At 46.6% G+C, this 141880-nt stretch overlaps 4 protein-coding genes across 7 annotated transcripts; 1 reads left to right on the top strand and 3 right to left on the bottom strand.

The window, feature by feature from the left end:
* The first annotated feature begins 60197 nt into the window (after nt 1–60197).
* Nucleotides 60198–132477, top strand: LOC308057528 (ribosome-binding protein 1-like). 3 transcript variants are annotated; one of them, XM_080411610.1, is made up of 8 exons: nt 60198–60302; nt 124513–125327; nt 128334–128741; nt 129287–129435; nt 129660–129782; nt 130796–130948; nt 131285–131403; nt 132199–132477. In XM_080411610.1, the coding sequence occupies exons 3-8, from the start codon at nt 128354–128356 to the stop codon at nt 132410–132412; spliced, it is 1146 nt and encodes a 381-aa protein (XP_080267736.1). In that variant the 5' UTR covers nt 60198–60302; nt 124513–125327; nt 128334–128353; the 3' UTR covers nt 132413–132477. The 3 variants fall into 3 exon arrangements, with proteins under 3 accessions (XP_080267736.1, XP_080267738.1, XP_080267737.1); XM_080411612.1 differs by lacking the exon at nt 60198–60302 and adding an exon at nt 122826–123117 and having other exon boundaries at nt 125246–125327; XM_080411611.1 differs by lacking the exon at nt 60198–60302 and adding an exon at nt 122826–123117 and having other exon boundaries at nt 125215–125327.
* On the bottom strand, nt 108959–114834 carry LOC308057526 (hydrocephalus-inducing protein homolog). 2 transcript variants are annotated; one of them, XM_080411607.1, is made up of 7 exons: nt 114701–114834; nt 113548–113740; nt 112898–113006; nt 112049–112312; nt 111322–111467; nt 110759–110980; nt 108959–109574 (listed from the first exon to the last, which is right to left on the bottom strand). In XM_080411607.1, exons 1-7 carry the CDS (start codon nt 114805–114807, stop codon nt 109410–109412), a joined length of 1206 nt encoding a protein of 401 aa, XP_080267733.1. In that variant the 5' UTR covers nt 114808–114834; the 3' UTR covers nt 108959–109409. The 2 variants fall into 2 exon arrangements, with proteins under 2 accessions (XP_080267733.1, XP_080267734.1); XM_080411608.1 differs by having other exon boundaries at nt 111322–111464.
* On the bottom strand, nt 114820–118833 carry LOC308057525 (hydrocephalus-inducing protein-like). The gene is made up of 6 exons (XM_080411606.1): nt 118526–118833; nt 117861–118029; nt 117343–117581; nt 116906–117020; nt 116058–116262; nt 114820–115700 (listed from the first exon to the last, which is right to left on the bottom strand). The coding sequence occupies exons 3-6, from the start codon at nt 117576–117578 to the stop codon at nt 114877–114879; spliced, it is 1380 nt and encodes a 459-aa protein (XP_080267732.1). The 5' UTR covers nt 117579–117581; nt 117861–118029; nt 118526–118833; the 3' UTR covers nt 114820–114876.
* LOC308057529 (hydrocephalus-inducing protein homolog) lies at nt 119122–121788 on the bottom strand. Its single transcript, XM_080411613.1, has 4 exons — nt 121453–121788; nt 121176–121348; nt 120464–120662; nt 119122–119602 (listed from the first exon to the last, which is right to left on the bottom strand). The coding sequence occupies exons 1-4, from the start codon at nt 121657–121659 to the stop codon at nt 119285–119287; spliced, it is 897 nt and encodes a 298-aa protein (XP_080267739.1). The 5' UTR covers nt 121660–121788; the 3' UTR covers nt 119122–119284.
* Nucleotides 132478–141880: the final 9403 nt, after the last annotated feature.

Raw genomic sequence — 141880 nt, 5'->3', positions numbered from 1 at the left:
GTCTAAAGTCAGAATCCATTTCTAGTTCCAAACCATATGCTCTAATATGCTAAACCAAATTGCTCATCAAACCAGTATACAACTAGGTGGTAGAAATGAAGACTTCTGGTCATTAGGGTTATAAAATTTCCAGAAGCGCTCAAAGACCAAAAAATACTGAGTTCTAAATGATGAACTGCATAACAGGTTTTTTTTGCAAGTTCTCTTTTGCAAGAGAAACTGTGATGAAGAATACTGTGGCATAGGAAGCTGCCAAAGAAGCTCTTCAGTAAAATTTAGTGCCGATGCCCCATCCCTGGCAGTGCTCAAGGCCAGGCTGGGTGGGGCTTGGAGCAACCCGGTCTAGTGGAAGGTGTCCCTGCCCATGGCAGGGGGGGTGGAACTGGATGATCTTTAAGGTCCCTTCCAACCCAAGCCATTCTGTGGATGACCTTTTTTAAAACAGCTAACTTTATGATGAGTGCAAAATCCCATCAGACATCTTTGTTTGAGACACCTTTTCCTCCTTCACTGATGTTCATGCTAGCAGTTTCTTCACTAGAACTTGTTTTAGTACAATACCAACAAAGGGATGCTTCAAAACTAGGATGGTATGAACAGGACACGTAACTTCTCACTTGAGTGTGGGACGTATGCTGTGCATAGGAGGCATTTGATTTTTGTGGGTCCTGCTATGTGGTGTTATATGTAACTGCTCCTCAGGAAGTCTACAGAGCTTTCTGATTTTGTACAAAAGCTGCAACCTCTGCAATACCTCTGGTCAAAATGTGCCCTGTAATTAGCAGTCAGCATGATAGCACATCCCTCACAGAATGGTAAACGTGATATCATGAGACTTGGAAACAGATGTCAGTCGTTGTAATCCGTTTCCCACCTAGCATAGGACTGAGGCATGGGCAAGCTTGCCTGTTCAGTCAGTGTCTGTCCCTCGCGTATTCTGTTGTTGAATGGATGTGAGAAGCATTCGCTCACTTTTAAGCCTTACCCTGGTTCACTGGTCCCACCTACACTGGGAAGAATCCATTTAAAATAACGTGTCTACATACTGCACCTGGTTTAAGAAAAAGAAAAAACCAAACCAAACAACAAAACAAAAATAGACAAAGCGGTGTGTAGGTAATGCGTAGCAGCGGCAGTTAAGAGATGAACTTTTCTGTATCATTGTGAATGTGTTTTTTGTGTCAGAGGGGCGGACAAAACACTACCTAAAGAACGTGGGAGGCAATTAGTACTGTACCACCTGCAGGGATTATTCTGCACGCAAGCAGCAGAAAGGAGGCGAAATTCAGGGATCCACTGCAAAACTGAAGGAGAAAGCCAGGACAAGGGAACAAGAGGGACAGGGAGCAGGGAGCACGTGAGGGCAGGGGAAAATGAGAGAGAGATGGGAGCGAGATGTTACAAGAAGAAAAAGGCAAAGGAGGAAACCATCCCACTTCTAGGAAAAAAGCTGTCCTAGTTTAAAAGAAAAGGATTTAACAGTTATGGTTTCTTTTTTTGAAGAAGAAACAGGAAAAAAAGAATAACCTCCCTGTTACTAAATCCAGCTGCACATCTCTTTATGATATTTCTTCCTGTAATCACCAGTTAGGGAACAACTGAGACTAATTGTAGTGGCACTGCCTGTAGCCTCAAGTCACCTGACGTTCAGTGTATTCAGGGAAGTCTTAAAACCTGATCTTCTCTGGAGTCCTTCAGAAGAAAGGAACTGAGTTCTCAGAGGTGCAGTAGTTGCTAGAGGACTAGGTGAGTATTTCACTTAGAACTGCGGGCTGAATTGTTCTCAGTCGGGTGCAGTATGTCATGTGCATAACATGCATCTGAGAAAAGAGGATTGAATTGGAACGTAAGACTTTGAAGTCAGGAAGTAACAAAAGGGAAAAACTGCATGTATCCCTCTGCATACAATAATGGGTGGCAAATCTCAATCAGTTTCCAAATGCAAAATCACCAGATGCACAGTCTGTGATGTCATTTCCGCAGGAGTCCCGTGCCATTCAGGAGGCAAGTTGGAGCATGAGGGAAGAAATCAGAGATTATAGTTTTAGTCTGTTTTGAAATGCTTTGCTGGTTGTGCTGCCTGGTATTCTGTCTGTTCACCAGACTGTTTCAAAACAGAAGAATTTCTCTGACTCTAAGCCTTTTCTTCACTTCACTGTTTACTTCAGTTATGCCTCAGCTTTGTTTTCCCACTAACCTGGTTCCCTTCTACAGAATTTGCCTTGCCTTTAAATTCAGGATGCTGCCTTGGCTGGAGATGACAAATGCTTCTGCCACTGAAGCTCTAAATGACAGGGAGTTAAGAAGCTGAAATTGCAGCGTGCCTCAGGCAGTCCTTTGAGGCTTCTTTTTTTAGTCAAAGCTCTCTGCAGATTTGGTGTTCCTTGTAGTAGCTTCCTCAAGGTGAGAAAGGCTATTGGAAGTAGGGAACATGCCAGCCATTCTGAAGAGGAAGATGTTTGTGTAAATTTCGTTTGTGCAGAAGCTTTGAAATAGCTTCAGGGGCAAAGAGGTGAAAATAGTTCACACTGCTATTATTCAAAATGATGGTAATCGTTGGTCCTGCAGCTGTTGGAAAAAACCCTGGTAAATGATGCTGACAAGAGGAAGGAGTGCTCCACTAGCAAGTGGACACAGTTTCTTCTTTAGACTTAACTAAGGAATTTGGTGTTTAAAGGCTTGAAAGATTGCACTGTTTTCCTAAACATTAAGCATGACTATCAGTGATTACACATAGAGCCGTACATGTTGAAGATGGTCATATCACAAGTTCAGCAAAAAAATGAGCGTGTTATTCTTAAAAAAGCATAAAGAAATGTGTTCCATCACAGTATAGCCCCTTCCCCTTTATCAAATATATACGCTACAGAAATGAATAACCTTGAAGTGCAAAAGGATCTTTAAAAATACAAAAAAAGTTCATATTGGCACAAGCTTATTAACCAGTAGAATCCCAATCACATGCAATGTCTTCGGGTTTTTTTGGTGGTTTTTATTTGTATTAGAGCTTCAGTAATGTGGAATAAATTACAAGTACTTGACAAATTCTGTGCATGTAATTAGACAGTGACTGTAGCAACTAGCAATTCAGTATTTCAGACCTGCTCCCTTAGTCCATAGACTAAGGCAAGGAATGTCTCCTGCAAGTGCTGCAAGGAGGTTTTGGGACTGGAGTCCTGTTGTTAGGTTTAACAAATGTCAAGCTTAAATCCTCAGAGCTGTGCAAAGGCTGGTGAAAATGAACATGGGTGTCTTGACAGACAAGAACAGTGAACTCTGCAACCAGGGTGAATCAGTGGATAAATGAAACCAGTTTAATGTGGGAAGGGAAATGTCTGCTTCCTACTTCATCTTCCAATTTCTGTTCCATTTCTGATTTGGCTTTCTGCACTCTTGTAGCAGTCTTTGTTGTTAGCTTTTTTACTTGCTTCATTTACATGTAGGCCACGTTCTTGTTTCTCACTGAAGACCTGTGAACTTCAGGCTGTTTTTCTTTCTTCTTCAGCTCCTTCATCAAAAATCTGTCCGTCTCTCTTCTCTGCAGCCAGATACATGGCAAGGTTTGCAGCCAGCATTGTTTAATGTTGGGATGGTATTTTATACTGGAAATGTTGTTTATGCTGTTAGGTTTTGATTAAAACTTACTGATGTATTCACATTTTCCTAACACTGCACATATTTTGAACTTTAGTTTGTCCAAGTGAAAGAATGACTGCTGCAGGGGACTTCTCTGCTTTATGTATTTGTAATGCAATGGCTTCTGTGGTAGTTAACCATCTGTGAGATGTAATGCAATGGCTTCTGTGGTAGTTAACCATCTGTGAGATGATAGTCTATGGATTTAATCTGTTATAATGGAACTTTGAGCTCTAGGAGTAGGCTGGTTTACCCTCCTTGCCACTTCTGATATACAAAAAGTTCTTGGTGGTCGCAGCAGTTGTGTCTAGGAACTCAACTTCAGAACAGTACTGGTACTCCAGACTCGGAGCATCATCTCACGGAGTCTTACAGGATCCAGCTTACTCTGTGCTAAAGCAGCCTGTGTGGATAAGTAGTAAGTCAACACCACTTTCTGAAAAAGAACTGTTGAGAAGGTGCCTGCTGCAAATGAACACCTGGTGTGTTACCGCCTGAAGAGATGTGCAGTGAGGTGAGAAGTACCTGCTCAGGAGGTTTGGGACACTCAGCTGTGATGCCTTTCCCAGGGGTTTGGGGGGAAGGAGAAAAGTGGAGGCAAGTTAAGGTCCTCGGAGGTGTATTTTGCCTGGCTCTTCATTCATTCCCTTTTCAGAAATCAGTGTGTTGGCTTTATTTCCACCTATTTCTCTTCCCTCAGACATGGATGAGAATCACAAAGACATTGATGGAATGGATAAGAGGAAAACAAGACCTTTTTCTTCTCTTGATTGATTTGTACATGTTGCAGAGGGTCCTGTGGACCTTCTAGTCATTGTGAAGACTCAGGAAACCAGGGAAAGTGGTTTCTTCTAACACCTCAACTGCTACTTATTTGCTTGGGATTGGTCCTGGGTTTGGGCCGTATTTTGGTCTAGGCATTAGTTTTCCTGCTTTTTTCTGTTACCTGTGTCTCGTCTCAGGAGTTAGGGGGTCCTTTCTCCCTGGAATTTTGCTTCTGCTTGTACCTGCTGGAAAACAATTAGAGATTTGGGGGGTCCTTTTCCATTGTTCATGCAGCTCTGTTGGCACAGAGTATTTCAATGAAGTATCACAGAGTGGTGCTTCTCCTGCAGGATCTGGTGAATTTGGTCCCAGCTATCCCTGTGTTCCTGGAGAGAGAGCCCTTCCCTCCGCTTTGCTGGTTTACAGCCCCGCTCCTTTGACCCTTGCAGTTACTGCCTGTTACTGCTCCTCTTGTGAGGGTAAGCGGAGTGGTTTCCTTCCTGAGGCTCTTGCTCTCTGTGTCCTGTTGAGTACCCTGTGCAGTGTTTCCGTTCTTGTTGTTGTTGTTATGCTGCTAGGTGGGTCTGCTCATTTCATAAAATAAATGCTCCTTCCCCCAGGAATTCAGTACTAAAATCAAGAGAGTTGCAGAATGAGTGAGGGGAAGGGGCCTCTAGAGATGGTCTAGTCCAGCATCACCCCTGCTCAAAGCAGGGTCAGCCGTAGCAGGTTTTGTCACTGTTCTGTCAGCCAGGTGTTATACATCTCCAAGGATGGACACTCCACAACCTTTTCTGGCAACTTGTTCCAGTGTCTGTCCATGCTTACAATTTTTTTAAAAATAATAATTGTAAAAATCCTTGTGTTAAAATTTCCTCTATCTGGATTTGTGCCTATTCCTCTTGTTCTTTTGCGTGGCACTGCTGAGAAGAGTCTGGCTCCATCTTCTGTACTCCCCCCACCAGGTATTTATACACATAGATAAGGTCCCTCTGAGTTTTCCTGTTCTCCAGTAAAGAAACAGTTGCAGCTCTCAGCCTCTCCATATAGCTCACGAGGTCCAAGCCCTGCAGCATCTTCATGGCCATCGTAGCCCTGGAAGCTGTATGATATCTGTTTGGAAATTCACTTCTGCGTGTCACAAATTTAATGGAAAAAATGTAGGAGTAGCAGGTATCATCAAATGTAAACAGCAGCATATAGCGCTTGGACTGTGACTCTTAAATTAAGAGATGTGATTCCTTCTTGTGAAGGCTTCTGAAGGCAGAATCATAAGTGAGAATAACTTAATTGGTAACAATACCCACTTTCTAGGGGAGAAGAGGCGTAAGTGCTCCTTTGTAGTGATCCAGGCTGATTCCAGCTACATAATAAACCCCACAGCACTCGCTGCGTAGAAGCTGTAGCTGTGGTTATCTTTTCTTAGTACACAGTTTGCAAGAAAAAATTGTGTGTGCTTTTATGTTTTTATAAATGCGTGTCGTGGTATTTGCAATAACAATAAAGAAGTTTTGGCATCATCTGTAGGAGCTCTTTCAATTTCCCATCTTAAGGTGGAGAAAAGAAGAATATTGGCACACGCTTTTTTCTATACAAATGGTGTATGTCAATCCTGCAGCAGCTGCTGGTGCAGCTCTTCTCTCTGTGAAGTTGCAGAAGCCAGCCTCAACTGGCTGATTTGTCCCTGTGGGTGGCATTTGTACCTATCTCGGCATGTAGCTGACATTCTGTTTGTGTGTTTGATGATAAACTTCAGCCATACCTTCACTGCAATAACTGCGCTAGGCTTTCTTGCTTTCTTCCTGTGTATTTTGTTAAATGCCCAGTAATAATCCAGCTGGTGACTTACAAATTGTTTTGTTAACGTTGCTGAGCAATGAGGCAGCTGCAGCCCGACGGACCAAAAGTTTCTCTTCAGTAGAAATCAAACCCCAAACCAAGATGTGTCTACTTGGAATTATATTTTTAGGTTTTCTCTCATTATGTGTGGATTTTAAGAATGTTTTAGAAGTTTAATATTAGAAAAACGTAACTGTTAAAATATTAACTGTATTTTCTGTATAATTCTAGGTATGGCAGGAACTAGATGAAAAAATCGCTAAAGAACTTAAACAAGGTAATGTGTCACTATGTTAGGGGCATTTTTAAGGAAAAAGAGGAGTGTTCCTACTCTTGAACATAATGGCTTGAAAGCTGTGAAGTTCCTGTGCTAAGCACAGGGAGGTTTTTCTGCTAGCTTTCCAGTTTAGACTTGAATGTGAAAACTTCCAGCTTACCAAAAGATTGTGTAGAATGTTATGCAGTTGCCTGAAAAAGACAAGTGCAGAGAAAACTAACCCACTTCCTCTACACGGGTGCACTTGGCTTAAGCTGAAGTCACGTTTTTCTAGAGTGAATCCTTGAGCACAAACGTCAAACGTAAAAGAAGCCCCGAGAGAAGATGTTTATAGACTTCAGCCATCACTGCTTCTTCCATGTGCATCAGTTGCATTCCGCACTAAATCATACCGTGCACATTCTCTGCTGTTGGACCTTGGTTTTTTGCTATTTCTTATTCATTGCTTGTATTTGTAGCTTATGTTGCAGTCTTTTTTGAATAAGCAAGAAAAATATAATCAGTGATGAAAGATACCCTTTCTTTAGGAAAAAATGATTTAGTAGCACTTAGGCAAACATAAGATGAGTTGAATGCTTTTAACACATAGCATGAAACATGCTCTATAATATGAGGCCAGGTGTCCAAAGAGGAATTCCACCTGTTTCAGGGTAGTCGTTCCTCCAGAGTCACTGCTTTGCTTTGCAGTGACTGGTGCTATTTCAAAGCAGGTGGCCCCTGCGAGAATTTCCTTCTGTTCCTGCATGCTTTTGGTAATACAGAGAGTGTTCAGCTGTAGCTTCACAGCTCGTTCCGTGTGTCCGAATGGACACAAAGCCGTTGCATTTCATCCGTGTGCATTTTGAACCTGACTGTGCATCTGCTAGGTGTCATAGAGTGCGTTTGGTTTCAGGACCTTGTCTGAAAAATGTGGCTGGAGAAGAACAGTAAAGGTGGGCTTGCTGTCATTGAGTATGTGTTTTTGTGGAGGAAAGAGGGTTTTGCCAGGGTGAGTTACAAAGACGCCCCTCAAAGAAAGTGCCAGGCTAGGAGACTTGTCCTGGCCTGACTGCACTGCAAAGGTGTTTGCGTTTTCACCGGCGGATTCTTTTTAAGTTTGTCACAGAGAAGGCAGAAGCTGGTTTTTAGGAGTAGAGTTCCAATAAATCACTGCTTTGAACATTCAAGGAAAACAGATACTGGAGGTTCGAGAGATCTGCAGGGGGGCTCAGTTTAGCACTGGTGTAAGCAGGAGTCATTTGTGGATTCCCTGAAGACGTTCGCTGTGTAGCCTATAGAATTTCTTTCACTGGCTTTAGAAATACTGTTGACTGGTAAGCAAATGTGGAAAAAGATTGTTTTTTCCTTTGTGCCTAGCCCTTTGATTGTTACGATCCCTTGGAAGTTTTTAAATCTCTTTCTGGATTATAGTCTCTCCAGTTATCCATGATGTTTTCATAGTGACTGATTTGGCCCTGTCTAGTGTAAAAGCAACACCAGAATCTTGTTTCTCTTCTCCCTAGCCACTGCTGAACTTGAAGCTGGATCTGCTGGAGCTTGTCCCATGGTATTTTCTGATGGATCTTCAAAAAGTATCCACGTTGACCAGGATCCCCTTTGCAGGGCAGTACAGGAGTACCGCGATGTTTTAACCAAAAATTACCTGATTTGAACAAAATGCTAGGAAAAAAGCTCCGGAAAGGATTTTGTTTACATAGCGCGTCTATAGTTTCTCATCCCACAGTTCAGATGTGCATATGTGTTTATTGCAGTCCAAATGTGAATTCTATTAAATGGATGTCAAGCACATTGCACTTGCCTGTTGGTTTATTGATGCATAGGTGTTTTATTTTGCACTCACCATAAGAAGCACACCTGTTTTTTTCTGACTAGCAGAATGACTCACCTTGATTCTTGAGCGTGACAGAATTGTCAGAATGTTTCTTATTAAGGTAGAAGCATTATTTTTTCTCCACTGATGTTCTGTGTTTTAACGAAAGCATTCCCTTTGTTCTGCTTAATCCTTTCACCCTATGTGTTTTTAATGTTTCCAGTGTTACTTTAATGCTTAGGACATTGTTTGATGTGATTTGAGCCTGCTGCTTCAGTCCAGATGCCGTGATTGTTTCTGCCGATAAAGTGAAATCTTTACCAGTGGTCATGCTGGAGGACAGGGCACTTTACGTTGCTGTCACCTTATGCGCCTTAGGTTTACCATTACTGTGAGTGTGTAGCAGTGCCAAGAGAGTTATGTGGTGGGTTTGGTATGTTTGTTTTGGATCACAGAACCACAGAGCGGGTGAGGTTGGAAGGGACCTCTGGAGGTCATCCGTTCTAGCTCCCCTGCTCAGGGAAGACCACCCAGAGCTGGTTGCCCAGGACCATGCTGGCTTTTGAGCATCTCCCAGGATGGAGCCTCCATGGGCAGCCTGTGCCAGTGCCCAGTCACCCTGATCGGAAAGAAGCATTTCCTGATGTTCAGCCCCGACCCTCTGTGTTTCAGTTTGTGCCCATGGCCCCTCACGGTATTCATCTTGGGGTTCGTATTAAAGGTCGCTGCAGCTGTAGACATTCCCAGTTACTACATCAGCAGCTGCGCTGTACCTGAAACACTTCATGTGCGGGAAAAATGAATGTTAAAATATTAACTTCCAGTCTCCTCAGTACTTTCCAAACCTTGTATGATAGGACAGCCAATCTTTTTGTTGCTGCTAGCAGCTGATGATGTGGTGGCTGTAGCCCAGATGGTAGCCAGTGTTCTGGGACATTTGTGTCAATAAAAGAAGCAGGTTTACTTATTTCAGGGAGTTACCTGTTACTGAAGATCTACATTGTCATTTCCTGTCCACAGAAGTCAGTAGTGATCAGAAGATGATAGAACAAAGTCCCAGTTCTGGGAAAGGAAGAATGGTTGTTCCAAGATCAATTAAGACTGGAAAAATTTGGGGGTTTTACCCACTAATTCAAGGACTTGAGTTAACAGGCAGTGAGGAAAAAAGCAATGAATGTTGCTGTGACGCTGTTCCTTTTTATATGAATACATATTTTTGAAGGTAATATACTGTATTTAATTCCAGATATTCTGTTTGAAATTTAATAAACTTTGTCATCTAATATATGTCTTTGTTTTATCGTTTCCCTTCTTGACATCGCTTTCTACCCCTTTCCCTAACCGTACAGCTCTCCAGAGCGCTCTGCTCCTTTCAGCTCTGTTCACTGCTGCGCCTTCAGCCTGTCCTGGAGGCCAGGCAAAAGGCCAGCATGTGTGTATGTCCTTCTCCACAATTGTGTTAAGATCAGTTCCCAGACTTTCCCTGTATTTTAGAGCAATCCTCCTTGTGGTTTGGGCAGAAGGTAGCAGGTGAGCTTCTGGTGGCCGTGAAACGCTGGGAAATCCCACAGGTTTTGATCCCCTGCAAAGGAAAAAGGTGTAACGAAATTTCTCCAGCCTGCACCAGAGTGGTCAAAGAGAAGTTCAGCTTTTGCTACTTTCTAGTGTCTCTCCACAGAGGAAGCAGGGACAGAACATCTTGACATTCACGTTGTGTTGTCAGTCACTGTGATAAACTCAGACGTGACCTGTGCTCACGTTTCCTCACCGCTCTCTGCTGCCAGCTCTTAGTGAGAGGGGAGAGCTCTTGGCTGGTGGAGCAGCAGAACAGAAATTCGGTGTTGGCATCTGCCATAACCGGCATTGATAGCAGTTATGATGAGGTGTGAGGGGGGTACAGAGAAGTCCAGGCAATTCCTGCGCTCGAAAGTCCATCCCCAGTGTCACTGTGGGGACACTCCTGATGAAGCAGGAGAGGGCATGGCACTTGGGGGAGGCTCTGAGGCCTGGAAGACAGGGAATGTCTGTCCCATCTTCAAGAAGGGCAAGACCGAGGAGCTGGGAACTGCAGCCTCACCGTGCTGCCTGGGAAGGTGGCGGAGCACGTACTCTGGGAGCCGTTTCCAAAGATGCTGGGGACAAGAAGTTGGTAGGGAGGAGTCAGCATGGGTTTGCAAAGGGTGAAATCATGCCGCACTGACCTGGTACCTTTCTAGCGATGTGTGAGTAACTGAGTGGACAGAGGAAGAGCAGTGCGTGTTGCTTACCTTGACTTTAGCAAGGCTTTCTCTGGCTTGTGCCCGAACAGTCAAGTTCAGGTTCAGGAACTTCCTGATCTCTTTCCAAAGAAGAAAGCAAGCGTGTTTCTTGATTTCTTTGCTCAGGTACATTAGAAACCCTTTGGGGTCAGTAGCTACAAGCAGGTTGCAGATCTTTGCAATCAGTTGTATGGAATAAACAACTCTGTTTCAGAAAATCTTATTATGCCAGTTGCTTTTTCCTCATGAGCAAATGTGTCAGGAGTTTCCCAGGTTTTGCTGTCTTCAAAATACCATGTTGAATTGTTGCTACAAAACATTAGTTTTTCAGTTACTCATTGGCAGAGTAGTGGTTGAGTAGTGCTGCTGCAGCACTAGTATGTCTTCCCAGTGAGTCCTGACCTCTGAAACATCCAGGCTTTTGCTTATAATTCATTGCTGATCGCTGCCACTCCGCTCCACTGATGCTCTGCAGAGGGAACATAACTCTGGTACCCCATAAGCACGCTGACCGCCTGTGTCCTGTTTTCATCCTGCCTTTACCTCAGAGGTACCCCTCGCCACACTTCCCTGGGTATAGAGATAAAGCACTTGTGACTGAAAACAAAGCAGCTGCACGTTCTGTGTGCCTAGAAAAGCCAGTGGTAAATGCTGCTTTACCGCTGGCTCCCAGCGAGAAGCGGAGGTTACTGGCTGCTGGGCAAACCAGCGTTAACATCGAGCACAGCAGCGAGGGAAAGCCCAGTCCAGTCATTCACTGCAGTGATGACGTGTCTGTTTTCTGGTTGCCAGTGAGAAACCTGCTCTCAAATGTGGGTGGCTGCTCCTTGCTGCTTGTTGGAAACAGCCCCCGCTACCCTGCAAGTGGTGCGGTGTCGTGGTTTAACCCCGGCTGGTAACCCAGTGCCACGCAGCCGCTCGCTCGCTCCCCCCTCAGCCAGAGGGATGGGGAGAGCTGGAAAGGAACGCAAAACTCAAAGGCTGAGGTAAGAACGATTTAATAATTGAAACAGAATAAAAATGGAAGAATAGCCACAACAGTGACAATAATAGTTATAATGAAAAGGGAGAGGGAAAGGAAGAAAGGAGCACGTGGTGCACAACGCAACTGCTGGCCGCCCACTGGCTGATGCCCAGCCAGTCCCCAGGCAACAAGCCCCCTGCCCAGCCAGCCCCCAGGTACACAGAGAGCAGGCGTGCCGTCCCATGGCATGGAACACCTCTGCGGTTGGTTCGGGTCAGCGGACCTGGCAGTCTCCCCTCCCCAGCCCTTGCGCCCCTCCAGCCTTTTTGCTAGCGAGGCCTGAGGAACTGCAGTGCCTCACACCAAAGCCAAAAGACAGCACTGCGCTAGCCCCTAAGAAGGTAATTAACGCCATCCCAGCTGAAACCAGGACGTGCTGCTAACACATCTGGCAATACCCGAGCTCACTATGCTGAAGCAGAGCTGTATCCTGTTCCATAAAACAGGGAACTGATCTTCTGTGCAGGTGTCTATCTTCCATAATTTCTGTCTAAGCGTCTGGACCAGTTACCTAGCGTCGTAGTACCTGACCACGCGCTATTCGCACACAGCGAGGGCATGCTGAGGGTTGGTTGGGGTTTTTTTTCATTTTGTCTGTACAATGCAAACAGTGCAGGCAAATCGCATGTGACCAAGGGAATTTCAGCTTCTCCCTGCACCCCACTGCCAGTGTTCCTTGCACTCCAGAGCAAGGGGTTCAGACAAAGGATGCCTTTCTTAAGCAAGGCAGAAATGTATGAGACTTTGAACAACCAGCATGCCAAGAGATGTTTCCCACTACCAAACCACATCTCTTCAACTATGCCTATTAGTGGAGCTTTTTCTCTAACGTGAGCTTTGGTTTCTTTCCTATCCATCACACTGGTTACATATTGCCAGTAGCAGATGGTGTTGGCTCTTTGCACCTGCAAATGAAGTTGATTTTATAATTATCTTTCTTGACACAGTCAACCTTGAATTTGCAAATTGCTTTTCATTGGTAGTACCGCCTCTCCCTAAGCATAAGCGCTACTTTAACTGAGGTTACTGTGATAGCTGATCATTGTACTACCTATTAACTATGATGAATTAATAATGATTAGTTATTACTATTAATCACTGCTATAAGCACAGCAAGGACAGTGACTGTTAGGAAGACAAGCAGCACAGTCCATGTTTTATTCAGGATAATCTGGACCACACACTAGTTGGGCCTTTTGAGCACAGCTGTGTATCACAAACAACAAGGACAATATTCACTTTTATCTTCCTTGCAAATTCTGTTCTATTTGTAGAAACTGAGTACAAGTTCTGCTCCCACCTCACAGGCCCACCCCCAGATGTCTACAGCAATACCTTCATGTAGAATGGAGCTCCAGGCACCTTTACAAACAAACAAACAAGCAAGCTTCCTTCACATCTATAAACACGCGTGGCATCTACACGAATACTACTGCCAGTCACCTTCTTGCTGGTGAAGTGCCAATTGGCCATAGCCTTAGAGAGAGTTCACTTTTAACCTCCGGCTGTATTATCAAAATCCTGTGCATAAACCTGCGTTCCCTGTTGCAGGAATGAATAGACAGTTATTACCCAGCTCAAATGCTCCTCTTTAATGGCTCTTCATGAAACAGCATCATGCTTACCTATTTCTGGAGCATCCAGGCAAAAATAACCCTGTACAAAGCTAACAGTCCTCTCACAGCAACTAGGTAGCCACAGTAGAAATTATTTACCAAGGAATCCTAAATCGCACAGGCCCATTCCAGCTCCCTTTTCCACATAATTCTTCAGAGCAATCTCATCAACAATGTGTCTTTGTATTTACTGTTCATAAACTCTTTTGTGCTGCCCTCTAATTTTCAGGAGTTGCAGGGCTACTTCCCAGAAATACATCAATATCTCAGAGAAGCTGGGATTTAAAACCTGGTTTGGTTCTTGGCATCCACAATGGCGCTGAGCTTTCTCCCATCAAGAAAAGGACATACGTGGGGGATTTTTTGGCTCATCTATTTGGGGGCAAGGAAAAAATTGCTTTGAACATGGGCTGAATTTAATCTTCGCCTTATAAATGACTGGCTGTATTACATTCCAGCTTCATCCCTGCAACAAAATCCTGCACCTGTATTTTGCCATCTGTCCTATGAGGGGCCCGAGCCACTGTGAGAAAGACCAGCTTTCATTTTGCACATGGAAGACAAGATGTGTCGATGTTACAGGCATACAGACAGGAGCAAACAAGACAAAAGTATGCACCAGAAGTGCAGGGGGAAAACGATGGATCACTGGCCTTTGCAATTTACCTAAACGTCCTTATGTCTAGATTATCTTCACTGATTAAGCCTTTCTTGGTGCTGTAGTAGAACCTTTGTCATTCTAGAAGTTTTTCACTTTAATAAGTTACTATGGCTCAGATGGTACATGGAAGAGTGCAGGGAAACTTCAGTGCTTTCATAAATAACGCTCAGCTGCTCAAAGGCCCAGGGTGATGAAGGGCATTGCCCTGGGTACATCTGTGTGTTGAAGCATGGCATTAGCAGTAGGGTAGCCTGGCAATTCCCTTTCAGCTATGAGCAATTCTGCTGGCACGTGCACTTTGCAGAAAAGCAAAACTGCTGACATACACAATGTGATTGTAGAGCATCATACACATCTTACAAAAAAAAAAAGTAAGGGCTCCCAGGTTGAAGTTTGTCTTTCTTACTGCTTTCTACACTGACCGGACTTCTAAAAAATGGTGGAATCAGAAGTTAGATAACACTCAAAATTACTGAATGGATACTACAAACTACGCCAGATGTTAACCTCTAGATAAAAAGGAAGCTGTCCCCTTCACCCATATAACAATCATCACTTACATTATAACAATAGCTAACTCTACCAAATATTTGAATTCTGTTCCATTTCTCATCAGAGACACTTTCCACTCAGATCCTGGCAATTTTAATTGAATGCGAGCTGATGACTTTTCGGGGAAGCGACCTTGAAAATCAGAAGCACAATTCTTCACAATGCTTCCCCAGTATAGTTACACAGAAGAATCTTAAGCCTTTTCAAAGGCCTCTTTGCACTTGTTAGACGTAAGCTGCCCTTACGCCTGACTCTTGTATCCAGGATGAATTAGAACAAGCAGGAGAAGAAACATGGCAAAAAGCAAGGCCGTTTTCGCTCAGCGTTGATGAGCACGCACTTCCATGCATTTTGCACTTGCAGTTTAATCATGGAAATCATTCTGCACACTCCTACTGCTAATGACCTGATTGTTAGGAGAAAGGTGGGCCCCGGTCCTATTGACTGTTTACATCTTAATGTGCCCTGGTTTTGAAATCTATGTCCAGACTAGCTGAGGTTCTAGGGTGTTACATTTCCTCTGCAGCATCACACACTTCCAATCAGCATCGGCTCTTTAGCCATAATCGCTTCCTGCCCTGGCTTCTGCTCGGCACTGCAACTTGCTGCAGAACAGAACCCCCCCAAACCTGGTCTGTGTGCATGAAATGGTATAGATGAAGTGGTATTTAAGTGGCACTTGGCAAGAACCGGTTATATTCATTGGAAATGCTGTGAATGGGTTTGAAATGGTTGTAAATAGGTTTTCACTGTTGCATGTTTTTTACTGGTCTTCTGCATGCATGTTGTTTTAAATGCAATTTTGACAATCTGTCCCCTGTATCTGAGGGCACTACGTCACCTGCATGTTCCATCAGTGCAAATACTGCAGATTCTTGCCATATGCCACCTGCAACTCTGGCCGCTTCACAGAAACGTCACAGCATTCATCTGCACACAGGTAGGTTTCTGTCGCGACGGAGGGAAGACACAGTCACTCAATATGAGTGATCAGCAGACTTCGTTTATTGTCCCTTACAGTCACCTTTTATGCCTTCCTATAATTAGCTCATACATATTACAAAAGTTAAGCTCATTATTGGTTAGTTGCCTAAATACCAAGCCCGCCCCTAGTTTCTCTTCTGTAGTTATCTGTTCCCACCTGCAACATTCTTTTCCCACCGCGATCTTCCTGATATTGTGTAACAAGAACAGCCAAGGATAGTGTATTTTTGCTTTACTTCAGATAAGCTGAGAGCGATGTGCATTTTTGTCCAGCCAGCTGGACTATGTCTATGAGACCTTTTTCAGCTAGCCAGTTATCCGCAGGTTTCCATCTGCATCATAAGCAGAGCTGAAGTCTGAAATTATACAAGTGAGAGTTCCGAAAGACTTAAGCGCAAAAATCCAAAGCAAGAACCAACATTTTAAAATAACATTTTATGATAGAAAGCTTCCATATGAAATTCTAGTGCCCTAAAATATTTCTTGGTAGGGAATGTTTTCTCACAATTACTCAGTATTTCTTGTAATATGAATGGCATGCACAATAATTGTATCTGTGTTAGAGAAAACTTCCCTATAATGGGCACTGCTCTAAAACCTGACTTTGTCCACATTCAGCAGGTTTGTGTTCTGCTTGCTTCTGCTTTTTGTGGATTTCACTACTTCAAATCCAGCTTCTTTCATTTCTCCGCCTGTATAATCTCCGCTTGTTTCTATGCAGAGCACTGTAATCACTGCTGAGAAAATTGGCACTAAAGATAAAACTAAAGTACAAAACAAAAAGATGATGGTGGGACAGCCAGTAAAGCTGTTTTGGTGGACAAAACCAGCGTATGCACATGCCCTTGTGCTCCCTTGAGTAATGAACACCTTTTATCAAAAAGTGCAAGTAGCAGACAAGGAGTTCAGCACTGAGTGAAATTTCTCGGCGTTCAGCAGCACCGTGCCTGATGTAAAGCTGAACGGCAGCAGCACGTTGTTCCGCTCAAGTTCCAGAGTTTCTGGAACGTTCTGCAAGGCTCCAGGAAGGAAGGTATTACCGCCTGGGTGAGGTCAGGCCCTTAGTGCTAGCAAGTAATTCTTGGCAAAGGTCTGAATGCTATTGTGTTTTCAGCTTTGATTTCCACCTTTGTCAGTGAAGCTTTTATTTTCTTCAGGGACAACATTGCTACCGGAAGAAATGTCAGCATTTCTGCCATAACTAAACACTACTATAAAAAAAAAGGCCCCAGAAAAGGTCCCCAAGACAGAATATAGCACACTGGAAGAGGCTGTTAGAACAGGACTTCCAGGACAAATGCCCTGCTCTTTGCTCTCTTCTGTCATATGTTTTTAACCTAAGCCTGGTACAAGTTTTCCCTCCCTCCCTCAAGGCTTGGCCCACACAGATAGCACCTTCTGGCACATCTAGGTTTTGCGGTTTGTCTGTGCACACCCGATATATGAAGTATGTCTTATTATTTAAGCAACAGGGAAGCAAAGACTGATTTACGTGACACAGCTTTACTGGATCTTTACCGTGACTGAAGAACTCTCTTCCACTTAAAATAAGAACAATCCACAGATTTACTTTTGCGATTCTAATCAAGGAACTGCCGTTTCCCCAGAAAGCAGAAATAAGGACACAATTAGTAAAAATTAGTGGAGTTGCATGCACAGGTGCCAAAATGCACCACAGACCAAATATAACTGGCAAGAACAAACCGTCCTGACGTTTCACTGGCGCGACTCACATTCGTAGTTTCCAAGTCTCTTCAATCAAGGCTTCTACCTTCTTCAGAAGTGCCTTCATCGTTGTTGTCATTTAATTCCTGAAGGAACAACAGCTCATGGCTTGGTATTTGTCATATTAACTGTGGAATTAATTAAATTCTTTCTTAACAATGCACAGAGAACTCAACCCTGGCATTTAGGATCATTTCTGTGTGAATCTGCAGAATAAAATTCTTAGCAGAGCGCAGATTCCTGCAGGAGAGACTGAGAGGTGGAATTATGTTACCACATTTGCTATGAAAGTAGTACAGCAGTGGCCATGAGAAATCATACGAACCACCTGTACTGTACCTTCAGCTCTAGCACAGTGTGTTTAATGTGTCTCTCAGCTGCTTTACTTATAAAACGGATTGAAGAATAAATGCTCCAGGAACTAAGGATGACGGGCTGTAGTTGATAGCAAAGGTTGAGTCATACAGAAATTCTCCACTGTTGGAGTAAGTCCTCAAAACAGAATCCATGTTCTTTCAATCCAACAGGCCATGCAGTATTTGAAGAACTTTGGTTGCAAATACGTGGACATGGAGGCACTTCACATGGACTGCAACTAGGGACGTTGCCCTTGGACCACAGGAGATGGCTCCTGCATTGCTTCATGCACAACAAATGAATGTAACTCATCTTTTTATAAGACAAGTCAGTCATTTCGCTGGAGGCATCCTTTTCCAGTACTCATCAAGACTTGTCCTTTCACTCCATGATCTCTATTAAACAAACAAAAGGAGGAAGTGACCAACCTAGGGCAATGCAGGAAATTTAATGGAATATGACAATTACCTCCAATTCAGCATTACCTCTTCTTGTCCTTAGCATCACCTTTCTCTGCCCTACTCATTTTGGGAAAATTGGTTTATGACTCTGCAAGGACTCACTGGGTTTTAGGGAACATCGCCTGTTATTTATTGAATCTTTAATCTAGGCTTTTTGCAGGAAAAGACAGTTTCCAAGAGCACTATGGACTATGATGACCCTTTTCCTATCTCAGCAGGGCTCTTCACGTGCCGCAAGGAACCAGCTCAGCCATCCAGCCACAGTGGGCAGAACCACTGTAAATGCCTTCAAGACTGAAAAGGGAGTTACTTTTTTTTTTGTTGAGGGTACTTTTCCATCAGAAAGAGTAAAGCACAGGCTTTTTGTAGACAATACTACTCCTCATCTCCCAGGAGACATTTGCTTTGCTACGTCTCTACAACCAGTGGGAATCGGCAGAGATCCTTTGCCCCAGCCAGCTGACACCCACTGACTGGCATTCCCCCACTCCGCACACAACGGTAATCTGTGGTGCTCTTTTTCCATTCCAGTCCTCTTTCGTACCTCCTCAGCATCAGAAATAACTTCTCCTCCCCAAAATTCAGCTCTACTTCATTTCCTCTATGTTTTACCTTTTCACCACTTTCAACACTTTTGCTACGCTGGCTGCAGTGTGGGTTCACCTGGAGTCAAGATACATCCGCAGCCTTCACACCTGCTGAGCTTCCACCCTAGGCTCTTCCTCCTCTGGGAACTGACATCCTCTAGCTTTCTGTTTTAGTATCACTAATACAAGGCCATCACTCTATGCCCACATTCTGGTTTCAATCCCATTTATTTTTCCTGCTTTATTGAAATGAATCAAAGTAAATTAATGACATAAAAAATATTAACTTTCAGGGATGACCTATTTTTTAGCTGGACTGCACTACAGGTTTGATTCAATGAAAATAGTTTCAGGGTGGTTATAATTCAATAATGCATCAACTACTTTTCCTGAGTGCTTTCTTTCCACCACATACATACAGGGATCCAGCTATCCACTATGGATTAAAAGTTACTGTAAATTCACAAGACTATAATTTAATGTCATAATTTTTAAAAGCATATTGGGCCCTAGATTAAATTTCAAGATACCCCTTCTGACTGGGTGTAAGAGACTGTGCTGCTGAGACCCACCATCGCCACAGCAGATGTGTTGTCTCAGCATTGCTGTGGCAGGAAACTCATGCCATCCCCACGGGGAACGATCTGTACATTGTTAAGGCAGGAAGATAACACCACCGGCACAGAAGGGATTTAAGGCAGGAGGGTAACACCGCTGCCACCGCAGAGATCGGTCTATACATTGTTAAAGGAGGAAACCGACGGACACCATGGAGCAACGGGGGAGACTGATCCTGCACAACCAAACCCCTGTGCACGTGCCCAGACTTGGGGTCAGGGGGTCAGGGTGCCCAGAGGCCCCTGAGGAGTGTTGGGCACGTACACCATTGCCGGGTGGAAGGTGTGGTGTAGCAGAACAGCTTGTAGCAACTCCATAAAAAATGGAACCAACTAACATGGGACAGAACGTTCCCCCACCGGACTGGGGAACGAATCAGACCGTTGGGACGCTGCAGCTCCGGGGTGGTGGCTATTGCCTTGAACTCTTTCTTTTTCTTCCCTTATTTCTTTCCTTCCTTTCTCTCACTTTAGCTCTCGCGCTCTCTCCCTTTGCATTTGCAGATTTATTGTTAGGCAAGTAAAGTTCCTTGGCTCTTGACTCTGTGTGTGTGTGTGTGTGTGTGTGCGCGCATGCGCACACGTGTGTGTGTCTGTGTATCTGTGTGTGTGTGTGTCTGTGTGTGTGTATCTGTGTGTGTCTGTGTCTGTGTATCTCTGTGTGTGTGTCTCTGTGTCTGTGTCTCTGTGTGCGTGCGCACGCATGTGTGTCTGTGTCTGTGTGTCTGTGTGTATCTGTGTGTGTGTGTGTCTGCATGTGTATGTGTCTGTGTGTGTGCGTGTCTGTGTGTGCGCGCCTGAGACGTGCCTTGGTGCGAAGTGAGTGCGGAGTCTGGATCCGCGGTTCTGTTTGCCCGTGAGGAAAACAGCCGAAGGACAAAGCGATCAAATTGAACAAGAGGTGAGTCTCTACAGAAGTTTACAAGTGTGACCTCCTGAGAGTGAAGGGCGGCGGCAGGGGTGGGAAGTGGTAAGAGAATTTACAGTGAGGCCCTCTCAGGATGAAATAACCCCTCTTTGGTGAAGCGTGTGCCCACACTTCTACAGATGTTCATGATGTTTCCCCCACTGAAGTATGGGGCGAAGATTTCTATAAACTGGATGACTTTTGGGCACCTATCATGCTCGCCCAGCTGCCTGAGGGCGAGAATGGGCAAAAAATCAGTGGTTCCAACCGCAGAGTATAGTGGATAGGATCACGATATTGCAGAAGGAAGCTAAAGTTAGGCCTGGCAAGGGAAAAATCCATAATTTGTCCAGTTTTACGGGCAAGTTTGCAGCAGCCATAGAAGATAGGAGCCAAACATTGTGTCAAGATGATGCCATGGTAGATTCCTTGAAAATGGCAGTTAAAACACTGCCAGAGCAGTTAGAAAAGTCCAAACAGCTATTAGAGCAGGAGAGAAACCAGAATGCTTTGTTAAAAGACACATTAAGAGAAGAATTGTGGAAACAAAGTGACTCGTTTGGGGAGGTGGAGTTGAAGTTAACAGAGAAAGGGATTAGACAAATACACGCCCAGGGGGAAAAAGAGGCAGCAGAAAACCCTCCTCACATGTATCCCCTGGTTAAGACTGAGTGTTTGTATGAGACAGACAATGACACTTGTGCCCAAATTGTGCCCAAATGGTTATTAAAGAGGCTCCGTTTACAGCAACTGAGTTAGTAAAATTAAGGAAGGATTTTGCAAAGACTCCAAAAGAATCTGAAACAGAATATGTTTGGAAAGTGTCCTTGTCAGGAGGGGATGGGATTTTGTTGTCAGAGAAGGAAGCAGAAGGATACTGGGGCCCAGGTGTGTTTTTAACTGCTGGCAACCATCAGGCCCCATGGTCATTAACGCAGAGGGCAGCGTATTGGGCCGGGGGAGTGAACCCTCTGGAAGGGGAGACCCCCTAGCCGTAACAGGTGCGGTGGATCAGCTGGTAGGAAGTGTACAAAAGGCAGCTTGTCTGCAGATGATGTATGACAGGAGGCTTGAATCTCGCCAGGGCTCCCCCATGATGGTGCCTGTGGACCCAGAAGGGATGACTCCTCTAATTCCAGGACTTCCTGATTCTTTAAAACCCGCTGGGATCCAGCTACAGGGGAAAATACAAAATACCCCCATATCAGGCAGAGTTATGTGAGGGGAAATTGCTCAACTGCGGCGAATGAAGAGACGGGCCGCAGCTTGATGCAAGCAAATGTCAATTTATTGTACAGAAGCACGAGTTTCTATACACTTTCAGAAGCTGCGCGTTTGAAACAGATTGGTTCTTGAAGCTAAGCCTTGCATACTAGGCAATCCCTGATTGGTGGTTAGCTGCCATCAATTAACAGCAAGGTGTTACCTTTCCTTGGCGCCATCCGTCCCCCACTCCTCTGTGCTCTGTAAACATGCCTCATCATGTTAATCCTTGTCCAGACAAGCTCGAGCACATTCCCCTCAGCAAACGGATTGCCACGCATGGTCCTAGTTTCCAGCCCGCTCCTGCATCTCCCCCTTCCTGTTGCACAAAAAGAACCTTTGAAACCGAACGAGTAAAAACAAGGTATAAGTAATAGAACAAATAAAAAACTAACTGAGACATATTATCAGTGTCAAAATAACCCACTGTCTCTGTTCCATACAATTTTACAATTTCCCCTTTTTGTTTTTGAACAGCTGGTACCAGGTTTGGCATGTTCTGCAGGGCCCTTGCAAACATGACAGTAACCAAGGTAACAGCAAACAAACAATACTGCCAGTTGAGTGAATGGATGCCCAAAAGGCTGACATCTTCTCAGATTTTGATAACATGTTGCTGCAATGGGGCGCCTAAAATCCATGCAGCGCATACCATCAAAATCCTCACAGCCATGTCCTTGTGATATGCGGAATTAGACTCTATTGATATGGAGAAATAGTGTGAAATGGGGACGCTTAACACCGACTGTGATTGTATATGTCTGCCCAGGAATGTGGGTATGGTGACTGGTCATGGGTGCGGTGTCTGGTCACATAGGCACACAGCTCTGAGGAGACAACTACAGTTTTTGAGGAGACGCCTGCTCTTATTCCTCTAACAAAAGGGAGACGGGGAGACGCCTGCCCTTCTTCCTCTAACAAAAGGGGCTATTTAAAAGAGAATGAGAGAAGATGAGAGACATTCCAATGCTATCTAGAGGGAGGGAGTGCTAAGTCTCCTTGCTGGAGAAGATGGGATGGTCACAAGGACATGAATCACCTACAAACCTGCAAGACCACCACATTCCAGGAAACGGACTGATAAGCTAATTAACATACGAAGCGGGGTTTAGGTAACGAATATGTATAGGCGTTAATTGAATATTCATTTGTTTCATTGTATAAATGTGGGATGGTTTGTCACTTCGGGTATGCACGCTTGTGGAGGAGCGATCCCCCGTGCATCTGCGCGCAATAAACATACCTACTTTATAACTTTCGAGTTATAGAGTCTAATTCCGCACGTCAGTTTTGGCGAGCCAGGCAGGAGGATTTCTGCTCGGCTGAGGGACCAGCTGCGGAGCGGACGCTCCTAGGCGCGTCCCGGGAGATTTCCTCGGAGGAGCCTCCTCTTCTCAGCTGTTCACCCGGGAGCAGAAGAGAATCCCTGGATCCGCGGATAAAACGGTATGTTTAGTAACGGGGCGGCTGGTGAGACGCACGGAGACGTCCGGCGCGCAGCGCAGTCCCCAGGAGGAAAGGTACCTTGGGAGGGGGTTTGCTGACCAAGGGGTGGCCGCTAGCGATCTTGAGGGCAGATCGAGCAAACCCGAGGTTACTGCCATTCCTAAAAGCCCGGAGGCCTCGTGACGGAAAGCGGGGGGCGGGACGGAATAAGGCGGAATCTCACAGGAACAAGAGGGACCTCATAGCAAAAGTAAAAGGGAAACTTTTGCGTAGGAAAAAAAAAAAAAAAAAAAAAAAAAGAAAAAGGGGGAAGCTAAAAACTTCCATTAGGTTGTCTTAAGAATTGGGGAATTCCTAGAATGTAACAACTGAAATAGCGCTCTGTGTCTTGTTTGTTCTGTGTGTTGTCTTGTTACATGTTCAAAACTTGGAGTTATGAAATGTATGTTGAAAAATAATAATATTCTGGTAATTCGTGGCAAATAGCGGAAAACTTAACACTCTGCTTAAGACCAGGAAAAATGTGGTTTTTGTTTGTTGTTTGTTTTTTGGCAATTGTTCATTGAAATGCATACTTTGTGAACTGTCAGTGTTCCTAAAAGTTGTACATAAGTGCACGGTACCGTATAACATACTGCTTGTGTGACTGCGGGCTGCCCGGAGAGTGTGAATGGTGTGATTGAGATGCACATTTTGATTTTCCGTGTATAGCTTAATTATTTTGACTGAGTGTGAGTGCAAGAGTGCTTGAGACACGCGTTTGAGTGCAATACGAGTAAGGAGCTCTATCCGTGTTTCCGACCTTGGGTGGCTAAGGCGGCCGGAGAAAAACAAAGTAATTAAAATTGTAAAATGGGAAATGGAAGGAGTAAGCCCTGTGAAAAATCGCCCTTGGGTTGTATATTAAAACATTGGAGTGATATCGTAGGACATGGTGGTACCGAAAATAGAAGGAAATTGATTAAACATTGTAATCAGTAGTGGCCTTTGTATAAATTGGAGTGATGCGAAATGGCCTCAGGAGGGAGGAACATTAGATTATAACACTCTCCTGCAATTAATGTTGTTTCTGAGGAGAGAGGGAAAATGGGACGAAGTATCGTATGCAGACATGTTCTTCGTCCTCCAGGACAAACCTGAGTGGCAAAAGGACTGTGGATTAGTACCCCCTCGGGATCCTATGGTACTAGCACTAGAAAGAGTGCGGGATTAACATCACCTGATCTTTGATTATGGCTCTAGAAAAGGATAGAAAAAAAACCCCCAACAACTGAGACCTAAACTAGAAAGATGTTCTTGTTGAAATTTTTGTGTTTAAAAGCTCAGGTTGCGGTTCCTTCTGTGGAGCAACCAGAATGAAACATGTTGTAAGATAAAAATTTGTACTGATGTATGTAAAACCTGAGGCAGGTGTGTGTGTGTGTGTAGAATCAAAGACCTTGTGAAAGTGTTAAAGTATTGGGGTGAGTTTGTACAAAGCCCCGTATCCCCTCGAAGGTGCGGCTGAGTCCTGCGGGACGCATGGCAGGGTGTTTGCTGTTTGCCTGCGAAGGCTGATATGTAATAACACAGACTTAAAGCAACAAGTAGCAGATTTGCATTCAGGGTAAGAAAGGGTTAAAACAGAAGTGCTGCTGCAGAGGCAGGCTTGTGTAACCTGCAGAGCAGGAAGAGCATCTCCTGCCCCGAACCCTTCTGCTGGTGGGGAGGAGGGGATTGCTGTTGCTGACAATTGAGCAGAAGGACCTGACAATGTCACCCCGATTGCTGCAGCATTTGCAGCACAACAGGACCCATAACTGCCCTTTAGGGCAGGGAATGGGTATGAGGTGGAATTTTAGTGAATACGCAACCAACTTATTTGTTGAACTTCAGTAAAAAAAAAATAATTATTTGTTACAGTTGTGGGAGCTGCTGGCCACCAGGAAAAAATCCTGAAACCTTTAAAGTACAAACTAAGAAAACAAACAAGAATGCCAAATTCCCCAAAGGCCCTTCTTGGTAGGGACTTATTAGAACAATTGGAGGCAACAATCAAATTTAAAAAAAGGGGAAGTTACTCTGGAAGTAAATGATCACCAATACATACAGGTTATGAGCCTATCTTTGGCCAGTACTCCTATAAAAAGGGAAATTGATACCAGAATTATTGATCAGGTATATCCCGGAGTATGGGCAATTGACATACCGGGACGTGCCAAGAATGCATCACCTGTTATAGTAAAATTAAAGGAAGGACAGAGTGCGATAAGAATTAAACAATACCCACTGAAAAGGGAAGATAGGGAAGGAATTCGTCCAAATATAGAGCGATTCATAGAATTAAAACTACTAAAAGAATGTGAGTCAGAATTTAACACACCTATCCTCCCAGTTAAAAAACCTGATGGGTCTTATAGGATAGTTCAAGATTTAAGGGCCATTAACAAAATAACAGAGGATCTGTATCCTGTAGTAGCTAACCCCTATACCTTACTAACCACCCTGACACCTGACCTAGCTTGGTTCACAGTTTTAGACTTAAAAGATGCCTTCTTTTGCCTCCCTCTCCACGAAGCCAGCCAAAGAATTTTTGCTTTTGAATGGGAAAATCCCAGAAGCGGTCAAAAGACCCAGCTCACATGGACGGTGTTGCCACAGGGGTTTAAAATAGCCCCACAATTTTTGGAAACCAATTAGCAAAGGATTTGGAGTTATGGGAACCACCATCAGGAGAAGGGAAAGTGTTACAATATGTAGACGATCTTCTTATTGCAACCAGAACCGAAGAATCTTGTATTATTTGGACTGTGAGCCTGCTGAACTTTCTGGGACTACAAGGATATCGGCTTTCTAAGAAGAAGGCACAGGTGGTGTTACAACAAGTCACATACCTAGGGTACGAGATCAGTGCCGGACAATGGGTCCTAGGGAAGGCCCGAAAAGAAGCCATATGCCAAGCCCCCCGACCACGAACTGTAAAGGAACTGCAGACATTTCTGGGAATGACAGGATGGTGCAGGCTTTGGATATGTAATTATGGCTTGCTTGTTAAACCATTATATTCCCTGATAATAGCTAATCAGAAGGATCTTCAGTGGGATGCTGAATCAGACAGAGCTTTCCATGAACTGAAGAAAGCCTTGATGTCGGCACCAGCACTAGGACTTCCTGATGTGAGTAAGCCATTTTTCCTATTTTCCCATGAGAAACAGGGAATGGCATTAGGAATACTGGCACAAGATTTGGGACCATACAGACGGGCAGTGGCATACTTCTCTAAACAGCTGGATGCCACTGCAAAAGGGTGGCCTGGTTGCCTGAGAGCAGTAGCAGCTGTCATCCTAAACATCCAGGAGGCCCGGAAGTTTACCTTGGGCCAGAAAATGACTGTCTTAGTATCCCACACAGTGTCTGCAGTCCTTGAAACAAAAGGGGGGCATTGGCTCTCCCCACAGAGATTCCTAAAATACCAGGCCATAATGGTGGAACAAGATGATGTTGAGATCGTGACTACAAACATCGTCAATCCGGCCTCATTTCTTAATGGGAATGTTGGCGAATCAGTCGATCATGACTGTCTAGAAACAATCGAAGCCACTTATTCTAGTAGGACAGATCTCAAGGATGTTCCTATTAATGGAGCTGAACATTAGTTCACGGATGGGAGCAGCTATATGCTGAATGGAAAGCGACATTCCGGATATGCTGTTACAACCTCTGAAGAAGTGATAGAATCGGGACCGCTACCAGCTGACACTTCGGCACAGAAGGCTGAAATCATAACCCTTACTCGAGCTCTGGAGAGAGCTCAGGGAAAACCTATAAATATTTGGACTGATTCTAAATATGCCTTTGGAGTGGTACATGCTCATGGAGCAATATGGAAAGAAAGGGGACTGTTAAACTCCCAAGGAAAAATCATCAAACATGCAGAAGAAATTTTGAAACTCCTAAATGCGGTCCAGCTTCCTGAAAGGGTGGCAATTATGCACATCAAGGCACACCAGAAAGTGAGCACAGAATTAGAAAGAGGAAATGAACTGGCGGACAGGGAAGCAAAACAGGCAGCCAGAAAAGCAATCAAGGTAGAGGGTGCGCTAATACCCGATGGACAAATATCTCTAGAAGGTAAACCAGACTATACTAAAGAAGATCGCAAACTGATTTCTGACCTAGAGGGATCATATAATGAGGAAGGGTGGGCTGTAATCTCACATGGGAGAATAGTGATTCCTTCCTACATGGTATGGTCAGTAGTTCGGGAAGAACATAGAAAAAGGCACTGGGGGGCAGAAGCTCTCACTAAAAACATAATAGCACGAAACTCGTATACTACTATTAGACAAGTAACCCAACAATGTGATCTTTGTCTCCAGACTAATCCTAAGATTACCAAGGGGCCAAAGTTGGGAAAAATTGGGAAAGGAAATGTTCCAGGGCAACATTGGCAGATGATTTCTCGGAACTTCCTAAAAAAGGGGGGTATCGATATTTATTGGTACTAACAGATACCTTTTCAGGTTGGCCAGAAGCCTTCCCGTGCAAAACTGCTAAAGCCCGGGAAGTGACCAAAATACTGCTCCAAGAGATAATACCTAGGTTTGGAGTCCCAGCGGTAATGTCCTCGGATAGAGGACCACATTTTGTGTCCAGAATAATGCAACAGATCAGCCACCATCTAGGAATAGATTGGCAATTACATACCCCATACCGACCACAATCGAGTGGCCAGGTGGAAAAGATGAATCATCTAATCAAACAACAGATTGTCAAGTTAGGTCAAGAAACAAATCTAACTTGGCCCCAGTCTTTGCCATTAGCTCTTACACGAATTCGAACTAGACCAAGAGCAAAAGAGGGGCTTAGCCCATTTGAAATTTTGTATGGACGACCCTATGGGGTACAAAAGGGGACGTCTTCACAGATTGGTGAAGAAACAATGACTTCCTATATGGTGGCACTAAACAAACAATTAATAAGAATTGAGAAGCATGTGATGGGAACACGCAGTAGGGGTCTGGATGGACCTGTTCACGATATACGACCAGGGGACCATGTATACGTTAAGTGTTTTACAGATAAAACCCTGGAACCACAGTGGACTGGACCTTTTCAAGTCCTACTCACCACCTACACTGCAATCAAGGTTGAGGGACAGAATTCTTGGATTCACCATACCCGGATCAAGAAAGCCCCTGCAACTTCGTGGAAAGTAACCCCAGATAAAAAAGAACTGAAACTCAAATTTACTCGGACAAATGGGAACAATGTGGGTGGCAAGTAAGTGAACCTGAGCGGTTGTGGATCCACCATATGGGAAGGGCACCACAACAAAAAATATAGAACAATAGAGTCTGGGACTGAGCCAGTGGCCAGTCTTGCCCAACTTGTTATCAGTAAGCCCCAACTCAAACAAAGATATTTTTGATCAAAACAGATTTTATATGTATATATGAGGAACGTTTAGATTCTTAAAATGATCAATAGTGGGTTTAAACCATTTGTGGTTTTTTGTACCCTCTCTCTTGCCTACAACCAAGAGCCTGATAACTGGCCTTGGAATCATGCCCAGAAAAAACACACTGGAATAATGGGAAAGGTGGACTCAAAGGCGAAACTAGCTATGGTGGTTTTTTTTTCTGAAAATGAGGTGTACCAAAAGAATCAATGGGATCGGGAGGATGTACACAAAGTCGACCGATTATGGGGAAAATTAGGAGATAGGATAAAAGTAGGGTGTCAAACATATAATGAAAAAGATAACACCAAGATTTCAGGAGACACCCTGATTAATGTCAGAAAGGTAGATAAGGAATTTACCCTTCTAAATACAGCCATGTGCTTTAATTCACGGGAATGTTGCCACAATTTTACCTTAACCGAGCCCATCTTTATAATATGCCTAGGAAAATATCCTTTTGAACATAGAACATGGGCCAGAAAGACAGGCGACAAGTGGCAAACAGTAGATTTAGAATCTTGTATTATGCGAGAGCAGGAGGCCTTCCTCTGTGAAAGCAATACTATAATGGCTCAGGATACTTGTTTAGATACAGATCAGAAAATATGTCATTTCGAGGCCAGACCAAATGCAAACTTGAAAACAGTAATTATATATGCAGGGAAGGGATGTGCGTGTTTGAGAACTAAGTGTAACACAATAACTGTAGATGGGGAGGTAAAGGAGACTGCACAATATTCAAATTACTGTATCTGTAATTTTACATCTAACTTTACCCTATCACAGATGATAATTCCTACCCCCATAGGACTAAATATAAGCAGTATAAAAGAACTATTAAAACATGTAGATTTTACAACGTATACTGGAAGAAACCAAAGAAAAGGGACATGAAACTCTTCTTATGATCCATGATGTAAAAAAAAAAAAAAAGGTAGAACAGGATGGAAACCATAATTGGTGGGATACTCTCTTTGGCTGGTCACCTTCTGCAACAGGAATTCTTAACACTATGGTACACCCCATTGTGATCTTATTGATCCGTTGAGGAATTTCCTTAATACTAACCATTATGTTATATTTGTGGGTTTGGAGAATGTTTAAAAGGGTAACACTTATGTATGATGCTTTATATCATTCAGGAAGACTGCTTAAGTAAAAGAATTTACTTAATTTAATAAAAAGGGGGGATTGATATGGAGAAATAGTGTGAAATGGGGATGCTTAACACCGACTGTGATTGTATATGTCTACTCAGAAATGTAGGTATGGTGACTAGTCATGGGTGCGGTGTCTGGTCACATAGGCACACAGCTATAGAGTCTAATTCCGCACGTCACTATAACTCGAAAGTTATAAAGTAGGTATGTTTATTGCGCGCAGATGCACGGGGGATCGCTCCTCCACAAGCGTGCATACCCGAAGTGACGAACCATCCCACATTTATACAATGAAACAAATGAATATTCAATTAACGCCTATACATATTCGTTACCTAAACCCCGCTTCGTATGTTAATTAGCTTATCAGTCCGTTTCCTGGAATGTGGTGGTCTTGCAGGTTTGTAGGTGATTCATGTTCTTGTGACCATCCCATCTTCTCCAGCAAGGAAAGGTGATTCATGTCCTTGTGACCATCCCATCTTCTCCAGCAAGGAGACTTAGCACTCCCTCCCTCTAGATAGCATTTGAATGTCTCTCATCTTCTCTCATTCTCTTTTAAATAGCCCCTTTTGTTAGAGAAAGAAAGGCAGGCGTCTCCCCGTCTCCCCTTTGTTAGAGGAAGAGGGGCAGGCGTCTCCTCAAAAACTGTAGTTGTCTCCTCAGAGCTGTGTGCCTATGTGACCAGACACCGCACCCATGACTAGTCACCATACCCACATTTCTGAGTAGACATATACAATCACAGTCGGCGTTAAGCGTCCCCATTTCACACTATTTCTCCATATCAATCCCCCCTTTTTATTAAATTAAGTAAATTCTTTTACTTAAGCAGTCTTCCCGAATGATATAAAGCATCATACATAAGTGTTACCCTTTTAAACATTCTCCAAACCCACAAATATAACATAATGGTTAGTATTAAGGAAATTCCTCAACGGATCAATAAGATCACAATGGGGTGTACCATAGTGTTAAGAATTCCTGTTGCAGAAGGTGACCAGCCAAAGAGAGTATCCCACCAATTATGGTTTCCATCCTGTTCTACCTTTTTTAAAACTTTCTTGATCCCCTCTACATCATGATGGATCATAAGAAGAGTTTCATGTCCCTTTTCTTTGGTTTCTTCCAGTATACGTTGTAAATCTGCATGTTTTAATAGTTCTTTTATACTGCTTATATTTAGTCCTATGGGGGTAGGAATTATCATCTGTGATAGGGTAAAGTTAGATGTAAAATTACAGATACAGTAATTTGAATATTGTGCAGTCTCCTTTACCTCCCCATCTACAGTTATTGTGTTACACTTAGTTCTCAAACACGCACATCCCTTCCCTGCATATATAATTACTGTTTTCAAGTTTGCATTTGGTCTGGCCTCGAAATGACATATTTTCTGATCTGTATCTAAACAAGTATCCTGAGCCATTATAGTATTGCTTTCACAGAGGAAGGCCTCCTGCTCTCGCATAATACAAGATTCTAAATCTACTGTTTGCCACTTGTCGCCTGTCTTTCTGGCCCATGTTCTATGTTCAAAAGGATATTTTCCTAGGCATATTATAAAGATGGGCTCGGTTAAGGTAAAATTGTGGCAACATTCCCGTGAATTAAAGCACATGGCTGTATTTAGAAGGGTAAATTCCTTATCTACCTTTCTGACATTAATCAGGGTGTCTCCTGAAATCTTGGTGTTATCTTTTTCATTATATGTTTGACACCCTACTTTTATCCTATCTCCTAATTTTCCCCATAATCGGTCGACTTTGTGTACATCCTCCCGATCCCATTGATTCTTTTGGTACACCTCATTTTCAGAAAAAAAAACCACCATAGCTAGTTTCGCCTTTGAGTCCACCTTTCCCATTATTCCAGTGTGTTTTTTCTGGGCATGATTCCAAGGCCAGTTATCAGGCTCTTGGTTGTAGGCAAGAGAGAGGGTACAAAAAACCACAAATGGTTTAAACCCACTATTGATCATTTTAAGAATCTAAACGTTCCTCATATATACATATAAAATCTGTTTTGATCAAAAATATCTTTGTTTGAGTTGGGGCTTACTGATAACAAGTTGGGCAAGACTGGCCACTGGCTCAGTCCCAGACTCTTTTGGTCTATATTTTTTGTTGTGGTGCCCTTCCCATATGGTGGATCCACAACCGCTCAGGTTCACTTACTTGCCACCCACATTGTTCCCATTTGTCCGAGTAAATTTGAGTTTCAGTTCTTTTTTATCTGGGGTTACTTTCCACGAAGTTGCAGGGGCTTTCTTGATCCGGGTATGGTGAATCCAAGAATTCTGTCCCTCAACCTTGATTGCAGTGTAGGTGGTGAGTAGGACTTGAAAAGGTCCAGTCCACTGTGGTTCCAGGGTTTTATCTGTAAAACACTTAACGTATACATGGTCCCCTGGTCGTATATCGTGAACAGGTCCATCCAGACCCCTACTGCGTGTTCCCATCACATGCTTGCATTATTCTGGACACAAAATGTGGTCCTCTATCCGAGGACATTACCGCTGGGACTCCAAACCTAGGTATTATCTCTTGGAGTAGTATTTTGGTCACTTCCCGGGCTTTAGCAGTTCTGCACGGGAAGGCTTCTGGCCAACCTGAAAAGGTATCTGTTAGTACCAATAAATATCGATACCCCCCTTTTCAAGGAAGTTCCGAGAAATTGGATCTGCCAATGTTGCCCTGGAACATTTCCTCTACTAATGTTCCCTAGTTTTATTTTATTTGCTTTATTGGGATTATTGGATAAACACATTTCACATTGCTGAGTCACCTGTTTTATTACAGTATACAAGTTTTGCCCTATCAATTTCTGATTTAGACTTTTATATAAAGCATCAGCTCCCCAATGCGTCTTATTGATAATAGGGCTGTGGTCCATATTAAATTGGATGGTACCACTATACGACCATCCCTCAAATAAGTCCACTTACTTAATTTTATTTTATCATTCATATCCTGAATTACCTTTAAGTTTTCTTTAGAATAGTTTGGCTCTTGATCTGTACTTACAGTTTAGATTTTATTGTCTGGTATTAAAGGATAATTCCTCCTTTCCTACCTCCTCTGTTACTCATCTGGCCTCATGGTCGGCCAGGCGGTTTCCAATTTCCAAATCAGTGCCTCAGAGTGGGCCATTCCTCACATCAAGGTCTGGCATGGCATATGTCCCCACCGCTCAACGCCTACTGGGTTGCAGCCAACAGCGGAGCTCAAGATTCTTCTTTGTGGCAAACACAGAGGCCAACCCAGTCTTGCCCTTGACTATGGTAGGAGGCACCTGACCAACCTTATTCCTTGTACTTCGTTGTCAATGCAGTTTCATCTGCACATCCCATAACAAGTCACTGTCATGGCAAAACACACAGATTTACATTAGTAGAACTACTACAGAGTGTATTTTATTTCAGTTTTTCTGCCAATATCCCCACAGCCTTGCTGACCAAGGGATATTGTTTTTATCTGAACTGGGCAAGCCTCCCCCTTATCATTTTTACTGTAACAGGTAAAACATTTTTCACCTTTTATTTTCGGATACACCTGGTTAAAAAATTATTTTACTTCAGGGAGGTCCTCTTTTCCTCTTTTCTGTTGAATTAAAGATAAGCTTAATGTTTCAATTACTTGATCATTTTTAACTTTTAGTTTCATTTCTCCTTCTTTAAACGTCTAGATGTTCTAATAAATCTCTTCCCAACAAAGATTTCGGTGAATTTGGCATTCTTATTTGTTTTCTTAGTTTGTACTTTAAAGGTTTCAGGATGTTTTCCTGGTGGCCAGCAGCTCCCACAACTGTAACAAATTTTTTTTAATTATTATTATTGTTTTTTTACTGAAGTTTAACAAATAAGTTGGTTTTGTATTCACTAAAATTCCACCTCATACCCATTCCCTGCCCTAGAGGGGCCGTTACCGGTCCTGTTGTGCTGCAAATGCTGCAGCAATCGGGGTGACATTGTCAGGTCCTTCTGCTCAATCGTCAGCAACAGCAACCCCCTCCTCCCCACCAGCAGAAGGGTTCGGGGCAGGAGATGCTCTTCCTGCTCTGCAGGTTACACAAGCCTGCCTCTGCAGCAGCACTTCTGTTTTAACTCTTTCTTACCCTGAATGCACATCTGCTACTTGTTGCTTTAAGTCTGTGTTATTACATATCAGCCTTCGCAGGCAAACAGCAAACACCCTGCCATGCGTCCCGCAGGACTCAGCCGCACCTTCGAGGGGGTACGGGGGTTTGTACAAACTCACCCCAATACTTTAACACTTTCACAAGGTCTTTGATTCTACACACACACACACACCTGCCTCAGGTTTTACATACATCAGTACAAATTTTTATCTTACAACATGTTTCATTCTGGTTGCTCCACAGAAGGAACCGCAACCTGAGCTTTTAAACACAAAAATTTCAACAAGAACATCTTTCTAGTTTAGGTCTCAGTTGTTGGGGTTTTTTTTTCTATCCTTTTCTAGAGCCATAATCAAAGATCAGGTGATGTTAATCCCGCACTCTTTCTAGTGCTAGTACCATAGGATCCCGAGGGGGTACTAATCCACAGTCCTTTTGCCACTCAGGTTTGTCCTGGAGGACGAAGAACATGTCTGCATACGATACTTCGTCCCATTTTCCCTCTCTCCTCAGAAACAACATTAATTGCAGGAGAGTGTTATAATCTAATGTTCCTCCCTCCTGAGGCCATTTCGCATCACTCCAATTTATACAAAGGCCACTACTGATTACAATGTTTAATCAATTTCCTTCTATTTTCGGTACCACCATGTCCTACGATATCACTCCAATGTTTTAATATACAACCCAAGGGCGATTTTTCACAGGGCTTACTCCTTCCATTTCCCATTTTACAATTTTAATTACTTTGTTTTTCTCCGGCCGCCTTAGCCACCCAAGGTCGGAAACACGGATAGAGCTCCTTACTCGTATTGCACTCAAACGCGTGTCTCAAGCACTCTTGCACTCACACTCAGTCAAAATAATTAAGCTATACACGGAAAATCAAAATGTGCATCTCAATCACACCATTCACACTCTCCGGGCAGCCCGCAGTCACACAAGCAGTATGTTATACGGTACCGTGCACTTATGTACAACTTTTAGGAACACTGACAGTTCACAAAGTATGCATTTCAATGAACAATTGCCAAAAAACAAACAACAAACAAAAACCACATTTTTCCTGGTCTTAAGCAGAGTGTTAAGTTTTCCGCTATTTGCCACGAATTACCAGAATATTATTATTTTTCAACATACATTTCATAACTCCAAGTTTTGAACATGTAACAAGACAACACACAGAACAAACAAGACACAGAGCGCTATTTCAGTTGTTACATTCTAGGAATTCCCCAATTCTTAAGACAACCTAATGGAAGTTTTTAGCTTCCCCCTTTTTCCTTTTTTTTTTTTTTTTTTTTTTTTTCCTACGCAAAAGTTTCCCTTTTACTTTTGCTATGAGGTCCCTCTTGTTCCTGTGAGATTCCGCCTTATTCCGTCCCGCCCCCCGCTTTCCGTCACGAGGCCTCCGGGCTTTTAGGAATGGCAGTAACCTCGGGTTTGCTCGATCTGCCCTCAAGATCGCTAGCGGCCACCCCTTGGTCAGCAAACCCCCTCCCAAGGTACCTTTCCTCCTGGGGACTGCGCTGCGCGCCGGACGTCTCCGTGCGTCTCACCAGCCGCCCCGTTACTAAACATACCGTTTTATCCGCGGATCCAGGGATTCTCTTCTGCTCCCGGGTGAACAGCTGAGAAGAGGAGGCTCCTCCGAGGAAATCTCCCGGGACGCGCCTAGGAGCGTCCGCTCCGCAGCTGGTCCCTCAGCCGAGCAGAAATCCTCCTGCCTGGCTCGCCAAAACTGACGTGCGGAATTAGACTCTATAACTCGAAAGTTATAAAGTAGGTATGTTTATTGCGCGCAGATGCACGGGGGATCGCTCCTCCACAAGCGTGCATGCCCGAAGTGACAAACCATCCCACATTTATACAATGAAACAAATGAATATTCAATTAACGCCTATACATATTCGTTACCTAAACCCCGCTTCGTATGTTAATTAGCTTATCAGTCCGTTTCCTGGAATGTGGTGGTCTTGCAGGTTTGTAGGTGATTCATGTTCTTGTGACCATCCCATCTTCTCCAGCAAGGAGACTTAGCACTCCCTCCTTCTAGATAGCATTTGAATGTCTCTCATCTTTTCTGGTTCTCTTTTAAATAGCCCCTTTGTTAGAGGAAGAGGGGCAGGTGTCTCCCCGTCTCCCCTTTGTTAGAGGAATAAGAGCAGGCGTCTCCTCAAAAACTGTAGTTGTCTCCTCAGAGCTGTGTGCCTATGTGACCAGACACCGCACCCATGACTAGTCACCATACCCACATTTCTGAGCAGACATATACAATCACAGTCGGTGTTAAGCATCCCCATTTCACACTATTTCTCCATATCACTTGAACCAACAACAAAAAGCAGTGGCAATTTTGACTCGCATTCTTAACTGCCTACCAAACAAGGTGATTTAACTCTTTAATGCTTTCCCTGCTGTCACTCCGGACAAGAGAAGAACCGCTGCGACACGTTCCCACCACAGCCTCCCACTACATCAGCATCTACAGAAAGACAATGATCGACATTCAAAGTGTAAACAATATCATCATCTTTTGGATTAACATTATACATAGGTGGAAGGGCACACCAAGAACTGGCTCAGTCAAAAAGTTCGAAACATAGCATGCCTTCTCTGAACATACCTCTGGGGTCATTCCCTTCATTCCCTCTTTTTTTATGCAAAGAGAAACACTTCCACCAAAACAGAGAAGCCCCTATTTACATCTCTGAGCCCGGACACAAACCCAAACCGCAGCTGTATGCGCCACTAGGCTCAGGGCAGGAATCATTCATGCCGTTACACAGCTATGTATCTCTACAAGCGTGCAGACACCTATTAAACACTAGATAACCATGTTTATCTTTCCTATTCTCCTTCACAATACCTAGTTGTTCTCTCATTATGAATCCTCCCTTCCCGCACTGCTTTGCTTAACTCTTTAACAGCCTCGTATTGCACAGGCTGCCACTCTGCAGGTTGATTTGTCTGACAAAATACTGAACATGCCATAGCGACTCCCAAAACCCATCACTGAAGTGTTTCCCGCTTGCATTCCTGTCACCAATCCCTCAGACTCCCTTTCACCCTCCCCAAAAATACAATCAATGCATCAGGAGAGACAAGGGGGTGGGGGAAAGGTCTAGCTCCTTTTCCAGATCTATAGGACCTGGATCAAAAGGTTTATCAGTGTCAATAAAATCATTGTCTGAGTTGTCCTGTTCCCGTGCTTGGTCCTGTGTTGTGAGGGTCGCTGCAGTCAGTGACAGAAGCTTTGGGGGCAGAGGAGGTGTGGACGGAATTGCCATCACTGACGGTGTCTTGAGAAGAGTCGCGCTGTCAGTGGAATTTACAGCTTCCTCTGGTTTAGCACCGTTAGTAGAATTAGTCCACATTTGGCAAAGAGTAGTCATAATTTGCCACCAAGGTGCTAAATGAATTCCCGACACGGAGCTCCCCTCCGCGGCAGCATCATACAATCGGCTGCTGTATGTACACACTTTCATTCTTTCAGAGTCTCTAAAGTTTCTTGGCTGCTCACCTGTCTCGATGCATACAGGTGTTATCCTCGGGGTTTAGGTTGTCCGCCTGGTCCAGCCAGCCAGACGATCGGTCAGCCAAGCCGTCTCCTCCGGAACGCAGCCCTCTTCCACGAGCTGTCTTTTTTATCAACCAGCTCCGTCCTTATTCTTCCAAGGCTTCGGAACACCACCATAGGGGTCACCATTTGAGGAGACTGAGGCACAGACTCCCGGATCTGACTAGAAGACCCTTCATGAGTCCATATACGTCTCTTTCTGGGGACGAAGCCTGATTCCCCGTTACGGATTTCCCACAGCTCACCTCTCAACTCCGGAGGGATTTCAGGCCGGCTCCTGCTTCCTTTCAGCAGATCATTCAAAGTTCTGTGGGATTTGCTGCATGTCGCTCAGATAGGCGATTCGAGAGCCCTTCACGTCAGATCCTTAAACGCATCACGTCGGGGTCACCAATTTGCGGCAAATGAAGAGACGGGACGCAGCTTGATGCAAGCAAATGTCAATTTATTGTACAGAAGCACGAGTTTCTATACACTTTCAGAAGCTGCGCGTTTGAAACAGATTGGTTCTTGAAGCTAAGCCTTGCATACTAGGCAATCCCTGATTGGTGGTTAGCTGCCATCAATTAACAACAAGGTGTTACCTTTCCTTGGCGCCATCCTTGGCTCCATCCGTCTCCCACCCCCCTGTGCTCTGTAAACATGCCTCATCATGTTAATTGTTGTCTAGACAAGCTCGAGCACATTCCCCTCAGCTAACTGATTGCCATCATGGTCCTAGTTTCCAGACCGCTCCTGCACTCAACAGCTAATTAACTCTGGGACAAAATACGGTCCCGTTGGTAGGTCCTGGCAAAGACCTGAAACGAGAGCCACAGAACTGCGGGAAAAGCTGAGGGACACTTAGCACAGGCTCAGGGAAGTCAGAATTCTAAATTGGTCCGATGTACTGATCCTGGGGGAGGGAGACCCCTAAGCCGGCAGGACTGGTGGCAGCTGGGGCTCCAGAGAGGTATTCACTGGGATCTAATGGATGGGCTCCCGACCCAGAGACTGGAGAAATCTGTACAGACATGGTCAGGGCACAAAGTTAGTTTCAAGCCACCCCCTAGTGCCCCACCATCAATAGGCATCGGGGAAAAAGCTGATGAAGTAAAGAAGCTATCCTCCATCCCCCAAAGGTGGGGGGAGAAGGGAGGGTGAATGTTTATTAGGCAACTCACCTTAAATTTGAGAGGAGATTTAATGATTACAGTGGCCGTTGGAACACAGAAAAAACCAGTACTGACACAGGAGCACAAATCACTGCACTGACGCAGAGTGAGGCAGAGCAATGTGGAATTCTGACTTTGCCTAAAACCCCAATTGTCCTAAATGCTTTAGGGAAAACTCAGTCGGTCCCTGTGGCCTTGGTAACATTATGGATGCCTGGGGAGGCAGACCCAGGTAACACCCAGGCTGCAAAAGGCCCTTTCCCGACAAATCTTTTGGGCATAGATGTGCTGAAGGGCAGGCAGTGGTATGATACCCAGGGGAATGCATGGTCCTTTGGCACTCCTCAGATCAGAGAATTAGCTGAAACGTCCTGGGCAGAAGTGCGCCTGTTGCAAGCAGCACCTACGCTCCCCCCTTCCAGGACGACTGATGTGACAGCCTGTCCCTTGCCGTTAGGGGCCCGGAGGGGATAGCTCCTGTGACTGAGGATCTTAAACACCAGGGCATTTTAACATTCACCCACTCCCCATACAATTCCCCAGTGTGGCCGGTTGGTAAATCAAATGGGAAGTGGAGACTGACTGTAGATGATCATCAACTTAATGCAGACACTGTTCCCTTGGCAGCAGCGGTGCCTAACGGAGCTGAGCGCATCTCACTCGTTCAGGAGCAGGCTCATGCGGTGATGGCCACAGCTGATGCGAAAGAGATGTTTGTCATGGGTCCCCAGCAAGAGGAGGACCGTGATCGTTTTGCTTTCACATGGGAGGGACAGCAGTACAGCTTCACTTGCCTCCCTCAGGGATATAAACATTCTCCCACCTTAGCACGTCATGCTTCGGCACAAGGATGAGCCCAAATTCTCCCAGACCTGGGAGTTAGAGTTTATCAATACATCGATGATGTTTTGATAGGAGGGGATGAAATTATTCCAGTACAGGTGACACAAGGAAAGATTGTACAGCACTTAGAGTCTCTGGGACTCCAGGTACCAGAGGGAAAGATACAAACTGCTGCAAATGAAGTGAAATTTTGAGGGATATGGTGGAGAGGAGGTTCAGCCTGTATTCCTCAGGACACCCTCTCAACACTAGAGCAGGTAAAAATTCCAGAAAATAAAAAGGAGCTGCAGCATGCCTCACGCTTATTGTTCTTCTGGAGAAGACACATCCCAGACTTTGCAATAATTGCACGACTCTTATATGACCTGCTGCGAAAAGGAGCAGCTTGGGAATGGGCTCCGGCCCACGATGAAGCGTTACAGCTTTTGGTGTCTGAAGCAAACACCCACCGGGCTTTGGGTCCTGTTCACCCCACTGACCTGTCCAGATTGAGTGGGGGTTTGCACACTCAGGATTGTCCGTTCATCTTTGGCAAAAAGGACCAGAAGGTCCTGCCCGCCCGATCAGATTTCACTCCAGGAGCTTTAGGGATGCTGAGAAACGGTACTCTAATTGGGAAAAAGGGTTGTTTGTAGTGAGTGTTGCTCTCAGAGAAGCAGAGCGAACCATACGCCAACAGCCTCTAATTTTAAGGGGACCTTTTAAGGTAATTAAACCTGTGTTAGCAGGAACTGCACCCTGCACCCCCCACCCCCTCCACCCGGGGTTAGGGTTAGGTTTTTGATTCAGACTATTAAGTACAAGACCAGGTGTTGTCCATGATCAAGTAGTCTAAAAATAGTAAAGCAGTAGCACTGGAGTCTACCCCAAAACAAACCCACTTGTTTAAAAAAGGTTTGGTGAAGGAGTATGGCATTATACAGGAAGATGTAGCATTTCAAAGACAGTAATAATATCGGTGAGTTATGGATTTACGCTAATGTATTTATTCAAACAGTATAGTACAAAGTACAAGTAATTAAGCTAATGTTCCAGGAGGTGACACTGCTCTGGTCATTTTCAGCTGTTCACATTATAGAATTCTGATCATTATAATCAGTGATTATTTCTTTTACTTGAATGCCTTTTGTATTGTTGACTTCCATTTATTATGAATTTTCTAGTCTACCAGTGACTGAAAAAGTGTTAATTAGATTATGCTTTCTTTCAAGGAAAAATGAATTATTTGAGAAGAGGCCGATGCTTGTTCATAGTTTTAGCATTTTTGATTTTATTTAAGACTTTATAACAAATTACTAGATATGGCTGACTATATTCGGGTTGTGATTTGATACACATGAGCAGAATGTACTTTCATTTTATATTACGTATTATATATTAGACTTCTCTTTTCCTGGGATGGTAGATTGAAATTGTCATGGATAGAAAGAACTTGAGGAATTGCAATCCAAGTGGTGGTGTCAGCTTTTTGTAAATGCTAAGGTTTTTTCAGACTAAGCAAAGGTATTTGGGAGGTTATATATCTATTTTCAGCATCCAGTGCTTAAAGGGAGTGGGGGACATAACCTTAAATTTAAACCTCCTCTTGCCAGTTCAATAGAATTGCAGGTGAAATGGTTCTAATTTCACCTTTTTATACTACCCAATTGAATGAATACCAAGGTGGGGGAAGTATATCAAATTACTTCAGGTGAAAAGTGATACATGCACTTACTCATTTGGTTCTCTCCAGATTTGGAATTAAAAACTTTACCACTTATTACATGATCCATAAATCTTTGTTGAAGGGAAATGCAACTGTTTCATACTCTTATGATTCTGATGCTTTTGATAATTTGAAAATGACTATTATAGAAATATTTAAAACTCCGTTTCCAAATCTGGCTAGTTTCTGTTACCATCGACTTGTTCCTCTGTTATGTAATTAGTTCTGTGACTAAAAAAATAGCCTGAAATTTACTGTCCAGTGAAACGGATAAGTTCTGGATACCTATTAATTGCAGAACTTGAAGGGTAGTTATTTAGTTATCGGACTTGCCAGCGCTGGCGAGAAGAGCCGGCCACGCAGCCTCTTGCTGCTCAGCTGCTCAGTACGAACCGCATCCGACCGTGCAGTTTGTCTAACCCAGTCAAAAGGTCAATTGTCCCAAACAGACCCTACTCAGCTGTGCAGCACTTGGAGTACACCAGGGTGCTCAGTGGCTCCAGGGACTCTGCCAGCGATGAAACCTGCTACTGCTGAGGCGGGGGAGCCCCCAGGCTTGGTGGAGGAGCGAGGAAGAATGGCACTGAGAAAAGAAAGGACAGGCAGCTGGGAATTCTTGCTTCTTCCTTCTGCTCCCCCAGTTGCTCTCAGCCTAAGGGTGGCCGCACAGATGCGTCCCCTGAAGGCCATCTTCTTCAGTCCTGTTGGCCATCAGTGTTTCTGGAGCTGTCGAGCAAGAGTGTTAGACTCTCTAGACACAGAATTCTAGAAAGCTCTCAAGAAACAAGCTCTGTTGTGCTTCCAAACTAAGATGCACAACATTTTGTGGAATTCTGATACTGGTTTTTGTTTAAATTAGCATGTTATCAGTTTCCTCTTCCCCCCCCCCCCCCCCCCCCCCCCCCCCCCGTGATAACTGGAACCCATATTCTTTCCTGAAGGTGGAATTTTAAGAGGTATCTTTTTAAGGTAATATGGATGATGTTGAAGTATTATATTAGTCACTGTTTGTCCACCAGGAAAAATGCTATCAGAAGAAATTATTCTTATTTAAATGAAGTTTTTTTCATGCTGTCACAGCTCTATTTTCTGTATCAGCTGCCTTCATGTATAATAGTAAAAATAATACAGGCTTATAAGTGATGATACTGTTAAAGCAGAATACCAGATTTTGATATACACTGTACATACCCAGCAACGCTTCTGCAGGGTGGTACTGTGTAATATTAATAAGACTCATATGCTTATTTTTAATCAGTTTGCATGGAATAGGAAGCTAGTGTAGGGAGCTTTGGTGAAAATGGCATAAATGCTGGAAGAGTTTAATGGGAATTTTTAAATAATCCTAGGTCCAAAGCCTAGTCTTTTTTTTTTTTTTTTTTTTCAGTCTCGGGGTTGATGGAGATTGGGTTATAGAAATACAGAATTTTTTTAGAATAGGATTTTTTTAATACCAGCCTGTTTTATTTTCTGTTGTGCATTTTTTTAAAGCAATTTTGCAGTATAGAGAAATACTAAAGTAATCATGACAACGAAAGTACCGTATTTCTTTAAACGACTTTTTTTTAATAGTCAGTGCTTCTCAGGGTAGGAATTGTGCATGTCTGCATTGCTGAATAGCATGTAGCATGGTAAGGCCTTAACTGGGGTCTGTGGTTACTCTTGCAGTCTAAATAAAAACTATGTAAAAAGCTCCAATGTAAAAACGGTTATACTGATGGGTTGGTTAGAAGGCATTCCAAAATGGAGGTTTATTAGTATTACTCAACTAACAGGCACTTAGCTTTGTTTATTTACATTGCATGGCTTCTTTATTCAAGCAAGATTTATTCCTTAAGGTTGGATTAAATCTACACTTAGGCTCATTTTTATATTTAAAGAATTATTGGCCTTATCATCAAGCTTTAGGAGAAGGCAAATCATACGGGTTTTCTGAGCTTGTTTATGGCGCCGCTTGTTACTTGTCTTTCTACTCCACACCAATGCTCACATTATAGGTAGATTTTTTTACCTCTTAATTTTATACCCTAATACAGACATTTCCAACAAAACCTGTAGCTGTACAGTAGTTCTAATTGTCTGTTATTCATCTTTTCCTTCTTGTGAAGGAGTTGATACTGACTATTATCAGTAACAGGCTCCAGGAGTAAGTGGATAGCAGTTTTACAACAGCGTATCTGTTTCTCTGACTAGTCACCTAAAGTTCTGTCCCTTTCTGTGCCATTCTTAGCCTTCCCTTCCCTGCCTCAGGAACGCTGCAGGTTCAATGTTCTAGTATGAGAGTTACCTGATCTGGTTTTAGAAGTTAAAATTAAAAGCATGTGCTGCTATGTTGTATCTAGAAATTAACAGCAAGATTTAGGTTTTAAAGCAGAGAAATGCTGTGCTTAGTTCTCAGAAATATCGACAAACTTGCTTCTGTATTTTTCATTAAGTATATTCAAACGTGATATGAAGTGATCTGTCTTTTTATGGCCCGCCCCAAAATTGTTTGAGGATCTTCAAAAGCTATTTAAAGTAGAAGAGGGGTGGTAGAAAGTGCTTTTAAAGTATAAAGCTCCTGAAGTATTGTGGGTAGGAAGGTTAAAGTAAATTAGGTACAGAACAAATGTATCTTTGTGGTTCTTCCTGAATAATGGTTTTCCATGACAATTTGCAAGTGGCACATTCGCTGAAAAGCACCTTGAACGTGTGCCACTCATAATAAAGAGGCAACATTAATGTCCAAGGTGTAAAGTATGAGAGTGTTCCTGTTTACTCCTGTCTCTGCTTAGAACAGTTTTGTACTTAGTCTTCCTTTGTATTTTAAGTTTCTTTCTATACAATGTCTTCAGAATGCTTCTAGCATTTAAACACATTTAAAATGTAAATACATTTAAGTTCCTTGTTACACTTCACAGGATTGTCTTGTGTTTGCTGCTAATAAAAAAGTGTTAAAACAAAAGAAACAAAACAAAAAACCTTCTGAGGAAATTTTTTCATGGATTAAGGTTTTGTATAATGACTTTACATGTAGAACTAAATCATTTAAGCATGAATGTGATGTCTGCTTTTTTGTTGTTTGTATGTAACCTGAAGATGTGTTGCAGTATGTTGAACAAGTGTTGCAATTCAGACTCGGATATAAAATTTGCAAGTGAAATTTTTCTACAGTAAAGAAAGAAAAATTGTACTGCAGTGACTCAGATTTTTACAGGGTACTAACCTTTTTCAAGATTGCAAGCAATATATTTGAATTAAAATTTTGTTCCTCCTTCAGATTGCTTTGTGGAGGTGAAGAGGGATATTTTAAATGCATGCTGTGTGGGACTGCTGATTTATATGTGTATGTACAATTGTGTTTTGGAATGTCTTCAGTAAAGCAATTTTTACAAGTGGAAGTAAGTCAGTTTTATCTGGAACAATTCTATATTAAAATTTTTAAAACAGCACTCATAGATTCGATGTTATCTTTAGGAAATACACAGGCATAAAGTCATCAAACAATATGTTCTTGTGTCCTGATGTTTTTCCATATGGTAATACTGAAACATGTCAGCTTCATTTGTTGCAGGAAACAGAGGGCTTGAAGGAACAGAGCACCGAAAGCCAAATCCCATCCCATAACTCTTCAAACTTACTTTTCCCTCTCTCATCCCCACCCCGCAATCATATTTCCTGGAGTTCCCATCCATATTTGCATTCTTCTGGTCTCTCTGTTCTTTTTTTCTGAATCATACTTCTGGGTTTTTTTGTAGAGGAAAAGAACTGCTGAGAGAATGCCAAATAAGCACAACTACTGTTTGTTGCCCTTGCAGTTCCTTCAACAGCCTTCAAAGTACTGAAGATTTCTTGGTTAAGAAGTGTTATACTACAAGGTTTATCAGCTGTGCAGTGTTCCCTGGCCAAGCTGGGAAAGGGCTTGTCAGAGGACTACATACTCTGCCTTATTTTATCTTAAAAGAAAAGTAGCTCTTCCTTGGTACCGTATTCAAACTGCCCAAACTGGTTTGGGAATGGTAGACTAGTGTGATGCTTAACTCTCCTCAAATGCTGCACAGCCTGGCTTCTGTTCCCATTTGATGTCTGCAGCTGGACGCTGAGTGTAGTCTTTCAGCTTCCAATGCTACTCATTTCCTTACTCCTTCCGTATGTAAATAGCAGTTGTATGGGTTCTATTCTCTTGCTTTCCCTTTTCAGTTTGATGATTGTAGAACCCTTTTAAGGGGCTGTTGAAGGAAAAGAGTCTCTTATGGAGCCATCCAGCAACATGACTTGGTTATTTGGTACCATCAGAGACAACTGAAATATGACTGAAACACATTTTGCAAGTAAAAAGTGACGCTGTGGTCAATGGAGGAATTTTGAAGAACAGTGTCCTAAATTTGTCTCCTCTGGAGGTTACAAGTCCACAACTAGTTACTTACACTATGAACAAAACATATTCTTGGATTAATTTATCTGATCTAGTGACATATGTAAGATCATATCTAGTTGACTGGGGAGAGTTGTGTTAGGTCATAGCGATCCTCTCATTCCTACTTCATCGCTTCTCAGCTTAACTGTGGCAGTTCAGTGTACGTGGCATGAAGTTACCAGCATTAAAGAAACGTCGGTTCTGTCATAGGTGTCCTGCTGTAGCACACTGGGTATCTATACAGAAATGATGATCTATCTCCATCTATGTGGAGTCTAGAGAACATCTCTTCCAGAAACCACTTGAGAATTCTTCAGCGCCTGGTCCAACACTCCCAATCTGTTGACCTTTATTTCTTAAAGAGATAAACATACAGCAGAGTGTATGCGTGAGATTATACACATGTGTAAACACACATTAGGTTATTTTTTTTAAAGAAAGGAAACCTGGTGGTGTGTGATCAATGTACTTGGATGCATATGCTTCTTTTGAGGGTGAAAGGTATTAGGTGTGCTTTTTAATGATGATCAGTTCAAGAGCTTGTATTAACTAGAATTCCTGGAACTCTTCAGCCATTACACAGAGACTGGCATGTACTCAGTCTCTGTCAGGTGTAAATTCAGCATATGCAAGTGATGCAGCTGCTAACCTCCAGTATGCCTGCAATAGAGATTTTTCACTTACTGATGTTTGCCTAGAGTCTAAAAATCAGTATGACTAAAAATGTATGTTTTCAAATATGCTTGCCTGTGATGTAACCTAGAAGTCACCATTATCACCTAAATCATACCTGATTTCATCTGCTCATTAGCTGCGTTTTCTTGCTCAGAATCTCTCACTGTCTTCATTTCCATCAGAACAGGCAGCTGAGTGGGAAACTTGGGGACTCCTGTGTCTGCTTATTTTTACCAAAGGAACTTCTGTCATTTCATAAAAACTCTCATTTTTTGATTCAAGTACAGTTTTATTTATTTTACTTATAACACTTATGTGTGTTTCTAGAACAGTGTATGTAGATTTGGAGAACAGGAGGAGAAGGGACGACAAGAGGTCACCTGCTCTATACACCAGCCTAAGGACAGGCTTATCTCTCTACACGGGTGCCAATATTTTCTGTTAAAACCTCTATGATTAAGGTTTTAAAACAGCCCCGGTCAACACCACTTGTAATACTTTACTGTCCTTACTACTAAAAAGGATTTCATAAGGCTGAGTATCTTCTTTTGATATCTTTAGTAGCTAATACAAATTTCCCTTAAGCTTATTAGTTGTCCTATCCACTGTGGACATGAAAATTGCTCTCGCTTTATGCAGCAACCTTTTGCACGTGTGGTACACATTTGCACATCACATCTCTCTCCAATTTTTTCCTTTCTTCAGATAAACTGGTTAAATCCAATTTATCTATCTTTTCCTAAAGCTAGAAACCATGATCACCACTCCTGGTATTTCAGAACTTTCTTGAAGGATAGAGCCCAAAACTATACATGGTACTGCTGGGCTTCTTTTCTAAAGTTGCTTTATAATAATGTTTACACAGGTATCATGGTCAACTTGTCTAATAATTCCTCTAGAGCCTGTGAGACTCTATGCCTCTGCTGAACTTTGTTCCAGTCTCAAAGCAAGCTGTGCAGTGACACCATCTGGTTTGGTTTTGCCTATAGAGTTCTTCCGCATTTAAATTGCTGTTTCAACCTAATTCAGTTTAAGCTGCTTTATACAAACTCTCTCCTTTCCTTGTAATAGCTTTGTGTCCTCATTCGGTGCTGCCCACACAAGACTTCTCCTGTTTTCAGGAATAGTGCTGGCGTTTCTCCCACACGAAACGTTTGTGGGGAGGGGGCTCAAAGGCTGTTGTCTTACGCAAGCAGCTTCTTTCTTACAGACTTCCATGAAACTCAATTTTATCTTTTTTTCTTTGTCAGTAATCCAGAATAAAAGGTTAACAGGAACTGTAGAGTTACATATAGCTTTACAAGCAAGAACTTAAATAGTTAGGCATACTGACTTCAAGGGGGAAGTCAGGATAAAAAAAAATGTAAACCAAATAATACTGTGGCTAAGAGATGAAAAACATATTACTGTTACTGCATTTGTGAAAATGGCAGCAATTTTTATGGTAAGTAATATTTTTTTCTCAAGGTACTACAGTTGAATGTGATTTACAGAAATGAGCTGTGGTGTTTTGTTGGGTTTTTCCCCCTTTTCCCTGTTAGTGGGCAGGAAAGAATCAAAGTGCAGGGAGTTTTTTATTGCTGCATTTGAGTATGGTCTTTTTGAACAACCTGCCTGCCGAGTTTGTTAGGAATCTTACTTAGATGGCACTGTTTGTTACACTTGTTAATAAAATATTGCCAAAGAGTAGCTTGAAATGTGTAGGTGAAGTTGCACTGATAGCTGAGCTGATTTAACAGCTCAACAGTGCCAAACAAAAATCTTCCTCTTTTCTGCCGGTGTGCCTTCCACCTCCCCTTGTATAAGCTTCATTCCGAATGCTCTAAGATGCTGCAGCTCGCTAAACTATTAGACAAAAGAACAGTTCTTTGCCAGATTGTGGAGCTGGATCAGCTTAGTACAAGGGCTAAAGAGCACCAAAAATGGCTTAATGTGGAACTAAAAGTTGGTGCATGGGGAGGAAGGAGGGGTTCAGGTTTTGAAGAGGAGCTGATTCTTCATCCTTTAGTGGACCTGAGCTATTAAGTTGGCTCCAAGGTATGCAATGCTACCCTTTGAGAAGCTGAATTGTACAACATGTTCTTCAGGAAAAAATGTTGCGCCCAGAAGTTGTGGTAAATTCTCCTGAGTCCCTATCATGTGTCCACCTGCCCCCCCCCGTCAAAACTAAATGCATGATTTGAGTCGATCTGTCCTCTTTAAGACTATACGTATTTTCTTCTGATCTGTTTCTGTTATTTTTTAGAAAGTCTTGTCTTTTTTTGTTGTTGCTGTTTGAATTGCTGATGCAGTAGCTACCAGAAGGCGGAAGATGACCTCACCAAAAGCCAAGAAAGGCACAGCATCCAGAAGGGGAGTCCAGAAGTAAATTATAGATGGAACAACAAATTAAGCTGCTCTTTGGCTTACCTCTGGGTTGTCTTTTTTTTTTGGTTACCGTAGCACTGGAATCTATTTCTTTCCTTTTAAAGTGATGAATCCTGAAAACATTAATGTTGTTTGTACCTGTTTTGAAGAATAGATGTTTTATTAAAATAGATGTTTATTAATTAGATTTTTTTTATTAAAATATTTGCATAATTTACGAATACTTCAATACGAATGCAAAGTTTTGCCAACTTTGAAGTGAGGATGTGTTTTCTTTATACACACAAATCCATATCTTACAGGCAAACTGAAGTGCTTTTTTCTGCTTTCTAATGTAGAAATCAAGCTTTATTTACTTTTGTTGTGGGTACTTTATAAAGAACAGTGGTGTTGCATCTGATTTCTTCTAATTTTGAGTAAGTCCTATTGAGGGCCGCTTAGATGTACACCAAGAGGAAGTCTGAAATGGTAGAGACACCTTTTAAATATTTTTCAAGTGTTTGAATTAAAAAAAGAGAGCGTAAGACAAAAATCACGTCCTTGCATTCCAGTTTGTTACAAAATAAGTTTAAACAATTATTTGGAGAACAGGTAGCGAATGTTAGTTATTTTTTTCATAGTATTTGTGTTTGTGTCACTTTTCTAATTATTCAGATTTTCTCTGGAAAGGAGGAGACCAGCATTTCAGACATAGAGCCCAGGGAAAAGAAAAGAACAAACCAAAATCCAAGGTCCATTCTCAACTGCCCCCTCAGGTTTTCTTTTTATGTTAGTGAAAAGTTGTAATTATTAATAATTTTGTAAAGTGTCTAGTTCAAGTGAAAGCTTGACTTGCATGTGCTTCTCATAACAAAATAATGGTTTACCTTTTTTGCATAGTTGAGAAGCATGTAACCTTCCAAAACCTTTCTTAAAAGTACTTCCTTGCCTGGCTTTGAGTCTTGTTTTCAGAGTTGTAAGTAAAAAAATGCAGTGTTTAATTTTGGTGTGAAATACCACTACTTTACATTTAGATACTGCAAAAAAAAAAATAAAAATGTTAGGGCATGAACATTATTCTTATCAGGGAGACTGCTTTATGAAGTGTGGCAAACCAAAACGAATGCATATGAGCCAGTGGGTGGTGTATTTGTGTGGATGCCCAGTGCTATGCTTGCTTGATTTTATGTCTGAATCGCTACTGAAATAAATATGTTGTAGCATAAAATGTTGAATGAATGCCGAGGTAATGTTTTGAAAACAAGGGAATCCATTGTTTTGAAATAAAACTGGAATAACATATTTAAAAGTTCATTTCTACTCTGACTGCTATACAGACTCAATCAGCAAAGTGTGGCTGGTGACTTTAAGCATAGCATGCTTTTCATTTCAGATGCAAAGCAGGACTGCTAAAGCCTCTCTCATATTTAAAACTCCTCAAACCAAACTATCATTTTAATGACTTCATTTAATTATTTTGTTCAAAAAGTATGTTACACTATTCCGAAGAACTGTTGTCAGGAAAGCATATTGTATTCTCTTGCTGTCTTGCATACTCAAAGTTAATGTCATTCTTTTGTACTTTAGTTGTTGGACGTTTTAATTGTTTTAGTAACTTATTTACCAGTAAACTTTCTCTCTTTATTTTGAAGTTTACAAGGAGTGTGTTTTCTTTTGAGACTGCCAAAGCCAAATGCAGGAAACACAGACATTTCCATATATTTGAAAAGAATGTTCTGAGGTGCAGATTTCGTAAGCCACCCCTGCCTCTTCCCACCCCAAAAAAGTCCTGGAAAAAGTTTGTACTGACAAGTGTTCTGCGAAGAAAAAGGGTGCTTTCCATCCTAGGTGAATGTTGTTTCAGGGCTTGCCTTTGCTCACAAGAGACTGCAAAGCTACAGTCGTGGCAAGCAAGAACGCCTTTGGCTCACTGTGACCTGCAATGATGTTTTAAAGCGTGGGATGGTCAGGATAAGCGAAGTGGAAGGCTGTGACAATCCCTGCAGTGCTACTGTACATACCGCATACTGTATGTGCTTGCACACGTGTGTGTTGTTTTGCAGAACAGGGATAGGGAAACGGTAGGATTTTGTTGCCATCCCTGATTGAAAGTAAAGCCCCCAACACAAAAGAAGCAAGCTGCCTTTAGACTGCATTTACGGCTCTTGGTGACTGCAGGTGTGTGTAAATATTAGAGAACAGCAGGGTCCTGCATTCCCAGAGCCACTTGAGCAGTGCCGCGAAGACAAGTGTCCTTACTGGTATTGCAGTCATACTCCCAAGCTCTCCTGCTGTTTCCAACCTGTGCGCACAGCCATGAAAAAAACAGACTGACTGTGGATAACTGGCTAGCTGAAAAGGGTCTCATAGCCATAGTCCAGCTGGCTGGACAAAAATGCACATCGCTCTCAGCTTATCTGAAGTAAAGCAAAATACACTGTCTTTGGCTGTTCTTGTTACACAATAACAGGAAGATTTCGGTGGGAAAAGAATGTTGCAGGTGGGAACAGAAAACTACAGAAGAGAAACTAGGGGCGGACTTGGTATTTAGGCAACTAACCAATAATGAGCTTAACTTTTGTAATATGTATGAGCTAATTATAACAAGGCATAAAAGGTGACTGTGAGGTACAATAAACGAACTCTGCTGATCACTCATATTGAGTGACTGTGTCTTCCCTCCGTCGCGACAAATGGCGCCCAAAAAGGGACCCTAGAGAGGGCTGAACCTGCGAGCCACGGTTCGACGGAGATTCGGGTACCGGTCCTGAAAGCAGCGCAGGAGGCGGAAGGGCACAGTCCCCGTGCCCGGGAGCACCTACAGAGGGTCCCGCCGGCCACACGTCGCCGAAGTCTCGCAAAGGCTGCAGCAGCGCTGACGAAGGTGTGGAGAGACAAGCGACGTACGATTCGCTCATATGCTTTTTAGAAAAGCGGAGCGTTCAGGACATAGATTGTAGAAAGGAATTACCCGGGTTATTAGCGTATGGGATAGCATCCGGGACCCCCGCGGCAGCGGCGAGCGGCGGCGCGCAGCCCGGCAGGCCCCTTCCCGGCCGCGGTTTCTCTCCAAGGCGGCACCCCCCCCCCCCCCCCCCTCCGATCGTCGCCATGGCGATGCAAGCGGCCAAGCGAGCTAACATCTGGCTGCCCCCAGAGGTCAATCGGATCCTCTATATTCGGAACCTGTCGTATAAAAATCACAGCGGAGGAAATGTACGATATATTTGGGAAATACGGACCTATTCGACAAATCAGAGTTGGAAACACTCCTGAAACAAGAGGAACAGCTTAAGCTTCTCAAGGGAAAATACGGAATTGATTACAAACCCACCAAAAAAAGTGCTTCAGATGTCCCCTACAAGAAATGGGTTTCTGCCTTGAACTAGCAAACATCTCTGTGTTTAAAATGAAGCCTTTTTGCCTTGATGGAGATAATTTATTCTGTATTCTGTATTTATGCTGTATTCTGAATGTGGAAATTGGTTGGGACTAGGAGGCTGGCTTAAAGGCATTTTGCAAACGGGATTATTATTTTTGATCATTATTGTAATAATAGTTTTTTGATCAAAACCAGCCAAAATTATTTGTAAGCATTAGGCATATCTGAAGAGAATGCCTTTATTTGAATCAGCAGTTAAGGTGTAGTTTAGTCTGATGCTGTGGTTTTATCTGCTCCTGGTGAATTTTTGAAGTGATGGAATCAGAGATACAAGGTATACTAAGAGTTACAAGGTAATAAGGTAATAATCTAAGTAAGGGTGCTGTCTTTTATATCTACAAGTGCAATATGCTTTTATGTAGCAGAGAGAAACTTTAACAATAATGTTGCTTGAGCGAGATGTGCATGTGACAACTTGGGAAAAGGGATATCACAACTGGAGTGCAACAGTGTTTCTATGTCTGGCAGAGTGAAATCTTTCAAGACCTGAGTTTAGACAGTCTAAAATAAATTGTTAGTATTCAGAAAACCCGTCTTAAGCCTCTTTTGCTTACATAGTGTTATGGAAGTCAACTGCTATTGTAGAGAATTAATGATTTTTCAATACATATTAACAAATACTACTATTTTAACTTGAGGCAGTTAAGTGAGAAATACTCACGTGTAGCATTTGAGGGAATGTCAGCATAAATCGCACTTACAGTAAGACTGCATTTTTAATTACTGTACTTGTTAAGATTCGATGATGCCATAAGGCTAAGGCCTTTTATCACGGATTGGTTCTGAACTAAAAGGTGTGTGCACACGTAGATATGCACATTTGTGTTAATTTCCTTAATTGGCTACAAAATAATATAATTAGGTTGGGGACTAGATCTTGGGAATTTGTCTATTATACTTCTGTTTGTTAAGGAACGTGCATAACATACAGCACCCATGTAGGCTTGGCTTGTGGCATAGTTGTCAAATTTAGCATAGACATTCAGACAGATAAGCAAGGTACTCTTCTTGTGTGTATCACCTACAAGCCATTATGGCTTAGTGTGTAAATCTGTATGTAACTGTTGAAAAATCCACTTATGAATGTATATAGCTTAGAACTAATTTTTTCCCTTTGTTAATTCTTTGATATCAATGAGGTATTCTTCAGAAAATGTATGGACTGGTTGGTTGCATAAGGGCAGTTGTTATTTGGACAGAAAATTGTTAATGGTCAGGGATTTTCCACTACAATATTTGCAAATATTCCTAGTCAAACACCAGTTTGGTTTCTTTTTGGGTTTTGAGCTTGCATTAGTCCATGTTCAGAACTTTAAAATTACCTTTGAATTTTTTAAACTTTTTATATCACTGGAACAGAAAGAGCATCTAAATTAAAGCTTCAAGCTAACTTTATTTTTCAAGTATTTCTGGAATTATCCTTCTGAACTGAGATTTTATAAGTTGGCTGTGTATTTTCCTGTGTTAAAATGCTGTTATTGAAAATGGTCAACCAAGCCTATGTCGCCCAAAATAAAAACGGGGGAATTGTGGATAACTGGCTAGCTGAAAAAGGTCTCATAGACATAGTCCAGCTGGCTGGACAAAAATGCACATCGCTCTCAGCTTATCTGAAGTAAAGCAAAAGTTACACAATAACAGGAAGACTGCAGTGGGAAAAGAATGTTGCAGGTGGGAACAGATAACTACAGAAGAGAAACTAGGGGCGGGCTTGGTATTTAGGCAACTAACCAATAATGAGCTTAACTTTTGTAATATGTATGAGCTAATTATAACAAGGCATAAAAGGTGACTGTAAGGGACAATAAATGAAGTCTGCTGATCACTCATATTGAGTGACTGTGTCTTCCCTCCGTCGTGACAACTGACATCTACAGCACAGCAGGGAAACTCTTGAGTAGGGAATGTTAAAGACTCCGCTACCTATGTTTCAAAGTGGCCACTATACATGATAAATCTTCACAGGAGAACTAGTCAGCACTTCAGCTGATGGTGTAATGAGGCTATTGATAATGAAGCACAGAATGCTTCTTTTAGTGCTTGAACGCTTTGCAGACATTGTTTCTATTTTTTTTTTTCCTTAATCTAAAATATCTGGCGAGAGAATCAAATTCAGGATGGGTATAAGATATTTTTTAGATGGTGCTTCTTTGCTAATTTTTACAGGAATAAGTTAATATAAAATATTAACGTAATTCCCGATGTCTGTTACAGCTAGCATTAAGAAGGGTCAGTTGCTTTCCTGAGTAGTTTGACAGACTTTACTCACTGTTTTATCCTAGTGAGCTGCCAGATTTGGGATGCCATAATAACAGTAATGCAATTAGGTTTTCTGCACGTTGTCTGGTTGACTTCTTAATTAAGAGTTTCTTTCCCTTTGGGAATAAGACTAGACAGCCTGTCATTTGCTATTACTAATTCTGCTTAAGATTATCACTGGAGCTTTTTTTGTAATTAGCTGTCTTAGTTGGCTCTTAAATTTTAATAGCCAATTGAAGCTACATTTTAGCCAAGTTCCATACCTAAATTGCATTCAGTCCATTAACAAAGTTGGTTAAAAGGCTCTTAAAAGAAAAGCCAATAGATGGTGGTTAGCACTTCCGTGTTTGCAGCAGTAGCAGTACCAGCCTCCAGTGAACATTCTCAAGAAATGGCACTTCCTTCTAGCAAAGGAAGAGAACAAAGAATGACCAAAATTTGTTTTGGGAGCAAAGGCTGATTATGCAGAATACTTGTAGAAAAAAAATAAAATTGAAGTGCGTCTTTTCTGGAAGAAGGTGGGGGAGATGCAGAAGGGAGAAATGAATGGTTCTGCTCAGACTTGACAGGTTCTGGAAAAGCCAAATAAATGAAGTTACGTTTTTCTCCATTTCAGCTGATCAAAATTATTAGCAAAACCATCTGAAGCACCTTGTGGTGGAATCGTCACCTTGCTGAGTTTAGTTTGTAAAACATCCTGCCAGACATTAAAAAAACTGTAAGGATGCCAGCACATAGGCTCAGAGCACCGCTTCTCTAGTTGATAGACCCTATGATTTTCTTTTATACTGAAGACCATGGCTGGATACCTCAGCCTCCCAAATAATTTAATGTAACATCAGTCTGAATTTTTTATCCCTAATAACACTTGTTTAAATTAGATTTTTCTCCTCTTTTCTTTCTTTAAGGTGTAGACAGGAGATTAACAGCCTTTGGATCATCCCGTGACAAATAATGGCTGTCTCAGACTTTTCTGCTTTTTAAAAAATAAATAAATCTTTACTGCTGTGAAGACATCAAATATTAATACTACTACAGTTTTAATACAGAGTCTACTAGTTGCTGATGAGTTGTTTCATGGATGGTTTGCAATGCCCTGTATGTGTGACGATAGGTAAGTATCAGTGGCTTCATTGCAGGAGGTGTGAGGCAAACCCCAGATTATGTCTGAATAATCAGTGTGTGTGTGTGTGTATCTATCTATCTATCTATCTATCTATCTGCTTTTACCAGCATATATAGTGGGACATCTAAATTAGAGTTTCCAGAGTGCACCACTTCCATTGTTCAATAAGACGTAGAGCTGGAGCTCTTTGAACATGAGTTGGATCCTGTTGCTTGTAGCTGACCTGCAGAATCAAACCGACTGGAAATGCTCTGTGGCAGTAAGTGCCGGTTCCTTCATCTCTCTTGCTGTTCTGGGGGTGCTGGGCTCTCTGTGACGATGCAGTACTCAAAGGGGGAAGGAATCTTATGTGTCTGAAGGCTGATTTTCACGATGTCCTTTCTCACAGGTAGGGAGAAAGCAGATGTGGTGGGATCAACTTCTTTGGAAATTCCTAGAGTCCTAGTTGATCTCATGGATAGCTTTATGCAACCGCATGCTAACTCACATGCATTTCAGTTTTCTTCCCCCATATTTTCAAGACTGAGCAGCTGAAGATTTAGAAAGGTGATTCTATGAATTCTTGCTTCATTTTAGGCCTTCTTTATCTCTATAGATGATACCTCTATAGCAACAGTTTTGGGGTTTTGCGTGTTTTGCTCTTTGGGTTTTTTTTCCTTTTCTCCTGAAGCGATACATAAAAAAGGGAATATACTATTTCTGTGAACTGTTTTTCCTGGATGCAGAGTAAGCCGGACAGCTTAGAAAAATGCAGCAGCTCTAATTGGATGCTACAGACTAGTTTTTCTCTGCACTGATGGGCCATGTTTTTAAACATGAAGTCAACCAGCAGTATTGCACTTGTACTTCTTTCTAGTTGTCTGTGTTTCATTTTATCTCAATCCAAACCTGTCTTCTTTCAGACTAGAGCATATCCTGCTCATACAGGCTTTCATGCCAGATTTTAATGCCCTTGCATCTAGGTCTACTGCATACAAATAACTGAAGCATTTTCAAATGGACCTCAAGTTCCACAGCTCCTAAGCTGCTGACAAGTGAATCCTGACAGCTTTTTCTCCATCATTGTGAATGCTGCAACAAGCCAAAATTGAGGTTTTGCATTTTGTCAGGGATATCCCAAACAGTAAAAGAGTTGTGGAGGAACTGTTATTTGATGGGAGAAAGATTGCCTCCTGTATTTCTGCCCCTTGTGTTGGAAGGTCAGCTTTCCAACCCTGCAGACCTTAGCTGCTGTGATGGGTTTTCATAAGTATACTCGAAAGAAAAGTGACAAGAGCACAGTGAGACAGCTGTGAAGTGTAGTAGAAGTGAAAAGAAAATAGACGTTTATGAACTTTCCTGAACTAATTCCTTTTGCCAAACCACTCCAGACAGGAAGAAGCTGGCACAGTGGTAATCTGCATCTGCAGCTCCTGAGAGAAGGAAAATGCTTCTTTGGCAAATGGAGCAAGAAACCTAGAAAATTAAGGATTAATATGTTCATTTATAGAGAAGCAGTGAGAACACAGTAAGATGAAATACAACCAAGGAGGATGCATTTAGAAGACAAAAGAGCCCTGGAAGGGAAGGTACTTAGCTTTGTTCAGAATGCAAACTATAACACGCAGTTCTTGGAACTGGTGAGCTGCACAGCTGAATGTTAAAAGAAATTAGTTCATACCACACGCAATACACAATCTGTGCCTTGAAAACCTGAAGGTACTTTTCTTTTCTGCCAGGAGAGGAGTGGAACACTGGATCTACTTGAAAGTAAGTAACCCTCCAGCTAATTTTATCTATCTGCTGCTAAACTTCAACAAAAATAGTTTTATTAATAAACTGAATTCCTTTCTGAAAACAGATATATCTATACAAAATAAAAATGCCTTTATTCCTGCTTTCTCACTAATCTGTTGTTATGGAGTTGTTTCCTTTGGAACGGTGTAGGTGGATCTGCACTAGCACATGTGCAGTCCCTGACACGCTTCTAATAACGCTTGGTGATAGCCATAGTGACAGGTATAGAGCAAACGGCACCACATTCAGAAGACAATATGATGCTGAAAATATCTGGACATGGTCTAACAACTAGTTCCTTTTGTCACCTTTTCCTTATTCGCCAGCCCAGATATTTCCAAGGGGGAAACTTCTGGACCTTTTCTGGTGCTATAGAGAGACCTGCCGAATTCACGGCATCTGTGACAAGGGCTACAGCTTTCTCCATGACTTCGTGATGTTGTGCTGCCACTAAAAGGTCATCCATATAATGATACAATAACACAGTAGGCATAGCATTTCGGACAGGACTGAGTATTTTTGCAACGTACCATTGACACATTGTAGGGCTATTTTTCATACCTTGTGGCAGTCCAACCCACTGATATCTCTGCAATGGAGCTTGCATGGTGATGCTTGGAAATGAAAAGGCAAATTTCGGGGCATCATCTGGATGTAACGGGATACTGAAAAATCAATCTTTAAGATCTATGACAGTTAGATGCCAATGTCGAGGGATCATAGTCGGGGACGGGAGCCTGGGTTGGAGGGCTCCCATATCTTCCATAGCATCATTAATTTTTCTAAGATCATGGAGCAAGAACCACTTGCCAGTTTGTTTTTTAATAACGAAAACAGGTGAATTCCATGGGCTGGTAGAAGGTACAATGTGTCCTTGGGACAGTTGTTCTGAGACTAAGTTTTGAAGTGCGCGAAGTTTTTCCAAAGAAAGGGGCCATTGATCCACCCAAATAGGAACATCAGTCTTCCAAGTTATTTTCAGGGTGTCACGCACTTCAATGGCCCCATCTAAAAATGTGTACGGATAGACATTCCCCATTGTGACAATATATCACGTCCCCACAAAACCATAGGGACAGGCAGCACAAAAGGTTTAACAGAAGCCACATGTCCCTCTGGTCCTTGAATTCGAATTAGTTCCAAACTCTGACGACTGTTACCGGTCCCCCCTATCCCAGCCAGTGTCTGAGAGACATTAGTCAGTGGCCATTGTGGAGGCCATTTGGCTTGAGAAATTACTGTGACATCAGCTCCAGTGTCAATGATCCCATTTAGTGCTATTTGTTGGTCATTGTAAATAAGGGTACACTGATACATAGGTCGCTGTGGAAAAATAGATTGTGCCCACAAAATGTGAGGCAACCCTGTAGAACCAAAACCTCCTCTCCTCTGCAGAGGGTGATCAGTGGTAAGAGAGCTTACCTGCCGGGATCAAAATCAATTGCGCTATTCTACTACCTTGAGGTATCGTACAAGGTGGAAATGGAGTCCATGCCATGATTTTGATTTCGTCCACACTGTCAGAGTCAACAACACCCGGTAAAACAAAGAGACCAGACAATGTTGTGGAAGATCTACCAATTAACAGAGCTTGTGTATCGGGGGGTAATGGTCCTTTGACATTTGTTGATAATAAATGAACCGAGGAATCGAGCAGTGTTACTGTGTGTGAGGTTGCCAGGTCCAGTCCGGCGCTGCCTGAGGTTGCTGGACAGAGACTTGAGGTGTCGGTGCTTCTCTCCGAGCTTGTTGAAATGTCAGCTGTGGCACTTGTGTCTGCGCGCGTCGCTGCCCCGCGCTCCGTGGTCGGTTTCCCTGTATCGGTTGTCCCTGGAAATCATACTTAGGTCAACATCGATTAGCATAATCACGCCCTTTCCGACATGTCGGACAAACTCCAGGACCAGGAGGTTGTTGTTTATTCCCCGCAGCCCGCGCAAGACAATTTCTCTTTAGATGACCAGGCTTACCACAACCATAGCAATTCCCCACACCACGCATCGCTGCAAAAGCAGCAGCCATAGCTTCAAACTTGTGGTCAACCGTACCGATTCGGTTACATGCTTCCACCATTTCCACCAGAGTGGGGTTCGGGTTGGGAAGAGACTTCAGTAGCCTTTTACAATCAGCATTAGCATTTTCAACACCTAGTTTTGTTAACAATATATCCCGAGCTTCCGCATTATCTACTTGACGTTCCAAAGCCTGTTTTAGTCTACCAATAAACTGCATATAAGGTTCTCGAGACTCCTGAGTGATGTTAGTAAAGGCTTTTTGTGGCTTTTGTACGTCAGGAACCTGGAAAAAAGCCTTTTTCGCCTCTTCTCTAATTGCCTCGAGAGCCGCACGGGGGCAGTGTTGAGCCTGCGCTACCGGATCAGCACGTGCACCGGTGCCCGTAAGATGCTCTATTGCCAGCGCAGCTGATGCAGCATCATTATGGTTAACGTACGTGAGCAGGAGTGCTTGCAGTCCCCCGCTCCAGTGCGACTCCCATAACGTGTACTGAGTCGGGGTTAGCAGCAATCGTGCTAAAGATTTCAAATCATGAGGAGTCATGATATAAGCATCAAACACAGAAGATAACAGACTTATAAAACAGGGAGAAGAAATACCACGTTCCGTAACCGTGCGGCGCAGTTCTTTAACAACCAAAAAAGAAAGAGCCCCCCATCGTGCTCCCCCTGCCCGACCCTGAGAATACAAGACCGGAGCAACTATAGTTTTAGCCATTTCTAGATCCCCCTCCTTTAAGGCTTGTTTCTTTATTTTTGCCCACACATCACGTAGATCAGGAGGGTATAAATCAGGTTCTTGTTCAGGCTCTACCGGTCCCGGGTCAAAGGGGTCTTCTTCTGGCAGATACTCCACTGCATTAACACCCAGGGGTTTGGAGCACTGTGATTTAGAGGCTGACAAGGACAGGGCTGTAGGAGCTTGCGACTCCTCCTCCTCCTCTCCTTCCTCTGCCTTTTCTTTTTGTGCTTTCAGAGTCTCAAAAATAACTCTCCACGAAGAGAGCAGACGGTGGGACTCAGTATTGCCTTTTGTTGTCGCAGAATCCCACAATTTCACCCCTGTGTCGTCCCAAAGTTCCTGCGTGAAAATTGTAGATGCATTCACTGCAGGCATATTTACTTGCACCCACTTAAGCATTGCTTTAAGGTCATGCCCAGAAATACTTTCCTTATGTTTGTTAGGGAGACCTTTCATAAGCTCATATACGTCTCTTTCTGGGGATGAAACCTGATTCCCCATTACGGATTTCCCACAGCTCACCTCTCAACTCCGGAGGGATTTCAGGCCGGCTCCCGCTTCCTTTCAGCGGATCATTCAAAGTTCTGTGGGATCCGTTGCATGTCGCTCAGTTAGGCGATTCGAGAGTCCGTCCACGTCAGATCCTTCACCGGATCACGTCGGGGTCACCAATTTGCAGCGAATGAAGAGACGGGACGCAGCTTGATGCAAGCAAGTTGTCGGTTTATTAGTGATTTTCTTACAATTATATACGTTTCTACCTTCTACATATTACACACCAATTGGTTAAATCTTAAGCGTAAAAAACACTGATTGGTTGATATTTAAGGCACACCGTTAAAACAATAGGAACTTATTAGTTTACCTTGACATAGCAACAGTTTCTATTCCAAAATTAGGGGGTTTCTTTCTAGGCGGCTTTCTTGATTAACAAAGTTACATATCGGCGCCATCCGTTCCCTTATCTGGCTACTTGTTTCTCTGTCCGCCTGGCTGCCTCCTCAGCTGTAACGGCTCAGGGGTCTGCAGTTGGCTTGTTCCTTGGTTCCCAGGGCTTGTGCCCTGCAAGTTCTAACAAGTCTCTGTTCATCAGGCTATCAGTACTTGGACTCTTGTCCTTGAGGCCTTGTCCTACAGGGGAACACAGACAGACAGGCTGACTCTTTGCACCAGCACTCTGCTGCCTCTTGGCACAGTTCTTTGCGTGACTTTGTGGGTGATGCAAGGTGAGGGGGTCGCTCTGAGCCAGCTGGCGTTTCCGCACCAGGCCAGAGGCGCAGGATCCCTTTGGGCACAGCTGTTCTCTCATCTTGCGTTCGCTGCTTAGATTTAGTTTAATGCCCTGTCCTATCCTCAAACAGCGTGGCTGTAGCAAACTAGAGAGGAAATGCCCTGCGGTCCCTGGCTCCCTGAGCTTGTGAAATGATCTGTTGCTTTGGGGAGGGACTGAGAAATGGTTTTACATCATTCGTATGGAAGGTTAAAATGATGTTGGCCTAGGGCAGTTCTCCATACTGCCCAAGTGACACAAGACCTTAATCTCACCGAGGTAGGCTTTGCAGAGGACGCTGTTTCCTTTAAAATGTGATTTATTAGTATGAATTAGCATTCATTTTGGGTGTGGAAGTAAATTGGTTCCCATGAAGGGCAAATTGCTGCTCTTCAACTAGAGAGAAGCAGCAGAGCAACAGATGAACATCACCCCAAATAGAAGTAGGGTGAGAGAACCCCCAGGAGCACTCATGTCCAGTACTTTGTCCCTTGTCTTGCCCTTGAACTGGTGAGTGTGTGGCATTAGGGAGCTGTGCCAGCAAGGTCCTCTGCACAGCTTCAGCGACACCACGGCGGTTTCTGCCGAACTGGGTTTTGTGCTCCTTGCAGGGCATTGGGGGAGGGATATGGGCTTCTTGGTGAGGAGCACATGGGGATTATACAGCAGAACCAGAATGTTGTACAAATTAGAATTTTGTCTCATACTTGATGGAGTGTGAGTCAGCAAAGTCCCGCAGTGCTGTCGCTCAGCTAGAAATGCATCAGTAGCATGGTCAGGATGTGCAGAGCACCTTGCAAAGCCCTTGGCCAAGAGGCAGGCTTTGGGAGATGGTTCTGTAAAGCCACCTGCGCTGGGCTTGCAGTTGCTTGCCTGCAGAGTATCTGTGTTAGTTGTGGAAGGCTCAGGAGTGCTGCCTTTGAACAACCCCTACATCCCTGATGCTGCATGATCCACAGGGACTGTGGGTAACCCAGTGAACTGGGATGCGGGTCTTCCTGATGGGGAGTTGGTTTGTATAATTCTCTTGCTTTGAATCTGTTCTTCCCTGGGGTAAGTCTGACTTCAGCGAAGTCACTCCTGATTGAAAGGAGTAAAATTGTGGCTAAGCCCTAAGTAATAGGGCCATGTGAGTTGTTAGTGGCTGAAATGCCACGTAGCCCTTTCTTGGAAAATGAGCAGTTTCCTACTGTCTCGCAGTCATTTGGGAACGTGCCACGTGGTTGGACTGTCAGTAAAGAAATAGCTGGTGTGCCTCTTGGTTTATTGGCACTTGTGTTATAAATGAACTGCTAATTTTTCTGCTGGGCAACATTTCCAACTTGTTACTCTTGCTGCTTCTGATTTGCACGTTTCTGTTTTATGGCTCCAGTTGTACAGCGTGGGTGTTCTCGTGCCAGCCCCTGTTCCCGTGTGTTCTTGCGTTATGGTCTGACGGCCTCTGCTGAATTGGAAACCATTGTGGCACTGACTGGCAGATAAACAACAGACAGAAATACTTCCATTTGTGCGTCCTACAGGCTTATTAATAGTTTATTGTAAAGGAAGAAGGAAGTAAGAAGCACATAAAAACATAGCAGAGCTTATTCTGTGTTGTACTCTTGCTCTTTTCACTGTAGCAGTACACTGTTTTCAGGCAATGCAAGTTCAGTCTGTGAGGTTTGTGAAATTCACTGCTGATGCTCGGTGGAGACTGAATTAATGCACATTGATTACTATGGAATACGACAGGACAGCGAGTTATTGCATTACTGAAATGAAGTCCTTTAAAATTCAGCCCAGCCCTGTTAGATGTTTTGTTGTGCACAGAAGCTATTCCACAAATACTTTTAAGATGACTCTTGTGAGGAGGAAAGGGGCAGAAGACCAAGGCAAATGGCGCGGCGCCACATGAACGTGAAGCCAAGTGACTCATTTCAAAGACTCCTGCGAACCGGCAGGTGAGGGGGGCAGGCGCAGGGGCACCCCCTCTGCTGCAAACAGATCTTCATCCTCCGGTCTCTCCTGTCTTGTGATGGCCCTTATTTTCCAGCCTTTCTGATATCAGGGTTTCAGCGGGAGCTTTCCCTGCTTGGCTTGCCCTGTTACCTCATGCTACAAGGATCTTTTCTGTGCAAGTTGGCTGCTGCAAGGAGTTCAGTGAAGCATTTGGGATAGGTTATGCAGGGAAACTGACATCTGAGTTTGGGGTTCTGGGCAGTTAGGGTTGATATTGCTGTGACAGTAATTACTGTTAGCCTGAGTTTACAAAGAGCCTGAAACAGCACCAAAGACGAGCAGCTGCTTCAGTCTCAGTGGGTGCCAGTTCAGGTGCCAGTGGTGATACCGGGAAGGCCAGAGCTTGTAATTTACTGCTTGTCACAGGGGAGCACGAGAAGGGGAACCATCATACAACTGTCTGTATCTTCCTTGAAATTGAGAGGGGAGTTGTATGAAGGATGAAGTCGTATTTTCATGAAAACCTATAGCCTGAAGCTGTGTCTAAACACAACAAACTTTAAAGCATAGATCGGATGCAACCCCTCTGTCATCCAGGCACGTTTATTTAGAAACCTGGTCTTAAACAGTCTGCTAAGGGTTTGCAGTTGCAAAGTAGAACAACATTTTGCACTGGTCTCAACTGTGCCCCTAGGCTGCAAGCAAGGGCGTAGCAGAGTTAGTGCCCTGGTAACACGAGGCAGTGCTGCAGTAGAGACTTTGCAACCTGTGGCCCCCAAGGGAGGGCAAGTCAGCTTTCAAAAGCTTAAGGGACCATAGGTTCACAGTGGCACAAGCAGCCAGCTTCTGCCTAGCACCCCTCTTGCCTTGGGTTTCCCCCTGTTTGGGCTGATGCTGCATTCAGCCTGGTGCAAGGTCCCACTTTGGTGGGGTGGTAGAGCGTGGCTGAAGGGTCAGCCCGCTCTGAAGTGCTGAGTCAAGCCTTGCACGGGATGCCATGTCCCACGGTGTCCCTGGAGAGGGGGCTTGGAGCATAATGTGCATCTGCGTGAATGGCGAGAGGCATCTTTCTCTCTCAAGGTCGTGGTTGTCTCTGTGAAACCAAATCCTTGCTGCTTTAGCCTTGCCCTCAGGTCCATGGAGAAATCCCTTGTGCATTGCTGTGCAGGTGGTCCCAGTGCCCCTCACCAGCAAGGGAGCTGGGAAGGCTGCCAGTGCTTGCTTTTTGGGGGGATTTATTTCTTGGGCTCTTAATTGCATTGCTGTTGATCCATTTGCTCCTTAGCAATGACAACGACTTGACAATTACTTCCTTTTACTTCCTTCAAGTAGCTCCAGTTGTTGAAGTTCCTTTTTTCTTTATCCTCCTGCTGATCTGAACTTGCATCCTCCCCTGCCTACCCGGCACCTGAAAGAGGGAGCTAAGTAAATATGGCATGCCAAGACTTAATAAGGCAGGTAGCTTTCAATTGGCTTTGCAATGCCTTTGTTACAGTAGTGTGGCCAAAAGAACAACAACAATAAAAGCAAATAACATTCTTCATTTGCTAATAAGTTTCTGAGGATCGAAACAGTGCAGGACGTGAAGTGCCCAGATAACAGGTGCTTTAAATTCATATGGGCTGCCCATAGCTTTTATTTTAGAGGGCTTAGCTGCAAGATTGAGTACAAAATTGCCAATTCAGAATGACTTGCTGAAGGTGAAACACTTTCCTGAAATGCGGTATTAAATCATGCAGGTTGCTTGCTGCAGTTCCCTTCCTAGTGTTTTACTTTCCAAATAGGAAAAGCAAAAGCCCTTCTGCAGATTCTAGGGTTAATATTTGAGATGTCTAGAAAAAGAGATTATTCTTTTTGTCTTGGATGGGGCAGCATCTGTGTTGACAACCTTAAACCCCAGCTGAGCAGGTGGTAGGTGAGGTGCTGGGTGGTGGGTGAGGCGCTGGCTGTCAGCGCCTGTGTTAGAGCAATAGGTACGTGTCTGTGCCTGGGCTGGCTGCCTTAGGGCCCTTCCAGGAGGGGGTGGGGATGGGAGCAGAAATCCCAGCTGTGGGGGAGTCTGGATCAGTTCTGCTGAAGGGAGTTTGCTGCTGTATGCAATTCCTAAATCAAAGTGCTTGCTGCTTCAACAATGATAAAAATATCAAATTAATTAAAAGCACTGAGGAAAACATCAGGGCAGCCAGTGAGTGATGAGAAGCAGAGCTTTTATCAGCTCATCAACAAGAGCGCTGCTGGGGGTAATGGCTCCTGGCCCTATGGCAGCAGTTTTACCACTGATTTCAGTGGGGGCAAGGTGATAGTTCCAGCGCAGCGATGCCACGCCATACATCTGGAGAATGCTCTGCTCATCTCTACAGTAACATGATTTTGGTAATTTGATTTGCCTTCCTGCTGCTAAATGCCAGGCAGCCGGGATGGGGGGGGATTGCCTGGCTCTGTTCTGCAGAAGGCAGTGGCTGGGAATGCACAGCCGGCTTTGCTCTGGCGGGGTGTCTGAGTGTCCCCCGTGTGCAGCTCCCGATGCCGCCTGCCTGGGGTGGGTGTGCTAACCAGGCACCCCGTCACTTACTCCTCTAGAACAGACCTTACAGAGGGGTGTGATTAAGGCATCAGCCAGAGCTGTCTCCTGAGGCTGGGGTGAGATGTAAAGGGAAACGGAGTTCAGACACAGGAAGAACTAACACCCTTTAACTCTAGCGCAGAGCTGGCGTAGGCTGCTGAGGGCAGGGGTGGAACTGTTAGTGCTTTTAAGTACTTGTGAAACCTCTTGCAAAAACAGTTTGGGTCTGGAGCTGAGCCAGCTCTGGTGTGGGGAGATGGACCAGGTGGCTTTTGAAGGGTGCGTGTCCCCAGCCTTGGCCCTATAACGCTGTGAGAAGGGGCAGGAAATACACCCGTACCCTACACTGCCCTGACACTGCCGCAATTGTCTAATTCCGTACGTCACCAGCTTGTGAAGTATTTCACCAAAGACTGACCGTTGCTCACGTATGTGGTGAAGTCCTTTTGAAAACGTACCTGAGCATCCCCTGCCGAGCTTCAACGAGGTCGCCGCGTTGCTGGCATTGGAGTTAGTGCTGTGGCACAGCTGGGTTCTCAGTGGTGCTTCCAATAGTCTGCGGTGGCGATTGAAGCAGGTTGCGTTAGTGCTGTGATCCCTTGCACGAAGAGACTGTTCTGGTGTCTCAGAATCAAAGCATCAGATAATTGTGGTGCTGTCAGCTTGCTGCGAAAGCGGGTGAATCGGTGAGCTTGTTTCTTTGCAAGTTAACGACCCTGTGCAAGTCATGCTACTGGAATGAAAGGTCATGAAGGTAAAAGCTACTGTTGCGTTACTGAATGATACTGCTACAGTCCTAGAAAACAGCAGTTTTTCTTCTGCCGTGGGAATGGTGCTAAATGCATTGTGCTGAGATTGTTTCTTTCCCTGCAGGATTATTTCCACGAGCTCATCTGCATCACAGAAAGGGAGAAGTTTGTTGTGCCTATCCGAGCTATAGGTGCCCAAGCTATCCTGGACTTCCCCGACCAGGTGAACTTCTCAGCCTGTCCCGTCAAGTACAGCACCCAGAAAACGCTGCTGGTTCGCAACGTTGGTAACCGGGTGGCCCGCTACTGCATCAGCACGCAGAGGTAGGGAGCTCATCTCTTTTTGCGCAAAACACTGTGGTGTGACAATATAGTTGGGAAACAGCGACAAAAAGGAACCAGAGCATGTGAGCTGCCGTGCTGCTGCCGTGGCTGGAGATGGGCAGGGCACGTGGGGTTTGCTGTTGATTATAGTGTTTGAAGCATGGCGCAACCTCTGCTTAAACTCTGCAAGCTGCAGAGTGGAGTTTTATAGTGCAACGGTGTCTTCAGTGCACAGCCGTGCAAGGCTGATTCTGTTAGACTGAAAGAGCAATTGTAAGAAGGCAGCTGGACTGCCCTTGGGCTGTGGAAGATCCTGCGGGGCAGACGACAGCTCTAGGAGCTCAGTTCCTGCAGACCAAGGGCAGTGTTAAGAAATGGGCAAGCTCTGAGCTGGTGGAAGAGACATTTAAGAATTTATCAGCAGCTTTATCAGCAGTTTGTCTAGAGTAGCGAGTGCAATCAGAGATGATAGATCAAAGCAATTGGTATTGAGACCCTGACAGAAACCCTGTGGGGTCCAGAACCTGGTTTTCCAGTAGGTTTGATCCGGTCCCTGGGATCCAATATTCTTCATTAGAATGAGCTCTTAAGCGGAGATGAGCTGGCAGCGGCTACAAACCTGCACTTTAGCCCCAAAGCAGAATGCCAATGGGCGCACAGGCAAAAGGTGCAGCAAATACCTGGTGTGTGGGTTGGGAGCCTTTTCTAGAGCTTTGTCTCTCTCAGATCTCCTGGAAAGTGCTCTAGCACTTTGTAGTAGCTACCGGCAACCTCCTTGATCTTCAGTGCCTTCTGAAATGGGTATGTGGCCCTGTTGGCCAAATATACACGTTCCTTGGGAGGCCACAAGCACGTGGTATTTGGGCAGTCTCCTGGTCAGGTGCCTGACATGTGCGGCGTTGTGGACAGCCTGTACTGTTCCTGTTGGTCTCAGAAGACAGTCACTGTTTTTCCAGTTTGCTGGACTGGAGAAGGTAATGCATTTTTGACACTGCACCTGCAAGGAAACCAGTTCAGCTGGCTGGTAGTTAGCTCCGAGTTGCTTGGTCCCAGAGGTCTTGGTGCAGGAGCTGAGGTCCAGAATGCAGCAAAGACGTGCCATCTGCCTTAGTGCACCTGAGTTGCTTCAGTTTCTTCCCCAGGAAAACAGGGGTCAAGAGAAGGCTCTTTGCTCTTTCTCCTGGGAAGCGTGAGGGTCCAAGAGGCTCCTACCAAAGCCTGGCAAGGCTATGGAAGCAGGCTTCCAGGATGCTATTTAAGCAGGCTGCTGCTTGTCACTGTGGAAATACGTAGGCAGGACCTTGTAAATCCCTGTACAGCTTCCCTCTGGGATTTCCAGATCTAGTCGTCACCACCAAAACAAGTACCCAGTCGTGTGTAGCATCTCTTGGCAACGTCCTTGCCAACTCTTCTATTGAGTGATCCAGCGTATGTTGAATCCTGCTTGATACGATTTTTATGCTGAACTTCAGCAATTGAATGTTTCAGTCCTGATTTGCAACAAAGGGATGGGAAGCGTTACGAAAGCTTTATTTCAAACTACACAAGAAAGTACGATTCTGAATAACTGGATTGCATGTGCGCAGAGATCAAAAGCTGGTAAGATTTCCCATGTCAGCCAAAGGCATCGGTCATCTCTTCCATTTCGTTATGAACTTTTGAAAGCCAGTTTGAAATTTCAAACTGATGATCTTTGAATATAAGCAGCGTTTTACTTTTTTATTCTAATTAGGTCACCCCCACTTTCCTTCAGATTTCTTTTTAAATACTCTGAGGTTCCTGTCTTTTTGCTCGGTTTTTTTTGGTTTGTTTTTTTTTTTTTTTTTTTTTGGCTTTAAGTGTTCAGCAAAATGTCATAATGAATTCCTCATTGGGAACTTTCTTAAAGGTTGAGTTCCTCTAATGCCCGTCTGTCTACCATCTGCCTATATATATGCACAGGTGTATAGGAAATATTGGAAATTTGGGGAACATGTGAAATGGAATTGGGCTGATGGAGAAGATAAAATCATAGAATAACTTTGGAAGAGACCTCTGGAGATCATCTGAGCAAACACACTGCTCAAAGCAAGTGTCAAAGTTTGATCAGGTGTGCACACAACACGAAAAGTAAGACCAAGTGATACCAACCTTCGTCTTTCCTTCTCAAGGCTGTGCAAAGCCATTTATCCCAGCATCTCCCTGTATGTGCTGTGCTCCAGCCCCTAAGCTCCTCTTCTGTAGAAAGGCTTTCGTGCCCACCAGCCTGTACTGCCAGGGATTCTTCCACCCCAAATACAGGTGTTTGCATTTCCCATCCCTCGGCTGCATGCAGTTCTGCTGTGTCCCCTGAATAGCAGCCCAGCAGTCCGGTATCTCGACTGTACTCCCCCAAGCTTGCCTGGAAGCAGCTCTCGGTGCAGCACTGCCTTTTCCTGATGTTACATTGTGCTATGCTGTGCTATGGGGTTAGAGAGGATCTGTCTGAGAAGCTCCATTTAGGAATGTCCCATCCAGCTCTGGAAGCTCAGGAAATGATCCTACATGGCACAGTGCTAGGAGCCGCCTTGCATCCCTCCCTGCAGTGCCCATTATACTACATGGAGGCGTGGGATTGGAGAGTTACCATGGGATGTACAGGAATGTGACAACAGAGCCTATGTGCAGGGAAAGAGGGAAAGAGAGAGCTTGTCAGATGCTGGCTCTGTGCAGGATTTTTTCAGTATGGAGATGGAGTCTTGGATGCTTTGACCTAACAGACTGTGTTTACTGGAATGGTTACAGTGCTCGACTTTGGCTTTTATACCATTACCAAAACATTCTGTATGCCAAGATTAAATGATCTTTGGGTTTTTTTCCTGCAATAGGTCTTAGTTGACAGATGAGGCAATTCAAACCAGTAATTTTACTGTCAGTCTTGGGGTTGGAGGCAGCTTTTAATGAAATCAATTCTCACAAACTCAGATGATTTATAATGCAAATTAAGGCACCAGTGGACTAAAGGGGTTGTGGTTGTAGAAGAGAAACATACCATGGGACGAAGGATGTTGCAGCCTCGTTGCACGCTGCACTGACTAAACGTACGGTTGCAGGAGAAAAGGCAGCGCGGTAGTCGGGAAATCCTGAGCCACAGAATTGTCAGCGTTGTTCACTTGTCAGTTGTGTTTCTGACTTGTCAGGAGTATTTTGCCCGTGGTATCCTCATGGGATTTAACTTTTGCCCAGCTTTGTCAAGATGGGGAGCTGATGCCTGGTGAAAGCAAGCAAGATGTAAACACCAAGATAGATCACAACGAAATTGCTTACTAACCTGGTGTTGTTCCCTTTCTGAAGGGCAATTACGGGCAAGATCTCAGCAGGTTGTGCTGGGAAGGTCTCCCTCAGATTGGTGCAGCTAGATGAGTTTATACAAGCCGGGGATTGCAAGGCACCACTGGGAGATCTGGACCTGTGACAGTTTAGATGTTGTACAACAAAGCAAACATACAAATGGGCATAGTTAAAAAGGATGTCAGAAGAAGAGCTATTAATAAACCTCCAAACCTTATCTTTCCTGTCATTTCAGGAGCAGTAGTGATTCACTAACAGGGTAGATCTAACAGGACAAGAATTATCCTAAAGAGCAGCTCACAATTAATGGCTAAAAGGCCAGAGTTTAGCCTGCCAGCTTCATCTCTTGGCAGTGGCTTTCATGTGGCTATTAGTGTGTCAGGGACGAGGGACGTTTCCTTAGCATCTCTTATCTGTAGGCTGCAGGGAACAGCTTAGTGACGTGCACTGAAGTTCAGAGTTCAGGTTAAGCATGGACCTTGCATCCCTCTGGGTCTTTGAGAACCAGGTCTACGTGAGGGATAACAAGCTCCTGCTACAGCAGGAACCAAGTTGTCCTGTGGGTACAGCGTGGGGTGGGAGGCAGGAGGTGCAGCGTCTGACTTGCGCTCTGTTTCTCAGTCCTGAGAATGAGTCCTGACCTCGGTGGGATCCTCTTCTCTGGTAATTTGAAGATACGAAGGTATCTACTTTCTCGGGCATCCCCTGAAGTCATCCTCAGGAGTGTCATTCCCATCCCAGCTATCTGAGGGCAGGGGTATGCAGACAAGGGGATGGAGTAGGAAGGGGATGGGATGGGAGGTAGTGCTGAAGTGTGGCCCTTAACCAGCAACTTTTCTGTTCCGGCAATGTTTCTGGTAAAAACAACAAAATAAAAGAGGTGGGGGGGAATTTTTCTGTGCCTTTCCCCCAGCAGGCAGTGATGCCAGCCAAGCACCAGCAGAGCCCTGCCCAGTATAACCAGGCACAACCCCCAGTGCAGGTGCAGGGCCATGTAGAGCAGCCTGGTTCTGAGGCTGGTGGCACCTTGGCTTTCCTCCTCCCTCTCAAAAGTCTCAGGTCCAGCACGTGAACATTGCAGGCCCAGTGCTTCCCCATTAGTCACTGGTGATGTTCTTGCTAGTTGTAATGGGAGCAGGTCAGGCCCCTAATTGCAGCAATATCTCCTTAATGAGCAGGAACTCCAGCAATTTCATCAGCTGTCACTGCTTACATGAACGAAGCTCAGCTTGCACATGGCTCCAGTTTTTCACATTATTTTTGTGGGCTGCATTCCCCAATCACTGGGAAACTCTGCAGAACATATTTTTAAGGTTAATTGACCACCAGCAAAGCGCTAAACCAAATAACTTTTGCTTTCTAAGTGAGGCTGTACAAGAGCCACAAAGCCCAGCTGCTGTTGTGCAGAAACATGTTGCATCTGACTTTTCCCTGAGCATTAAAGGACTGAATTATGTGTCTGTCAGCCAAGAGCTGTTTACCTGGCCACAAATCATGATTGCTCTTGTTAAATCCAAAGTACACCAAAACCTTTTCATCATTATTTCCAACGCATTGCACAGAATTTCTCCAGCGGGCCAAGCAAACAGTTACCAAGCCTGGATCACAACCCAGAGCCCCAGATTGCATTGCTTGTGAATACACCGAAAACCTCCTGTTAAAGGTGCCTTGAAATGCTCCTGGTAATGGTGCTTCATTTAGCTAGAGATTTAATTGTTCAGGCTGTAAATGGGATACTCCTTTTGTGTCTTGTTTTCTTGTTTCTGTATCATTCTAATGTGCCTTTGCACTCCTACAGATTTTTCTTGGCTTAGGGCAGCTTTCATTGAAACACTGATAAAATGTGCCCTTTCTTAGGCAAAACCAGGATGCTTTCAAGGTAAAAAAAAAAAAAAAAGAGTTGAATTCTGCAACTTAAACTCCAGTTATTCTCTGGTCTTCAAGAAGAAATTCTCTTCTCCCTGTCTGATTTCCAGGCTGCAATCTCATTGGGACAGGCATTGCCTTGACATTTGTATCTCTTGAGGTGTATAGGTGGCAGGAAAAGACGGATTCCTGAGGAACTCAGTGTCAAGTTGTGCATGCAAATAACTCTTGCCATCTCTGTGCCCTTCAAAAACCCTCCTCCGATCGTACCGCTAGCAGTCAGACTCTTGAGCCTTGCTGCAGAGAACTGGATGCAGGGTATGGGGGAGATGAGGTCATTTTATAGCTTAGGATCTTTATAGCTTAGGCTGGAGCTCTTCAGGAGTTGGGTCGGTGGCTCAGTTCCTGGCCCTGTATGTTCTCTTTTTCTGCTGCTGACTGTGGTTTCTTGGCCCCTTGCTAATACAGGTGAGCTGGAGTGAGCTAGATGGCAGAAGGAGCGTAGTCCCCAAATGTCCCACAGTAATCCTGATGTGCCTCTCTGTGTTGCAGCCCTTTCTCTGTTGATCGCTCTGCTGGGACTCTTGGGATTGGCGATGCCGTGCAAGTAACAGTGGACTTCCACCCAGAGAAGACTGGTGATTATTCCGGGTCCCTGACAGTACACTACGACACAGGTAAGGTCTGGGCACTGCATGGTGCCCAGTCTCTGCGTCCTTCAAAACAGAGACCTTTCAAAGCAGAAAAATGTGAAGCTTGCTTTGCAGACTACTTCTAAAACCTTGTATTTCAGAACCTCTGCATGTTTTGGTGCTTCAAGTGAGCAGGTAAGGGACAAAGGCTGAGTGTGCCCTTGTTCTGTGTGGCTGTGTGCCGGCCTCTCCCTGGGGGATGCTTGTGTTGGCTGGGTGCTCTCCACCCAGCCCCCCCATGACTGTCATCTACCATCATTCCCTGTTGTCCTGGTCACCTTAACTCCCTCTCCAGGTGTATCTCCCCTGTCCTGGCTTTGCCTCAAAGAAAAGTGACAAATAGTTGGTGTTTAGGGGGGCTTTTAAAGTGCATCCCCTCAAGCGGGAATGAGGTTTTTTGGAATCCGGTTTTGCTGGGAGTTGCTGAGTCGGAGGCGGGAGGAACCTTGATTCTCCGTTACGGTGTGCATATGCACGTGTGAAGCTTCATTCCTTGGCGGTGCTATGTTTGAAGCACAACGTGGGAATGCGTGCCTCTGTCAGACTCGCTGCAATGCCACTGTCTCTTACACATCTGTCCCCTGCACTGCTTCTACGTTGTTTTGCCGCAGACCCTTGTTCTTTCTTTTTGCCCTCTACCCACCTGCATCCCACAGCTCACGACATCAGGACTAATGCAGCCAGGACTTGAGGGCTCTTGGGATTTGGCAGGAAGAGCTCGCTGCCTCCTGAGATAGGTGTAAAATTTATATTAGGCTAGGAGAAGCCAAGATCAGGCCACAGAAACACCATCAGCTTTAAGCTTCACTCAAGAGTAAGTGGGGAATATCTTTAGGAAAAGGCGTCATGTTAAAATGCTTCTGTCGGCCTTGGCTCAGCAGGGGTATGTTGTGGTGCCGAACGAGATGCTTCCTCAGTTGCATGAAGGCACTTGGCGTGTGTTTCCTCTCGCCTGAGAGGGAGGTTTGGTTTGTCCCTGTTCCTCAGCGTTGGTCCTTGGAAGTGTGGTGTCCTAACCGAGGTGATACTGTGTGCTGCTTTAGCCCGGCAAAGAGCATTTTAGTTGTCTTGGGTTTGTGGAAGTTACAAATGCTCCTGTATCTTCCAAACGCTTATGTAGCCTTACGACTTATTTCAGCTTTGTCTAATGTTTTCCAGTTATTGACATATTCACGGAGAATGGTTTATGCTCAGAGGAGCTTATTGTTTTGGGTAACAGTTTCTAGGAAGAATAAATGAAATATCAGCTAGGGAAGCACAAAAAAGTGCCTTATTTGTATGCCTATACAGAATCTATAGGATGAAATTGAGAGGGATAGAATTTCTCTGGGGCAGATGAGCAGTGACAGTGGAGACTAGGGCCGTGGGGTTTATACTTTGTGACGGAACAGAGTGAGTAAATAATTAGGGCCAGGATCTTTGTGGCTTGCTTTGAAAAACCTGAGAGTCTTGTTCTTACTGAAACAGCTGGTTCCTCCGTAGTCAATCTTTGCAAAAGTGATTTGTGTGGGTAGGCCACGGAGATAAACTCTCTGCTGGCTCTGAGATGGGTGATTTCCCAGGAACATGTGCAGCTCCCTGGGAGAAGAACCCAGGATTTCATTTCTGCCTGCCAGTACAATGTGGCAGTTATTTTGAAATAAACTACGAATTGCGAAGGAGAGCAAGGGGATAACGAAGGGATTATCTCTCTAGCTTTGAAGCACACAGGTAAGTGAAAGGCTGCTGTGATTAATTGCTAAAGTGAAGCAGAAACGTTTAATCAATCAGTCCTTCGAGGTGTGGTGCAGAGCTTATTGCAGGAGTAGTGCAGAGCACCAGACAGCGTTCCCTGACCTCGCGCGGCGAGCCCTGGCTAATGTGTCCGGCACCACGACAGGCTCCCTGTGATGCGCGTACAGAAAGCAGCCGGGTTGCTCTTTCGGAGCCACCAACAGAGTGTTTATTAAGAAACAGAAGTGCTAAGAGCAAAACAGCAGTTTAAGGTGTTGGGAGGCGTTTCCCTCGCTTTGCTGTGTATCAGTACTGACTTGCTCGCAGGCAGCAGTAGTTCTCAATGGATCACACCCTTCTTAGGGTGACTTACGCAGGATCAGGTGAACATTGCTTAAATTTCTGCTGAAGCTGGGTCAGATCTGTCCCTAGCATTGCTTAAGCAAGCATGGAGCTCTTCCATGTGAACAAGTCACAATTTTTCCCTTAGCGTATGATTTGGTTGCTTTAAATTGTGTGTCCTTTGGGCTGCTTAGGAGCACAGGTACTGTCCCCTGGCTAGACTGTGTGTGTGGTGGTGGTTCTGTTGCTACAAATTTATGGATGAGCGTGGAGAAAATGTTTGCTGCTACGAGCGTAATGATTTACAATGAAAACTTGTCCTTCAGTGCTTTACATGCCTAAACTCCTTCTTTTCACCTGTGTACATGTGTCTGGGTGTGAAAAATCCCAGCTCGTACTGAAATGAGGGTGACTTGGGATGTTCTGGGCTCCAGCATATCCCTGCCCAGCACCTTAACATCAGATTATGGTACTTGAAAGGGTTTCTGAAACCTGCGTGCGAAGCACTCGTACAGCTTTGGAAAAGGTTTCAATTCCACTGAAAGTCCTGTTGGTCACTTGGCCTTTCCCAGATGACGTTCAGCCCACCCTGTGTGGACCGTGTGGATGTGGGAAAATAAGTTTATGGAGGTAAGTCCTGGTCTCAACCAAGTCAGTATTCATAAAGTTTCGATATTCTTTCAGCTGTCAAGTCCTGCTCAAGTGAGATGATGCCCAAGCTGCTTGCCCTGAGTGCTGCTGATTGTACACCAAACCCAGTTTGCTGCAGTAACAACATTTATTGCAACCTGGCAGCGTAGCACCAGCTTGGTGTGGGAAGGTGAGCTTTGCTCAGGGACACGTGGCTGAGGAGATGCATGACGGGTTCCCAGAGGTGTGACAGAGGTGCAAAGCAAATCCACCAGTCCAGTGCCATCCAGAAACAATAACGTCTACGGCAGGTGCTCCATGCAGGTGCAGAAGGCTGCCAGAGACAGGAGGTGCCGGAGAGATGCTTGGAGTTGTGAAAGGAGAATTGCTTCTCTACTCAGAGCTCCCTAAATGCTGACTCACATTAGACTCCTGTCTCCAAAGAGTACCTAGTATAGTATGATGGGTGGTCTTCAAGGTGTAGGACCAGATCCTGTGCCTGTATGTGGGTGCCTCCAGTGCCCACTGGCTCTTGTGGCAAGGTGCTACAACACGCTTCTAGCCCAGGGGATCTGTGGTGCGGCACTGAAATTCCTCTGTGCAGTTTTTCCCCATTGGTTGCTGCATCCCTTGGCATCTCTTTGTCAGCACAGAAAACTTCAGTAATTAGCAAAGCACCACTGAGCTTGTGCATGGCTGACAGACACTATGTATTGAGATGCTTTTATTGCTGTCAGTAATAAAAGTAATGATGCAGATGGCTCTCTTTCAGTAGCTCTGTGAGTCTAATGCAGAAGCAAAAGCCTGGGGGCAGGATCTCACCCTCTTTGAGGAGGGAGATCAGAACCCATACCCATAGGAGTATTTTAGGAGACAGCATACCCAAGAGGAGGCAGCCCTCAAGCAGGACTGTCTATTCCATTACTCTTCTGTCTCCCCTTGGTTCAGAGCCCCAAAAAGCGGTTTCCCCAGAAGAGAGGTAACGTGTGTGGCTCAGGAGTAGTTCTCGGTGGTTTTAGTCCTGCTGGAAGCCTCCAGCCTTGTGCTAAAAGCCTGGTGAGGAACCATCTAGGTGTTTGGCAGATGAATACCCTGTTTTCCCTCAACTTCCCACACAGCTTGCAGGAGGGCTGACAGCTGCTGAGCAGGAGCTGTGCTAAAGCAAATCTTGGCTTGTTTGCTGTGGATGGCAGACCCAGGCTCAGAGCATCCTTTGTGGTTCTGCACGCCCAGGGCACAGTTGGGGGAGTTCAGCCTCGGCTCCTTAATTACTTGCTTCAAGGGCAGGTAGAAAGTGCGAGCAGGGTCTGATTCTGGCTCCGTGGTTGTTAATCAGAGTGAGTTTTCCTGCGCTGGCTCAGTTCCTGTCCCCATAGGAAGTGGGTGAAGTCATGTCTCCCCTCCTGAGCCCTGGGCGGCAAGACTTGCTCTGTGCCAGATTCAGGTTATTCCTGTATGGCAGGAGAGAGCAGCTAAATAGGCTTCTTCAGTGCAGCACGCTGGGAGCTGGAGATGATGTGGAGCAGAGCTTGCCTTGCCCTGGGTCAGGGAGGGCTCTGGCTGCCTTGTTCCCCTGCCCCTGAGCTTTGCTGCCTGGCCCTGACAGCAGGGGGTCCCCAGCACCGTTTCCTCCCCATTGCTGCTTGCTAGGCGTGGGGCAAATGCCATCAGCCTCGTAGAATCATAGAATGATTGAGGCTGGAAAAGACCTTGAAGATGACCAAGTCCAACTTAACCCGGATTGCCAAGCCCACCGCTAAACTGTGTCCCAAAGCACCACATCTGTGTGTTTGTCAAACACGTCAGGGGTGGTGATTCCAGCCTGCAGCGTGGAGAAGCAAGCCCTGCCGGAGCCGTCTCCTCCCTGGCAGGGTCCCGCCAGCCCCCCAGTCCCGAAGGCTGGCCAGCAGCTGCTGCTTAGGCTGCCCGCACGCGGGGGGCTGCTGCAGGGGGGTTTGGTACTGAGCACTGGAGAGCTACTGGGATGTGTGGTTTGGGTTGGTCAGTAAGCGTGATGAGCTGGCCTCAGATCTTCCCCTTCCTCTAAGCCAGCACCAACACTTGCACGATAGACAAGATCTCCTTAGGGCAGAATGGCTGCAGAATCGTGGCCATAGACTCCCTAAAGATCTGCACAATCCAGGCCTGGAATTAGAATTGTGCTGAAGTTGTTGTGCTGAAGTTAACAAGAAAGTGGCCTTGATCTATTCCTGAATCCTGAGACCAAGTAACTTTGTTGTACTAACAGGCCATGGCTGTAACAAGCGGCAGCTGTTAGGGAAGACAGGCGCAAGGCCAAGGGAGATAGGGAGCGGGATGGGAATAAAGGCAGTAGCAAACCGCAAGGCTAAAACATGGCTAACGCAAGTAGCTGCATGGATAGAATGCTTGTTCTAATCATGATAATTAGTGGTGTGAGAGCAGCGCATGCTTAGGGGCTAATCACCAATTATATGTTTGCTTTGGGAACATGCTTGTGTATTGAGGCTGTATAAGAAGTATTAGAAGCCAATAAAGATGAGCAAGATGCATAACTCGTATTGAGTAATTTCTTGACTCCGGCAGACCCCTCTCCCAACAGTAGATCTGGAAGAACTGGCTGGGGATCACTGTATTTAGTGTGGCAGCAGTGCTCAGGGTGGCAGGGGATGTCAGAAGAGGATCTGGGTCTTCTGCCCTACACAGGACGGCCTGAGCCACTGCCCTGAGGTGCCTCAGCCCTTCTCGGTCCAACCACAGGCAGCTTCTCTGTGCTGCGGCAGCCTCTGGAGCTGTGAGTGATAACCGCCAGCTTGAGAAAACACCGAGGTTTCATCACAAATGGGGGGAAATGAGGCATGAGATCACAGGAAAAATCAAGGCATATGAAACACGATTAATTAGGGAGCTGATGTGGAGCTCTTCAGTCACCTGTGGCACGACAGAGAGTTTGATGTGGTGTGTTAGAGCCATTTGGGTTTGGTGAAGATGACGGTAACTACAGAACCAGGTGTGCTCGGCTGGCAGGAGGGCAAGCACAGCCTGTGCATCTCGGCCACGGTGGGAAACTGCAGTAGGGGCTGCATCGCGTTGCAAATGGGCCGAGGGGAATTGTCAGGGGCGTTACCGACTGCTCAGCTCCTGCACAGATCAGCATGGGGTTCCCAGCCGGAAATGTCGATGTGTTGGGATGCTGAATCCCTTTCTTCAGCTGAAATTGATGCTGGACTTAGCTGAATCAGCTTACTTTGGTAAATGAGGCCACCTCTGCAAGGGCTTGGTGGTGTGTTAGTGGCCACTGTACACATGCAGGAAGCTCATTAAATCCCAGCCCTACGTTTTTATTGATGTTTGAGGCTGAACAAGTAACGGCAGCACGGATGTGCCATCACCTCTGGGCATCTCAGCTACTCACAAGAGTAAAACATTACTTCGCTGTGATATTAGTCTGTGGTTTTGTGCAGACTTTGGAGAAGACAACCATCTCTGCATGCCTCTCTTCTCTTTCCTTTAAGAACCCCCTTTCTACCAAAGGTCCTGTCATCTTGCCAGGCTGGCACTGCCATCAGTAGCTTCTGGGAACTTGTTTGAAAACAAAATGAAAATCCTATTGACTTAGCCTTTAGATCAAGCCTTTTCCTTTGTCTTTTTTCTCTGCAAACCCACTGATGGATGTGGATAGGCAGCAGGGTTTAACTGAGGTTCAGCCCTCGCTCTGTTGTGTTTCACGTTCCTGAGATCACTCAGGTTGCTGAGCCCTCGCGGTTTGTACTGACTCCAGCCGGAGCGGAGGAGGCTCAGGACTTGCCTGAGCAAACCCTCTGCCTCGCTGCATATTGACCTGAGCTGTGCCTGTGTTGTGCAGGATACCAGGGTGGGAATGCCAAAACCATTTCTGGTTTTAACCTTGGCCTGGTGTGAGCGTTCACAGGGGCTCTGATGTCGCAGTGTGTTCGGTTGCTATCGAGCTATATTCACGGCAACAGCCCCATAGCTTCTGGTGGCCACCACTGTGTGCCACTGCTGGTCAGGTCTGTAGCTCTTCATCGCCGCGCAATTCTCCGACCCTTCAACACCAGGCAGGCTGGTAGTGGCTTCTTACCAGTGCTGAGAGGTGAGGAAACCTTCTGCTTCCCTAAGCAGCATCCTCTCTTGGCTCTAAAGTTTCACTGTAGTGCATGAACTGATGTTATTATTTCCGTTTGTGTTTAGTGCTAGCAGACGCAGACAAACTTGTTTTGTTTGGTGAGTTTTTAAAGATCTTGTTTCCTGTGTTATCCAAAGGTGTAAGCCAGGCTCTGACACCGTGGTTATTACAAGAGGCTGCTCTAGCTTTTCCTTGGACTGCCAGGCATTTAAGAACTTTGCAAAGGGATTTTCCTTTCTGCTTGTCTCGGGTCGTGAGTGCATGTTGTGCTTTTCTTCCTTCACTTGTGAGAATTCCCAGCAGGATTGGCTAGTTTCTGTCGGACTTTTATGTTCTTGTATGTCTGCTTCAAAGCAAGTGCAGGGTGGCATATACTGTAGGCAAAAAAAGGTGTAAATAGGAGTTCGTGCAATTATATGTTGACTTTGCATCTTAATCACAGCAGCACTGCAATGGACTGAGGATTGGTAACTAATACTTTATACAAATAATTGGTTATATAGGCTTTTATAGTTCAAATCAATTAGAATGATGGGCGAGTATAATTGGTCTCCGAAGTGTTCCTTTATGTCAGATCAGCTAACAGTTAGCAACAGTTTCCTGTCTTTGTTCCCCTTTTCCACAACTGCTTGTAACAATGATTTTTCTTTATATATACTGTTTTAGATAAGGTTGTTACATTTCTTGCAAACAGAGTATGGCCTTCGCCCCTCTCTAGGACCTTGTGTTTCAAAGCCGATGGTCTGTCGCTTTGAGGGTAGAAGAAGAGAAATTAGGTTTGTGCTTCATTTGCTTGATGTTTTTTTTTTTTTTTTTCCCATGGCTTTATATCTTCAAAACTATGTAACACCCCTTCTGACAAAAATGCTGCTAAAGCAACCTGTGGAGTTGACTGCAGGAGCACGGCTGGGGGGTGGGTGCTAAGAGGGCTATTTGGAGGTTAAAAGTCCCCTTTTGGCTGTTTTGTTCATCCCCAGAAGCAGACTTCCAGGTGACGCCGCCTATCCCGTTCTTAGCCTGTGAAGGATTTCTGGAAGAATGTAGTTCTCATCTCTTTGCAGGGCATCCTGGACTGCAGCTTGTCTCTTCTATCATCAATGGAAATCACTAGTACGTTCTTAGGTGCCATGAACCCTGGATGCATTTCAGGGCAGAACTGACCATTCATTAGTCTCCTTTCCTCGTGGATCAATCAGCGTTTGCTGAGAAGCAGAGGAGTAGCTTGAAGGGTGATTGATTTATGAAGTGGCGTATTAAACATGCCTTTGCCAGGCAATCAGAATGAAGATTCCTGCTCTGTTTTTCCCCGTGGGCCAAAAGCAATGTTTCAGTTGATCAGGGACCCCAGCGTACCATGGCTGTAGTACCAATAATGATTAAAAATAGCCCACGGCATCCTGGATACGCGGCAGCGCTGTCTTGCGTTATCCAACAGTTTCATTGTCCTTTCAATCCATTCTGCGAGTCTCCTTCGCGCTGGGCAGCACAAAGCCTCTGTGCTGGCTGCCAGATATTCCTGCGCTGGAGTATTTCATCCTGTAACAAAGCCAACAGCCCTTCCTAAGCACGGTGCGGAGGAGGTAATGGGTAATACTTTGGGTGATCCATTACAGGAGGATGCACAACAAGGAGCCTGGTGGAAAGCAAAGTGACTCCTAAGTGCAGGAGAGCTGTCTGAAGAGCCTGCGACCTGTCCCGTAGACGCTGTGGCTGGTCATTGCTCTCCATCGCCCTTTTCCTCCCCATCTGTTATCTCACGGTGGCTTGCAATGCCCTGGGGTAGCAGATCCTTTCCTTGCAATGGGCTGCATGGGCTCAGAGGGGGCTTTGCTGGGGACTTTAGCTGTTGACAGCATCACCTGTGGCAGCAGTGATGATTAGGGTGCCCTGAGCTTTGTTGTAGCCTGGGCAATGGTCCTGCAGAAACCCCTGTGTTGGCAGCAGTTATTTAATGGTGAGGTTTATAAACAACCTGCTCCTAGGGCTGGAGTAACCAGCACGATGGTTTTAATGATGTCTGAAGGTAGCTCATGAACACTGCCTCAGAGGAACACTTAAAAATGACTGTCACTGCCCTGTGTTTTGCTCTAGTGCTGGAAATACAAACGTGGGGACTGACAGGTGGCCTTTGTCAGAGATCCAGCACACTTTGAAGGTGATGCCATTAGCTTCCTGACACCAAAACAGCTCAGAGCAGCGCTCCTGACTCTGATCGAGGTAGCTCTATGGGAGGTGCAGCAAAAAGCATATGGTGGGGAGGGCTGGATCCAGCCGCAGGGGACTCCTCTCGCTTTCCAGAGATTGCTAGCCTGGTGAAATGACTCCCGTCTCCGGTGGTGAAGTGGTGCCAGCAGACCTTTGCATGCTGTTTGAAAAACCAGAATATGCTGGTGGTGGTGAGGCAGTTGGGTATCGTGATAGCAGCAGGAGCAAAAGAGCTGCTCAGAGGGTTGATGTGGAGGTACAATGACACCCTTCTGAGTGAAGAGCTTGGCTTTCGTTGCTTGCTTGTATTTTCAGTGAAAAAGCAGCAGGACCTGCCTCTTTTAGAAGAGGTGAGAGCCAGGCATAGTTTTCTGACAAACTGGGCAAATTAACTTAAACTTGCTTTCCCTGTTACCCAAATATTCTGAACCTGATTGTCATGCACTCCTAAAAAGGTTTAAAATCCAAATTCAGCAAGGAGAGAGTTACAGGGATAGAAGAAGAATATTATGGTGAGGACGAAAGGCAGCAGAGTGCTGTTTTGTTTCTCTTCAGCCGTATCCATCTGGCTACCAGATTCCTAATATTTAGAGCAGTAATCGATGGAGGAAGGTACTGGCTGTTGAATGCTAGGAACACATTCTTCATAAAACCTGAAATTTGTTTTGAAATCGTGTTCAAGGGTTTGCTTTGATCAAGGGAAAGATATTTTAGCTCTTCTGTAAATTCCCTCTCCTCCTGCACAACAGGCCCCACAGAGGATGGCCCAGTGCTGGATTTCTTACTTTCAGATAGTTAAAAGTTACCATGATGTGCTAAGATACCGGTGTCCATAGCCATGCAGATGGATGCTGGAATAAAACACGGTGGTGTTCCTGCTGTCTCAAAAAGCATCGTTCAGGAGTGCACAGCCGAAAGCATCTGCTCTACTGCTGTATAAGAAGCCTCTCTTTTAATTTCAAGTTCAGGTGTCGCTTTGTTCAGGTTGCAGTGAGCTGTGTCCTGCTCATGTAAGAATGTAAGAATGAGAGAACTGACAGCCTGTAATAAGATCGTGTTGTGTAAGTAACGATAGGGCAGGTACGTCTGGCTTCAGTAAACGTGCTTTCATGGCAGCAAAGCATCCCAAACCACAGACCCATGGACATTACCCCGTCAAGTGAAATACCTAGGGCTACATTGCTGTTACAGTACAGAGATTGTTTTGTTGTGGTTTGTTTTTTTTTTTCCTCCAGACTTATATATTAAACAACCAAGAGTCTTAAATAAATGTCACATCTAATTTGGCACCCAGGACATGAAGCCTGCAGCTGCCCTGGGCCAACCCTGACAGCTCTGCTCTGTGTCAGTTTATCTGCCTGGCAGAAAGACCTGCTGCTCCCTCCTGACTCGCTGGCATCTGCACGCTCTCGTCTGTACCGGGAGGTTTGTGGGTTTACACAGTCAGCACGATGCCAGATCCTTCTCTCTGTGGTAGAAGGTGCTCCGGCAAAGCCCTCCAGCCTTCGGAAGCATCCTCGGTGCCTGCAGCCAGGAGTGTAAGTGCTCTCCAGGAGAGCAGCAGTAGGGGATGCTCAGCAAAGCGTGTAGAAGCAGGCAGTGCATGTGCTTTCTCCCTCGTGGGCCTTGGAGGTAGCATTTTTCTGTGCTGGAGGCTTTATTCACGTCTTTGTTTAATCACTTCTGATGGTTTTACCTTCCAAGCCTTTGTCCAGTTGCTTTGTGGATTTATAGCGGTGAGCGTCTGTAGGCAGCTATGGCAGCATGTTCCAAAGGAAGGAATATTCCTTGGAAAAGTACTAGTACTACTTTTCTCTAATTTTGACTAATACTATTTCAGGCCCTCAGGTTCCTGTTTTATGACAAATGGTGACAATTTTTTCCTCGTTCACTTTCTCCCAGGCCATTCATACTTTTACAAACCTACCTGTCTCCTATATCATTTCTAGGTTGAGGAATCCTGTTCAGTCTTTGTATAGAAGCTGCTCTGTACTTCGGAGAAGGGCAGAAAGAATGATTACATTTCAAAGGCTTCAGCTTGGTTTTTAAGATCAGAACTATACCCATTGTTTCAAGACCCACCTGTCCATGGGCCTAGACAGGGAGATCATGATAGTTTTCGTGGAGTTTATTTTGCAGTAGTTAGTTGTCTCGTAGAGCATTTTTCATGTCATGTTTCCATGAACCTGAGTTGTACATGCTCAAAGCACTGTGCATGTCTCCCATTTCTTGGGTCCTGCTTCCTCTGCTTGCCAACGTACGCTGAGGATTCAGCGGAGGGGGAAGGCAAGGCTTATAAAGCACGCCTGCCTCTGTAACGCTTCTGAACCTTATTTTTGTACGCTGAGTTGTCTGTTATAGAAAGCAGGCTGTCCAGTCATTGGAGACATTGCTGTTTCTCGCAACATAACTCATGTCTGGCCACGAATCCCTCCCACTCCTCCTGGGCTCCCTTAAGAGCAGAGAAGTTGAGGTTATACAGGCACGAAGGCTGAACTCTCCATGTGTGGAGATGAAGGAATGGCTGCAGAGATCTGTTTGAAGGGTGATTCATTCCCCAACCTCCCTCCAAGAGAGGGGGCTCTCTTTCTTCTGGCACGACTGTGATTCGCCACATTGTGTCTGGCTTAGGGTTTAAGGAGTCCACCCAGAAGGCAGCCAGCTCTCCCCCGTGCTGTTGCGTGGCAGCCTTGGAAAGGCAGGTCCATCCCCTGCTGCCTTGCTGTAACCCGTGCAGCGAGGAGAAGGCTCTGCCTCGGCAGGGGGATGCTCTCCAGGGATGGCCGGGTCGCTGCCCTTCTCAGCTGGGGCTGGCTTTGAGGCTTTAAACACGCTCCACAGAAGTGCCATTTCAATGGAGAATGTCTCGTGTTTGGGGTTTGCTTCTCACCTGGGAGACCCTCACCTGCAACAGGCAGAGTAGGCTCGGTGCTCAAGTTTGAGCTTAGTTGACTCCCGGGAGTTGCTTGGTTGGGAAGAATGAAGGTTTGGAAGCTCTGGCAGTGAGGGACGCTTTGGTGGGGGTCTCTTCTGGAGGGTGAAGGGCTGGCAGGTGCTCCAGAAAGTCTCCAGGCGTTAATCGGCTGCTGTGCGCAGCCAGGGGCTCTCTCCTCTTCGGTCTGAGGCGGAAAGCAAAGGTGTGCTCGCTCGGGTTGTGGGACAGCTTGGGAACACTCAGTGTAGACTTGCACGCTCGGGCATAGGCACCGACAGGCTCCAGGCAGAAGAAATGGACTTGCAGGGCTGTGATGGACAGGTTGGTGTGGGCCGTGCCCCACCAGTCTGGTTCCGACCTATCTTCACAGACCTACAGCAAGTGAAGGCACTGCTGCTCCAACACAGTGAAGTTCTCATCTGCGTCCCATCCTGCTGTGGACTGTCGCTTTGCCTGTTTCTCTTCACCTCCCTCTTCTGCCTACGTGCCCCAGGCATCTTGTCATGTTGGCAACAAGGGATCAGGAGAGACACAACCCTGGTGGCGTGCTTGCAGGAGACTCTGGGCGAGCCGTGACCGAGGTGGGGTCTCCTCAGTCACCTGAACGACTCAGATGCAGAATTCCCTGTGACCCGCGTGGGATCACAACCCAAAGGCCACCTGGGCACATCTGAAAAAGTCTCCCTGTAGATAGTGTCACCTTGGGGATAAATCTTTACAAGCCCACCCAGAAATAAGGTGCTTAAGGTGGTGTCCAGGACATCCTTATGCTGTACACGTGCAGCTATCAGGATGTGATAAATGTATTGATCTGTGGAACTGCTAATATAGCTAAAGGCTGTGACACTTCTGTTCCTTGTGGCTTCCTCTGTTCCTTGTACTCCCATCAGCAAGGGTGATGAGCAAAGTCTCCCTTTTGCTTTATTCCAGGTGAAGATATTCATGCAAGCCTTCATGGAGCAGCTGAAGATGTCAACATCAGGCTAGACAGGAACTCTGTGACAGTTGGGAAGACCTACATCACGCTGTCAAACCACAAATCCATCGTCATCCACAATCGGAGTAAAGTCATAGCCCACTCCAGTGGAAGGCTTTTGTTAGTCAAGAAGAGGAGGATCAGGAGAAGCTGAGGTTCGCTGGGAAGATTCCTTTCAGTAACACACACTGCCCAAGGGTAAAACTAATGTACAGCTTCAGAGGGATGTTGGTGCTTTTTTGAATGGCATAGGACAAGTAAACCATCCACGACATCAGGGTGTCCCCCCTGGGCTTCAGGGTAATGGAGCTCGGTGCTTCCCATTCTGGTTCCATCCATGTTCCAGCTGATGTTTTGGGGAGGAAAGGTTGATTGCAATGGCTGCATTTCCTCGGAGAGCAAATTCCCACCTGTGGGAGCCCTAAATCAGTGAGGCCTGGTCCCTGGGCTCGCAGGGGGTCTGTGAGGCTGAGGAAAGTGTCGGCACTCCTTACCTGGGACGGCGTTGAGCAGTAGCACCTAACAGCTGCAGGCAGCGTACCTGCTGTGATATTCACTGCAGTTTCTTCCCCTCCAGCTCTGGTAGGACAGCAACCTCCTTCAGCCTGCTTTTGCAGTAGTGCGCAGGGCAGGGTGCTTTGCTGGCCCCGAACGTTGAGGCCATCCGGCTGTAGGATGCTGAATTGCCTTGCGCTGTCCCGTCTTCCAGCACAACGAGGTATCCCTCACGGTGCTGAGAGGTGGGGCAGGCTCTCCAAAGGGTGTCTCTGAAGCTTTGAAATTCCGTTTGGGGCAGCACGGAAACGCTTCTGGCCCAGGGGGAGGCACTGGAAACGACACTTCAAAGCTGGGGTGATTTAGGGAGTCCTTGTGTGACTTTTCAGAGTTGGACGGCTGTAGGTGTATAGGAGTTAGTCTGAACCCAGAGCTGATCAGGAAACTGCCTTCAACTGGAGCACTTTTTAAGGGCTTCTGAGCAAATAAAGTTCAATGTAATTAGGTCAGAAATGCCTTGAAGGCCAAACCTAGTTTCCCACTGTTCTCTGTTTTTAATTGCACAGTGCATGACTTCTCTGCAAGATCAGTGTGTTAATAGAAAAAGTCTGTAGTTACAGAAAAAGTTTGTAGTCCCTGCATGCACAGGCTATCTGCCCTGGCTGAAACCTGACAGGATAACAAACGGTGATTGCTTCAGGCAGCTTCCCTATGCAGATGTCCCCGGAACCCCTTTGGAAGAGTAACCCAGAGAAGGTGCTTCAGGGAAACCGCAGGCACTTCCAAAGCGTGGAACTAATGAGCAGGACATGCACGGGAGAGTCTGTGTTTAGTAGCCACCTTATAGCTTGAAGTGAGCGATTCTTATTTGCTTTCCAAATCCATTTTCCTCCTGCCTAACCCAATTGGAAGAGTGAGTTCCACCGCATTTTTTTGTGATGTACTGAATGTATTCTTTTTTAAAAGCAGGTGCCACCTTCTTGGCTTTGCTTCACGCTTTGTGCTGTCCCTTTTTTCTATGTACAAGAAACCCCACTGAAGACAGAGCGTTGATGGTTCTATTCAGCTGCAGGGGAACTGCCATGGCGGCTGTAAGAGAGGGGCAGGGCCGGGCGCGGGCCGGGGGGTTTATCCGTTCTGAGCCCCTCGACCCCAGCTGCGCATATCTGACAGCCCTGCCTCGCTCACAGCCGCTGTCCCAGAGGGAACAAAGCCCAGGAGAGAAAGTTCTCTGTCGGCTCAGGGGAAGCACCATGCAGGGGTGCAGCACCCTCGTGTTGCAGCCAAAGTGATAAACGGGCCTTGCTTAGCACAGCTCTCTGTGCAAAAACCTCCGTGGCTGCAAGAATCTCAAGCCTCGACTCTGAGCGCTCGATGGAGCTCCCTCCCAGCCAGCCGAGATTCCCGACCGTCCTGACGTGGCGCTTTCCCTCCCAGCAGCGCCCATGCCCATTGAGTGCCTTTCGCTTGCAGCCGGCTCTAATGCCGGCATCAACCCTGCACTCCAGTTTTTGGCCTCTCTGAGTGTTGCTCACTAGGATAGCCCCGAGAGTGACACCCCCCCACACCCACCCCCCCACCCCCAACCCCCGTGCCGGCTGCCCCCATTGTGTCCATAGGGATAGCGGTTTGCCTGCGGGCATGGTGGGATGGTGTTTCTTCCAGGAACCACATGGGTGGCAGGGTGAGCCCTGGGGGGGCTTGCGCCGCCCGGGCTCACAGCTGGGGAGGCGGATTCCCCGCTCGCAGGGGCTGGGGGCGAGGGGAAGTGTTTTAGGGACGGACTGTGGGGGCCGGAGGGAGGGGTTTGAGGGACGGACGTTGAGGAAGGCCTCATCCCTGCCGAGATGGCTCAGGCCCAGGGCAGGGCTCTTCTCTGGATGCCACGGGGTCGATTGCAAAGGAGCAGGCTGCCCCATGCAGGGAGCAGGTGCGTGCCGGGGCTGCCAGGGGCCCTGCCTGCCTGTTCCCAGCCCAGCCCCAGCTGGGGCCAGCCCTGCGCTGCAGCCCTGGGGCCGAGGCGCAAGGAGCCGGGCATTGCTGAGGGTGCTGCACCCTGACGGGCCCCGCCGCCAGCTGCCGGCTGCCCTGGGCTGCCCCTCGCTCTCCCCAGCTCTGCCTGCTGCCAGCGCCGGGGGCACCGCCACGGGGCTTGCCCCCTGCCCACAGCTGCCCTGACCCACATCTGCAGCTGTACGTGGTGCCCACATCGCACAGCTGGGGCGGGGGTGGCAGGTCTCTCTGGTGGCAGCCTGGGGCTGGGGCCAAAGCCAAGCCCATCCCTCGCTTGTGATCTTTGTCCCCAGGGAGAGCCAGTGCAGACGTGTGCTGCGCTGGGGAGTGTCCCACGGGGAGGTGACGGCCGACTGCAGAGCAGCACTGAGACCCGCGCGACAGCAACAGCAGCCGGTGGCCACAGAGCAGCCCAGGGGAGCTGGTTCCCTCGACGGGCCCCAAAGCAGCCTTCCTCAGCCCCTGCTTTTGGTGACATGTGGAGCAGCGCAGGGATGTCTCTCAGGCTTCCAGGCCTGAGGAGGCTTTCCTCCCCAGGGGCACTGTCAGAAATCCTGCTCCCAGGATTAAAGCACCCCTCCCCCCATGGATCCGAGGCTGTGTATCCAGCCCCCTGGAGCTGGGTACAGGTGCCCTGAGCAGTCTCTCAGGGAGGATGGGGCCACCTGCCTGGTGGCTCTGACACAGAAATGATGAGCTGAAGCCCTGTGATGGTGGAGGGCTGGCTCAAAGCCTCCGAGTGCCTCAGCCTCTGTCCCCAGGAGCGTTTATCCCAGGCCCTGTTTCAGGGTGTGAAGATGGGTGCCGGTGATGTCCTGGTGCCTCCGTCTGGCTCCCACTTCAAGGTTGTGATGCCTGAGGTCAGGGACCACCTGAAGGCCTTGGCAGAGATCTCAAGGGACTTTGTGTTCCATCTAGTGTTGCCTTAGGGCTACAATGTGCTGTGGTTTGGGGGCAACAAGGTTATGGTATGCCACTGGTTAAGCGAGTAAAGTGTTAAAGCACGTTATTGTTATGGACAGAATGTGGGTTTGCTGACCTGGGTTCCTGGGGTAATGGTAGTGTGATCTTGTGTTCTGTGTGTGGTTTTTTTTTTTTGTGGAGAGTGCCTTTTCTCAGCTTTTTAGCCTTTGCAGGGTTTGGATGGGGGCCATTGGTTTGTGTACAGAGTTTCTTCTGGTTGTTTTTCTGCTGTACTGTTGGATGGTGGTGTTTTTTTCTGTCTTGAAACCATCGTTACTGATCTAATATATCTCCTGCAGGTCAGGCAGTGTCACTTCTGGCGTGGTCTGACTCATTTCTGGTGAGTTGGTAGGTAGGTATGGAGGACTTGTGGTCCCTCCATGGAGAATGACTGCTAGAGGACTAAGAGGCAGATCTGTGGAGGGGTGAGAGGACTGCTGGCCCATAAGCAGTGACTGTCAGAGGACTAAGTGTACTTGAATTTACGTGGGCTTCCAAATTCATGGTTGTTTCTCCTGCCTTGCGGAAGAGCCATGGGAAGTCACCAGCCACACGGAAGGATAAAGGGTTTCCCACGGCTACGTGGCTTTTTGGGTTTTGCTTTTGAATAAGAAAGTCCTGTCTCTACATGAGTAGAACTATAAACAGTCAATTTTGCCAACTTTAGAAAGCAGGGAGCAGCACTTTTGTGCTGTGCCTCACATGGCGGCCAGGGCATGGTGAGAAACAGCAAGAGAGTTTCTTCCTGGAACCTTCTCCAGGGGAGCAGTGCTGCACTTGTCAAGGTGAGGGGTTTTTTGGCTCTATGCGATTGCAAATGTGAGGGGTTAATTTTCAGAACACAGATACTAGGGAGCAGAACATTTGTGCTGTGCCTCACATGGCTGCAAGGACAGAGTGAGAAACAGCAAGAGAGTTCCTGCCTGACACCTTCTCCAGGGGAGCACTGCTGCACTTACCCACAGTGAGGGGTTTTTTTGGCTCTGCGTGATCGCAAATGTGAGAGGTCCATTTTCTCACCACAGGAAGCAGGGAGCAGAACTTTTGTTCTGTGCCTCACATGGCTGCTGGGGCAGGGTGAGAAGTAGCAAGAGAATTCCTTCCTGGCACTTTTTTCAGAGGAGCAGTGCTGCACTTTCCCAAGGTGTGTTTTTTTGTCTTTCTATGAGTGCAACCATGATGGGTCAATTTTCTCACCACAGAAAGCAGGGAGCAGAACTTTAGTGCTGTGCCTGACATGGCTGCCAGGGCAGGGTGAGAACAGCAAGAGAATTTTTTCCTGGTACCTTCTTTATGGGAGGAGTGCTGTACTTTCCCAAAGTGACTTTTTTGGGCTCTTAACGACTGCAACACTTAAGGGTTAATTTTGCTCATCACAGAAAGCAGGGAGCAGAACATTTGTGCTGTGCCTCACACGGCTACCAGGGCAGGGTGAAAAGCAACAAGAGAATTCCTTCCTGCCACCTTCTCCAGGGAGCACTGCTGCACTTTGCCAAGGTGACTTTTTTGGGCTATGCATTATTGCCAATGAAAAGAGGTCAATGTTCTCACCACAGAAAGCAGGGAGCAGAACTTTTCTGCTGTGCCTGACACGGCTGCCAGGGCAGGGTGAGAAGCAGCAAGAGAATTCCTTCCTGGAACCCTCTCCAGGGGAGCAGCCCTGCACTTTCCCAAGCCATGTTTTTTGGTTCTGTATGGGTGTTAATGTGCTGTGTCAATTTCCTCACCAGAGAAAGCAGGGAGCAGAACTCTTGTGCTGTGCCTCACATGGCTACCATGCACGGTGGGAAGCAGCGAGAGAATTCCTTCCTGGTACCTTCTCCAGGGGAATTTCCCAGTTCCCGAGAGACTCCTGGCACTGGCTGCGAGGGGGCTCCCAGCCGAAGGGTGGGCCTGGGTGTTGTTGGGGTGGGAATTGGTGATGTCTCCTTTCCTTAGTCACGTTAACACTTTGGGATAACAAATGGATGCTTCGCTCCTATTGCTCTTTTATCATATCGCTCACAGTCACTGCTACTGGTTCCTTTTATCATATTGCATGCTATTTTCTTTTATTGCAATATAAGAAACTGCATTTGATATATTCCATTATTTGATATACTTGATAGATTTGATTATATTTGATGTGGAGTTCAGCTTTGCTGTGTATCCAGTCAGCCAGCAAAACATAATTCGGCGTAGTCGGCAGCGTACAAAGTAAAAATCTCTCTATTTAGGAAAAAAAAAATGTTCCTCGACTTGCTATTGTCAGGTGGGAACCATTGCCTTATGGTGTTTGGGCCAGAGTGGTCTGGTGGTGCTGGGCAGTTGGGCCATGCCAGGGACAGAGGGACGGGGGCAGGGGAGGGGGCGGGGGGAAGGGGTTTAGGGACGGATGGGTGGGAATGGATGAAGGTGTTTAGGGATGGAGCGGGGTGTGTGGGGGTGGGGCAAGGATGTGTGTTTGTGGGAGTGGGTGTATGGGGGGTGGGGTGTGGGGGGAGGTGGGGTGGGGGAGTGGGGGAGGTGGGGGTATGTGGGGGGGTGCGTATTGATACACGGGGGGGGAGGTGTTGAGGCTGTGTGTGTTATTTAGAGAACAGAGTGGGGAGTCTGGGGGAAGGGTTTTAGGGACGGATGGGCAAGGTTGATGAAGGCCTTTAGGGAAGGATGGGAGGGGAGGTGTTGGGGTTGGGGGAAGGACTTTAGGGACGGACCGAGGGTGGGGGAGGGACTTTAGGGCCGGACCAGGGTCTGGGGGAGAAGTTTTAGGGCCAGGGCAGGGAGGTGGAGGTGGGGGATGATTTCAGGAACAGCCTGGGGTGGAGGAGGGTGTCAAGGGAAGTCTTTCAGGGTTGTTTGGGGGGAAGGATTTTAGGGACGGATGTGGTGTCTGGCGGGACGTTTGATGCCACTGTATAGATTCCACTGTATATACATTTATGTCCAGGGATTCTGCTAAGGGGAAGCTGCTGGCTCGGCAAAGGGATAAGATGTCTGAGCTCCCCAGTTGCCACGCTCTGATTTGGTGTGTAGCTCTACGTTAAACACACCTGCGCACAAAGGTTAGGCCAAGCTGACTCTCTAAAGCTGTTAGAAGTGACGAAGTAAGGGACCTCTCATCCAGGGAGTCAGCCTTGGGAAGGATGGGGAACAAAGAATGGGTGGGGAAAAGATCTCCGTTCTCTTCGGTGATGCAGAAAGAGCCTCTGGGTGAGGATGTTGTGGTCGCAGGAGGAGACAAGCCGATAGAGTGCTGCGATCCGCAGAATGTTGGTTGGAATTCGGACAAAGGTAATTGTTGTGGGGGGAGATCGTGACCTCTGACTCAGATAGCCCCCCGAGAGAGGGCAAGGCCCCGCCTGGGGAGCACAGGGAGCTAGTAAAAAACCTCAGCGGTGCTGTCTGAGGGTGTGTGCTCGTTTGCATTAAAGCAAGCAACTTGTAACCCATCCCGTGCCTGACTGAAAATGCATGTGTAATGCGCTATGAGTGTGCAAGTGCTCTGCTGTCCGTAGTGCGTACCCTCGAGGAACTGGGTGAGCACGCTCAGAGGAAACATTCCCCCGTGCTCCCAGCACTGCCATAAAGAATGCCGGCCTTCTGAAACTTGCAAGCAAGTCTTAGAGGGTTTTTCTCCCTGACCGACTTTATGGTATCATTCCCACCATACTGGAGAGAGCAAATCTTTTTCTCTTTGGTGGTGAAAGCAGCTTGGGGAGCGTCACTGAAGTGCAGCACTTTTTTAACCTCAGGTCTAAAGTGCCACTGGTCCTACCGTGGAATACATCCTTCCTCAGGCTTTCAGCAAACGGAAAGGATGCATCAAACCCACCCCACAAACATGTCCTGCGCTTTTTTTATCTTTCCTGGAACGTGGGGACATGACCCTGCTGGGCCATCAGGGCCATCTGCCTGGGAGCCAAGATGGTGCCTTTACATTCCAGGCTAAGAACTTACCTTCTTTTTTTCCTTTTCAGTGACTTTAGAGCCATCCTTAGGGAGGCTGGTTAAGCTGGTTTACTGCACAGCTGGTCGCCAGTGGAGGGAAGCGGTAAGCTCTGCTATCGCCTTTGGTGTTTACTTGTTACTGTGTTGCTCATTTGAGTGATCTTACCATGCCCTGGCAAGCAGAAGCTATCACTCCACTTTAGGCCTTGGTCTAAAAGCCATGCAAAGCAATATTGAAAGTCATTCTGAGATGTGGAACAGGCCCCAATGTGCATTTTATAAAAGTGCTTCTTGGCTGCTCTTTACCTTTGTATGGGTGTTTTTCCCTTTTCTCCAGACTGTTGAAGCTCTGAAAGGCGCCAATGAGCTGCTCTCCCTCAGTTTGCTCCTTTGCCTTTGGGGAGTGCGTTTCATGTTTTCTTCATGGCTTTGCAGAGGAGAAAATCCATGAATACACAGCCTTGCTTGAATTGATCTTGCTGGAAAGTGGTTGAAAGCTTATTGCTGCCCCATCTTGCAAATGGCATACATTCTGGTTCTGATTTGATGGGCAGCGTGTCGGCTTGTCGGATAACTGTAGAACGATTCAATTGCTCAAAGCAGCAATGCTGATAGGGAGAGTTTACGTACTTCCTTGCACAAAGCAGTTCTGGGCTTTTTTCCCTCTGCGTGTGTTTCTGTGCAGACATGTGCGTGAAACACAGGTGTCTCTCTGTGTCACAGGTGGGACTGATGACAGCTTTTCATTTCATTTCAACTAGAATTTAAACAAAGATTGTGCCTGCAAAAGAATTTGAGCAGCTGTCCTTGTTTCCCAGAGCAAGCATCCAAGCACTGGGGAGCAGTTTGCAGGATCAGAACCTGAGCCTGCTCTGGGTGGTAAATCCTCAGGAGAGGAAAGAGAAACCCCAATTTTTTCAATACAGATCTAGTTCCCTTAATATTTTGAGCAGCAGAGGGGGGTGAGATGGGGCGGTGTGGTGACAGGAGAGGGACAGGAGAGGGACAGAGGAATGAAGAGAACAGGGGTGGATCTGGGCAGGGAGTGGAGGAAGGAAACCCCTGCTGAAGAGTCAGCAAACCATGAAGTATTCCTATGTGCTAAATTTCATCACACTAGCCTGTTTCCACAGCAAAGACTCCAAAGTTGCCCAAAGAAACAAGGAAAAGAGCAATTGGTACTAGTGATGGCAAACACGATGGAGTTCTTGGCAGCATGAGGAAATAGATAACTACTGTAGGAAGTTCAATGACCTAAACTGATGGAAATAAATCTCTGAAACATTTAGGGCAGCTATTGCGTAATTTTTATGTCTGTCTGACTATATATCGATCGATCGATCAATCGATCTTGCAGAAGACCCAGTTGCAAGACCCTACAGTAATATACCTCTGTTCCTGGTAATAATACTTAGCCCTAAGACTCGACCTTAAGACTCAATATTAAAACTCAACCTTAAGACCTAACCCTGAGACCTAAATTTAAGACTTAAGCTAAGACTTAACCCTAAGACATAATCCTAATACCTAACCCTAACACCTAACCTAAAGACCTAACCCTAGAGACTGAACTCTAAGACTTAACCCTAAGACTTAACCTTAACACTAAACCTTAACACTTAAACCTAAGACTTAACCCTAAGACCGAACCTAAAGACTTAACCTGAAGACATAACCTTGATACATAACCTTAAGAATTAACCATAAGACTGAACCCTAAAGACTCAACCTTAAGACGTAACCCTAAGACTTAACCCTATAGACTTAACACCAAGACTTAACCCTAAGAACTAACCCTAAGACTTAGCCCTCAGACTTAACCTTAAGCCTTAAATCTAAGACTTAACCCTAAGACTTTATCCTGACTCAGTTCTAAGACTTAACCATAAGACTTAATCTTAAGAATTAACCTAAAACTTAACCATTAGGCCTATCCCTAAGACTTAAACCTAAGAACTAACCCTAAGACCTAACCATAAGAATTAACTCTAAGATTTATCCTTAAGACTTAATGCTAGGACTTAACCTTAAGATTTAATCTTAAAACAGCCAGAAGACATAATCCTAATACCTAACCATAAGGCCTAACTCTAAGACTTAAGCCTAAGACTTAACTCTAAGACTGAACTCTATAAACTTATCCCAAAGACTTAACCCTAAGACTAAATCTTAAGACTTAACCCTAACACCTAAACTTAAGACTTAAGCTAAGACTTAACCCTAAGACTTAATCCTAATACCTAACCCTAAGAGCTAACCTAAAGACCTAACCCTAGAGACTGAACTCTAAGTCTTAACCCTAAGACTCAACCTTAAGACTTAACCCTTTGAATCTATCCCTAAGACCTAACCCTAATACCTAGCCTAATGACTTAACCGTAAGACTGAACCCTACGACTTAACCTAAAGACTTAACCATAAAACTTAACCTTAAGACTTAACCCTAAGACTAAATTGTAAGACTTAGCCCTAAAACTTAACCCTACATATAACCTTAAGACTTAACCCTAAAACTTGACCCTAAGACTCAACATTAAGACTTAACACTAAGACCTAACCCTAAGACCTAAAATAATGACCTAACCAGAAGACTGAACCCTAAGACTTAACATTGAGACTTAACCATAAGACTTAACACTAAGACTTAACCCTAAGACCTAAACGTAAGACTTAGCCTTGAATCTTAATCCTACGACTTAAGCCTAAGACTTAAACTTAAGACTTATACTTAAGACTTAAACCTAAGACTCAATCCGTAAGACTTAACCTTAAGACTTAACCCTGAGGCTTAAGCTTAAACTTAACCCTGAGACTTAATTCTAAAACATATCCCCAAGACAACTCTAAGACTTAAACCTAAGACTCAATCCATAAGATTAAACTTAAAAATTAACCTTAAGACTTAAACTTAAGAATTAAACATAAATCTTAACGCTGACACTTAACCCTAAGACGTATCCCAAAGACTTAAACTTAAGACTTAACCCTAAGACTCAAAGCCTAGGACTTAAGATTTAACCTTAAGACTGAACACAAAGACTTAACCCTAAAACTTAAATTTATGAGTTAACCTTAAGACTTAACACTAAGACATAACCTTAAGACATAACCAGAACACTTAAATTTAAGACTTAACCTTAACACTTAACCGTATGACTTAACCTTAAGATTTAACCCTAAGACTTAAATTTAAGACTTATCCTTAAGACTTAACCCTAAGACTTAAATTTAGGTCTTAACCTTAACAGTTAACCCTAAGACATAACCCTGAGACTTAAACCTAATACTTAATCTTAGAGACTTAACCCTTAGACTTAACCTTAAGACTTAACACTAACACTTATAATTAAGACTTGAGCTTAAGACTTAACCTTGTGACTCAACCTTAAAAACTGAACCTGAGACTTAACCCTAAGACTTAACATTAAGACATAACCTTAAGACTTAACCGTAAGACTTAACTCTTAAGATTAACCTTAATTCTTACCCTTAAAACTTAACCCTAAGACTGAACTCTAAGCCTTAAGCCTTACACTTAAACTTAAGACTTTATCTTAAGTCTTTACTCTAAGGCTTAACCCTAAGACTTCATCCTATCTTAACTTAAGACTTACCCCTGAGACTTAAAGATTTTAACACTAAGAATTGACCCTAGGTCTTAAATTTAAGACATAACATTAAGACTTAACCCTAAGACTTAACCTTAAAACTTAACCCTGAGACCTAACCCTAAGACTTAACATTAAGACTTAACCTTAAGACTTAACCAAAAGATTTAACCTTAAAAATCAACCCTAAGACTCAACCTTAAGACTTAACCCTAGGACTTAACACTAACGCTTAACCCTGAGACTTAGCCTTAAGAAGTAACCCTAGGACTTAACCCTGAAACTTAACCTTAAAACTTTAACATTAAAATTTAAGACTTAACCTTAAGACTTAACCCTGAGATTTAACCTTGTACGACTTAACCCTAGGACTTAAATTTTAGACTTCACCCTAAGACTTAACCCTAAAAGTTAACCTTAAGACTTAACCCAAAGACACAACACTGATACTTAATGTTAAGACTTCACCTTAAAACTTACCCCTAAGACTTAACCCTGAGACTTAATCTTAAAGATTTTAACCCTAAGAATTATACCTAGGTCTTAAATTTAAGACTTAACCCTAAGACTTAACCCTAAGACTTAACCCTAAGATATAACCCTGAGACTTAACCCTAAGACTGAACCCTAAGACTTAACCTTAAGACTTAACCCTAAATCTTAACCCTGAGATTAACCTTGAGACTTAACCTTAAGACTTATCCCCAAGACTTAAAATTAGGACTTAAACTTATGACTTAACCATAAGACCTAACCCTGAGATTAAATCTTAAGACTTTAACCCTAAGACTTAATAGTAATACTTAACCTTAAGACAAAACCCTAAGACTTAACCCTAAGACATAAACCTAAGACGTAAACTTAAAGATGTAACTATAAGTCTTATCCTTAAGACTTAACCCTAAGACATAACTCTAAGACTTGATCTTAAGTCTTAACCCTAAAACTTAACCCTAAGATTTAACCATAAGACTTCACCTTAAGACTTAACCTTAAGATTTAACCTTAAGACTTAACCCTAAGACATAACCCTGAGACTTAACATTGAAACTTAGCCTTGAAACTTAACCCTGAGACTTAACCCTAAGAATTATCCCCTGTTGCGACGGAGGGAAGACACAGTCACTCAATATGAGTGATCAGCAGACTTCATTTATTGTCCCTTACAGTCACCTTTTATGCCTTGTTATAATTAGCTCATACATATTACAAAAGTTAAGCTCATTATTGGTTAGTTGCCTAAATACCAAGCCCGCCCCTAGTTTCTCTTCTGTAGTTATCTGTTCCCACCTGCAACATTCTTTTCCCACTGCAGTCTTCCTGTTATTGTGTAACTTTTGCTTTACTTCAGATAAGCTGAGAGCGATGTGCATTTTTGTCCAGCCAGCTGGACTATGTCTATGAGACCTTTTTCAGCTAGCCAGTTATCCACAATTCCCCCGTTTTTATTTTGGGCGACATAGGCTTGGTTGACCATTTTCAATAACAGTGTTTTAACACAGGAAAATACACAGCCAACTTATAAAATCTCAGTTCAGAAGGATAATTCCAGAAATACTTGAAAAATAAAGTTAGCTTGAAGCTTTAATTTAGATGCTCTTTCTGTTCCAGTGATATAAAAAGTTTAAAAAATTCAAAGGTAATTTTAAAGTTCTGAACATGGACTAATGCAAGCTCAAAACCCAAAAAGAAACCAAACTGGTGTTTGACTAGGAATATTTGCAAATATTGTAGTGGAAAATCCCTGACCATTAACAATTTTCTGTCCAAATAACAACTGCCCTTATGCAACCAACCAGTCCATACATTTTCTGAAGAATACCTCATTGATATCAAAGAATTAACAAAGGGAAAAAATTAGTTCTAAGCTATATACATTCATAAGTGGATTTTTCAACAGTTACATACAGATTTACACACTAAGCCATAATGGCTTGTAGGTGATACACACAGGAAGAGTACCTTGCTTATCTGTCTGAATGTCTATGCTAAATTTGACAACTATGCCACAAGCCAAGCCTACATGGGTGCTGTATGTTATGCACGTTCCTTAACAAACAGAAGTATAATAGACAAATCCCCAAGATCTAGTCCCCAACCTAATTATATTATTTTGTAGCCAATTAAGGAAATTAACACAAATGTGCATATCTACGTGTGCACACACCTTTTAGTTCAGAACCAATCCGTGATAAAAGGCCTTAGCCTTATGGCATCATCGAATCTTAACAAGTACAGTAATTAAAAATGCAGTCTTACTGTAAGTGCGATTTATGCTGACATTCCCTCAAATGCTACACGTGAGTATTTCTCACTCAACTGCCTCAAGTTAAAATAGTAGTATTTGTTAATATGTATTGAAAAATCATTAATTCTCTACAATAGCAGTTGACTTCCATAACACTATGTAAGCAAAAGAGGCTTAAGATGGGTTTTCTGAATACTAACAATTTATTTTAGACTGTCTAAACTCAGGTCTTGAAAGATTTCACTCTGCCAGACATAGAAACACTGTTGCACTCCAGTTGTGATATCCCTTTTCCCAAGTTGTCACATGCACATCTCGCTCAAGCAACATTATTGTTAAAGTTTCTCTCTGCTACATAAAAGCATATTGCACTTGTAGATATAAAAGACAGCACCCTTACTTAGATTATTACCTTATTACCTCATAACTCTTAGTATACCTTGTATCTCTGATTTCATCACTTCAAAAATTCACCAGGAGCAGATAAAACCACAGCATCAGACTAAACTACACCTTAACTGCTGATTCAAATAAAGGCATTCTCTTCAGATATGCCTAATGTTTACAAATAATTTTGGCTGGTTTTGATCAAAAAACTATTATTACAATAATGATCAAAAATAATAATCCCGTTTGCAAAATGCCTTTAAGCCAGCCTCCTAGTCCCAACCAATTTCCACATTCAGAATACAGCATAAATACAGAATACAGAATAAATTATCTCCATCAAGGCAAAAAGGCTTCATTTTAAACACAGAGATGTTTGCTAGTTCAAGGCAGAAACCCATTTCTTGTAGGGGACATCTGAAGCACTTTTTTTTTTTTTTTTTTTTTGTGGGTTTGTAATCAATTCCGTATTTTTCCTTGAGAAGCTTAAGCTGTTCCTCTTGTTTCAGGAGTGTTTTCAACTCTGATTTGTCGAATAGGTCCGTATTTCCCAAATATATCATACATTTCCTCCGCTGTGATTTTATACGGCAGGTTCCGAATATAGAGGATCCGATTGACCTCTGGGGGCAGCCAGATGTTAGCTCGCTTGGCCGCTTGCATCGCCATGGCGACGATCGGAGGGGGGGGGGGTGCCGCCTTGGAGAGAAACCGCGGCCGGGAAGGGGCCTGCCGGGCTGCGCGCCGCCGCTCGCCGCTGCCGCGGGGGTCCCGGATGCTATCCCATACGCTAATAACCCGGGTAATTCCTTTCTACAATCTATGTCCTGAACGCTCCGCTTTTCTAAAAAGCATATGAGCGAATCGTACGTCGCTTGTCTCTCCACACCTTCGTCAGCGCTGCTGCAGCCTTTGCGAGACTTCGGCGACGTGTGGCCGGCGGGACCCTCTGTAGGTGCTCCCGGGCACGGGGACTGTGCCCTTCTGCCTCCTGCGCTGCTTTCAGGACTGGTACCCGAATCTCCGTCGAACCGTGGCTCGCAGGTTCAGCCCTCTCTAGGGTCCCTGTTCGGGCGCCATTTGTTGCGACAGAGGGAAGACACAGTCACTCAATATGAGTGTTCAGCAGACTTCATTTATTGTCCCTTACAGTCACCTTTTATGCCTTCTTATAATTAGCTCATACATATTACCAAGCCCGCCCCTAGTTTCTCTTCTGTAGTTATCTGTTCCCACCTGCAACATTCTTTTCCCACTGCAGTCTTCCTGTTATTGTGTAACTTTTGCTTTACTTCAGATAAGCTGAGAGCGATGTGCATTTTTGTCCAGCCAGCTGGACTATGTCTATGTGAACTTTTTCAGCTAGCCAGTTATCCACAATCCCCAAGACTTAAACTACGGACTTAACCTTTAAGACCTAACCCTGACTCAACCTAAAGATTCAACCTTAAGTCTTAACCCTGAGATTAACCTTGAGACTTAAACCTGAGATTAAACCGTAAGACTTTAACCCTAAGTCTTAAACTTAAGACTTTAACTTAAGACTTAACCCTGAGATTTAATCTTAAAACTTTAACCCAAAGACTTAACCCTAGGACTTAACCCTAAAACTTAACCCTAAGACTTCACTGTAGGACAAGGCCTCAAGGACAGGAGTCCAAGTACTGATAGCCTGATGAACAGAGACTTGCTAGAACCTGTAGGGCACAAGCCCTGGGAACCAAGGAACAAGCTAACTGCAGACCCCTGAGCCGTTACAGCTGAGGAGGCAGCCAGGCGGACAGAGAAACAAGTAGTCGGATAAGGGAACGGATGGTGCCGATATGTAACTTTGTTAATCAAGAAAGCCGCCTAGAAAGAAACTCCTTAACTTTGGAATAGAAATTATTGCTATGTCAAGATAAACTAATAAGTTCCTATTGTTCTAACGGTGTGCCTTAAATGTCAACCAATCAGTGTTTTTTACGCTTAAGATTTAACCAATCAGTGTGTAATATGTAGAAAGTAGAAACGTATACAAGTGTAAGAAAATCACTAATAAACCGACAACTTGCTTGCATCAAGCTGCGTCCCGTCTCTTCATTCGCTGCAAATTGGTGACCCCGACGTGATCTGGTGAAGGATCTGATGTGGAGGGACTCTCGAATCGCCTGACTGAGCAACATGCAATGGATCCCACAGAACTTTGAATGATCCGCTGAAAGGAAGCGGGAGCCGGCCTGAAATCCCTCCGGAGTTGAGAGGTGAGCTGTGGGAAATCCGTAATGGGGAATCAGGTTTCGTCCCCAGAAAGAGACGTTTATGAGCTTATGAAAGGTCTCCCTAACAAACATGAGAAAAGTATTTCTGAGCATGACCTTAAAGCAATGCTTAAGTGGGTGCAAGTAAATATGCCTGCAGTGACTGCAACTACAATTTTCACGCGGGAACTTTGGGACGACACAGGGGTGAAATTGTGGGATTCTGCGACAAAAGGCAATACTGAGTCCCACCATCTGCTCTCTTCGTGGAGAGTTATTTTTGAGACTCTGAAAGCACAAAAAGAAAAGGCAGAGGAAGGAGAGGAGGAGGAGTCGCAAGCTCCTATAGCCCTGTCCTTATCAGCCTCTAAATCACAGTGCTCCAAACCCCTGGGTATCAATGCAGTGGAGTATCTGCCAGAAAAAGATCCCTTTGACCCAGGACTGGTAGAGCCTGAACAAGAACCTGATTTATACCCTCCTGATCTACGTGATGTGTGGGCAAAAATAAAGAAACAAGCCTTAAAGGAGGGGGATCTAGAAATGGCTAAAACTATAGTTGCTCCGGTCTTGTATTCTCAGGGTCGGGCAGGGGGAGCACGATGGGGGGCTCTTTCTTTTTTGGTTGTTAAAGAACTGCGCCGCACGGTTACGGAACGTGGTATTTCTTCTCCCTGTTTTATAAGTCTGTTATCTTCTGTGTTTGATGCTTATATCATGACTCCTCATGATTTGAAATCTTTAGCACGATTGCTGCTAACCCCGACTCAGTACACGTTATGGGAGTCGCACAGGAGAGGGGGACTGCAAGCACTCCTGCTCACGTACGTTAACCATAATGATGCTGCATCAGCTGCGCTGGCAATAGAGCATCTTGCGGGCACCGGTGCACGTGCTGATCCGGTAGCGCAGGCTCAACACTGCCCCCGTGCGGCTCTCGAGGCAATTAGAGAAGAGGCGAAAAAGGCTTTTTTCCAGGTTCCTGACGTACAAAAGCCACAAAAAGCCTTTACTAACATCACTCAGGAGTCTCGAGAACCTTATATGCAGTTTATTGGTAGACTAAAACAGGCTTTGGAACGTCAAGTAGATAATGCGGAAGCTCGGGATATATTGTTAACAAAACTAGGTGTTGAAAATGCTAATGCTGATTGTAAAAGGCTACTGAAGTCTCTTCCCAACCCGAACCCCACTCTGGTGGAAATGGTGGAAGCATGTAACCGAATCGGTACGGTTGACCACAAGTTTGAAGCTATGGCTGCTGCTTTTGCAGCGATGCGTGGTGTGGGGAATTGCTATGGTTGTGGTAAGCCTGGTCATCTAAAGAGAAATTGTCTTGCGCGGGCTGCGGGGAATAAACAACAACCTCCTGGTCCTGGAGTTTGTCCGACATGTCAGAAAGGGCGTGATTATGCTAATCGATGTTGACCTAAGTACGACTTCCAGGGACAACCGATACAGGGAAACCGACCACGGAGCGCGGGGCAGCGACACGCGCAGACACAAGTGCCACAGCTGACATTTCAACATCCTTGGAGAGAAGCACCGACACCTCAAGTCTCTGTCCAGCAACCTCAGGCAGCGCTGGATTGGACCTGGCAACCTCACACACAGTAACACTGCTCGATTCCTTGGTTCATTTATTATCAACAAATGTCAAAGGACCATTACCCCCCGATACACAAGCTCTGTTAATTGGTAGATCTTCCACAACATTGTCTGGTCTCTTTGTTTTACCAGGTGTTATTGACTCTGACAGGGTGGACGAAATCAAAATCATGGCACGGACTCCATTTCCACCTTGTACGATACCTCAGGGTAGTCAAATAGTGCAATTGATTCTGATTCCAGCAAGGGTAAACTCTCTTACCACTGATCATCCTCCGCAGAGGAGAGGAGGTTTTGGATCCACAGGGTTACCTCACATTCTGTGGGTACAATCCATTTCTCCACAGTGGCCTATGTATCAGTGTACCCTTATTTACAATGACCAACAAATAGCACTGAATGGGATCATTGACACTGGAGCTGATGTCACAGTAATTTCTCAAGCCAAATGGCCTCCGCAATGGCCACTGACTAATGTCTCTCAGACACTGGCTGGGATAGGGGGGACCGGTAACAGTCGTCAGAGTTTGGAACTAATTCGAATTCAAGGACCAGAGGGACATGTGGCTTCTGTTAAACCTTTTGTGCTGCCTGTCCCTATGGTTTTGTGGGGATGTGATGTATTGTCACAATGGGGAATGTCCATCCGTACACATTTTTAGATGGGGCCATTGAAGTGCGTGACACCCTAAAAATAACCTGGAAAACTGATGTTCCTATTTGGGTGGATCAATGGCCCCTTTCTTTGGAAAAACTTCGCGCACTTCAAAACTTAGTCTCAGAACAACTGTCCCAAGGACACATTGTACCTTCTACTAGCCCATGGAATTCACCTGTTTTTGTTATTAAAAAACAAACTGGCAAGTGGTTCTTGCTCCATGATCTTAGAAAAATTAATGATGCTATGGAAGATATGGGAGCCCTCCAACCCGGGCTCCCATCCCCGACTATGATCCCTCGACATTGGCATCTAACTGTCCTAGATCTTAAAGATTGTTTTTTCAGTATCCCGTTACATCCAGATGATGCCCCGAAATTTGCCTTTTCATTTCCAAGCATCACCATGCAAGCTCCATTGCAGAGATATCAGTGGGTTGGACTGCCACAAGGTATGAAAAATAGCCCTACAATGTGTCAATGGTATGTTGCAAAAATACTCAGTCCTGTCCAAAATGCTATGCCTACTGTGTTATTGTATCATTATATGGATGACCTTTTAGTGGCAGCACAACATCACGAAGTCATGGAGAAAGCTGTAGCCCTTGTCACAGATGCCGTGAATTCGGCAGGTCTCTCTATAGCACCAGAAAAGGTCCAGAAGTTTCCCCCTTGGAAATATCTGGGCTGGCGAATAAGAGCACAAAGTATTGTTCCTCAACCATTGCAGATCAATACCAATGTAAGAAACCTGCATGATGCACAGAAATTACTGGGAACAATAAATTGGGTTCGACCATTATTGGGAATTTCTAATACAGACTTGGGTCCTTTGTTTGACCTACTAAAAGGGGACACTAATCTTTGTTCTCCACGTAGTCTTAACTCTGAAGCAGATACATCTTTACAAAAGGTTGCCTCAGCTATCGCTTCTCGACAGGCCCACCGATGGGCTCCTGAACTACCTTTTTACTTGATTATTTTAAACCCTGCACGACAGCCTCATGCCCTGATATTTCAATGGGACCTTCAGAACTCAGACCCCCTGTCGATTACTGAATGGATCTTTTTACCTAACCAGTCTACAAAAACTATTTTGACACAACATGAAATGTTTGCCTCTCTGATTGTTCAAGCTAGATCACGCCTGTTAACCTTATCAGGGAAGGATTTTGTCTGTATTTGTCTACCAATAACAACAGTATACTTACAATGGCTTTATCAGCAATCAGACACCTTTGCTATGGCACTTGCTGACTATACAGGTCAAATAACTTCTCATCCACCTTCACACAAACTGTTTAACATTGACTTTCGTCTGATGTTAAAACCCAAAAGAAGCAAACAACCCTTACAGGCATTTACTGTCTTTACAGATGGATCAGGCAAATCACATAAATCTGTTCTCCTATGGTGGGATGATCAACAGAGACAATGGGACTCGGACATAGAGACAGTCTCCGGTTCACCTCAAATAGTAGAACTGAATGCAGTTGTTCGTGTTTTCCGAAAATGGAATGTACCACTCAACCTTGTTACTGATTCTGCTTATATTGCAGTTGTTGTTACACAAGCCGAAGCTTCTGTGCTGCGGAATGTTTCACATTCACAACTTTTTACCCTGTTACAGGAACTTATTTTCCTTTTGGACTCTCGATCTGCACCTTATTTTGTTATGCATATTAGGTCTCACACCTCACTACCTGGTTTTCTTGCAGAAGGCAATCGACGAGCTGATCTATTGACGTTACCAGTTCAAGTATTGCCAGACCACATTGCACAAGCTAAACTAAGTCACTCTTTTTTCCATCAAAATGCTGGAGCTCTTAAACGACAGCTTGACCTTCCTTCTCAACAAGCGCCAAATATTATTGCTGTCTGTCCTGATTGTCAAAAACATTCTTTCCCATCAATTGCTGCAGGAGTTAACCCTAGAGGATTACAAAGCCTACAATTATGGCAAACAGATGTCACACATTATTCTGAATTTGGTAACCTTAAATATATCCACTCTTCCATTGATACATTTTCAGGTGCCTGGTTTGCCTCTTGTCACACAGGAGAAAAGGCACGAGATGTTCGTAGACATTTAATGCGTGCTTTTGATACTTTGGGTATTCCCTTAAAGATAAAGACAGATAATGGTCCAGCTTATGTTTCAACAACTATAAAAACCTTTTTTGCCCTATGGGGTATAACTCATATTACTGGCATTCCTCATTCCCCCACTGGTCAATCTCTCATTGAACGGTCTCATCAGTCGCTAAAACATCTATTACAACAACAAAAAGGGGGAATGGGAATGGCTATTCCAGAGGAACGGTTACAGAAAGCATTGTATGTTTTTAATTTTTTAAATTGTTCTTTAATAGATAACAACCCCCCGACAGTTCGACATTTTACTGCAAATACCTTCTTCAAGGCACGGGTTAAAGCCCCAGTATTGGTTCGAGATCCAGAAACAGGTAAAATTATGGGACCATATGCTCTTGTTACATGGGGAAAAGGTTATGCTTGTGTCTCCACAGAAAAAGGACCCAGATGGATCCCAGCAAAGAATGTACGACCTTTCCGTGAACCTTTACCGCAGACAACTGATACCGACACCGACCCTACAGAATGAAATAAAAACTGTGTGAGGATTTCTGTTTTGCATTAATGTCAGGTAAACAAATTCAGGATGTAGCATCTAGATTTCACTTTTTACAGCGCTTGGAACGGACAATATCGCCCTGGATTAAACCACTTAACAAAGGTAATACGTTTGGACCAGTCCAGATCCCCAACGCACTGACGGCACCACTAGCAGATATTATCTTCCGTTACATCGACTTTCAACGACACTGTCATGAACCAGATTGGACAGCGTCTCGATTTCTACAGTTATGTTGCTATGAACATGGACCATCTTGTCGACCGTGGATCAAGGTTCATCGTGAACTCTGTGATCACGATCGCTGGTGAGTTGTAAGACTAAGGGACAGATGGGGTCATTGGATGTGTTCTGAGTGTAATAATCAAATATTAAGGTTTAATCGTATACAGTGGGCTGAACGTTTTATGGGAAAACCTCTTTTGGAATTAGAGGGAGTTACAGGGTTAGGTTCTGAGATTTTGCCAAACTTAGTTTTTGCAAATTTTTTATCATTGATTGAAAGCCTAGAAGTACGGGCTATTGCACAGTTGTTGTTTCAATATATTGTATTAGCAAGCAGAATTTATAATATTAACAAGAACATTACTGTAGGATTAGAGTGTGGACAATCAATTGCAGTGCCTCGGTCATGGACAGTACGACCAGAAGAATGGCTGGTTGTAAAACGACGATGGAAAAAGAAAAAGAGAAACAAGTGTTGTCAGTAATATGGATAATGATGTTCATACCTGGACCTTGGCCTATTGAAGGTGGCTCTTATCCCCCTTTTCTACCAAAGGTAAATGTTTGGGTCACGTTGGCGAACTTGACTGGACAGGATACTCTGTGTCTTGCTATGGCCACTCCGGATCAGCCTTTTCCCACATGTCTTGTGGGCTTACCATTAGATGAATGGCCTATACCTAGGGACCTTCAAAGTCTTTTTCCACCCAAAAACGTATCAAAAAATGTGACAGACAATTGGGATGTATGGATACCCCATCTCCCACTGGCCACTTTGGAACCACAAGAAATTGAACTCCTTGGTTCTGTAAAAATGGATTTTTGCATAAAATTTAACTACATGGGAAAGAATCAATCTAGGGCATGGGACGTTTCCCCTACTCATCCTGTTTTTAGAAATGCAAGTATCTGGTGTAATTACACTGCTAACGACTTGTCTAAATCTAGCAATGCTCCGCTCTCACTACCTGCTGGAGTATTTTTTATTTGTGGTGATAGAGCATGGCCTGTCATTCCTTCTCATATAAAAGGAGGTCCGTGTAGCTTAGGGCGACTTTCCGTCCTGACTCCTAACACATCTATGATTTTACAACATTGCTACTCTCGAAGGACAAAGCGTGGCGTTCATGCATTTGCCTCCGACTGTGATGATAACATGCAATTTTGGTCCTTTGGCCAACGCTTTATTGCATCTCTTCTGTTGCCTGGAGCTGCTGCAGGAAAGGCTCTGGCAACATTAGATAAGCTTGGCTGTTGGCTTGCCAAACAAACTAATGCCACAAGCAGTGCCCTGTCTGGTCTTTTATTAGATGTTGATAGTGTTCGCCACGCGACATTACAAAATAGAGCTGCAATAGATTTTTTGCTTCTGGCACAAGGTCATGGTTGTGAAGAGTTTGAAGGGATGTGTTGCATGAACCTTTCAGATCATTCGGAATCAATTCATGCTAGCATCCAAAGATTGAGGGATGGAGTTTCTCGCCTTCAACAAAGTGATACTTGGGATTGGTTAGATAAACTGTTCAGTGGTTGGGGCATTTCAGGATGGTTAAGAAGTTTAGTGAAGATGATTATATATGCTTTAGTTGCTTTTTTGTTTGTTTTATTACTTATACCTTGTCTTTTACAATGCTTACAAAAATTAATAACTCATTTGATTTCAGGGGTTCTTTTTGTGCAACAGGAAGGGGGAGATGTAGGACAAGGCCTCAAGGACAAGAGTCCAAGTACTGATAGCCTGATGAATAGAGACTTGTTAGAACTTGTAGGGCACAAGCCCTGGGAACCAAGGAACAAGCCAACTGCAGACCCCTGAGCCGCTACAGCTGAGGAGGCAGCCAGGCGGACAGAGAAACAAGTAGCCAGATAAGGGAACGGATGGCGCCAATATGTAATCAAGAAAGCCGCGTAGAAAGAAACTCCCTAACTTTGGAATAGAAATTATTGCTATGTCAAGATAAACTAATAAGTTCCTATTGTTCTAACGGTGTGCCTTAAATATCAACCAATCAGTGTTTTTTACGCTTAAGATTTGACCAATCAGTGTGTAATATGTAGAAGGTAGAAACATATGTAATTGTAAGAAAATCACTAATAAATGGACAACTTGCTTGCATCAAGCTGTGTCCCGTCTCTTCATTCGCTGCAGCACCTTACCATCCAGACTGGGTGGAAGCAGCTCCCCAGTGTGGCTCAATGCCCTTTCGTCCTCCACAGCCGCCATCCGGTTGTATTCCAGGGCCACATTCCCCGTGTTGGACAGCATGGAACTGAAAAGCAAGAAGGAGGAGTGAAAAGACAATGACCAATAAATACAAAGCAAGTAGAAAAGTAACACTGTATGGTGAGCTTCTGGTACCCCTTCCTTGATGCTCAGGAGTATCTTTGTCCCCAGGTAACTCTGCCACGTCTAGACCACTGCCCTGGGCTACCCAGAGACAAAGTGTTTCAAAGTTTGGAGGTTAAAGAGGAAAGGGCAGGCATGGTGCCCAGGAGACTTAATCCAAGGGTCTTATTCTGGTCTTTACATCTCAGTTTGACATTATTTTGACTGCAAACCTGTCCTCGAGCAGATGAGGACAGGCAACACGCAATGGAAGCAAATCCATGGTTGCTGTCAGCAGAAAGGCATGGCAGAATTGAACCTTTCCTGGCACGCCTTGGCAGGACGGTGGCCACCATCTCCTGCTTGGCTTTATGTGCAGATACGCAGGCCCCAGCACCCTGCCAGGACTTGGACAGGATGAAACAATACATGATTTGTTTAAAGAGAAGAACAGCAGGTGAGACTGAACACAAAGCCCTAGAAGGGACTCGAGTCCACATGTGAGGCATCTCCAGGCACCCAGGATGTGTGGAAGCTGAAACCTCAGAACCAGCAGGCAGCAGCACACACACCCCTGCCCCCACCCCCCGCCAGGCCTAATCACCCAGTTAGAAATTAGAAGAGGTTTATTAAGTGGCCAAACAATAAACATGTCAGTGTTTTATTTTTTGCCTTTATTGGCACTTTATTGCCTTTATTTTCACCAGACCACGAGTAGAAGGAGAAGCAGAGGCCACCAGAGAGCACGGCACAGCTCCGGCGAAGCAGGCACCAGGTCAGCCCTGGGCAAAGGCAGCTCCCACGCACGGGTCCCTGCCTGGCCTCTGGCTCTCACGTGAATGTCCTCGTCTGGAAGGGCAAGGTCTCCTTGCACTGAATCGTGTCCGTATCCAGCTTGAGCTCAGCGTAGTCGACAACAGCACTGAGGCAAAGCTCCACCTCACGGCTGCTCTCCTCCAGGACAGTGTGAGCTGGTTCTGGGTCTGTCTCGATCACCTCCAAACAGGAAAGGGAAGAATCACTGAGCAGAGCCTAGAAAGCCCGGCTGAGCAAGAGGAGGCTTTTGGCCTCCAAGATCAGCCACGTACAGGGGCTAGAAAGGACCATTCCCATTTATTTCCCCGGGAAGGTGACAAAATTTAACCCTTCCATTACAGTGTTTGTTTCTACCGACTGAACACCATAATCACCACCATGACTGAGAATACACCCATGGGGACAATGACTGGGTCATAGGTACCTGTCCCTGTGTTTCAACCCTGTAGAGTGTCAGACCTTTTTCATGGCCCGCTACAGATCCAGCAGGCCTCTAAATTAGGATTAAGTTCCCCTGTGGGAGTTCTGTGGATGGAGAACCCCAAGACTGAACAAAACCAGAAAGCACCTTTTCCCTCTTGTCTTAGCGGGAGGTGCTTTCCAGACACCATGTGTGGGGCAACAGCCACGCTGGTGAGGGCTGGGGACGGGCATTTTGGAATGGGGACGAACTCACTAGGAAAGCCTCCGACTGCTGCTGCTGATGGGGAAGAAGTGTGGTTTACAGGTCTTAAAAAGGCTCAGAAACTAGGGAGGAACACGTGCCAGGTACGTGTGTGTGGCACTTTCTGGAGCGATGCTTCTCCAGACTGCTGCACGACTGCCACGCAGCACCTGGGCTGCTCCACAATGAGATATCCCACACAACATGGGCACCACCACCAAAATCTCTGCTATCGGTGTAGGCAGAGCTGACAGCTCACCCGCCATGTGCCGGTGGGCTGGCCAGCGCACACACAAGAGCACTAGTGTGGCTCTCCACTCCAAAACAAGAGTCAGAGTGCAGCGCCTTAAACTCCTTGTTGGTGAAAAGGCACTGAAGTCGACGAAGAAATTTTAACACCACAAAACGTGATAAAATCGTAAAATGTGCCCTCCCGTTCAACACAGGTTGCAACACTTCAGCTTTTGGCAGAGACCGGTAGTTTGCATGTGGCTAAACGTGTCTTGTCAAAAGACCTCCCCATTTTGTGTTGGTGTCACAGGTCACTGCATCTGCCTCTCCCCCAAAACGCACTGCGGGTGAACCTCACGGGTGGATTAAACGTCAGGAGGACGCAGGAGCTGCTCAGCCAGCAGAGATGGTGGCCTGCCAGGGTTTTTTTGTAGCAGCTCCGTTAGCTTTTCCTGTTTGCGTTTCTTACCTTCTTCTTCACAGGCCACGTGGCTCCTGGGCCCCTCATGGTGGTATCCACCCACTTGATGGTGCGCAGGCAGTCATCCCAGTCTTTAATCTGCTCCGGCGGCAGCGGGAAGGTGATCCTAGCCACCTTGCACTTCACAGGGTGCATTTTGAAGGTGACCGCGACATCCGATTTCAAGGTCACTGTGATGGCCTTAGCACAGCCAGCATGGAGGTGTCCCACCTAGGGAGAACCAGAGAGCCAAGACCTAACTGGAATCACTAGCAAGGGCAGGACTGACAGCAAAGAGATCGATCGATGTGGTGAGCAGCTGTGCCAGGAATCTGCCTCTTACCGTGTATTCATCTGGGGTTTGACAGAGGAAAATACAAAAGATGCCACCTCCCGTAACACTGAGCCTTTTCTGTGGGGTTGACAGCCCCGCGCCAGCTAAGCCAGGGATTGCAGCTCCTTTGTGGCACTGAAACAGGCTCTCACCGGTACGTGGTGACTCCCTGCCAGCTCCTGGGAACCCGCCGGGCAGGGCTGGAGCAATGGGAAAAGGCAGAGCCATCCAAACTCACCTTGGGGGAGAAGTGAAATGGGGTGTCTGCCAGCCACTCAAACCGCATCGCCTCCGTCCTGCTGCGGTTGGTGATGGTGAAGGTCACGCTGTAGGGTTTCCCGATGTGACAGTCCCCGAACGGGATGTGATTCACTCTGGCAGCTGCTAGGAATGAGAGCAGGAGGTCTCAGTGTGCCTGAGGTCCATCCGCCCCCCTCACTTCCACAGAGACAGGCGTGGCCAACTCTTCCTTGCTCCAAGCCTTCCTCCCTGGGGAGACGCAGTTCCCCATCCTACCGCTTCCATGGAAGCGCCCTGCCACATCCCTAAACCCGTGGCTGTGGCTGTGCAGAGCCACGCAGCACAGCATGCACTGCCCCTCTGCACAGAGCCAGCACGCTCCCAGACCGCCAGGCCAGGGGGTGACAGCACAGGCTGCGTATATCGAGGGCACAAATCATTAGACACGGGCTTCATCTCCATAGCATACCATGGGCTGGCAGCCCTCCTTTTGGAGATACTCAGCTGAACGCGGGTATCTCTGACCCTTCCCTGCTAGCCTGCAAGCTTCTCCCTTGACAGACGATCTTCTCTTCTGCTCTCAAGCTGCCTCTTAAGCCTCTGCAGGCTACAAAAGGCAGCAGGATCTGGCTGCTAAAGCTGGACCGCAGGTGCGTGGCACAGGGTGAGCAGAAACGTCTGTTTTCCTGTTCCTTGATCCACCTGGGCAGCCTTTCCTCTCTTACCCTCAATTACGTCTTCCTCTAGATTGCCCTCAGCATTCTCCTCCTCCTCACTGTCTGCCACCAGTCCGTGGATGTTATCTAGCGTGAAGTCATCCTCGTAGCCTTCGCCCACCAGCTGAATGTCGGTCTCCTCATACGGGTTGTTCACCACCGACAAGTGGATCCTGCCTTCCACACGTTGGGCCAGGGTGGGTTTGAAAAGCACGTCAAACTCTGCTAATTCCCCACGGAGCAGGACCAGGAGAGCGGTGTGAGGCTTCCTCTCTGCACAGCAATGAAATCAGCGACAAGTGATACAGCTGTACCGCTGAAATATTTCTGTGGGGCGTAAGGGGTTGAAACCCAGCTACCTCTAAGCACAGGTTCTCCCACCAATGGTGCCAGACCCTCCTCCTATGTTCACAAGGCTACGACAGCACCACGCGTATCACTGCTGAAGTGCCTTAAACACAGGTTAACACCCAGCGCTCACTCAAACTGCAGTCAGTCAGCTCCTGCCACACGTAAAGCTGAGCCAAAGAATGGGTTTGGCTTCTGTTGGCTGGCTGTGGGCTCAGGGGCTGCCTCCATTCAGGCTGCTACTCCCACATGCAGCAAAGACCTCAGATGGTCCGCTGAAGTGGTGACAGCCCCCCGCAACTCAACCCACCATGTCCAGAGGAACAGAAAAAACTTCCAACCACTTTCTAGGAGGAAGCCGTGCGCAGAGTCCACATGAAAAGCTGGGGGTACGGAGAGCCCCAGCGAAGAAACAACATCTAACATTTGGCAGCTGCTTGGCCAAGCCAAGAGCAGGGCACACATTTCTCCCCTGTGTGGATGACCGCGCTTCACGCTTACTGGATTTACCTCCTGCAGGAGAGTCCTCCTTCACGCCCCCAGCTTGGTAGACGCATTGTGTGGTGGGCCTGGCTTTCAAGAAGAAAACTCCCGCTTCATCCAACAGGTCTATCGTCAACTGAGAAAAAGGAACACAGAGCACAACCACACTGCTGTGGGTACAGGGTGACACGTGGGTTGGCACCGTACTGGTGCTGGTCCAGCACGGGGCATCCAGCATGCTTCCCCGCTTCAAACACAGCTCTTAGCTAAACTTACAAAGTTCAAGTAAAACTAGACAGAAAAAAGAAGCGTTCAGAGGCGCTGGGATACAAAAGTAATGAACAGAATTTTTCATTAAAGTGTAGTAAAATGGGATCAAATACAATCTAATGCAACTAGGACATCACACGTGCCCACCCGAGAATCAAAGCGTGAGAAGAGAGATGGGGGGAAAACACCCCACCAACTTTCTTGCGCTGTATTTAACTGAAAAGGATAGGCTAGTCAGAAAAATCGCATTTCCAAGAGGAACTCTCTTCCTGGAAATTACAAGTCAGTCATTTGCTTAAAAAGAATTTCTGAGAGCTGTTTCCAGGTCTGCCATGCTTCCTGGGACCTTTTCTCCACGAGACAAGCACTTGTTCCCAGACCAGAGCGTTCCCTGAGCAGGTCCTCACCTGGACAGGTAGGGTGCCACCATTATGAAGGACCAGAGGGAGCTTTTGTGAATCACCCAGCAACAGCTTCTTAAAGACCAGCAGAGGGTTCCCTCTCTTACTGTGAAGTACTGGGCGCAGGACTGTCACCCGAGGCAGAGTCCCATCTCCACTGACACCGAAGGTCAGGCTTTGCGCTTTAATTGCTGCAGGGCTGCAGGAAAGGCAGAGGAGAGATCGTGACGGCCGGCACTAACCAATTTCCCACCTGGCAAGCAACAAAGAGGGGCCACCCACTGCATTTTCCCTGGCTGGTGCTCCTGTACCCCACGACACAGGTCTCCTCCGCCCCCCTCCTCCCAATCCAATCAGGGCCATTCACAAGAGCTCTGAAGAGCCAGAGCCTTCCAGAGTAGCAGTAAAAGAACATGTCACTGAATTGAATCATGCAGCACAGCAGGTAAATAATGAGGCGAGAGGTGAGACATGGCAAATTCACTGGCTGCGATGATATGAGACACATGCAAAAAGCACGAGCGCAGCATGGAAATAGTATAAAAGCAAGAAGGGAAAAATAAATGGCACCATCAGTAATGATTATTTCCAAGGACGCTAAAAAAGGAATTGCGTACTAGAGCAGAAAGCTGACTTGTCCTGACTCAGCCACTAAACGGCTGGGGAAGAGCCGGTCAGAGCCCTGGTACACACGTCCCAGGACAGGGGAACTGGGCTCCTCTTTTAGAAGGGCTCCAGTCGCTCCTTTGACAGAGAGTAGCTTAACATACCCCAGGTAATCACATACAATCATCTCATTTTAACAGAAACAAGGAGGAAATAATGCACGCTGGCTGGCTGGCACAGAAACGGCTTCATCTAAACCTTTGTCCTTGGAAAGCCCCAGCTCAACTGTTGCACATCTCCATTTCTTGCTGATTCACTAACTCCCAGCTGGCCACCAAATGCTGCACTGCCTTCACAGTCACTCGCAGAGGCTAAGCTATAACCCCTTCTCTTTCTACTCTGTCTAGTAGTTACCGCCTCCTCTATTCTCTAATGCTAAGCACTCTGCCTAAGGCTACCGAGAGCATCAGGGTTAACAAGAGGTCGGGTTCCTCCCAGAGGAGGGGCAGCCATCAGGCAGGTCCCCCCGCCCAGATTTCACAGGGGGAGTTACCTCGCCAGGACATCGAGGGAAGCCTCAAAAGTGCACTGGTAGCTCTGCATCATCTGTGGAGTGAAGGTCACCGTAGCAAAGGCGTGGGAGCAGCTGGGCACGCACATCTGAACGGGATCCACCTTGAAAATGTCACTGATGGGGCTGTGAAACTTGGGGGAACCCACAGAGCCGTGTTAGGAGGAAACATCCTTCAGTGTTCCGTACGCAGTCTTATTCTTATATGCGTCACCGGGAACAGCCCCAGACAGCGTGTCTCCCTTCCTGCTTGCCCTGGGCAGGCTCCTTCCATCGCAGGGGTGACTCCAAAGCGGTGCTGACCTTGCACAGGGAGCCCAGGAGCGCAAAAGCTGGCTTTGAGCACTGGGCAGCCACCCCAGCACACAAGGGAGGGGGGCACTGCACGGAAACCCCGCAACTAACCTCAAACTGGCCTTTAAAGAGAAGGAAAAGGCCAGGGAGCCTGAGGGAATGGTCTGCTTTGAGCCCAGGCACGTCAGGCCAGTAAAGGCCCCCTCTGAGCGGGCTTCCAAGAGATGTGCAGAAGGGTTTGGGTCTCCCACCAAAGACCCAGCCAGAGCGGTGAGCCAAAGCCTTGCTCGAGACGTGCCAAATTCAGAACTGCCACCCTGGCACTGCTGCTCCCCCCTGTAGCCTGACCTGCACGGAGCTGGACTAGGGCGGGCAAGAGGAAGCAACGAGTCTGGAGAACAAGGCAGCGCAGCCTGTAAAGAGCAACGGTCACCTTGGCCTCTTGTTCTTACCTCACCGGCGATGGGTTTGATGGAAAGGACCACATTGCAGGGGACTTTGTTGACATTGTGGATCTCGAAGCGAGCTGTGGCCCGGTGCCCAACCCGAACGTCGGTGAAGATAAACTTGTTCTCATCTCTGACATACACACCCTTGTCTCGCACCGTCTGCGGGGTCTGGCAGAGGTTGACGTTGCTGCAGATTCGATGCTCCTCAAAGATGGACTCGATGTCATCAACCACAAATGCTGCGGAGCAGAGCAGAGGGAGGGCTGAATGCTGAATTCCTGATGAATTTTTTGGGACCCTGCTGGCCTCTCGGAAGGCTTGATAAACCCTTTCTGCCCAGGTCACTGCAAAACCCAGCCTTGGGCGGGGAGTCGGCTGCGAGGATGGAGCTCAGTCCCAGTCAAGGAGTATTGCTTTCCTTTTATCCTTCCATGCATCCCTCCCAGCCTCTCCCCGCTGGCTGACTTGAAAAGAACTGGAACCTCTGAGGATTTTAGGGTTTAGCTTCAAGGTCAGGGCGCCTCTCTAACCAAGCAATAAGTTCAGGTGCTGACCAGCAGCAGGTCTGGCTGTGGGAACCTGTGGACGGGGCGTACCTGGGAGGCAGGACTCAGCCAGCAGGGTATAGGGGATGCCGAGGGGATTGTCCTGGGGGTCTCTGTCGCTGATATCGATGCGCAGGTGCTCCTCGCACGTCCCCAGTGATTCCGCAGAGCAATCCACCGTGATCATCTGCTGGCCCCCAGGAGGGATGGAACCAAAGCCAGGGTACACCGTGAACATGCCTAGAGTGAGGCGAGCCTGCAGAAAGAGTCCCAGGAGAGGCTGACGTCCAGCAGCCCAGCCTTGAGCATCCCCAGCAAGGAGTACGCCACCCCTCAACCTCCAGCCAGGCCGAGCCCCCAGTCCCAGGGCAGGGAGGGATGACTCCACGGCCCAGAGGCAGCCCCAGGACGAGAGGGACAAGCCAGGAGGAGCTGCAGGCCTATCCTGGCTGGCACAGAGGACGGAGTTTGGGTGTAAAAGGTGAAGGTGCTAGCTGGGATCCTCCAGCCTCAGGGGTAAAACAGGAGAGCAGAAATAACTGTGAGAAGTGACGGGAGGGAAGGGAGGGGACTGGGAAGACGAAAACACAAGGTCATCTGGTATCTATGGAGTGGGACTTCAAACAGGAACGTGCCCACATCTGTGGTATTCACAGTCCTATTTTGGCTAGCAGCCACCAAAACACGGGACCTGCTCCTCTCTCTTGACCCCACAACTCCAAGTCTGAGCCAGAGCACGGGACTGTCAGTGCAACTGAGCAGCTCCTGCCTCTGCTTGTGGCTGGGAGATGACGGACCTCCATCGTGCAGACCATGTCCCACCCCACGGTGATGAGCCCCCATCAGCGTCCTCCCCCAGCACCCGCAGCAGTGTGTCTTGGGGAGCGGGAGCCACCCACCTGCATGGAGGGGCTGGCAACCTTCTGCAGCGAGCGCTTGCTTTTCTTGGCTGAGGAAGTCCTTTGGTGTAAGTTCTCACTCTTGCCAGAGTGGGCAGATTTCATTTGACATCCACTAAGAGGAGAAAGCAGAAACATCCATCATGCTGAGCCCCCACCCTGCCTTCCTCTGAAGCCAAAGCTGACCTTCCCCTCCCCACAGAGGAAAGCCTCCCTGCCCCTCGCAGCCCCGGCGGCACCTCCTGCAGCTTACAGACAGCTCAGCTGTATCACCAGCTTTGCCCGACACACGGGGACACTGAGGCACTTTTCCACTCCCTGTTCACAAGCAGGTGACGTGAACTGGACAATAACCCAGGTGTCTGGGCTGCCTGTCACACACCAGCCACGCTGTCGTGCCTCCTCAGGCAGGACAGGTGATGCAGGTCTTCTCTCACCTTTTCTCTTGCAATCGGGATGCGTCCTGGTCTGCTCGGTAGATGAGGAATTTAAAGTCAAGGCTGCCTTTGTTCTCCAGCATGAAGGTGCAGGTTTTCCTGCTGCCCTTCACCATGGCACCGAAGTTGATGAGCGAGGCGGGGTGAATGCTGTACTTGCTGAACACAGCTTTCGCCGACACCCTCACTGGGATGACGGCGACAGTCTCGCCTCCTCCGCAGATGCTGGGCTCCATCACCTGCAGCCAGAGGAGGGCTTGGTAAAACCAGCAAAGAGGCCAGCCTCTGACTCTCTTCCCTGATCCCATCCCAGGTCCCCATCAGCTCATCCTCCCTGTTTCAACGCCTCCTCCGGAGCCAGACTTTCAGCTCCGCTTAGGAAGCATCACAAATGTTTTCTGAGACATTGCTGTCACCTACGAGAATTACCCAGCTAAAGCCCTCCTTCCAGAAGGCACCTGTCCTGCTCACGCTCCCAAGACGTGCTGTGCCACCACTGCCTGGCTGGGGCAGCTCACCTGGTAGTGCAGGATGGGTTTGTCCTCGATATTCACTTCCGTCTTGGGGTGGAAGAACACCTGGACCTGCACAGGGCGCCCGGAGGCAGCCAGCAGGCCCTTCTGCGGCTGGATAGTGAAGTGGCTTGCCAGGTCTGGTATGGTGGTGCCTGCAGCTTTCAGCTGGAAACTGGGGAGAAAGGGAAGGAACAAAGACCTCTGCAGTTAAAAGTACAAGTGCCACCAGCACAGCCAGGACTTGACATAAGACCATAAAAAAATTAAAAGGGAAAGAGTCCAGCTCTGCTTGGGGAATCTCAGATCTTGAGAGAGTGCAGACCATCATGAGTGTTGCAAACTAACCTCGACAGCCAATTTTCTCATCCCCTCCTTTAAAGAGTCATAAAGAGAAAGGAGCTGCCCCTCAGAGGAAGGCAATGGATCTCAGCAGTGAGTGGCTTCAATTTCAGGGCCTCTCCTTCTGGTTCCTGCTCAGCTGTGAAGGACTTCTGGTGTGGGGCTGCATTCTCCCTTAAAGTCTTTGAGATTAGGGAGCCCGGGCTTTTTATTTAACCAGACCACGAGGCAGCCAGCACGGGAAGCGGTTCTAGCCATGGGCAGGAGGAGAAGGCAGGCCTGGGCAGATGGTGGCACCACGCGTTCACAGACCAGGCAGCTGGACCCACCTGTACGCAATCTCGTACTTCCCCTTGTTCCTCAGAGTCAGCACTTGCTTCGCATCACCCAGGACTTTCAGGACTCCAAAATCCACGGTGCCACCTGCACCTGCAGAAAACCCGCAGAGCCAGGCAAGAAACGGGGAGTATTTGTGAGCTGCTACAGACCACACCAAGTGACAAGACAGATATTTCAACACTTCCAGGCCAATTTCAATTGGCCTCTCAATACTGAAATGGGGCTTATAAGAAAGGTGGGGACAGGTGTTTCCTGGGGGGCTGTAGTGACAGGACAGGGGGCAATGGCTTTGAACTGGAGGAGGGGAGATTTACATGAGCTGTTGGGAAGAAATTCTTCACTGTGAGGGTGGCGAGGCACTGGCAGAGGCTGCCCGGAGCAGCTGTGGCTGCCCCACTCAAGGCCAGGTTGGACGGGGGTTGGGGCAACCTGGGCTAGTGGAAGGTGTTCCTGCCCATGGCAGGGGGGTTGGGACAAGACAATCTTTGAGGTCCTTTCCAACCCAAACTGTTCTATGACACTTGGAGTTCTCAGGCAGCCCAAAACCCTTCTCAGGAAGTTTCTGTTCTTGGAAATTTGCTTTAGCTACTTTGCTGCCCTTGCTCTTCTTACTCGGAGAATATCTGCAGGGTTTAGCAGGTGAGGAGCTGGGTTTCTGTCTTCTTGCTTCCAAGCACTGATCCAACAACTTTATGTGCCCTGCTGAGCCCTCAGGAGCTGCCAATTGCTCGCTCACATCGCTGTGGTTTCTAAGCCCCCAGACCAACCTGCACACTGCAAAGCTCAGGGGCGAGAGACTCGAGGCTGGCTGTGCCCTGACAGCCCTTCACTCCACTCAACTTGCAGGATACGCGCTTTATGTGACCGGGCCACGCTTGCATGCTACCCCATCCCAAGCGCTTTGGTTGCTCACCTGCCAAGGCAAGGCAACGCACCCAGACTGCTTTATTTTGGGGCGTCCACTGACCTTTAGGAATGTTGATGATTGGAGCAACATCATAGCCCTCTGCAGAAACGAGGATATTTTCGGTCTGGACAATCCCCAGGATGTTTTCTGCATCTGAAACCTGAGGCAGCGAGAAACGAACAGTGCTTAGACCGTTCTCTTAAATTCTTTTGGTAGACAACATACGAGTCCTTGTCTCTGCTGGCTGCTTCCACCATGGCCTCCCCTGCTTGACAAGCACTTGTGGATTCCCAAACTCTCCCAACCTGCTCATCTCACGGGCTGACCCAGCGAGATGCTGCTGCAGTAAGAAGCCCTACCAGCCCAGCTCGGCACTCCTTCAGCAGGGAGTGCTGCCACGGAAGCACCCGGGGAGACACAGCGATGGAAAAACAATCTCAAGAATTGTGAGGTGTCCCAGAGCAGGTGGCATTGACCGTCAACCCTCTCCCCTTCAATCACCCAGCATCCTCACTGAAGTGCAGCCCCCAAACCACGGGGAACAAAAGCCCAGGGTGACAGCTTGTTGCTCTCCGTTAAGAGCCCCGGACAGGCTCCAGCATGGGCGCAGGGAGCACGCCGAGGTCTGGACAACCAAACAACAGCATTCAACCATGCACAGCGGCAAGGTGGCTGTAACGCGGGCTCAGGACACAGCGCCTGGTTGTCTGGGCTGACGCAGATGCTCAGGGATGCACCATGTGCTCTGGTGAACCCAGGCTGAGGCAGCAGAAGTTGGGGTCACAGCAGCCTTGTGTCCCTCAGGTGCAGCTCTTCCTGGCCTGGCAGCACACATGCCCCCTGAAGCTCAGCTATAAGAGCAAGTTCCTTGCCGCTAAGGGCCTGCCCCCCCGGCTATGCGGGTAGAAAGGAACCTCGGGAAGGCTCATCCTTTGTCCCCCTCTTTGCAGGGAACCCTTCAAGCACAGCCTCCACCCCAAAGATCTCGTTGCCCTGCCAGGGAGGGCACAGTCCCCCTCACCTCCAGTCGGATCTTCTTCTCAATGTTGAGAGCCTTTGTGGGCTTGAAATACAGATGCACGTCAAACTCCGTGCGCGGACCAACGATGCCCTCACGTTGTGACACGGAGAAGTCCTCGCCCAGGTTTTCCAGCCCACAGAGCCGCCAGGCCACAGGCAGCAGGGTGCTGTTTCGCAGGACCAGGGTCTTGCTGTCCTCCCTGCAGAGGCAGAAAGACACCCTGCACCAGCTGCTCGATGGTCAGGATAGGCCTTGCAACTGAATGCATCTTGGAGCAGCCCTATGCATTAGTTTATATATATATCTTTATCTATACACATCCAGTATTTATAGTATCCATAACATTAGTTAAATGTCTTCTCTGTGTCACAAGTCTCAGAGGTGAGGTCCTGGGGAAGGGCTGGGTGCTAACGGTGTATCCAACAGAAGGGACATAAGGAGGAGCAACTGCACTGCTCTCCGAACCAGCAGACGAGATACAAATGAATCAAGATGCCCATTGCACCACGTTGCTGGGGGGCTACAGAGCTTGCGGCTGTCCTGAGAGAACCAAGCCAGCAAGGAACGGTGAGCAAGAGACCGGGAACTGCTGGCAGAAAGAGGGACGCCAGCCCAACATCCAGCCTGAAGGGCCGTGCAGCCAGCCAGAGAGGCTGAAGGGGAGCTCACCGACAGCACCCGTCCCCAGCAGAGGGGCCGCGGGATGACTGACCTGTGCAGAAGCAGCCTGTTGAAATGCACGTGCTTGGGGCTGACCCTCAGCTCCACCTTCACCCCCTGGCAGCACAGGGGGAAGACCACCGGCTCTGGGTTCTCCTTAATGCGGCAGACGAGCTTGTCTTCCACCAGACCAGCTGAAGTGGGGTACGCCCAAATGCTCAGCTTCTAGCCCCGTCCCCGAAACAAGAAATACAGAAGAGCACTCAGTGAGCAGGAGGAATGGCTCCTGGGCACTTACACCAGTGCCTGCCCTACCTGCTGTCCCCTACCTGCTTCTCGTTCGGTTTCAGCCTCATGCTGGGAGGTTCTACAAGGAACGTGTCCGCCTTGAGATCGCGCTCAAAGGAGAAATGCGCCTCTACTTCCAAGGGGGTGACGTTGAGGATGGTTATCGTCTCACAGTTGCTGGGATAGTCCAGTGCCTTGTACCTGTCCGCAAAAGGGGAGAAGGCTGCAGAGGAGACCGTCGCCTTCATCCCACACCAAGGAAAGCGCCATGTCCTGGCAGCGGGAGGCTGCACTGCAAGACCATGTTCCAACAAGCAGGCCAAGAAAAAGGATCATTTTCAGGGGCACACTGGGTGCTATGTGTCTCCATCCTTGCGTTACTTTGATGTCCACCCCTGTACTTGGTGCCTGCAGCCCAGACACGTGATGATGCACAGGCCACTTAAAGAGCATTTTACAAATTAGAAATTCAAAGATGCCTGGAAAAACAGAGGTACTGCAGGCACGTGGGTTCTCCCCCTTTCTTTGTTGGGTTTCCTTCCCTGCAGGGTAGAAAGAAATGCTCTTGGAAAGAGCTTTTAAAAATAGTTTAGCTTTTGTCTTCCAAAACAGTCACGAGATTGCCTTGTATTTCACAGGTTAGCTCAAGGTCTGAGGGAAGGAAATAGAGAGGATTCATTCCCAAGAGGAATGCTGAATTTAAAAAAAAACGTCCCTTCCCTCGGGTATGGAGCAGATTTGGGAGTTAAAGGGTTAAAAAGCACAAACAGAAACCCAAGGCCATGCAGCAGCCTGACTAAAGATCCTCTTTTGGTTTTTGAACTGTTTTGATTTCATTTGCTTGGGTTGTCAAAATACCACTAGCTCTCCAGAGCTCCCATGAAGAGGAGAACTTAATTTCTAATACTGAAAAAAAAAGCTATGTTAAAAATAGAAATGCGCCAGCAGCTACAATGGCAACTTTTTCAGGCAGACTTTGTCCAGCATTGAGGACGGGGAAACAGAATTTCCATTTTCATTCCTCTGCAGATCCCCCACGCCCCCATATCGGCAGGTCGAATCATAAGGCCTTACTAATATTACAAACGGATGAATGTTTTACAAAACCATCAGCAGAGTAATTGCTTGTTCAGTCCACCTGTAGAGCTCAAAGCACTTTTAAAAAACACCATAAAGTTCATTTCGTAGGTGGCGAAGCTGAGATGTGGCGGGGGGACACAAGCTGCTCCAAGTGACCTTCAGGCTGGAAGCAGCACATGGCTCTGGCCACCAAGGCACCCACCAGGGAGGAAGATCAGCTCCGTCTCTCCCCTGCTCCTCCAGGACTCACTTGCCCATCATCTGCTCAAGTTCACACATCTGTGGCCCTTCAGCCCCCTGCATCTCCCAGGCAGGTCTCCACCTGGAAATACAAAAGGCATTTCAATTTCAGGTCAGACTGTCTAGGTGATATTTCCATGCATTTCTACAGAAGTAAAGAAGCTAACAGACAAAAAGCCCAGATCAAGCCATATTAGTCAGGCTGATTGGTTCTACCAAGTTAGATCAATAGTGATTATGAACAAATGGACCAAGTGACCAAAGCCTGAGGCTGAGAATACCACTTTTTGAGATGTGGTTTCTTTTCACTGTACTACCCATAGAACTGGAGCACTCTGATAGAAGTATCTGCATTTGTAGAAGCCTCAGAAGCATCTGACCCGCTAGTAAGTGTGTATTAGAGAAATGAAGGTAGTTCTAAATTAAACTATGTCAACAGAAAAGTAGTTGATAGAATCCCTCAGGTTGAAGGAGAACTCAAGGCACTTCATAACAAGAACATTGAACCTTTAGAACAAGTGAACCTTTAAATATTATTACTGCACCGTGAGTTTACAAGAGTGGATTAGGACTATTTCCCAGAAAAATGTGTCTATTTTATGTCTGTTTCACTTCAGGATTAGCCTTTATTAGTACTGCTCTGCAACTGCTAGCACTAAGAATTTAACCCAGTTTTTGTGCCAACAGGTTGTTTTAGCCTAACTTTCACTACAGGTTTTCAGTTTTGTATAAAGTGGTTACAGGGGAAACTGTTTCTGAGTTTGGCCATTTGACCAGCAGCCTCTGATATGGAGAAATAGTGTGAAATGGGGACAATGGACACCGACTGTGATTGCATATGTCTGCCCAGGAATGTGGGTATGGTGACTGGTCATGGGTGCGGTGTCTGGTCACATAGGCACACAGCTCTGAGGAGACAACTACAGTTTTGAGGAGACGCCTGCCCCTCTTCCTCTAACAAAAGGGGAGATGGGGAGACGCCTGCCCTTCTTCCTCTAACAAAGGGGCTATTTAAAAAAGAATGAGAAAAGGATGAGAGATATTCCAATGCTATCTAGAGGGAGGGAGTGCTAAGTCTCCTTGCTGGAGAAGATGGGATGGTCACAAGAACATGAATCACCTACAAACCTGCAAGACCACCACATTCCAGCAAACGGACTGATAAGCTAAATTAACGTACGAAGCGGGGTTTAGGTAACGAATATGTATAGGCGTTAATTGAATATTCATTTGTTTCATTGTATAAATGTAGGATGGTTCGTCACTTCGGGCATGCACGCTTGTGGAGGAGCGATCCCCCGTGCATCTGCGCGCAATAAACATACCTACTTTATAACTTTCGAGTTATAGAGTCTAATTCTGCACGTCAGCCTCAAAAAGACTGACTGAATTTTGCTTTTTACAACTCAGAAAATTAAGAACAGGAACCAGTTTGTTCTCACACCCCCACCCCCACCCCCCTTTCATCCCATGATACATTGTCACTTTGCAGCGTTGGACCAACATTTTTGGAGACCTTTAGCGTTAATCCATTGGGGACAGTATTGGGCTACTGGACAACCAATGCAAATATTAATAAACCAAGAGAAATCCTTAGATTTGATTTGTTGAGGGTCATTTGTACATAGGAGCTACATCTCCAAAATGTGCTTTATTCTACCAGACAGCTTCCCAGCAGTTAGTGAAACCCTTGCCTAGAATGGTTGCTTTACATAACTGATCTATTAAAACATGGAATGTGCGGCGAATGAAGAGACGGGACGCAGCTTGATGCAAGCAAGTTGCCGATTTATTATACACAATCATGAGTTTATATATGTTTTCAGAAGCTGCGTGCTTTAAACAGATTGGTTCTTTAAGCTAAGAATTACATACTAGGCAATCCTCGATTGGTGGTTAACTACCAGCAATCAACAGCAAGGTGTTACCTTTCCTTGGCGCCATCCTTGGCTCCATCCGTCTCCCACTCCCCTGTGCTCTGCAAACATGCCTCATCATGTTAATTGTTGTCTAGACAAGCTCGAGCACATTCCCCTCAGCTAACTGATTGCCACGCATGGTCCTAGTTTGCAGACCGCTCCTGCAGGAATGCCTGTAGAGTTGTGGCACTGCATGACATCTACACGGGACGTGCTTCAAAAGCTACGACCAGGGAGCCTCCTGGCTTCTCAGCAATGCAAGCTCGGGTCAGGTCCTCTGGCCCATTTGCTTGGCATTCATGCTTTATGCCTAAAAAAAGAGGCAAAACGCTCAATGTGGCATTCCAGCATGCTAGTAATCAATCAAATGTACTTGGTAGTAACATTAGAAGAGGCAATCGGGTCACCAAGCAGGTAAGCCCTGCCTTGGCTTAGGCATTTGGATGGTTTTCTCTGACGTGTGTCAGAGCAGACATCTGGCTACACGCCAAATAGCAATGCAGAAATACCGGGGAGAACGTTTTCACTACATCCGTGCTCAGACTGTTCCCCTTTTCACTGCAGGCTCTCTCAGGAGCGCATCTCTCCTTTCTAGGGCTACCCTGGGTATGGCGGGTGAGGAAGCTACACGCAGGCAGGCTCCAATGGCTGACTCAGCTCCCGCTGGCTCTGGAGAGGTGGGTGGAAGAATCAGAGTGAGAATCTGGGCTGTAGAGACCAGAAAGGCTTTGCTGCTCCAAGGGGTCAACAATGGATTCTTTTTTTGGAGATCAGGGAGCCCAACCCAAGCCCATCTGATGTGGAGAAAAGCTGAATTTCTTCAGGATTTCTTTTTTTTTTTAACTTCCACCTGTGCAGCACAGCCTCCCTGGCTAGTTCCAGTCCACTGGCCAGCTGTCGTGTGAAGGCTGGCACTGCTGCACAACGATCCTGTCTGTCTTGCAGGCTGTGAGATTTTGGCCCAGTGCAGCAGGAGGAACTGAAGGGGGTCAGCGCTCTCTGGCTACAAGCCACGCCGACTGAGCATGAAATCTCTGAATGCTGCAGCAACATGTTTACTCCTTGGTTAACGGTGTCTGACAGGCTGAACAGAACTTTGCTTCTCCACGTGGAGATGCAATGCCCTTTGAAATGAGTAATCACAACCACATCCCTAAATCAAGCGCATTGTTAATTACTACTGTTGCACAGGATGTTTGAGATCGTGTCTTTCAACAGACACAGGCTTGAACGTCCTCTGCCACAGCAGCAGCTCTAGAAGGAATCTAATGGTTTCTAGCCTGTATGGTGCAGATGTGCTGCTCTGCGTGGCACAGCTATGGTGTCACAGACACTGCAAAACCTGCTCTTGTCCTGCGCACAGTTCTAGTGCCTCTAAAATTCAGTCAGACAGTGTAAGTTTTAGCCAGAGCTCATTTGAGCTGCATCACGGGGCATTTCACTTGTGAAGTTCTCATCTCTCACTAGTATCTCAAAAAACCCAGCCATCCACAACCAAAAACCAAAGGCCAGTCCAGCATCCAGCTGCTTTGGGAGGTGGCGGGAGCAGCTGACGGGGCTGGAGAGCATTTGCCAGCCGTCAGTGACGCCCTTGCCCTAAGCTGGTGTGGCGAATTTTGATCTAAGTCTGACGTGGTGGCAGTGTGAGGTCAGCAGCTCTGTTGGTACCAGCGCATTGTTGGGGTTGCCAGGTGAGGAATGCAGGGCGCTCAGCTCCGCCCCGTTCAGCTCCGGGGCACATTGGTCTGGCCCTAAAGCCAGCAGAAGGACGTGGGTACATGTTCTCTGGACCCTCGTTTCTGTTTCCTGCCAGGAAGAGGAAATCCATCCCTTTTCACCCTGCAGGTTAGGAATAATCCCTCTGTCCCGATGGGGACCATCCCAAAGTGATGCTGCGTTGTCAGGAGGGAGGGGGCTGGCACCAGCTGTGCTGGGATGGAGCCGGCTGAGGCCGCTGAAATCCCAAACAACCGGGACGGACCAGGATAGCGATGCCTGTAGTATCAGCTGGGATCTCGCGCGGTGCCCTGGTGTAGAAAGTTGGTCCTGCCGGAGGGAGGCTGGTTCCAGCTGGCGTTGGCAGCCTGCCCGCCTGCCGGCTCTCTGCTGCTTTGTCTGGGATGCTTGGCGAGGCGGGCAGGGAGAGCTGGGCTGCTGATTGAAACAGCCCTCAACAACCCCCCTGGGGGTTGGAGACGACGTTTCCATTGCACTGTCACCCCCTGGCTGCACCAGTGCAGATTCGGCTGTGAGTGAGTTCGCCACTGTCGGCTGTGAGAAAGGGAAAGGCTCTGAGGTCTCTCCCTGTGAGCACTGAGGTTTTGAAAAGATGCTGATCTCCTTAGTTTTATTCTTATTTTTGCCTCCTCCCTTTCCAACCACTCCCTCCGTCCCCAGCCCACAACCTCTTAAAGAGGAAATTCAATGATGTTTACAGTTAAGCGCGGGGATGGGAACTTCTGATAGCCGAGGGCTTGATGCATTGATCACAAGAAAGCGCAGCCTGGCACCTCCTGGGGAGTGCCCCTGCGCAGATGAACTGCCTGACTGCAGCATCGGGGGGGTTGTGAGCCACGTGGAGGTGATGCCCATGGGGGAAACGCACGAGTGGGACAGCGGGGAAGACTGGCTTCCAGACTCGGGACGGGGTTCGGTTAGCGATTAAGAAGAGTGGAGGCAGCAGCATCTTCCTCCGCGTGGGGCTGCACCCTGCCTGCCAGGTCTCAGACCAGGCAGTACAGTCTCCGTTGCGGCTCCGTGTGTTATGGGTGGAGAACCTGAGCGTGGAGAGGAGGGTGGGAACGGATGCCCGCCAGTTAACAGCAGAGGTGGAAAGAGAAGCACCACATCCAGTGCTCCCTTTGCAAGTCTCGTTTCTTCCTGTGGGCATCTGCTGGGGAGATGAGATGGTTAATGACCACGCTTTTGCTTTTTTTTGGCTTGAACTTAGGCCTTTTCCTGGTGTTTGCATTGCAAGGAGATGGTAGCGTCTTGGTTCTCTGTGTGGCGTCTGTAGCATCATTGCTGGGGTGGTTCTCATCACTGGAGGCTGGGAGCAGCGACCCAGTGGGATGTGGTCGCTGTGTGTCCTCCCTGCCAGGCTGGGCAGAGGCCAGCAGTGCTGCAGGGTGCGGGTGGCAAAGGGAGGCGGCCAGGGCTGTTGCAAAGCTGGGGAAAGCTCTCCCGTGCATGCTTTCCCCTTCCAGGGGGGTGTTTTATTCCAAAGCTGAGACCCTGGATGCACTTCCACCTGCGCCTGGGTGCAGAGATAAGGCCAGGTGGCCCAGGGAGAGCCCAGGGCTTGGCCAAACTGCACCAGGCAGTCTGGAAACGGGCTCTCTTACTGCCGCAGGGCTGCAGGTATTGCCCAGGGTCGTGCAAAAGCGTCCCATTGGACATGGCATGGGCACTTTGCTCGTGGCTGTCTCTGATTGCATCCCTGCTTTTTTCTTCCCCCTCTTTGGTTCTTCTGGAGTTTGCTGCAGCCAGTGCAAGCAGCCCCTGCAGTGCGGCTGGAGCACCATGCGCAGGCAGCGCAGTGGAGGAGCGCAAACCTGGGAGGGGGCGGGGGGTGTCAGCAGGTTGCCCACACAACACAGATGGACATAGGAAACTCGCTGCTCACAGAGAGGCCGTTGCGCCTCTTTGTTTTCCCCACTAACTGTTGTTCTGGTGTCTTGCAGGCACAGAAGAATAAGGCAGGATGGATGTCTATGACCCTCAGATGCTGAAGGTTGTGCTCTTTGGAGGTTTGATGCTGGTATCGACCATTGGGATCTTCCTGGTGTTCACCTTCGTGGAGAAGGTCCTCCGTCCTTCTGAGGAAGCCTTGGCCAAGCAAGGCAAAGGGCTTAAGAAGACTCAGCAGAAGGAAAAAGAGAAAAAGAAGAAAGAGGAAGCTGTTGAGAAAAAAGGAAAAGGAAAGAAAAATCAAGAGAAACCTAATGGACAGGTCCCAGAGGCGCACCAAAGTGCTCCAGTGGTCAGCTCTGTCACCATAAAGAAAAGCAATTTTCTTCCAGCCCATGAGGAGCAGAAGCATAATGGACCTGTCAAGAAGGTGGCTGCATCCAAGAAGAAGAGCGAGCCAGGTAAGGCCAAGTTCCTCTGCATATATCCCCGTCGGGTAAGCCGGCAGAGGGATCGGAGAAGGGCTGGAGTCATCTCGTTCCCTTAGCAAAGAGCTGGAACGAACCTGCCTGGTGAAAGGCAGAAGATGACCTTGCTGCTCTGCATCACTGGCACCGCTGCGTGGAGCGACAGTCCCCCAGCGAGGCTGTGTCACGATGGAGTCCAGCTTCTGATGCCCACCATGTCTCTGCTCCCTGGCTTTAGCAAAGCGTGCCCAGCTCCGTCTGGAATCGCTCAGTGTGATGGAGGGCGGTGGCAGGGCGGCAGGAGCAGTAGCAGAGCCAGGCAGAGGTGGCAGCTGGCTCAGGGAACACTTGTCTGTGGTGGGCGCCGTCCCCAGCGCTCGTCACGTTGCTTTCAGTTAGAGAGGTATCAAACTTGGCTGTGGAAATCTGGGCGGTTGCTGGCGTGAAATAGCAGTTATGGGGTTGAAGTCAACTGAGGTGATGCTACTCAGCCCTGCCGTTGGCTCAAGCGCTCCCAACCCCTCCTCTCTCCTCCCCAGCACCTGCGGACTCGGATGGGCCCCTCTACCTGCCCTACAAGACGCTTGTGTCCACAGTCAGCAGCACGGTGTTCAGCGAGGGGGAGGCCCAGCAGCTCATCGAGATCCTGACGGAGAAAGCGGGCATCGTCCAGGACACCTGGCACGCGGTAGGGCTGCCAGCAGCGTCGTGTCCACCAGGGCTGGGCCAAGCCTCCGGGGGTGCGGAGGGGCGAAGGCAGCCCGTTTTCGGGCAGGCTGTCCCCCGAGGGTCAGCCTTAGAGACGGGAGCTGAATTTTCCCTGCAGCAGAGGGCAGGACCTTGTGCGTGTGGGGTGGAGGGGTTGGATGCGGAGGTGGTGGTCCCCGCTGATGTGCCACCCTGTGCCGGCAGGCCAAGCAGAAGGGTGACCCTGTCACTGTCCTGAAACGCCAGCTGGAGGAGAAGGAGAAGCAGCTCGCCACTAAGCAGGAGGCTGCAGCCGCTGCCAGAAACAAGGTGGAGGAGCTGAGTCAGGTAAGTGCCGCGCAGCCCTCCCGGCACGCCTGGCACAGGCTCTGCGCCTCACGGCTCGCCGTGTGCCTCCCTCTCCCCGCGTCTTACCCGCCCTTGGAGGTGAAGCCCAGGGGTTCTCTGGGCCCTTCATCCATTTGCTGTTTTCTCCCCAAAAAGGGGAGGAGATGCCCACCTGAGCTCCTCTCCTGGGCCTGATCCAGCCCGGGGAGGCACGTGCCCTGTTGGCAGCCGCAGCAGGAGCGGGCTAAAGCCGTGCCCGTAAGAGACTGCAGCTTTCTGCTGCTCTACGGAGGACAGTAAAGCCCTTCTCATCTCTTGGCAGAGCCCCTGAGCTGAGAAGGTGTTGAACAGTCCCTTTTTAAGGAGCCTGGTGCTATTTACAGCCCCCTTGCCTGACTCAGCCCCTTGCCTCCACCTCTCGTTGGGTGTTGAAGTCAGAAGGGACCCCCGGCGCGTCGTGCTCAGCACCTCCTGCCCCGCAGCCGCCAGGACCCTGCTGCAGCAGGTCCATCTGCCTGCAGGCAGGAGAGGAGAGGACGAAGCCACCCTGTGCACTGAGTGCTGCGCTAAACCCCGGCCTGTGCAGGCAGCCCAGGGCAGCGGCACGGCATCACCCAGCCGGCCAAGAGAGCATCCCTGCCTTGGCAGGGGGCGGAGGGGGAGTCTGTGTTTGATTTGTGGGGGTGTTTTCTTTTTTTAGTTTTCCTGCTTTGCCGCAAACTTGATGTGATGATGTTGATCCTGGGGCCGGGGAGGGGAATAAAATTCCAGGCCCTCACTCCTGTCTCTTAGCTGGCCCAATGTGGAACAACAGTGGCATCCAGTGGCCACTGAGCCCAAAGCTTAATGCAGGAGGAAATGTAAGTGCGGACGGTGTAGCTGAGCCTGGGGGCAGCGCCGAAAGGGTTACACTTCTTAAAGTCTTCTGAGCTAGGAGGCCACTTGGTTCGAGTCCCCTTAAAGCAGGGAAATTCCTAGGCTGAGGACTGACCGGGTGGCTTCTCTCCTCGAAGGAGCTGGCGGCCGAGCGGGCCAAGGCGACAACCCTGGAGGGCAAGCTGAAGGAGCAGCTGCTGGCCCGCGAGCAGGAGATGGCAGCGGTGCAGGCACGCATGCAGGCCAGCTACCAGGACCATGTCAGCGAAACGCAGCAGCTGCAGGGCAAGGTGAGCCCCACGCGGTGCTCTGCAGCTTCCTCCGCTGGCTGCCGGCTGGCCCTCGGTGGCAGCTGCCTGGTCTTTTGGAGAAGACCGAGGTGGACGAGGGGACCAGAGCCTCGGGGAGGGGCGAGAGCCCCGCAGTGCTCCTGAGCCGTGGTGCTCACGCTAGAAGAGGGATGTGGGAGCATCCTCACGGGATGCAGCAGCCGCAGGGGCTGTCAGCATCAGCAGACACCTCGCTGTGGCTTCCTTGCCAGTCCCTCTTGCCCATGGAGTGGGCTCCTCAGGGGAGAGCTGAGGGGCTGGCAGCGGCGGCATTAACCCCTGTTGGTCTCTCCCTAGATCCGCACCCTGCAGGAGCAGCTGGAGAATGGCCCTGACACGCAGCTGGCTCGCCTGCAGCAGGAGAACTCCATCCTGAGCGATGCCTTCTGCCAGATCAGAAGTCAGATGGAGAGCAAGTAAGACTAGGGGTGGGGGTGGGGGGCAGAGCCTGGGGCCGCCCTCTGGCAAGCCCTGGGGGTGGCTGTCCATCATGATTGGCCACCCCCTTTCTTGAGGGTGCTTCTACAGACGCCCCAGCTAGCTGGAGGTAGAGGAGGGAGTGAGGAAGAGATTGCCAAATGGCTTTTGTGGGCCTGGCAGGGGAAACAAGGATGCTTTTCCCAAGTGGAAGGGCAGGGGAAGCCCTCTCTGCTTTGGAGTCACCTGTGCTGATGCTAGCGGAGGGGGCAGAGGGGACCAGAAGACGCTGCAGCATTTCTCCACACTTTGGAGAGCTTGTGCTCACCAGCTTCAGAAGAAATGTCGCTGGCTCTTAGATGGGAGTGGTGCTGCAGAGAACCGAGACCTGCCTGGTGCATACAGAGCAACCAGGAGCTAGGGGAAGAATTTGGCACTCTCTTTTTGTAGAAAGTCTGAAATGGCTGGTGATTAACAGTGGTCAATTAATTACAGAGCAGACTCCAGCTGCTTAGAGTGCTTCCTCCTGTGTCTGGGAACACAGATCCTTGCGTCTTCTATTTCATGAGAAAGGAATGTCTCCTGTGATGGAAACGGAGCTTTTGAAATTGATGTGTCAGCTCCTTCCACCCCATCCCTGAAGGACCAGGCGTGTCCGAGAAGCAGGCCAACACAACCGTTGAGATGTTTCAAGCCCTGTTATCAGGCCCACAGGAGGATGTGTTCCCCCTGGGTAACGCCAGGGATGCTTGACTGGCCTGCGGGCTGGAATAACGCTGCTTCTGTTGGTGCAGGCAAAACGCTGAGGTGGCCAGGTTACAGGAGTGGTGCGGCAAGCTGATGAACGAGCTCTCTGAGAAGTCAGAGGTGCTGCAGCAAGAGGAGCAGCTGAGGAAGAGCTGGAAGATGAAAGTGGCAGCCTTGGAGAGGCAGATGCAGCAGCTGCAGGTCAGGCAAGCGCCTGCAAACCTGCTCCCCCCGGGTGTGAGGGTGGGGGGGGAAGCCTAGGTGGTGCACCGTGCTGGGTGGTAGCCTCAGGTGAGAGAGGAAACCCAGTGGCCCCTGCCAGCGGGTGCTCATGAGGATGTGGGTGCTCACTCTCGACTCTGAAGCCCTTGGTGTGGCTGGTTTTGGGTTTTTTAGGGGTGTTTAAAGGACACCTCCCAGGTAGAGCCTCTGAGCACGCCGCTGGAGCAGTGGCGCATCGCTGGCATGTGGCTACCGAGGCAGCTCAGTGGAGACCTGAGGTGACCCGAGATGTTTTGGAGGGGGGAGTGTCACCAGACGGCCAAGGGAGACTCAGGCAGATGCCTTCTTTTGACTCCCATGTAGGAAAAACTAGGAAAAAAAAAAAGAAAGAACCGGGGCCAGGCAGCAAGCGAACTACAGGAGCGGCTGAAGGTTACCCAGGACCAACTGGCCAAAGGGAGAATGAAGAAGTGTAAAGAACAGCTTCAGGAAACGGTACTGGTGGTGGCCGCAGCCATCCCTCCCCTTGGTGCTGGTGGAGGGCAGGGGGAAGCGCCTGTCAGGCAGCAGTTGAAAACCGGAGACAAGGTGGCACTTGCTGCCAGAAACCATCTGGGTGGCTTTTGGGAAGCTCTGGGAGCACAGGAGATGGTGGTCATGGTTCTCCCTTCTCAAAAGGCAGGACCTGGCCCATCTGTGAAACGCTTTGATGCTTGAGCTGCCATGAGAATAAGGTTGAGACCCAGTTGAGTAACCCACCTCTCTTTTCCTTCTCCAGGGGGAAGAGGACAGTTTGAAGGAAGGGACTTCAGCTTGATGAGTCTGTGACCTAGACCTTACTGTCAGCTTGCCAAAATGCCTTACACATTCCTAAAACTAAAACTAAAAATATATGCCTGATTTACTGTAGAAAAAAGTTGCAAGCCATTTGTGACCTAAAACCTAGTTTTGAAACTTAAAAAAAAAACCAAACACAAAAACCCAACCAGTAAACACTGCAGGCATATGTTTGTAAGAAAATCTTCATACTGTTTTGTACAACTACCGTTTGTTCCCAAGGGCACCGCACCGACCACATCGGGGCAGGCAGAACCCACAGATCTGTGAAAAGGGAAGACTCTGTTTGTACATCAACTGGTGAAATTATTTTTTTTCTTTCTTTTTTACTTTTTTTGGTTTGTTTTGGGGTTTTTTTGTTTGTTGGAGTGCAAGAAGTGTGAAAGTGAGACCCAGCATGGAAGGAAGCCTCTCTTTGATGGGTGGCTCTTGGCACGTATCTTTTTGTGTATTTCTGGGTGTCGATGCATTTACAATGATGTAGTGAAAAGAGCTTATCCTTGCTTCATTTTCCCGGTTATTATTTACTAATTTTTTATTAAGTTTGCAAGCCAGCCAGGTGTTTGGGGTCACTGAAGAAGGACCCTGCTGTGGCCGGGAGCAGATCCTTTATTCCCCGCCTTGCTTGCTGTGCTGCAAACAGCCATCCCCTCTGTTTTTTCTCCAAGATACGCAAAGGAGAGAAGCCTTCCCTTCCAGCCACGAGTGTCCTCACACTGGCTGCACCCCGAGGTCCCCTGCCATGGGGTCAGGCTGAGCGTGGGGACAGGGCACAGCAGCGTGAGCGTGGGGACAGGGCACAGCAGCACAGCCTCGCCAGCCCAGCGCAGGCTGCTCCTGCTCTCTTAAGCCTCAGCGCACCCCTGAAATTCTGTCCCTGCGGGTGCTGTGTGGTGGAGGTCCTTGGGCACTGCCTTCACTCTCCCCTTCTTGTGGCTTTCCTTTTGAAACTCCACACAAAACCACCCTTTTTTCCCCAGGTTTTCTTCTTTTTAAATAATTTTTCTTTTTTTTTTTTTTTTTTATTTCAAGTTGGTTTATTGGGAAATGGCAGAGACCACGTCACAGCTTGGTGCCTGCCTCCTCACAATAAAGCTGCTGAGCCTGGCGCTGACATCAGTGGCATTTGAGGAGCTGGTGGGGGGACAAGGCCCCCAGAGTACTTGGTACCTCTGGGGTGTGTGAAGAACCAAGGCCAGGAAGGGGGATGAAGGCCAGACCCGCCTCCATTTTGTTCCCAGAGAAGTCTGCGTGTGCTCAGCCTCTATATTAGACACACCAGAGATTCCACGCAGGCAGGACTGGGTAGACACGTGTCCTGTCCCCCCAGCACTGCAGCTTTGGGGGTCATGATGGAGAAGGGATGTGCAAATCACACTTGGGCTGTGCGGTATGTGCATGACCTGTCTCTGGTCAGGCAAGAAAAAGGGGTCCTGCTGAATTCTGGCTGAGGGAATGGCAAGCTGAGAGCCCACCACCACCACCACCCCTACTGCCTGGTGATTGACAGTGGTCAATTAATTACAGAGCAGACTCCAGCTGCTTAGAGTGCTTTCTCCTGTGTCTGGGAACACAGACCCTTGCGTCTTCTATTTCATGAGAAAGGAATGTCTCCTGTGATGGAAACGGAGCTTTTGAAATTGATGTGTCAGCTCCTTCCACCCCATCCCTGAAGGACCAGGCATGTCCGAGAAGCAGGCCAACACAACCGTTGAGATGTTTCAAGCCCTGTTATCAGGCCCACAGGAGGATGTGTTCCCCCGGGTAACGCCAGGGATGCTTGACTGGCCTGCGGGCTGGAATAACGCTGCTTCTGTTGGTGCAGGCAAAACGCTGAGGTGGCCAGGTTACAGGAGTGGTGCGGCAAGCTGATGAACGAGCTCTCTGAGAAGTCAGAGGTGCTGCAGCAAGAGGAGCAGCTGAGGAAGAGCTGGGAGATGAAAGTGGCAGCCTTGGAGAGGCAGATGCAGCAGCTGCAGGTCAGGCAAGCGCCTGCAAACCTGCTCCCCCCGGGTGTGAGGGTGGGGGGGGAAGCCTAGGTGGTGCACCGTGCTGGGTGGTAGCCTCAGGTGAGAGAGGAAACCCAGTGGCCCCTGCCAGCGGGTGCTCACGAGGATGTGGGTGCTCCCTCTCGACTCTGAAGCCCTTGGTGCAGGAGGTAGAGCTTGTGGCTTTGTTGTTGTCACCGGGGTGTGGCTGGATTTGGGTTTTTTAGGGGTGTTTAAAGGACACCTCCCAGGTAGAGCCTCTGAGCACGCCGCTGGAGCAGTGGCGCATCGCTGGCTTGTGGCCACCGAGGCTGGTAAGATGCATGGAGACGTCAGGTGAGCAGCGTAGTCCCCAGGAGGAAAAGGTACCTTGGGAAGGGGGTTTGCTGACCAAGGGGTGGTCGCTAGCGATCTTGAGGGCAGATCGAGCAAACCAAGGTTACTGCCAAATCCTATTAAAAGCCCGGAGGCCTCGCGATGGAAAGCGGGGGGCAGGACGGAATAAGGCAGAATCTCACAGTAATAAGTTAAAAAAAGGGGGACCTCATAGCAGAAAGTAAGGGAAACTTTGCGTCGGGAAAAAGGAAAATAGGGGAGTAACAAAATCTTAAATAATTCATTACCAATAATCGTTTTTATTATCTGTTACATATTCTGCACAAGGCACTCCAGAAGCAGCCATGGCCCTCACGGAGCCTCCTGGCCAAAAGGCTTCAGTCTTGAGGGCAAAGGCTGAAGAGTGCACGAAAGTGAGAGAGACACAGGGGCAAGCACTTGTCCCACCTTGTAACATCACTTGTCGGCATCTTCTCATCTGACCCCAGGCTGCAAAGGGTTGCAGCTCCGCTTGTAAATGACTGGGTACCATTACAGCGGTATTATCAAGCAAGGAACAACGTTAGAGTAGCAAAAAGACACAGCTTTGCCCTCGGCTGGGGAGGCACACTGGGACAGCCTCCAGCGCCAGACCATTTTTAGCAAAACAATCACAAATACAATTAACTTCTTAGCTGACTTGTCTACAAAGAGGGAAAGGCTCCATACGATAAGCAGCACTCACTATTACTCTGCTGCAGAATTTAGTTCTTCCAGAGGTAATATACTCTGTTTTGCCAGCATCTAACAGCAAACCATGTAACACGAAGATGCGGAGTTAAGGTACCTGTAAATGCACTGGTTTTGTTTCCTGGCTTTTGTGCTTCCCAGGGCTGTCCTGTGTTGTGCAGCTGTGATATTTTCCAATGTTTTTATATTTGGATATAGTAATTGCTAACACAGAGCCTAAGGCTAGCAATCATAACATCTATTTACAACATGCACACTGGCTGTGTGCACCTGTTCCACCAGCCTCCCATTTGCTTCAAACATGTCAGTCTCCCTGAGGACACGTTCAATGAGAAACCACCCCCCTACCCTGCAGAGCCCTGCTTTACTTGCTGCCAAGCCTCCTGCATCCCCCTGGGCAGATTACTTTTGGAAGGCTGGCCAGGGAATATTTACCAGCTACTGAATCAACAGAGTTCAGCCACATGCCAACGTTTCATGCTGTTACCTAAACGGTGTCGGAACTCTTAGAACTCCATCAAAACAGAAGTGGTTTGCACTTTGGTATTAAAAGTTATGTCCAGGCCTGAACACCTCGTTGGGAGCTGGGCCACACAGCAGGCTCCTCTGGGCAAAGATTTCTTTTCTAAGCAGCCATTATGCAAGTACCAATCTGTGAAAAAATTTTGAAACTCAAAGAGAGAGAACCTTGATTTGACATAGTGCTCTTGCTGCACGTTCCGTAGAAGGGAAGTCACCCACATCTCTAGATCTAACGGAAAGTAGGAAAGAGGCACCAAGTGCCAGGTTCTGCGTGTGGGCTGGGGCAATACCAAGCGCAGGCACAGGCTGGGCAGAGAATGGATGGAGAGCAGCCCTGAGGAGAAGGACTGTGGGGTGTTGGTGGATGAGAAGCTCAACTTGGCCCAGCAATGTGTGCTTGCAGCACAGAAAGCCAACCATGCCGTGGGCTACATCCCCAGCAGGGCGAGGGAGGGGATCCTCCCCCTCTGCTCTGCTCTGCTCTGCTCTCGTGAGACCCTCCCTGTGCAGTGCTGTGTCTTCTCTGAGGCCCTCAACATAAGAAAGACATGAAGCTGTTGGAGCAAGTCCAGAGGAGACCGTGGAGATGCTCAGAGGGCTGGAGCCCCTCTGCTGTGCAGACAGGCTGAGAGAGTTGGGGTTGTTCAGCCTGGAGAAGAAATGGCTCCAGGGAGACCTTAGAGCAGCTCCCAGTACCTGAAGGGACTGACAGGAAAGCTGGAGGGGTGTAGAGGGATTTTTAAAGGACCGAGGACATATGTTACCGTTGTCCAGGTTGGACAACCAAGGCCTGTTAGTTGAAGCTGCAGAGCAACTTTAAATTGTCCTTGGAACAAGCAGTGTGAGAAATAAAACAAGCTATGCACGAACAAGAAGCCAGGTGCAGAGCAAGTCCTGGGAACCGCAGAATCGACACAGTCATTGGCACACTCTGATCAGGTGCCTGCAGCATGTGACACGGGTGCCCACATGGCCAGAGTCTTTTATCCAATCACCTGTGTGTAAAGTCGGGTGGGCGGCCGGTTTAAGTTATAAATACGACCTGTTTGTTTAATAAAGTGAGCACGGCACGTAGCCATATTGGTGTGATTGTCGTGAATTGGCTGACTCTCCACGGGGGACCTTCTTCGCCTGGTGTCACCCGTCTGGAGATGCACCAGGATCCCTGGAGCTCCTGACCCCCCCCAACCCTCCCATCTGTTGCCCTCATCCCCACTCCCAAGCAGTGCAAGTATGTCCCAAAAGGCGTTGCCTCCAGTTAATGGCGAGAGGAGAAAAGAGACCGCTATAAACTTGTAGGATGTGTCAGGGCAGCGACTGTTACAGGCAGGTTTAGAGAAACACGCATGGAGGGGCCCTTGGTACTCTGGAGGCAGAGGGGACTGCACATGCAGGTGGGGAGGCCGGGGGAAAATGCTAATGAGTGAGAGGTGGTTAGCAGCAGTCAGAAGCTGCTGATTATCCCACGCTCCAGCTTGTTCTCAGGAGAGCTGGGAAACTCTCTCTTTGATCCTCCTGCATTTCATCTGATAATTGGATGGGGGTTCCAGATGTTACTGCTGAGCATTTCAGAGAGCTGATGGAAAGACATATCTTGAATCAAGGGGCCTTGGACAATCCCAGAGGTATTTTCAGTGCTTTGCTAAAGGAGTGGGACACCATTCACCTTCTTGTCCCTGTTGAGTTATTGCTAGGGTTCATTTGTATTGTCCCCTGAATGGCCTTTTCTTTACCATATACTTCCATAAGCTTCCACCCTTTTTTACTCAAGTTTCACAGAGAACAGAGCTGAATCTTTATTTCCTTCTGCTTAGAAGAGCTTTGAATTGGATTGAGTTTGTGTGTCATTGCTGCAGCTCTGTATGACTATTTCAATAAATGGATTTACTGATTTAGTGGCATTTAGTGGTAGCGACTGCAGCAGCAAGTCTGAAGATGCCTCCAAGAACATCAATGGAAAGGGAATTTTGAATTTGTCATTGCAAATATGCATGTTGAAAGCCTGATTCTGGCACCTAGATCTTTTCATGAACAGTACATCCAACCAAAGCAAAACACCTTGAAATACAAAGATGTAGGTTTTGTAATAAGTTGCTCATTGATGGGCCACAGATCAAGGTATTAGCAGAAATCAGCTGGGGAAGATTTTTCCTGTCTAGTCCAGGAGGAGACAAATCCAATCCCAAAACGCCTGGTCTCACAGAAGCTCAGATTACAGACTGTCATTGCAGGTTTCTTTGGATTTCCAGAATTTCTCCTGTGGCACAGTACTGGACGAATGGAGAATGACAGAGACTGAGAAAGGTCTGTTGGCTTGAAAAAAAGTTACAACAGTTATCAGCGTAGTTAAAGTACTGTAGGTGTAACGGCATGATCTCTATTATTATTCCAAAGAATAATGCCTTTCCCCAGTTGAGTAACACAAATAAGATCAGAAAAGTGCCTCTTTTGGAAAAGCATCCCGAGTGGGAGTTATGCAGTATGAAATGGCTGTATAATTTTAATGGTAAATTTCTTAGTGCAGACAAGCCCCGCTCTTGTAACAGTCCCGGGGCATGTCACAAAAGAGGGCATTAGTGTTACTAAAGGGCCAACAGTCTTCTAGGGAAATGTTTTCCATAATCAGCTATAATGTGAAATTATACAGTGCCTAGATACCATAGTGACATAGATAGATAGATGGGATGTGTCAGCTACTCCCTGTGACAACGTCTTGAAGATCTCTTTATGGATGAAAACACCCAGTCACACACTTATCGTCAAGGCTTGTAGCTCCAGATGGAAGAAAAAGCTGCATTCACCCAGGCATGCCCATTCTTGTCTGTTTTACTTGGTGGTTGACCACGGGCACTGCATGGAGCCGTGTCCACTTCCAGGACTGCTGATAAGCAGGAGACTGGGACCCATCATCCCTGTGTTCTCATGAGGCAGAACAAGAGCACAGAGGGGAGAGAGTGTCTCTGTCCTCTGTAAAATGTTGTGTTTGCCTCCTGAGATAAAGGTTAAAATGCACAGAAGAATCCTCAGCAAGAGGTACCAAAGGTAACATCTCTGGTGGTGCTGAGACACCCAGGGAACAGGGATGGGAACCTCTCAGCCCTGAGCCACTCTGGAGTTACAGTTGAGGAGGCAAGTGGTGGAATCTAAAACTGGTTCACACTGCAGAGTCTGTGAACGCACTATGGGTACCACAGTCCTTGACTTCTTGAATACGAGCTCTGCTCTGCAAAGAATATGACAGGAAGCAAATACTGAGGAATTTTCAGCATGGATGGCTGGAAGTTAAACAGACTTCTGTGCTGATCTCCATAATCAAGGGCAGGCTGTCTTGCTCCTGCAGCTGAGATTTGGGGCTGGTTTTATGCATTTTTTTGGGAATCTTTTTTTCTTAGATGATGTGAATCTTCATGTCTGGGCACTGGAGCACAAGCTGTTTCTAGTAGGTCATGCAGATCTCTTTCCCTGCTTTGTCTTGATACAGGCGTTCCAGCTGCTGAAGCCATTTTGGGGCTTTCATGCAGCAGGGGCTGCCATCAGGTCAAAGTGAAGATAAAACTGCACTGCTGAACGGGTCTAAAATGTGCAAAAAGGTGTGGGGCATGCACAAAACTGTATCTTAGTTTGAACGATGTGCTTGCTTGCTTATTTTCCTGCCACCACAATAAGCAGGATGGGGCCTATGCCTGTGCTTGATGAGACTCCTCCAAAGAAACCCCCTTGGTGATTCATTTAGTTTAAACCCCTTTTTCTCTCAGTAGAATTAAGGATCTGGACAGATGTCAGCCGTTTTGGAAAGGACTCCTGAGTTGCTGTCCCAGAGTTGGCCTTACGACTTCTAGTATCTAGAACCTCCTCCTACTGTACCACACCAGATGTCCTGACAGCAACAGCATAGGATGTTTCTTCTGTGAGGATGGAAGCAAACGGTAGGGGCATATGCAGACTATGAGCATTAGCCATGGGGACCAGGAAACTAAGGGAGTGAAGGGAGGAGAAAGAATGGAGGCTCAGCCCAGAACAAAGTGGATATAACATCCCTAACCAAGCCCATTTACCTGGATTTGCACTGTGTCCTGGGCTTCTCAAGGTTGACGCTAATAGGGTCACATTCATGTTACAGAGAGAAATGAGTGGCCTGGTTTGCATTACTGTATTTCATGAAGCAAACTACAAATCTGACCAGAATGAGGTATAAAATTGCAGATGTATATAGCCTCTCTGTGTGTGTGTGTTTATGTGCACGTGTGTACAAACACACAGATTACTTCCAAGAAGCACAATGTATTTGTGGTAGTCTGAAGGTTAATCCAGACTGGGACTTGATTTCCATATTCATTCACTGAGAACCAATACAATCTTTGTAGTAAACAACAAAACCCCCAAATATATTGGAACAATGAGCATTCCTGCAGTCAAATACAGCAAATTCCCTGATGAGTTATGCTAGGTCTACTCTCTCAGGTATTAGCAGGAGAGAGAGGGAGAATCTTGCACTCAAAAACTTAAAGATCCATAAAGATTTTCTTTTTTTTAGCAAGTAATAATTCTTTGGAAATTAAGGCTATTTAAAAGCAATACCATCCCAATAAATGCATTCAGTTACTTTGTCAAGACAATTTTATATTTGTTTCCTATGATGTTGCCATGTGCATCCTAATCAGTGTTTTGCTGTAATTGTAATTAGAGACCATACCTCAGAGGCAGACTCCTTAAAAACTGAATGAAAGTAACAAGCAGTGGGTGGTAACAGAACTGAGTGTCTTCTGCATATTTACAATGGATTAGGCTTTTTTATTTGAGGGTCAGTGCAGCCTTAACCTATATGCAGTGGTTTATGGCTAATGCCAGCATTGCTTCTGGGTGCAAAGCATGTGTGAGAAATTTCTGCATGCTTGATGTACTTAAAAGGGAAGACAGGAACTTAAGAAGATCTCTTTCCTGCCCTACTCATTTTCCATAATTGGCCCCAACTTCCTCCTAAGTCTTTTCCAGGTAGTGAAAAATGAAATGTGTGTTGGAACCCAGCTTTTTGCCCCTTCAGCTGTTGGCACATCTGTTCATCTGCTGAGGATGAGATGCACGTTACCATACGGCT

This window comes from Falco punctatus (assembly GCF_963210335.1).
Source record: "Falco punctatus genome assembly, contig: scaffold_22, whole genome shotgun sequence".
NCBI classification, from domain to species: Eukaryota; Metazoa; Chordata; class Aves; order Falconiformes; family Falconidae; genus Falco; species Falco punctatus.
Note: the sequence above shows the minus strand (reverse complement) of the source record. Positions and strands in the feature narration are given on the sequence as shown.

Coding starts and splice junctions, on each gene's coding strand:
- LOC308057526 (XM_080411607.1), bottom strand. CDS start 114,807: ATGTGCGTGCCCAGCTGCTCCCACGCCTTTGCTACGGTGACCTTCACT. Junction 113,741..114,700: donor TCCCTCGATGTCCTGGCGAG/GTAACTCCCCCT, acceptor CCTTTCCTGCAG/CCCTGCAGCAATTAAAGCGC. Junction 110,981..111,321: donor CATTTCACTTCTCCCCCAAG/GTGAGTTTGGAT, acceptor GGTTCTCCCTAG/GTGGGACACCTCCATGCTGG.
- LOC308057525 (XM_080411606.1), bottom strand. CDS start 117,578: ATGGAGCCCAGCATCTGCGGAGGAGGCGAGACTGTCGCCGTCATCCCA. Junction 116,263..116,905: donor TTGCCAGCCCCTCCATGCAG/GTGGGTGGCTCC, acceptor CTCTTTCTGCAG/GCTCGCCTCACTCTAGGCAT. Junction 115,701..116,057: donor GGCTGAGTCCTGCCTCCCAG/GTACGCCCCGTC, acceptor TCTGCTCCGCAG/CATTTGTGGTTGATGACATC.
- LOC308057529 (XM_080411613.1), bottom strand. CDS start 121,659: ATGAAGGCGACGGTCTCCTCTGCAGCCTTCTCCCCTTTTGCGGACAGG. Junction 121,349..121,452: donor TGAAACCGAACGAGAAGCAG/GTAGGGGACAGC, acceptor GGACGGGGCTAG/AAGCTGAGCATTTGGGCGTA. Junction 120,663..121,175: donor AACAGGCTGCTTCTGCACAG/GTCAGTCATCCC, acceptor CTGCCTCTGCAG/GGAGGACAGCAAGACCCTGG.
- LOC308057528 (XM_080411610.1), top strand. CDS start 128,354: ATGGATGTCTATGACCCTCAGATGCTGAAGGTTGTGCTCTTTGGAGGT. Junction 129,436..129,659: donor TCCAGGACACCTGGCACGCG/GTAGGGCTGCCA, acceptor CTGTGCCGGCAG/GCCAAGCAGAAGGGTGACCC. Junction 131,404..132,198: donor AGAAGTCAGATGGAGAGCAA/GTAAGACTAGGG, acceptor CTGTTGGTGCAG/GCAAAACGCTGAGGTGGCCA.